The following is a 121,896-nucleotide window of genomic DNA, read 5'->3' as shown; positions in this document are numbered from 1 at the left end:
CTGTTTAATCCCAGACATTTCAGAGCACTTTTGAAAAGACTTGGTACTTAGTTGTGGTGCTGCAGGTGGCTCCAGCCACTCTGCCTCCTGAGGAAAACTCAGACAACCCACTGTGGTGGTCAGCAACCCAAGTTTAGTACATAACTTCAGTCACGGTGAGAACCCATGAGTCCTTTGTTCTGATGTTTGCATGTTTTCCCCTGATTGGTTAATGTTTTCCCCACCCTGTTTATGTATGAAGTTATGTATAGTCATATCCCTTGTTTAATATGTATCAGTCCTAGAAAGTTCTTTGTTCCTTGACGCCCCATTGGATCCTTCCTTGAGTCCCTCCTATGTGTTGTTCCCATTGGTTCCCTTGCTGTCAACCCCACCTGCTTGTCCCTATCCCATTGCCCGAGATCCCTTTCCCCGCCTATCTGTACCCAGTATAAAATCCCTGGACCCTATTAACAGTTTGTCTCATTGTCTTTTGTCTTTGTCTGGAATGGATTTGTGTGGGACACATACGGAGAGTCTTCTTTCTTATTTGCCTTTGTGCCTTCATTCCAGCAACAGGAGGAAAGCTCCTTTGGGTGAGGAGCTCTACTCCTTCCTTTTGTGTGTTGCAGTGGGTATTGCCACCTTCTAGAGGCATTGTAGCTGTGACCTCCAGGCTTCCTTTTGTTGGCACGTGAGGGGTAAACCCCCTTCAGCTTCCTCTCAGCTGCTAAAAAACTCTCAACTAGTAACATCTACTCAATCAATGGAGTGTTGCCAAGATACTGGCGTGAGACCTGTGGTCCAGCCAGTCAACAATCTGCCTCATGCAATGACAGAAAGAGATGCTGCTTTGGGAGCCTACATAACTCAATCACCTGCAGCTCTTTCTTCTTCCACTTTCTGGGCCCTGCACCAGCAAGGGCTGGAGGCTCCCCAGTGGAAAAGGACCACTTTACCTGTGTCAGGAACGTGACTTCTGTTGGAAATGGCCACCTGTGTGTCTGAAAAGGTGGGATTTTGTCACACAGTCGTGAGACAGCTCACTGCTGCTCTGTCCAGACATTGCCAAAAGGGATCACCTTTTTCCCCGAGGGCATGCCGTGCGATAGAATAACCGCATTCCCTCAGATCCGTCTCTCCACGACCAGCCCTGCCTCAGTGGCACAAGAAGCGAACGCCCGGGCCTCGCCCCCGTCCCAAGATGGCGGCCGCCGCCCTCGCCTCAGCGCCGCCGCGCGCCCCCCGCCTCAGCGCGCGAGACCCGCCGGCCCGCCCGCGGGGCACGGCCGAGCGCTCAGCAGCGCTCTGGCGGGGGAGGGGAGCGCGCACGCACGTGAGCGCCCGGAGCGCCCGGCGGCTCGCCGGCAGTCGCTGTATCCCGCCGTCCCATTGGCTGCCTCGCGACCTTTCACCTTTTACCCGGCTCCGGCCGCCAATCGCCTGCTTCCTCTCATAGCGTGGAGGATGCGAAGCGTGCGGACTGCGCAGGGCGGAATTCTCGGAGCCGGGTTGCGCCGTGGGCGCTGGGCGGCCCCTGTTGGTACGGGCGGGAGGGGCGGGGGCGGCGCTCTGTTTGCGTAGCGCCGGCCGTAGCGCAGGGGCAAGGGAGGGAGGGGGAGGCCGTCCCGGGCCCAGGTGAATGGAGGGACCTGACAGCTGCGGGGACTGAGGCGGCGGCGGCGGGGAAATGGCGGCGGCGGCGGCGGGAGCACAATGAGACGCGGCCTGTAGTGGGGGGAAGCGCCGGGCTGGGTCCGGTCCGAGCAGGTAGGAGATGGCGCCCCGGGAGCTGCATAGCGGCCGAGCGCGGGTGTGTCGCGCCCGCCGGCCGCAGCTCCCGCGGCCCGGCGCCGCCGCCAGCGGGGTGGGATGGCGGCAGTCCGTTCCTCCCTCTCGGGGCCCGGGCAGCGCTGCCACGCCTCCACCCCAGCGGCTCCCAGCACCGACGCCCGGGCCCCGGGATCGGCCTGAGCAGCTCTCCCGGCGCCGGCGGGGCCCGCACGGCTGGGCCGCGCTGCGGGCCCGCTCGGCTTTGTCTGTGAGCGGCGCCCCCCGGGCAGCCGCGCCGGAGCCTCCCGGGAGCTCTGGGGCCCTCCCGCTGTGTCCTCAGGGGCCCGGGGAAAGCAGTGGCGGGTAATAAAGGAGTTTATACACAGCAGTGCTGATGTTAAAGGCGATATAAGAATGTGTTGGCTCTCCTCTTTCCTTCCTCTCCATCTTTCCCAGGGTAAATGAAGGCAGTGTGATTAAGACAGACCTTATGCTGTGTGAATGTGCGTTGAAAAATGAAAAACACATATGTTTTTGCACAGGGCTTTGTTGATGTGGTAGGTAATATAGAAAAAGCCCGCATGAGTAGAAAATGGGGAATGATACTGACATCTGACCAAAAAAAAAAAAGGGTGGGTTTTTTTGGGGTGTATTCTGCTTAACCAGAAATTTAGTGTTTAAAAAAAGTGACTCTCAAAGTGAGTTGTGAATCTCAGTTAACTGCTAACAGTCCGGAAGATGTTTGGCACTTCAGATCAGCTTTAAGTATTTTTGATGTTAAGATTTTGGTCTTTAGGCTATGTGGTGGGCTCAGGTGGTGAAACTGTAGGCTAAGAAGATTGTTTTTCATTTTCTTTCCGTGAACGTGGTAATCAAAACAGTTAACTTTGTAGACACTTAGTTTTCCCTGTTTTACCGTGTTTCATGTGTTTTCTTTAAATAAGTCACTCTGGGTGCTCTTTTGAAATGCTGACTGCACATATATGTTCTGTAGGTGGGGTGGTGCTTGTTCCAGCAAGTTCATACAGACACTAACTGAAATTAATTTGATAATTATTGTCCTAAGTGCCTCTGTTAAGAGAGTTTTTCCTATTGTCTATCTCCACATTGTGGTCTGTGAGCTTTGAAGATGCTACTAGAAGTTTTCAGCTGGAAGGTGCTTTTTTTGTGTGTTTAATAATTGGATTGTTACTTTATTAATTGGTAGGATTAAAAAATAGTTATCAGAAGTGTTGACCCTGAATTAGCTACTGCTGTTCTTCAAAGCATCCTGATGATGCAGTTCTGTGAAAGTGGCAGGTCAGTACTTGGCAGACACAAAATTATTAATACAAGAATTAATAATTACTTGAGAAGGAAATGGCATCAATATGTCATTGTATAAATCTGTTCTCAATCTATATGTTTAACACTAAATGCAGTTTGGGTATTTTCCCTTTATCTCTCTTCTACTTTAGGAAGTTGTATTAGGCTAAGGGAGATGTAGATTGAAAACTGGCTGGGGCTTTTCACATGAGGAAGGACATGACAGTGAAGGGATAACAAACATCACAAAGAGAGTCATGAAGAAAGTAGAAGAGGGAAGTGTTGATTATTTGCTTGGTTCTCCTGTTTATGAAAGATTTCTGTATCTTACAGACTGAAAACAAATGCAGTACCCCTTTACACTGTGTGTAACTGAAAGACATGGTGTATCAGCCTATTGGCAATGCCAGAAGTTTGCAGGAAGGTTGAAACAATTAATTTGTAGTGAAAATCATCCGAGGCTATAAAAACAAGAGTGTCTTTTTGGTCTTGGCAAACATCAAGGTGGCTGGTCTGTGGAAGGTGCTCCTGCCTGCCCTGCAATTTTACAGCTCCATACATGTTCTCCTCTGGTTGCTGGTAGGGGGAAGCCAACCAAGCTGTTTTGTCTGTTATATTACACTAATGTTTTTCTAGAAGATACACATTTTTTTCCTTTTTCTTTAGAAATACCTTGATCATCTGTAGCATACAAGAAGAAAAAAGCAAAACCTACAGTTCAAAATAATAGTGTATTTTCATGGGGTTTTTTATGTAGTCCACAGATGTTTCTCCTTTCCCACCTCAAAAATGTGTAAAGTACTTTGCCACTTTTTCAGCAAAGTGTATGGAATTGCTTCAGCACAGGTGCTCAGAGTCTGAGTATCACTGCTTGACCCATGTTGGCTTTCAGTATGAACTGACTAAAAGTGCATTGATCTGTACTGAATGCAAACTACTGGCAAAACTAAATGAAAACACATACATTCTTAAAAGAGGAAGGAGTTACTTATTAAAATGGATAAAGGAGCTGAAATGAAATAAAGGAGTCTGATTTCTCTTTAGATAAGCTCTAGAATGTAAGTGAGAGCAAGAGTTCAGGAAGATTTTGAAAAAGATTCTAGTGCTTTAGGGATGATGAGCGTTACAGTAAGTGCTAAGACTACAGACAGGATTTTTATTTTGGGGTGTAGATTAGTCTGTTGATACTGAATTGGTTTTTGCCTTTTTGCTTTTATATATTCTCTATATTCTTTACATATATATTTGTAGCTCTGTAGCCTATTATTGTATTTGTAGCTAGCATTTTACCTACTCTATTAGACAGAAAGACAAAATAAATTCCCCAGCAGCTCTAAGGTCTTGGGATCCAAGGTTAGGTTCTCCAGGAACTGAGGTCAAAATGACTTAGTGAGACACATTTTCATAAACAAAGTTTAGTTCCTGTCTAAGGGAGGGTTTCCAGAAAAGGGTAGTACCAGGGGGAATTACCTTATCCCCTATGTAGCTAATTGGGGATTCTTGTCAGTTATGCTAATTTGCTAAGTATATAAAAATTGTATCTGCTTTATGTTACGTGTGCATCTTTGTCGCTTTTCAGCATGTTGGGCACCATAAGGATCCTTGTAAAGGTAACCCCTTTTTATCAATTTACTGTGTCTGGCTCGTAGTTTTAGGGCCAGTGAAAAGGCATCACTATCAGGCAGCAGGTAGAACTTCAGAACATTCTGAGATGGGTTGTTCTGTTGTTCCGTAATTCTCTCTGCCCTTTTCTCCCTCTCATGTAGGTAATACAAACTAGGGAGTGTACTGAGCCTGATAGATCATTGATGGAGCAGCAAGGTGGCTCCTATGTCCTAATGCCTGACTGTGTAACCACTGGCCATCTCGATCCCATCACCTTTATGTGTTCAAGTAATTTCTTCAGACTGATAGCAGAATTTTGATTTCATTTATATATTTTTTTAGGAAGTGCTACTTTTAACGAAAGTAAAAGCATAATCATAGTGTTGTGTATAACAGGAGCTTCTATAAAATGTGTGCAATGTGCTTGTAGAATGCTGTATCCTGAAGGCTAAGAATAGCTGGAGTAGATCAGAAAGCATGATTTTGCTTTACATTTTCCAGACATCTTTTTTTCATCCTTTAGCCTTTTGTGACTACCATATGTATTGTAATAAACCAGAAGAGAAGAAACCTGATATATAGTAAAAACTAAAAGTTAATTTTTTAGCTGAAGTTAGTCTTCGTTGGCATTTCAAGTTTTGGTGTTCAAACTGTGTTGATTGGGGTATGGTGGCTTTAGGACTGTTACTAAAATAAACATTATAGAAGACTCAATCTAGAGAACAAAGCAGAGCCCACTTTACTGTGCGCCATGATATTATATTAGGTCAACTCTTGGTTTTGATAGTTCTTGCATGCTGTATTTAGTGACATCATAATTTTACAAGTTTACGTGCTGAGCAATATAACTGGAATTCCCTTGTTATTTCTGCTCTGTTTTGTGGACTGCATTAGTTAAATCAGTTTTCCATTATATTTGTCGCCTTCAAAATCATACAGTCAAGAAGTGGAAAACTGAAACTTATGTCAAGTAATTTACTTGCAGGGTTGCATAGCTGCAGGTGTTGAGAGGTTCTTCTCTGGTGGGAAAGAGAAGAAAGAGCAATATTGTCCACCTTCTGTCATAAATACGCCTGGATCCAAGAGACTTCAGTACTGCTTGTTGTGGCCCTTCCTTTAAGTGCAGTACACTTGCTAGTCTGAGATCTGCGTTGTGGTTGGCACAGCTGTTACTACTGTGCCTCTCCTTACCAAGGCAAAAAATTAAAAGTGTTCTCTCTTGATCTTTACTAATGATAGTAGAAAACCTTGATTTACTGTGCTTTCTTCTCTATGTCACTCAGCGGCTCAGTACTTCTGTGATGTAAGCTGGCATGATCAGTTTCTGCCCGTGTTTTAAATACTCTGTTATTCTTCATAAAGGATCAATTCCTTTGGATTCATTGAATGAGCATGAGAGATCTAAGAAGCAGCAGGGTGGCTACTGACTTGAAGGACAGGTTGACCTGGAAACAGAGGTGGTCAGTTTCAGACTGTTTTATCTGGCCTTGGGATTTTTTTGTTTGTTTTAAATATCAGTATCCTTGTGTTTTTTCATTTGTGCAAATACACATACACACAAAAAAACCCCTGGCCCCAAACCCATGTTTGAACCAGACCCTTATTGCTAGTTATTAAAATCTGGTTTCCAGTGTGTCTCTCCCCTTTTGGACTCTGATTCTTGATAATTTGTCAAGCCGTGTAGCAGTCTTTTCCTCAGCTGAGATGCTAATAAGTAGCTGGGTAGTAGTGAAGAAATTGGTCTTGAAAATAGGAATTTAGGAATTATTTTTTTAATCTTTTATTTTTGAAAACTGAATTGGAGTTGTAGACCTACTGCAGGTCACTAAAAAAACCTGACTGATTGCCTACTGATTGCATAAATCTCCTTTCCTTAGGAAGTGAGGTAAATACATTTTGCTTTCTAAAGTTAATTTGTTTGACTCCATTGAGGTGATTTGGCTATGCAAGCATGTCTGGGCTGGCTACCTTTGCAATTCATGTTTCACTTTTGTTTGCAAAGTCTGCTTTGTTTCTGATCTAGATCAAGTTTCTTACAGCTTTCCTTGAACTGTTACTGGCCTTTTATGATGCTTTTGCTCTATAATTTTTGTTCAAGCAGAAATGAAAAAGGCTTAGCTATCTAAAGGTGAAGTTGCCTTGTAGTTTGTAGTAAAAACTTCTAGTGGTGATCTGAATTGTAGACAACATTCAAACCATAGAAGACCTAACTTTTCCCACTGAGTTTTGGCGAGTTAATTTAGGTGTTTTTGTTTTCACCCCCTCTTTTGAGTTTAACTGTCAAGTGCATAAGTAAAAGAAAATTTTTGGATGTTTATATTCTGCATACCTTAAAGCATTTAAATGTATTTAATCTGACTTACTAACTGGGATTTTATGAATTCATAATATTAACTGATAGTATTTCTTCTTTATTCAGGATATTAGTGTCTGGGATCAATCTCAAGCAAGGTTTTTAATTCCTCACTGAAGCTGTGTATTTCTGAGCAGGCAAACCTGTGCTTTGCTTGTACCTTCATGATCAATGGCTACTAGGCTTTTTGTTTTTGGAAGAAGACATAAAATGAGAGTGCTTACAATACAAGCAAAAGCTCTGCTCAGTCAGTTTTTTTTAGTGACCTGCAACCTTTGGCCATCTTTCAACTTAAGTTAAATGCCTATATTGTCAGCTTGCTATGTAAAGTTGTTAAGAAGGGATATGAGCTCTGTTAAAATTTTTTGGGGGGGAAAAAAGAATCAATGCTCCTCCCTTCTCCCCCGGCTACTGAAGATAATTTTTCCTGGTTTTTGCTGTCTAACATAGTGCTATCTCAATGACCTCCAAGACTGCAGAAACCAAATTACTATTGGAGATGGATAATGAGCATAAAAAGTACACTCCTTCTTAAAACAAACAAAAAAAGCAAACAAACACACATTTATACCTCTGCTGCATGTTCTTTGAGGCCCCAGGAAGATGTGTGTGTTTTTGTCATTTATTCTTCTTGCTGCTTATGCTTTCCTGTTTCTGTGAGACAAAATAAGAGGAAAATTGGAATATGAATATTTTCTACCAGTGTAATGAACAGAGTCAGCATGAATGGCAGAGACTGTAAGGGGAAGTGACAGAAGCACGTTACTGAGAGCCATGGGATTATCCTTGTATCTTTTTCATTATTTTTACAGTTACTGTCAGCAAGGTCTCATGGAGTGCCTTACAATTTTTTACAACTTGTAAAAAAAGTGTGTGGGGAAAGTTTTTCCTTTCTTCATTATTTCTAAAGAATATTGAACTCTATCAGCATTGGCCTCGAGAGTTCACTGATGCTGAAGAAAGATAGCAAGCTGTAAATGATAGGGAAACAAGAAGCTGTCTATACACTTTCAGAGATTATAAATCAAAAAATAAAGAAACATATATCCAGGTATTTCCAGAAATGTATACCCAGTATATCCATAGGTTTATATGCTGAATAGATCAGTTGATTTGTTTACTGTGTAATCACAAGGGCTATGAGTTAATGAAATCTTCAACTACAAAAGTGTGGTTATACCACCTACTGAGTGATTTGAGAGCAATGAGTTTGAGGCATGATGGGTGATGAAGCTCTGGAGGAGGAAGTGTGTAGGTTTTAGGAAGGTAATGCATTTTTATCTACAAGTATTTAATTGAAAAAAGGATTGGAAGAATGCCAAAAACATTTATGACCTCCCTGGGTCTTTGAAAGACATGATCAACTTCCAGGAGATGAGCAATTTTCCCTATTGTAATCCTTGCATAGTTAATGCTTTGCTGTGTTGAAGTTGAGAAGTTAAACCTGCCTTGATTAATAGTAAATTGTCTGGAAAATGGTCTTATAAAGACTATGTGTTGCCTAAACTGAACACAGGATGAGTTTTTAGTGATAAAATTTGTGATTTGTTAAAACTCTTTACTGACCAGTTATTGTTGCAGCTGATGAGGGTCTGCAAGGAATTATTGGATGATTTTAGGGCATGTAGTGACTGGCATAATGATGAAGCAGGTGCTGATTTCTGGCAGGCATTGTGAGCAGTATGCCAGTAATGCTACTAATGTATACATTGCCAGCTATTAAGAGTTGTTAAAACCTTATATCGGTTCATCCGGTTACTGCTGTCTGGTACCTCTAGGTGTTTCCTCTGGCACCATTCAAATAGTTTTGTGCTACACAGTAAGAAGTTTTGGGTTTGGAATTCCTAGATTTATTGTTCTTAGTGTAACACAGTTCAGCAACAGCTGGCAATAAAGAGAAGCTGGTGTCTGATTTTAAATGTCACAGTCAAAAACCTGTTGAATCCAATTTCCTTGACCTAGGCAAGTTTTCTACTGGTTCAGCAAAGTAGTTGATATGGATCAGGGGAGTATTAGAGCTGCCATGAGGAGATGGTTGTCCTCCACTTTGACAGCCACTTGAATGCCATCTAAAATGCCTGTCAAACTAGAGCCCAAGATACAGCCTAAGGTCCTCAGCTGCCAAACAGGAAAAAAGTTTTACTGTTTTGAGTAGCACCTCTATGATCATGTACCCCCTAATTAGAATGCAAAATTTTAAATAATCTAAAGTTTTCTGATTTTGTCTTTTTAATTAACTCTTTTGACAGTATCATAATGTTAATTAAAAATACTCCTTAAGTATTGGCTACTGCTTCATATGAAAATTACACATACCCTCCATATTACACAATATTCCTAAAGTATGCCTATAAACTGAAATTCGTAAACACTGTTTATCCTTTAATTCTAACAGGATACAACAGTTTAGCGCACACTGGGAACTGCTCAACTCGTAACATTGAAAAGAACATTGTTTAAGTTTTGGATATTTTTGCTTAAAAATCCAATATATGCATGTATGATACATCTACCATAGTTTCATGGTATCGCCATTCAATTACATATTTTTACAAAAACCACAGTCAGTTTTAACCATAAAATTGAGTTTAATCTATGGAAAAAGAAACAAAACAAAAACGAAAACCAGAAACAACCAAGTTGGAAAACTTGTATAGCCTAAGCCTACCCCTAGTTCTACTCTCAAGGCAATTTTTTGGGGTGGAGAGAAACATCTTACTCAAGTTGGAGGGGGGAAAAAACCAAAGAAGAAAAGTTCTCCTGATCTGCAAAGGTAATCTACCTTTGTCAGCTACTCCAGCTTGTTACTTTTGAACTTCCCACATAATTATATAGCAAATTCTGCTCTGGATAGTGTGGAGTCCTAAAGCCCTGATTTCAAATGAGTGATTACAAATCTCTACCAGGTTCATGGTAAACAAACTAGCGAGTTGTTTAGTTTTGTTTGAGGGCAATGGTGGTTGGTTTTAGGGGTTTTGTTTGTTTTTTTAAATCAGGATAATGATTCCCCCTTCCTTCACTAAAATGGAAACACTGAGCTTCGAAGAGCTTTTAAAGCTAATCAAATTATACCCAAGAACTTGAACATATCATTACAAAAAAACCTCATCCCACCATTTTCATAAGAATGGAAAGCTGGATAGAGGAAAACACTCTTTTAATAAAATTTAATAGCTTAAAGTTATTAAGTCATTGATTTGTATCTAATTGTATTAGTGTCTTGGAACATATAATCACTACATTTGAGGCAAAATGGAAAATAAGTCCTAGAATTTTAAGCAGTTTCTTGTACAGATTCCTAATTATGGAGTCACAACTACAAATTACCACTAGGTAAAAATTAGAGGTTTTAAACTAGGCGTAACTTCAGATCTGAATTTTCCAAGCTAATAGCTAGTCTGTGTTCCATCATGATTACTGCACTGATTGCAGTTACTTTTATTAAAAAGTTGTTCACATCTCAGAATAGTACTCACTGAAGAAGTGTTGGTAAATCCAACTGTTTTTTAATTTAATTTTTGTATCATGATTTTCCCCTGACTTTGGTTCCTATTCTGGGTTTACCACAGCTGATTTTTGTAGACAAACCCACAAAACTATTGTCACAACACACCTGTTTATAACAGCAGCTATTAACAAAAAGCAAGCAAGTACAAAATCGAGAAAAACATGATACAGTTATTTCAATTAACAGGTGAGAAGTAGTATTTTGGGATCAGTTTTCATGAGACTATAGATCCAATCTGATGACAACCTAGTGTTCAATGAAGCAACCCCACTGTCACTGCTCCTTCCGTTCTCTAACAGCTTTGACACTTGTCTGACTCTCTGGGAGAAAAATAGTTCAGGACAATATAACCATTAATTCTTGGGTGTACAACTGTGCCATATTAAATGTGTGGTAAGCTGTGATCAGGAAGCCTTTATTATACAGTGTTTTGTCTTGCTGCTGAGTGAAAATGAAAGAAAAGTGATAAAATGAAAAGAATCTCTCCTGTGCTTTGTTTACATCAGAAATGTATTTTTTCTCTGATTGTTTTAGAAAAATTTGACTGTACAACCAGCTACAGATTCTTATAAACATGTTTTAGAAAGCTGAAGTGAAATACTGATCTGGTAAAATGATGGGATGTAAAACCTCTGCATATGCCATGTGCTTAATCCTACTAAAAGAGGAGTAATAAGGTCACTCTTCTCAGCGATAGCTTGCTCACAAGGGTTTAAGGCACTTTTCCTTTTCAATGTACTTCATTGCTTTAGTTGATTAGTCTCAGTTTCTCTAACGTCTTGTCTGTGCAACAAGGTCAAACTTATAAATTATTAACTTAAAAATTATATACCTTTAAAATTTCATTTCAAAACTACTTTTCTATTACAAGTCTTAGAGACCTAGCGGGTTTTTTTGTTGTTTAGTACTTTGGGGTTTTTTTACCGGTTTTAGTATGTATTTGAAATAGCTTGAATTGCAAATTAAGAAATTATGAAAATGGTAATTTTCGTAAAATCATTAGCTGAAGAGAAGTAAGAGAAGATTTTCTGTTCAGGGTTGAGAAAGCAGTGCTGAGGAAGAAGAGGGAAATCTCCATTGAAAGTTAGGCATCTAATCTGCTTAAGTCATTCTGGAAGTCATCAATTATGTGCCTCTTTAGGCATCTTAATGCATCTGTATATGCCTACTCAAATAAGCTGCTCATTAGCTGATGAAAGCAAATGATTAGTCAATGAAATTCAAAGTCAGTTGTATTTAAATATTTATTCTGAATAATTTAAAGTTTTATTTATTACTCTAAATGTAATATATGTTTGCATTAATTGAGTTATGCATTCTTTTCAAATACACCATAGTATGCAGGGGGAAGGTTGTTCTACATAATTCAGTACAATAATTAATAAGGTAAAGAGTGTGATTACTTGAATGTTAATGGCTGCGATGCTATTCTCCTAATTAGTCAGATGCCTAGGTAGTGAATCAACCTAAATGATATCAGTATGGATGCACTTGTTTCTAAGGAAAAGTATAAAAACAATGTAACTTCCTAACTAATAGCGTAGTTATGTAGGAACCTTAGATGTAAGCTTTCCCAGTATAAATCTGGGATGTTTACCAGTAGAAATCAAAATTAGGGATGTTAATCCTCTGGTTTAATTTGACTTGCTGTATTGGCATGTTAATGGTGGAATAATTTACTTTAAAATGCTTAATTATTACCCTGTTCATAAACAAAATTATTTGGTATCTAATGACTTTTAGTAAGATTTGGGTTTGGGTTTTTTTTGTTTTTGTTTTTGTTTTTTTTTTAAATCTGAAATATCTCTGCTTTTCCAAATCTTTGATTGCATTCATGTCTTTTCTGGTTTGCTGCTAGAAACTTGCTTCTTCCCTTTAATTGTCTCATAACTAGATTGAGTTCCCAGTGATGCTCCCAGTGCCTCTTCTGATCCAGCCTGTCTGACTGGGTGTTCATTACAGCTGCCCTTCACTTCTGTGCTGCTTCATGGATGTCTTCAGAGTCTGGGTTTGATTGACCTCTGGAGAAACATAGTCTGACCTACTGGCATTGGTCATCTGCAGGGTACTGTGAGAATAAATGAGGGTAAGAAAGTACTCTAAATCCAGTGCTCATCATTAAGTGAAAGAATTGAAGTGTGTGTAGAGCTGCCCAGACTCTGCACACACTTCAGAGCTGCCCAGATTCTGGAGGAATGATACAGTAATAACTGCGAGAGATTGTATGTGAGTTCGAGTTTTGTTTCCCACATTCAGAACGGTGGAGGTGTGTTCTGCTGCTTATCTCATTCTCCTGTTATTGCCAAGTTGTCCCTTGTCAGTCGCCAGGAATGTACCTGCCAGGCTGATACTGTTTTCTTTTAGTAAGTCTTAATGTATCCAAAGTGGAAGCTGAGCACAGCAGAAAGGGGAGGTAGTCCAGACTCTGCCAATGCAGCTGCCAGTCAGCCTCACAGAGTTTGGCTGCAATTTTTTTCTGAAAATTGAGAACTCTTGAATTAAGAAAACACCTCACAGTTTTTGCTCATAGTTGCTTGATGTTGGCTACTTAATGTTGCTGCAATCAAGCTACTATACTTTTTGTAATTAGATGATAACAAGCATAATAATTGGTGGTTTGGCAATGTTGATACAAACTACAACTAATGTGGTAAGAACATGACAGAATTCTCTTTTGCTTTGTATTTTTTATTTTTTAATAACCAAGATTAGTGGAGCTGGTAATCTCTGATAAAGCAAAATCTGCTGTGTTGTTTTTAGACGAGAGTCTCTACTGAAACTTGTATATGTGTGGTCTGCTCTGAAAATGCAGTTCACAACTGACTGAATTACAGGACTATCTATTTTAATGTTACAGAAGAAAGGAACTCTTTTCAACTGATAGCTGTAGACTAGGGTCGTGTACATATGTGTGTCATTTTTAATGCAGTATTGTGTCCATAATGCAAACAGGGTCTGGAATTGAAACAAATATGGGAATATATTAATTCTGAGTTGTGCTTAGCAGAAGAGTTAATTGACAGGTTTAGTACTATATTAACTTAGTTATATTGCTTGCAGAACCCAACGTAGTGTCAGAAACCCTCAGTTGTACCATTTAGAGGGATTTAACTCCTTTAAAACATTATTTCTCAGGCCTGAGTAGTTTTAGATAATAACATAAAACAGTGGAATTGTTTGACAATAACTTCATTTCTCTTCTAACTTGCCTCTATAATAATTAAATGAGTATTGAGTAAATGCTGTATCCAGTAAACCACAACTGCTTTAATGTCTGGAACAATCCTGTCTTTTGCATATCTGGGAATGCTTTTGCATATATGCAGGAATAGCTCTCACTCCGTTGTGAAAAATGAAGGGTAAAAAGTTCTGCCCATTCATGCCTCGCCCCCTGTTTTTTAATGATGGTTGTGGCAAAACAGCTTGTTTCAGTTTTTGAAGCTTCTGCTGTCATTCAAGGAGGAGTAACAACTTGGATACTTTTTTTTAACCCACATGGTTAAGAGTATCCATCACTGTATATATTATGAGCAGATCTAATGTGGAAAATTGGACTAATGCTGCACTGGGCTGAAAGGATTCTTAACTGCAATCTACGCTTGGCATTAGGGAAAGATACCTATTAATATGCATGCAGAGAACTCTCTCAAGGATATGTATTTTATCTCAATTTATTCTTTTTCATCTTGCATTTGTTCTGCTACTGTGGAAAGATTGATGGATGAATCAGGAATGGGTCTGTTTTCTGGTTTGGATCTCTGCACTGCAAGGTTTAGTGGTGCTAACTTGCAACAGTATTGGAGCTAAGGGACCTTTATGAGCCACTTACCTCGCTGCTAACAGAGGAGGTGGTTTATGTTTGACCCTGTTCCAGCTTTCATGGTTGATCATAATGTGAAAAGCTTTCAAAGAAGGGAAGAAAATATAAAGCTTCTTAGTCAATATTTAGACACCTATGACCCCACGTCTTGGGGAAAAGAAGCTGTCCCCATTGCATTTTGTGGATCTTGAATATATTTCTTTTTGAAATTCGGTCATGTTTCTATATTTTCTCCTAAACCTAAGAATTCCATTTAAGGCATCTATTGAAAAAGAAGCTTTAATTGAAGATAAAAACCTTTAGAGTTACTTAGCACAAGAAGTCCTCAAATCTTTGCAAACTTCCCGTTTTTCCTACCGATAGTTCGGGACTGACAGTACACAAAACAAGCATGTCTCATCTTATAGTTTTTTACCACTTTACCTCAGCTAAGGACTTCAGCTCTTCCATCGCTACCTTTTTGCCAAGTAAATTGTTTAATATTTTTGATTCAGTTTCAGTATTATATCAGTTGTTCTGGAAGGTCAACAGTGCTACAGATAACCTGTGATACAGAAATGCTACATGAGGCTTGAAGCATTATACTGGTGAAATGTAATATTTATGGCTTCTCACCACTTTTGAACCCCAGACACCATGCAAATATTTGCTTTTTTGGACAATATTGAAAATAAAGATTGATGCATTAAAAAAAAAAAAGTTCATTGGTATGAGCTGCTGAAGTCTTATATTAGTTTAACTGTAAAGAATGTAAAGGAATGCTGGTGTTCTAGTCTAAGTGCATCTATTTACATAGAGGGAAATAATTACATTTTTTCCACTTTGGAATTAATTCAGATCATTTTACAATCATGCAAATTTATTCTGCTCTTCGTCTTGTGTGAGAGCCCTTGCAACACTGTTGGTTTGCCACAGAGCATTTTCATAGAATTGCAGAATTCCATATGATTTAGGGAAAAGATGCCTAAAATCCAACTATCAATGTAAAACTGCCCAGCCCAAACAAAACCATGTCCACAAGTGCCATGTCTACACATTTTGTTAAATACCTCCAGGGATGTTGACTCAACCTGAGCAACATCTTCACCTTTAGATATTCTTACATGTTCCAAAAGAAAAATAAAGACAAACCCAACAACAAGCAAGCAAAAAACCAAACCAAAAAATAACAACTGTGTGGGCCTATGGAAATGTCTTGGCAGTTATTCACATATTTTCCTTCAAGAAAATAAAATAATCAAGTATGGTTTTTGTTTGTTGCGGGTTTGTTTTTTTTTTCTCCTCTCTGGTGTTCTTTCTCAGGAGATTGAATTCTATGTCAGCTGAGGAGCTTTGAATGTCCTCAGAATTTGGGAGAAAAAAAGTTTCTTTGTACTACATATTTTTATTAATTTAATACTGACTTCATCCCAGTTTCACATAAAAGAAAATTCCAGTAGTGTGTGCCCACAAGTTTGTTGCAGGGAAAGGCCATGTGAAGACAAGTAGTGTAACTGGTGAGAAGTCTTTCTTTTTTGGGATGACATTGAAAACAACAAAGCGTAAAATGTGGACTAAATAATATGCTAACCACCATGTAATACTTATGCATTTTAAGATTGCACTAGGAGGAGTTGGTTTGATGCACCGTTAATGATGAATACTTTTTGTTTGGTTGATTTGTTTTTTGTTTTGTTTTGTTGGGGTTTTTTTTGGATCTAAGGCTGGAATTTGAACTGTGGTTCTTGAGTGGTACATTAATTGATATGGCCAACTGCAGTAGATTTGAACTCTCATTTTAGAATTGGTAGAAGTTTTAGAGCTTGATTTACAATCCAAATGTCTGCTGGCCTTGCATCATACAATTACTGACTTTAGAGAAAGCCTTTTGTAGTGTAGGGCACTTAGTAATTCTGGATGTTGCAGCACAGTGTTAACAGTGAACTGTTGAGTACCCATGTTTTGAGGAGCTTGACTTCTAGCCACATGCAGAGGAAGGGTTTATGTTTATGCAAATAATGGGATTGAAGTCTCCACATGGGGTTATATTCAGGGGGCAGCTGCTGCTTTTACTTATCCAAAGCAAGAATAATTAATCCTTTGGAACTGTACTTGCCTCACAGCTTGCCCCCAAATTGAGGAAGAGAGAAATCCCTGCTCTAATGTCTGCTTAATTGCCTTCTTGTAGAAAGACATAAGTGCCTGAAAAGCTTGAACATAACCTTTAAATTAACTAAATCATCACAAGTAAGCAATTTGGTACCCAAGTAAACAACCAAATGATAAATAAATTCACAGATATGGTCAGTTATCCCTACTTATGATACTGATATGATAGTATAGTTACCCATAATTAGAATCTACACATTGAGCTGCAGTTTTTCTATGCAGCAAAAAAACCCCTCAAATAAGTGGCATAATTTAATTCTAATTGCTGTTAAAACTAATAAATGTGCTTCAGAGTGTTTGTATATTTAGAGAGGTGTGCGTCCTGAGTGTAATTCTTTCCTGACTTCCATGAAGAAGGCTTAGGTCCTTGGTTGTCAAAGTGTATATTGCTTTTAAATTAATCTGAGGCGGTAGGGAGTTTGTATTATGGTGTCTGACATAACTTTATTGTTTGTACCATAATAAACCGAAGAAAAATAGTTGAAATATGAAGTACCTGGAGTAACAAATGGAAGAAAAGGATAAATCCTGTTTTATAGTCATCCCTTCCCCCCAGCCCTCAGCATACATGACCAGCTGTAATTATAGAGATAGGATGCCAGCCCGGATGTACTTTTTCTTCCCAATCATAATGGCAGTTTTTACCTTATCCCCTAAAGATCATGCAGGACTTTTGTTCATGCTGGAATCCCGTTGTATTTGCATAAAGATAATTCACTTCATCACAGCTTTCATGTGAGTTTAAGAGTCCAGTTACATAGAACTTACTGCAAGATAACTTCATTTTCATGTTGTTAACAGTTTGAGTAATGGCTTAATTGCTGGAAGGAATAGTTGTATAATTTCAAATTGAAGATGCTGAAGAGCAAGAACGTTGATAGCCTTTCAGATTCAGCCTGTTGTTAATAGAGTGACAGCAGGTCTTTTACTGTAAATTTCAGTTACCATTTTTCTGACCATCCTTTTTTAATAGCGGGTTAGGTATCGTATGAATGTTATTATTTTCAAGGACTCAATTATAAACCCATGAAATAAAAATAAAACTTGTTTATATAGTCTGTATTCTCTGATACATTTGGATACTTGGGTTTTGCATTAGTAGTGTTTCAGTAGCAAATAGACAAGATACTTGAAGATCTTGGCTGAAATTTGCAGAAGTAACTTGCGGTTGCTTGCAGATTTCTAGAGCGCTGGAGATTTGCAGAAGTGCCTGCTGTGGCACTTCTTGGATGCTTCTCTTGATGTCTTTATAGGAACTGGGGATTTTTTCATGTTAGTGCTTTGAATATTTATTGTGTTTGTGGTATGTTTCAGAGTTAGACATTTTAAGTGATTGATTATCTTAGAACTCTTGCCTTCTGTCTGTTGATAAAATATGTGAATGTTGAGCTTTAAAAGAAAAGGTGACATTTAAGAAAAGGGGAAGCCTTGCTGTTTGATAGAAGACATTGACATTCCTAAAAATTAGGTTTCTAAAATGTCACTAATTTTTCCTTTTTGTTTCTTTCGCTTGTTTTTTACAAGGTTCTCTGACACTATAGAGCAAAATGAAACGTATTTTTTTTTTCCCTTATTTTTGGTGTGGTAGAAAATATTTTGCCGGCTGCGACTGCAGCATGGGGGATGTTCGGGTCTGGGCAGCCCGGGCGGTGCCGCTGTTCCGAGGGCCGTCGCCAGCAGCAGGTGCCCGTGGCCGCCGGAGGAGGATCGCACCCGGCTTTGTCTGAGTGGGTGCACCAGCACCATTTAGATGCTAATGTGTTATACGCTGCTGTTTTGTACTAGACCTTGACTGCATCTCGGGAATGTGGCCTGTCTGGTTTTAGGTTGGCATTCAAAGGGCCTACTGTAACTCCTGCCTTCCAATCGATTGATTAAAGCCGAGGTCTTCTGACTTCGATGTGCCAAAGGAAGCGGTTGTGCTGGTGGAGAATTAGAATTACATACTTTTTTGGTTCTTACCTACTGGTCTCTGCTTTGTGTTTGCCATCTGCGATTAGGCAGTAAAGTAAATTTGTTCTGTTAAGCCACATATGGCATTAGCTTTACTGACAAGGGTAGAACCTTTCTTTCCTGTTCATACTTGCTTTATGCCAGGGTATCCAAATGCTGCGTTGTTCTCTTCAGCTTTTCTTGTAAATGTATAGAGTGGACTATATTTCTATATTTTTGCCGTGGATGCAGCAGTTTCCTGTTGGTAGGTTATTTTCTGGTTCAATGGAATATATATTCTGGTTCATGTTTAGAGGCAGTGAATAAATGAATAACCTAGACATAGTAGGAATATGCTATAATAAATCTAAGTCCTACTTACTACATCTTAGAACCAGTTTGCTGTATTTTGTGCTGAAAATAAAAGATGTATTTATGTATGCTGCAAACACAAATTTAAAATGTAGCCTAGGGAGTAAATTTTTTGTGGGTCTCTTTTGTACATGAATGCAGTATTCATTAGATTTTCTGTGCTGCATTCCTTTTGTATTCTTGTAAAATTGAACAGTAACTGTTTACTTTGTTTTCTGGAAAAACCTACATTCTTTCATATCTCTCTCGTAAATGTGTTGAATAATAATTTTCTTCCAGATTTCCTTACTGTGTTAGGTGAAACATTCGTGGAGGGAGCACAGGGGAGAAAAGCTGTAAATCTAATTGGCCTCAGCTAGCAATTACTTTAGCAGATAAAACAAAATATGCAAATATCTCCTGAGCACTTAAGGTTGATCTTTCAGATACTGACTGTCTGTATCCCTAGCCAAAAAGGGGCATATGATAATTAGATTTTGAAAGACCATGTGCTCTTGCTACAGAGCTAAATATTAAAATGCAAGAAAGCAGACTACCACATGGCACAGTTGATTTTAATGGCAGTTCATGTTAAAATGCTCTCTCTTTATGTTGCCTTTTAGGTTACCTAGGGTGAAACAAAATTACAGGCTTGGAGATTCTGGAAAAGCTCAGCATCAGCATTTGAGGTAAAAATGAACATACTGAACTAATCTTGGGGGTGTCCTCTTTGTTAACTTTATGGAATTGATTGGAGGAGAAATTTTCATCAAGATTCATTTTGTGTTTAAGTTTTCAGTATTGATTTTAAAAAATTGGACTTCACAATCTGTCTTTTTAGGTCTGGCAAAACTCACACTTTTAGGTGTATATATTGTGCAAATATTTTATTTTATAGCTTTAAGAACACTCTAGATCTGCTTAAATATGGTATTTTTGCTTTGAGTTGTAGTTTTTTATACATATATAATACATATATTTGGCTAATATGTCTAGAAATTCACTGTCATGAATTACTGTTTTTCCAAATTTTACTTCTGTGATTGAATTACCATCTTAAGTGCACAGTATTTTCTCTTTTACTAAAAAGACTGATGTGTACTTTGAGAGAAATGGTTGTTGCTTTTTCATGAGTTGACTATATTACTTGCAGTTTCAAATTGAAATAGTATAAAGAAGTTTGAATTCTGATTTTTTTTTAATGTCAAACTCAAATTGAAAATATATATGTGCGTGGAAAAAGCAATACAATAATACGAACCATAGTAAAATTATATCAAACACTCTACTTCTGTATTTCTTACATGAACCAGTAATTAATGATAGTAACCTGGAAATAGGACTAGGGAAGTATGTGCACATTTAAACTAAATTATCTTTTAAATAACTCTTTTAAATTTTAGTTTCTAATAGTAAACTAAAATAATTTGTGTTCAGAGTGAACTTAAGTAGGTCATTTCTGTCAGCAAGTTGTGGTGTAGGCTCAACACATATAAGTGTTTATAAGCAACTGAATTACCACAATTTATCTTGCTATTGTAGTTCATAGGTTTTTGTTCTTGTTTTTTTTAAGAGCCAAGGCTTGCAAATTATGTGATTAATCTACAAGCTGATATCATGATGTCAAAATGCAGTTCGGGAAGCATAAACAAAGAGATTGTGGAAATTAAAACGGTAAGATTGTGCTTTGTAGTATGTTAGCAGGTTTTGATGTATCACTACACTGTGTTCTTCTATTTTATATTTAAAGCTGCTTCAGAACCATAGAGTAAAGTAACTTCCACGTGTGAATTTATAGAAATTGACTGTGAATTTCTTTGGAAAGAAAAATGAAAGTAGCTACTTCATTTTATTCATAGAAGTTTAGATGTTTATCATGAAGCACATGCCCTGCTATTTCTTATGAAGCTGAATATGATTAGAAATCTATTCAGTTTTTTAAAAGGATGTGTGTATTTTTCTTGTGGATTTTATATTCAAATGTAGTTGTGTTGGTGAAATACGATCAGTTTTAAAAAAAATTGAGAGAGTTGACACAAGGGGTTAGAATTAGAATTGAATTCATATGTTGTTCCAGATAGGAGATACAAAATAAATGGTAAGGAAAAGAATTGACAGGTAAATTAAGGTCTTAGTTTCAAGATTATGCTTCAGTTTGAAATATGAGTTCAGCAAAAATAGAGAAAGAGGCTATCTGATTAAAACTACACAGCAGAAAAATGTGGGTTGATACCGTAGGGAAGAGAGAAATGTATTTAGTTCCGCTGTTGCTCACCTTGCCTTGCATCTTAGATCCATATACTTCATGCTTTGTCTTTTGTCCTTTGTGTTTAGGAGGTAAAAGGAGTCTGCATAGCACCAGTTCTACACTGCTACACTGCTGATTAAGCAACTACGTAGTTAGGGTTGTTCCACAGGCCTTATACACATCATTTGAAAAAAATGAATGTTTGTTTCAGAAATTGGCTGCTTGTCGGAATCCCTCAAGGTGAAACAGCCCTTTTCTGCATGTTTATTCTGAATGCCTCATGCAGTGGTATCACTAGAGATGTGCTACAAAACTGATTTTTGTTTTCATGTTGTATTGCTTTACTTGTAAATGTCCTACAGCCTGTGTGTGTTACACTGATAAATAGTGGCATAATCCTTTTGTATTCAACTGTTGCAGTGTGCAGCAGCACAACTCCTGTTGTGAACAGTGTCTTGCTGGCTCTGTTGGTCAAGCTGGACTGATTGCAACATGAGGTGTTTATTAGGCTTTTGCCCCATCTCCAGGTTTGGTCATACTGAACACTACATGAAGGACTTCAGGGTTTTTCTGAGTCTGCTAAGTGTCATGTTGTATTCCATTTCTCTCCTACAAACAGACATTTAGAAGGAATCTGCCAGGAATTTCAGCTGTTAACTGTTGCACTGCTTGTAGAAGTGTTTCAAAATCAGCTCATCCAAATATAGAGCATCAATTTAACTTTGATGATATGCACTTCAATGAAACTTTTCCTGAACAACAGAAAGCAGCCTTTGTTGTTCTGGTATGCCTTAGTAGGCTATTAAAGACCAGTGTTCTGCTTGTGCTGTTACATTGGTTCTGTATCAGAAAAATAGATCTAATAAAATTCTTGTAGTTTACAATGACATTCACAATCAGTATTGATGATTGTGCTAGGGAAACCAGGGAATATGGTCTTTATAGAAATGCTTATATTTGAGAACATTTTAAGACCAAATGTAAAAATTGCTGTTAGGCAATGCATGTGATAAAGATCTTTGAAAGAAGGGAGAGAAAGAATGTCTCATAAGCTGTGTTCTGTGTTAAAGAGAGCACAATATAAAAGAGATTTCTGATTCATCTTACTCAATAATACTGTTTGACAGTTGTTTGATGGTTAAATTTTGGGCTTTTCTTTTTCCAGATAAAACTGGGGGGTTTTGGTTTGGGATTTTTAAGTTCTTTTAAGAGAGCTGGAGTTGCAGGAGTAATATTAACAAAATATGCTTCTTTTTCTGGAAGAAGTAGTATATTCTTTTGGACTATCACAGAAAAAGTAAAATCATTTTTAAAAGTACACTTCTTCTAAAAGGAGGTTTAGAAACCAGACAATGTAGAAATCTTTCAAATTCCCCTTCACTGAGACAAAACCAATTCTTGCCACTGAATACATGCAGTGTATGTTGGTATGGAGCATTCTCAGTGACATTTTACATTTTGTATATTAACATTTGCATTAATTTTCTATTCTGTATTTCATATTTGTAATATTTTACATTTTTTCTTTTTATTTGGACCTCCTTTACCTAAGTAAGAATTTTCTGTGTTATATCACTCAGCAAGTTAATGTTTCATATAGCAATTGAACATAGAAATTGCTATAAAGAAACTGCATTCAGACTCTTTAAGTGTTCATGTAAGAGAATATTCAAGCAGCAAGGTTCTGTTAATGTTTTTTTTATAGACTGTGGTTTATTTCCTTTAGAGTAAGGGGATTATTTTTACCTCTTGAGGCTAACTTGTTTCTGCTGGTGCTGAGAGTGTTTTTAGAGGATAAATTAGACATTTCTGGACAAAGATGAAATCCTAAAGCATTAGAAATGATGTTTGTATCACAAGGATTATATTAGGTACAATTTTAAAAATAAGTACAGAAAGCAAATTAAATACATTGCAAATGTCAGTAAGAAATTTTTGTTGTTAATGGGAGATGGTTATAGTTTTCATAAATTTGTGAATATAACACAAACTGTGCTCACAAATGGTGGTAAAAACTTGAAAGTTGCATCCCCAGCATGCAAGACTCTCCTCCATGTGCCTCAGTGCCAGTCCATAAATGTTTTAAACTGTCCTCTAAGCAGGACTAGATCCAGGATGTCTCATTCCAGGTGAATGCTCTGGTCGGTTTGGCTTGTATTCCTTAGTGCAGTAAACATTGAATTTTTTGTGCACCAAGGGATGGCTTCAAACTTGATGTAGTCATGTGACTGAAAAGCCTACACCACAGTTCCAGAATTATTGCAGACTAGAAAAAATTGCTATTGCATGTTGTTGACTTCATTTCCAACATTGTATGTTCTTCTGAAAAACAGTTCTTTAAATGATGGAATAAGGGGTTAATTTTAGCTCTGCAGTTCACTATCTGTTCACATAAATGTGAAAAAAGGACACTAGGTTGTAAATTCTTCTCTTAAAACTCTCAAGATTGATGGCCATGAAACTGGAACTTTCACTATTATTTTAGTAGAACAAACAAGCTTGAGCACTGTGCTGCCTTATCCAGCTTCCAAAACTAGTCTAAAGTCACAGGAGGCAGGGTTTGTTTCAGGTGTTTCTTGCTCAAAATTCAGCTTCATCAAGTTCTTACAGTTTCTTCTATCAGTTTTCAAAATAATGTAGTGGACAAAGATGGAACATCTTAGCAAGTATCTTTATTACTCAGCACTGGCTGAGCAGGACTAGTTTGGCTTTTTTTTTTTTGCTTTACTGTTAGCTAGTTTCAGTTAGCTCATGTTCTGTTTTCTGTCCACAGATTCTGAACATATGTGCTTACATCTCAAATGTTTTCAATTTAAAATCTGTTCTTCAAGTAGATGTGTTCTTTCCCTTTTTATTCCTAGATGATCCTGTACTGCTTTTCTTTTATTGAATAACTTGATATTTTCCTTGCTATTGAAATAGAGACTCTAGAATGATACAATTACTGCATTATCTGGCTTACTCCCATAATAATGTTGACATTGATCTTGTCAGATCTTACATACTTCCAATACAAATCATAGAAATGAAGACCAGTACTACAAAACCTTAGTATAGCAGAAAATAACATTGATTTGGCAGGATAACTTTTTCCTGACTTAGCTTAAATTCCCTCCCCCTATATGTTCTTTCAAATGTGTTGTGTCCCATGCAAGCTCAACCCAAGCTCAACAGCACACAATGCTGTTTTGGTTGTGTGTGCTTTTCAAGTTACAAATGTGCATATACTTCTTCCTTTGCACTTCAAAGGGGTTTTTTTGAGAATGCTTTTTGATCTCAGTGACATGATTGTACTTAGGAGCAGGTCTTTCACAAAGGTACACAGAAACCAAAGCTGTAGTTTAGAGTATATGTTGTTTCACAGCCTTCCAGATCAAGCTGGAGCCATATGTAAGCATTAAATCCTCTTGCTTCTTACAGCAGAGTAGCTAAACTGGTATCACTGTTATTGGGTGCATAGCAGAAGAGATTAATTACTTGTAATATTTGATCCTGTACTTGTTTTTTATTAGCAGCCTTTTAAAATAAGATTGGTTTTCTCTCCTTAATTCCCTTCTGGTTATGCAATATAGCTATTTTATATGTTCCCAAAGTTGTGTTTATCATTTGAAAAAGAAACACAACACAGATGGAACAGTAAACAAAGAGGAGGTGCTGCTCATCTAAAGTGATTTATAAAACTGAAGGGTCTGGGCTTATGTACAAGAAGGATTGAGGAATCAGCTTCAACTTTTACTATGGAAAATGTTTGGGGTTTTTCTCCCTGGTCCTTTGTAGCAATTATGACAGTGAGGTCTCATTTTAAACAAAGCAAACATTAGTTGTTTTTTTCACCAGTTGCTCTATGTCAGTAGAGAAGCATGATTGAAACCATTTCAATGAAATACTGTAATCAGGCAAAAGACCTTTGTGTTCTTCAGACACTACTGGGGGTTTGAACTATACAATCTTTAAGGTCCATTCCAGCCCAAACCATTCTATGATTCTAAGGATTTTTTGTATGTGTTACCAACTAGTGCTTCCCCTCACTGGAATACAAAAAGAGAAGCTAGATATATTAAAGGAGAGCTTCATCTGTAAGTTTGGAGAAGGAGGTGTTGGGGATGACACTTTTCCCTACTTTTTCTCCCTTCTTCCTTGTTCTCCTGCACCTAAGCTGTCAGTTAAAAGCTGTCAGAAAAGCTTCTCTAAGGTTAGTAGTTCCCTGAGTTTCCTGATGCTTTTCTGCTGGTGGCTGGGGATTGTGTGTCATGCTACTGCCCTTGCCACGAGACTGATTTAATCTATCAGTCACATACTGATAAACATCAAGTACATCTGATGTGCAAATGCTCAGTAGTTTAGAATGTCAAGAATGATCAGATTGCTACATGCAGCTGTGTAACACCTAAACCATTCTATGATGACTGTATCTTTCCTGCCAGCTGTCTCCTATTACCCAAAGCTCTGGACTCCCAGTGGAGGAACAGCCATGAAGCCACTAGTTCTGAGGAGGAAATGAACCAAAACATCTTCAGTTGTGCCAGATTAGAACACACTATAAAATTACTATAGGTGCATTGTTAGAACCTGCATGTGCTTGTATGCATTCTTTGAAATGTATAGAAACAATTTAAGAGTCTACAGGATTCTTTTTTCATATTACTACTGAAATGAATAATAACATAGTATGATTTTATGATTTATGTAGACTGTGTTGTTCTTTATTTACATCTATATAAAGCAATATCGATCCATTTTATCTATTCAGTTAATCTGAAATACTTGGGCTCAGATACTAGCTTACATTAGAGGAGTGAAAAGTAAATGAGAAGGTTTGCAGGAGTTTGGAGATTATCCTAAAGCAACTGAAAAAACATAAAATGTCAAACATGTTCTTTGCTAGGTCCTGTGAAAATGCACATTTGTTCCTTTTGAGTTTTTTTAAGATTTTAATACATCTTTTCTTTCTGGAATCTTCTCACTATGACAGTTTTTGTGATGCTCAAATGAAAATATCAGACAGTATTCCAGCGGTATCAACACTTACATTAAAGAGGAACTTTTTTGATGGAGGGGGAAGTATGTTTATTGCTGAGCCTAAACCCAAGACATTACATTTGGCCTTGTTCACTAAGTAGCATTTACTACTGAATGTTTGTCTACAAAAGATAAATAATTCTTTACAAAGGAACTGCATGTGTAATGCTACTTCAGCTTGACCACCCTGTCCTTCAGGGCTTCCCCTGCCACTTTGAAATGAATTGAGACAAAACTTTATCTGACCACTTACTGTAAAGTGAAATTACTTCTGACTTTATAAGAGGTGTGATCATGTACTTCAATATATTGCCTTCCCTTTATTTTACAATATATGCCTGAGATGGAAAGTGAGATAATCGGTTTCATCTCTTTTTTCACAGCTTCCTATAATTATTTAATACTAGTTCAATATCAGTGTCTAGACATGGTCCAGATTATAATATTTAATTTAAAAATATTAATATATAACAGAGAGCAACAGTGTTATTAGTTGGAGACTATGGAACAAATCTAAATTAATACTTCAATTTAATTACAGAATCACATAATTACTAGGGTTGGAAGGGACCTCTGGAAGTCTAGTTGATGCCCCATTTTTGATGATTTATTTGTACTGCTTTAATCTCTCTCTTCAGTTATTTCTGATAACCATTACTGGTTTTCTCTTAGCATATTATACATTTCACTTTTTGTTTTTTTATTCCTTACTGCACATTTGCAAAACTTAAGCAAGTTTTGTTGCTTTCCTGTTGTATAGAAAAGCAGGAACATTTCAGTGCAATAAAATGTTAATTAGCTTTTCCTCACGTCTTTTTAAAGAATGATTAAATATGAATGCATCGTCAATTTTATGCATTTCTCAACCCATATTGATGCTAAAATTAATATAGAGCTTGTAGAAATTTTGAGGAAAACTAACTTTTGAAAATACTGGGTTTTGGATAGGGTATGTATCCAGTTTAAAGAGGGGAGTATTCAAAATTCCTTAGATTTCATGTAGCATGTTTCTGTATACGTCAGCAATATTCTTCTCTATCATCAGGCCATGATCACTTTCCCAGGCTAAAGGTTTTTTGTTGTGGGGTTTGTTTGGTTTTTTTAGTTGGTAAATTTTTTTGTTTAGTTTTTGTTTGTTTGTTTTCATTTTGATCATTCCTGACAAATAGCAAATGTTTTTAACTCACTCAGACACACACAGGACCCTCCCCCCACCCCGTAATGAGAACTTCATAGCCTCAGTGGGAAAGTATTCTCCAGTGCATAATTGTCATGAAATTCTGAATGCCTTGTTTATGAATTACAGTGTCTTTATGGAAATTGGTGGTTAACTTGATAAGGATCCCATTCTGTATTAGTCCTTACCAGAGTCATCAGCAATTATTTATAATGCTTCTGACAGTTCTTAAAAAGATAATCTTATCAGAATCTGATGATTTGAAAATACTGAAGATCTTGCGTAGTTCCTGTTCTTCTTCTAGCTATTAGAATAAAATTCCTGTTTGCATGTATTTAGAGCTTTAACTGGTCAAAGGCCTTTTTGGTTGGAAGGAAAAATGGAAAACGATACTTTGCCTATGCTGTAGAAAATCAGTGTTTTTCTTTCCTGTAGTAAAGGTTAAACAGCTTTACTTTTTTAAGTTTGTTGTAAAGATATAAAATGAGATTCTGTCAGACCGTAAATGGAACTTCATATTAAAATGTATGTGTGTAAATCCAACTGCATAGAATTAGCATTGACCTGTAAAGTACAGCTCCTTTTGAATTTCGGGGGTGCCGTTGTGTCCTCTGGGAACAGTTCCCACTCAGCCCGGTCAGCTCGGGACACAGCAGGCTGCGGGGGCCAGCCTCTGATATCGGAGGGATCGGAGGTCTGGCTCGTGGGTCCTTCCAAGGGACCGCGGCGATAAGGGCAGACGGCGGAGGAAGGGGGCAGGCTCAGAGTTGGGTTAAATCCAGAAAGTTTATTGGTCCTCTGAACGAGGGGACCTCAACCACCAGGGGTGCCCAACCCAGAGCACCTGCCGATGGCGCGCCGGGGCATTTTATGGCGGGGGGGGCATGGAGGGGGTGTACAGAACAACCAAGCAGGGAAGGGAAGGGTGCGGCAAGCAGAACGAGGGACACATAAGGGAACCAACTATAACAGGGGAAGGGAGGGACTCCTTTCCCAGGACTAATCACCTGGCCCCCTGGCTAGAACTTTCCAGAAGCCTGGGAGGGGTGGCAGAGTGACAGACAGGGTCCTGGGAGGAGATAAAAATGACAGACAGGGTGATTTAAATAAAGCGGGGGGGGGGGGGGGGGTGCCAACTGGGGTACACCAAACTTACAGAACATAGGGCAGAGACCTGGACTGAACTAAACAAACACACTCCCACACGGGGGTACTTTGATTAGCACATATCTTCAAGTGGAGAAGCCCCTGTAAATTGAAAATTAACAATTTCTGCTGAAAATAGTATAAGAAGAACACTTCTGTAAGTAAAATGAAGTAATGTCCTTTTCTTAATATAAATTTTCTCTTCTTGCTTGAGATTGCAACTATATCTAATACTGTTCATTTTCTTCTCGTAGTAGGCTGTGCTGGAACAAAAATGCAATGAAAGAAACACTGGATGAATGAATGAAAAGCCCTGCTTTGCAATCCCTCAGCATGGCGGGACTGCAGCTCATGACCCCTGCTTCCTCCCCAATGGGTCCATTTTTTGGACTACCATGGCAACAAGAAGCAATTCATGATAACATTTACACGCCAAGAAAATATCAGGTACTAGTGATAGTACTAATACAGTAACATCAAAAAAAGTACAATTAAATCCATTAATTAATGGAAAAAGAACAAGAGCGGGTGGAGAACATGCAGTGATGCACACTGTCAAGACATGTCTCTCTCAGCACCACCTATTGGGAGCTAATTCTGTAGTTTGGCTGTTTTTTTACATTTGTTATATCTCCCATTCCCTCTTCTCAGTTTGCTCTAACAATCAGAACAGCTTTTAAGCTGAGTGTTCTCCTGCCACTCTCTGCAGAATGCTGCAAGGGACAAATAAACTGTGCCTCTCAGTTGTATGCAGACATCATTTCTCCTTCCACCTCTCACTTTGTCTTCCATATTGTATACTAGTTTTGATTTTTGGTTCACAGACTGGTCAAAGCAGCCCTCTAAAGTCAGAAACCCCATCAGGGTACTCTGATTTTCACTTTGTTATGGAAAACTGTTTCTGAGTTCTAGAATATCAGTTCTCTTTGCACTGCAGAGGTGCCCAGAAGCGTTTTGTTAGTATTACTGAGAAACTTGGATCACCTTGAGCTAGCCTTCTTGCTTGTTTGGTTGAATTGATGTGTGCAGTTAGATGTCAGAGCTGTGGCTTCTTTCTTTTCACAACGTATTTAGCAACAGAATGATCTATTAAAAAGATATATTTAGAAAGCTACCTGAGAGCAAACTGTGGTACTGAAGGATTTTAAAGCTGGACTATGCATAGTATGTTAATATTTTTGAGAGATTGTGAGAATACATTGTTATGAAGAAGATCTGTTAATTGTGTGGCACTGGAAAGATCTCAGGCAATACTATTGACTTGTCTATAGTTTATTTATCACTTTTGTTATTTTTTTGTCAGCTTTTTCATGCATTGCTGCAAGTAAGGGCATTATTATTTTTTAAACCTAGGTTGAACTGCTTGAAGCAGCTTTGGATCATAATACAATAGTCTGCTTAAACACTGGCTCAGGGAAGACTTTTATTGCAGTACTACTCACTAAAGAGCTGTCCTATCAGATCAGGGGAGATTTCAACAAAAATGGAAAAAGAACTGTGTTCTTGGTCAACTCGGGTAAGAGGAAATGTTCCTAAACACACTGCTAATATTTCCATGGAATATTCTGTAACAGTAGTTCTCTGAAAGCAAAGCTGGGAGAAACTTTTGCATAAAGTCTTCAACAGCAAGGCTGCAATGCCTTTCATCTGTTGTTTCATCATGTGTTTAATGTAACCTGTTTATATATATAACATGTTCTGTTTTTTAGTTTGAAGTTAAGACATTGAATGTGAAGTGCAATTTAGTTACCAATCTGTTTCCTTGATGTGGTTTTGCATAAAGGCAGTTTCCCGGTACACATGGTTTAACGTTAGCCTACAACTAAAGATCATGTTATAAAATATGGTGCTAGGTCATATGACACACATAAATGAAAGTATGAGAAGACCATTATGTAATGAGTTTTGTTTTTTTTTTCTTAAGCAAATCAAGTTGCTCAACAAGTGTCAGCTGTCAGGACACATTCAGACCTTAAAGTGGGAGAATATTCAAGTTTAGAGATAACTGAACCATGGACAAAAGAGAAGTGGAGTCAGGAATTCTCTAAGCATCAGGTAATGTATTAAGTAAAAACTATAAGCAAAGCATACAGACAGAGAGGTTGGATCAGAAGTGGTTTCTTCCGAATATACATTCAGTCTTTTTTAAAAAGAAATGTAGCATATTGGTAATATTTATGTGTTAATTTTGAGGCAAATATATATAGGCATTGTCAGGTTGTTTTTAAAAAACCATCCTCTAAGTCCTTTGTTTTAAATCTCCCTGACTTGTTCATGATGTTTATTGCAGAAGAAATTTTGAGTGTGCATACTATACTTTAAATGCTATTAAAATCTTATTAAATGTTAGGGTTTTGGGGTTTTCTTTCTAGTGATTAGTAATGGTCTATGGAGCACATCTGAGGAACTCTGACGACAGAAAGTGTTACTGTACTTAGTGAAGTTCAAAGTGAGTGTAAAAATAGTACATAATTTTATTAAAGAGCTCCATTTTTATGTGTACAAGAAATAAGTTTTTCTTTAAAAAGAATTCTGATAACATCTTGCTTATGTTATAGCTGCAGATAGTTAAGAGCTTATGAAAAACTATCCTTCTTGCCAGAGACATGATGCTGGGACACATAAGGACACTAACTTAACTTATTAGGATTTAATGATGCTTGTTCTGTGTAGTCTGATTGGTGTTGAGATTGTTGTATTCATTTTTTAACTAGGCATGTGACTGGAGATATACAAACACACACAAATATATATACGTGAATATATGTGCACCCCCCTTCAGATAGATAACTTTCTCCAGTAGAGAATGTTTTATTCTCTTTCGTCCTTACCTGGTGTAGGTAGATGAATAGGAGTTGATATTTGCTAATGCTGTCTCACAAGATGTGCTGAAGGCTTTTCCTCCTTCACCTTGACCTCAGACAGCTTGTACTTCTCTTGTACTGACATTTGCTTCTTTCCTTTCAACCTAGGTTCTGGTTATGACATGTCATGTTGCTTTGACTGTTTTAAGAAATGAGTATTTATCCCTGTCAGATATTAATCTTCTGGTGTTTGATGAGTGCCATCTCGCCATCCAGGATCATCCATACCGTGAAATTATGAAGGTGCATTTATTGCATGAATGTTTAATATGCTTGGCTGAGGAGAAGAACTCAGTGGGAGGGCTGGAGAATTGGGAACCATTTCAGGCAACTTTTACTACCAAGAAAAAAATATTAGTGGAACCAATGTTAGCATGTTCCTGGGACTGTGAAATTACTGGATTGAGTTAAGACTTCAGTGATACTATGAGGTAGAAGAATAATGTATTTACTGTATTTTACACTGGGGATTAAAGAAAAATCTGTCATTAACAGAGAAGCTAAATTTATTGAATTAGGGGAATTTTGTTATTTTTAAAAATGCTTATTTCTAAAGGTGTGTTTAGGGCTCTTTGCAGAATATTATTGGCTCCATGTCATATTTGGCTTATAAGTGAGAGATACCTGCATAATAAATCTCTTTCCAAATCTCTTCTGAAGTGCATGTGCCTTTTTATATGGTGTGGAAGTATTATGACATGTATTGTAAGTGTGACAAGGATATTCTGTTTAATGCTAACTGTTTCTATTTTTCCATGTTGTAAGTATTTACCTTTAAATATGATGACTGTTTAGCTTCCTGTCAGTAGAACAGAAAATATTAATTCAGTGTTTGGTTCCTTTTGCAACACCTGATATTGAAATAAAAGTTTCCAGCCTTAGCATCCTAAGTTTGCAGGTAGATTAACAGCATACCTTTTGTAAATAATTTTTGATTTGATTTCACAGATCTGTGAGGATTATCCATCATGTCCTCGAATTTTGGGATTAACAGCTTCCATTTTAAATGGGAAATGTGATCCTGCTGAGTTAGAGGAGAAGATCCAGAAACTGGAGAAAATTTTAAAGAGCAATGCTGAAACTGCAACTGATTTGGTGGTCTTAGACAGGTGTGTTTTATAATGTTTGTTGGTAAATTGATGCCTGCATTTCCCTTTTTGGATAGAGGAATAAACCAGTAGCAATATTTCATCTTCTAAATTTTAGAATTATGTGTATATGCTGCTATTCCATTAGGGCAGAGATGGAATGTTAAATGGCTTATGAATACAAAGGCTGATTGGCCTTGGTATGGAGAGATTTTCTGTAGTTAAAAAACAAAACAGCAAAGACACAACAAAAGATCCTCAAACAAACAAACCCAACCCAAAACAACCAAAAAAACCCTCAACACACCACCAAGCTAAAAAATTGACATTTCACAAAATATTCCTGAACTTTTTAAATGAACTCTTTTGTTTGAAGCGTAACTATCTCACGTCCAGTGGATGCCATAGTGCCACTATTTAGGAATATGTTGCAACATCCACAGTACAATGTGTTCTTAATGCCAGAGAAGTTGCCTTTTTTTTTTTTCCCCCAAATGCATAGCCTGGGTCTTAAAGGCTAATGAAAGATAGAGGGAGATGAGAGGAGGTAGTAAATATTTAAATAGCAGAGCAAGTGAGTTACAGAATCTAGAATCCTATTAATGTTGTTAAACTAAAGGTGGTGATAATGCGATGACTTGGTGTAGGGGATAATTAAGGTGAAATGGTTGCCACGTAGAATGTTTTCTTCTTCCACCTCTACTGTACTGTTGAGTTTCAGACAAAGTTAAAAGTGGTTTTTTTCATGTTATGGAACAGGTGTTTCATCTGTGTGTAAATGTTTTAAATGCATTTTTTTGAACTCATCTGAACCATTTGCTTTTAAGAATTTCTTACTGCCATTCAAGAATAGTAATTATTTTACTTGTGTAAATGGATATATAGACATAAATTTACATTATGTGGATTGGTTTTCTTTTGTATATCAAGAGAGTGCACTATGGGAAAACAAGTGAAGATGCTGGTGAAGTAAATTGAATTTCCTTAAATTTTCCAATATTTAAAATGAAGATAGTGATATAGTAACCTCCTTTTTAGAAGTGTATTAGAACAGTATCTAGAGTTAAGTAGTTCAGTATTTGGGGTGGTGGAAGTTTTTCTAAAGTGTTTAACTGTATAACTTGTAATAATTCTTAATTCATGGTGGGGAAAGAAATGTTCTTGAATACACATCATGTTGCTGTTGTGTTTGCTGTATAACATTTGGAACTGAAATAGCCCTGGCTTTCAGAACTGTGTTTAATTTGATCTTTGCCCTCATTAAGATATACTTCTCAGCCATGTGAGATTGTTGTAGACTGTGGACCATATACTGACAAAAGTGGGTTGTATGGAAGATTATTAAAGGAATTGGATGAAGCACTGGCTTTTCTAAATGACTGCAACATATCTGTGCATTCAAAAGAAAGAGATTCTACCTTAATTTCTAAGCAGGTAAGGATATCAAGAAATGTGAGAAACCTGGGGAGCAGAAATCTTGTTACTGTTTTTCTTTGCCACATATGTTACATAACTGAAACTTCCTAAGCTAGCCATCCTTGATTATCTGAAGCAAAAAGACTTCTGAATTTTGTGTTCATTAACATGCAGTTGTGTTCGTAAATGAGTGGGGCTTCAGTGGCAGGCATTGATTAGAATTTCATTTAGTTTGAGATTCAGACTTGCTTAAAGCACTAAAACAGTTCTGCACCCTGATGTTGTTGGTCCTTATCTCTGAAGTCAAGAATACTACATTTTCACAATCTCCTATGACCTTTGAATAAATTCAGAACAAGGAGCAAATAATGCTTCAGGAAGAATTTGGAGTGTACCCAGTTGCATTAAAAGTTGATAAAGGAAGAATTTAGGCAAAAATTCCAGCCAGAGATGTACAGTGTCTGCAGTTTATCTTAGAACAGTATTGGACTAATGCCATACCTTACTGGAATGGAATTTGAATCTCAAGCTTGCCCCTGACTTTCTCTGTGTTTGCCCCTGTGTTGTCCTGACTTTTGGCTCAGAAGGTGTGGAGTGTTTAGCAGGGACCTCTCACAGAGGGGGTCCAGACACCTTTTTTTAACCCTGCTTGGGCTTCCTGGTTTGGAATTACCTCCTAATGTAGATGTAAGTCTTTGAACAAGAAGTCAGTAGTGAGTCACTACTGTGACTATTCCTGTGATAGTCTATGAGAAATTTGGAGAATGTATTTCTTTCTTCAGCCCAAAATATTTTGGTTTCCTTTAGCATTCTTAGAAACTGAGGACTCTGACTCTGTCCATAAAATACTGTTTGTGCCAGAGGGAAAGATGGTACATAAGGCAGCCTATCACAGTGCATGGGAATTGGAAGTCCTGGTTACTTTTGTGCTAAACAATAATAGGCTAAAATACATAAGGAATGCTGGTTGGAGGCAATCTTCATGACTTGCAGAGTCCAGAAGAGTGGATTAACTGCTATACATGTAAAGCATCTCAGGGGAGATGGAGGCACCCAAATTAAGAAAGTAAATGAGTTTCAGACTGAGGTGTTTTATGTCTTGGCAATGTAGGAGTATCAAGCCTCTGTATGAAGATACAATTACTCTAGATATTTTGCCCTTAAGTGTTAGAGCTAATAAACTTCTGGGAGGATAGCATCAAGAGGATGATAGCCTGTTCTTTATTTCCTCACAGAAGGGAAGAAGGAAGAGAAATTAAAGTAGCAGCTGAAAACCAGCATCCTGACTGTTACAGTTCAGTTGTAGTTCTTCTGGTGCAATAAAGGGCATCCAAATGATAAGTCCTTTTACCAGTATACCCCATTTCTGAATTGCTAGTTTATTGTCTGACAACTTCACTCTTCAGGGGGAAACAACTTCTCATCAGATAAGATTATGATGGTACTCTAATGCCTATTCTGTTTTCTCTGAATAGGATATAGTTCTCTCTTTTTAGTATTCCACCCACACATACAAAGCACTGTGTTCTGTTTTTCCTTTGAAAGGATAGACTTCCTAAGGCTACCTTAAGGCCACCGTGCAACTTTCTGGTTATATGCTTTTGAAACCCTGCCAGCTGTCAGTAGTAAATAAAGTAAAAATTCCCAGTAAAGTGTTTATTTTATTAGTTCTATGTTATATAATAAAGATAAGAATTTTTGCTATGTTTATCTAGCTGCTTCAAAAAATACTCTTCTTTTTAGTATAAATTTCAAATTACAGTTCTACAAAATAGCAAAATTTCGATTAAGCTTGGGGTATTTTGGAGATTTACAAATATACAGTTTGAAGTTGATTGGTAGTAATTTAAGGGGGAGGGGGGAACTTGCTCCATTAGAAACACCAAATTTCCCAAGGTCATCTAAATAAGAAAAGCAGACTTCTGCTTTTTTTTTTTTAATAGAAAAATTGTCATAATCCTTACATAGACTGTGCTGTAAGAGAAAAAAGCCCCTAGTCTTAAATGAATAGTTCATGAATGTACTCTTTGAACTGATACTTGAATTCATTTGTTGTAGATATTGTCAGACTGTCGAGCTGTGTTGGTTGTTCTGGGACCGTGGTGTGCAGATAAGGTAGCTGGGATGATGGTGAGAGAGCTGCAGAAGTATATCAAACATGAACAAGAGGAGCTGCACAGGAAATTTTTATTGTTTACAGACACTTTCCTAAGGAAAATACATGCACTCTGTGAAGAGCACTTCTCGCCTGCCTCACTTGACCTGAAATTTGTGACCCCAAAAGTAATAAAGCTGCTTGAAATCTTGCGCAAATACAAACCATATGAACGGCAGCAGTTTGAAAGTGTTGAATGGTATAACAATAGGAATCAGGATAATTACGTATCTTGGAGTGATTCTGAAGATGATGATGAGGATGAAGAAATTGAGGAGAAAGAGAAGCCAGAGACTAATTTCCCATCTCCCTTTACTAATATTTTATGTGGAATTATTTTTGTGGAAAGAAGATACACAGCAGTTGTTCTAAATAGGTAAAGCTTTTTATTTAAAAAAAAATATTCTGAAGAAAAAAGGCAGACTCAGCTGCCAGGATGTTAATACCATGAATATATAGGGGATTGCCTTGTATTTTCAGAACTCTATTTATAAAGTTGATGTAGGAGATGATATGGAATATTCTAAAGCATAGGGAAGAGCATATATCTTTGAAAGTTGTACTGGAGGACTTGTTTTGGTCCTGAGTTTTTTAATTTGATTCCTTTAGAAGACAAAATGTGAAATACTGTACTAAACCTATAAAATAAGCATATACTGATTTATTTTAATCAGTCTTTATATTTGCAATGGATGTTGGAAACTTCTCTAGCCTACTGAGTGCAATACTTCTGGAAATCTCACTATTACCCTACTAAATGATAATATTATATGATCCAAGTCTAGAGAAAATCAAATTTACTCTTGCACAAATATCTCTCAATATTTACCAGTACTACTTTCACAGTTGATGTTTATAAAGCACCTATTTAGTCAAACACTAAGTGCTTTCTTAAAGTCTCCACCAAGAAAAATATGAACCTGGGAGGGTTTGCCAGCTTGCAATATTGTAGTTCCTTATCAGTTTGTATTCTTGAATGTGATCCATGTTAGTTATGTATAACACTTAATTGTTAAAAGCTGTTTGCCACAAACTGTGAATGACATGATTGATTCACCTATCCTGGTTTTGGTTTTTTGATAGGTTTCTCTGATAGTGTAGAAAACGTCTCTTGTGCAAGGTGTTTATTGCATCCTGGATACCTCTAAATCTGACCCCTCTGTTGGTACATTTTTGCTTGAGTCAATAAGTGCATAACATATCCTTTGATCTGCAGACTTGCCTATGTGTTTTTTGTCAACTTTTGTCTTTTCTCTTTTCTTTTTTGCATTTTAAATATGTTTACATAAATCTGCAGTATGAGGCAAACCAAGCTGTTCAGCAAAATGAGCATATTCTGTTAATAAGTGCTGAGGAAATAACACTAACAGTCTTTTGCTGAGCTGAAATGAGTATTTCATTACCTGGCAGGGAATGCACAGAATTCTGAAAACTTTTTTCTTCTCTGTTCCATTATGAATGTGATTTAAATAATACTGGTTTTCCACTGTGCATTCTTGTATTCTGTGATTTATGCACTATACAATGTCCTAACTGCTGTTGAACCTGACAGAGTACGGTCTCTAATGAAATAGGTGATCAAATTCTGCCATCTTTGAGCTTTAGGCACCTTGAGCAGAGGTTATTGGTGGCAAAATATAAAACCGTATGTAACTTTTTATCCCCTTCTGAAAGCTAGCTGCCAGACTCTCAAAATGCTCCTTTACCTCATGTAGCACCTGATTTCAGAATACCTGATGTTGTATTGACCATCAGACTTGAGCTGTTGGAATTAAGACCAGAAGCCTTTAGTGGAGAAGCTCATTGTAGGCCCTCTTCAGCAGAGTGGATTTAGTTCAAGGGCCTCTCCTGATGATAGCTATAATTAGGCTATGTATAGGGGGAAGACTTTCTCCTGAGTGGGAGAGTCATGAGTGATTGAATTAGTATATCACAGCTACTTGAGCTTCCAGTAATCCAGTATGGGTCATTAAATGGAACTGAGTTAAAACAGAAGTATAATTTTTCTTAAAATATATTTATTATGGTAATATTTGGAATACCATTTTATGAAATCCAGTATGATAGAAGAATGGCAAAATTCATGGCATGAGTTGTACTTTCTGGGTCTTTAGTTATTATTACACTCAGTTGATGGAGAGGCTCGCTCACTGTTTAATTTGGTGTATACAGTTGAGTTCTGGTGCCTATAAGCTCTTTTTCAGAATAGAAGAGATTTTCTGAAGCCCAGTTTCCTTCCATTTGTGTTGCAGTGCCTCTCAGCTCTCTTAAGAGAAGGGTTTGAGAGCAGAAGTTCCTGTATCTATTTGAAAAACACCACCTGTTACCTACCACAAATACTTTTTTTTAGTCACAAGGTTGAAGTAGTGAATATTTCTCAGGAACTTGTGAAGATTTGCAGTGAAGTGTTTATTCAGATGCTTTTAATTGTCCATTTCTACACAAGTGAACTAAAGTAAGAGTGTTCGAGATATTTAGTAGGTATTCAATCTGTATGACCTCACAGAAATGCCATGTTGAAAAAGAAATATTAAAAAAATATTTCTGTCCAGTTACTAGCTCATACTTTCTTAGAGTGTCTGTCTTGAGAGCCTAGACTGCATACAGAAATGTAACTCCATTTGGCCTTGAACTAACAAACCACATTTGCATTTTGGCACAGGAGGATCCTTCTAGTCTATTCCCCTAAGGGTGGCAAGTTGTGTGCCTCTTCTGTCCTCTTGCCTATCTCCCTGTTCATTCCAGTTTTAACAGATCTTTAAGGAGGAAAGCCTTCAAGGTGTTTTATGTTCCCATAAATTTTGTTTAAAACAGAGACTAGGAAAGGGGGCAAGACTTCAGTAGTTTTCCGAGGTTAGAACGAGCAGGGAGAACTTTGTCATTTTCCATCTGGTTTGGCAGCAGCTTGCTGGGCAGATGGTAGGCTTGTAGTCGAGGACTGGCACCACACCCATGTACTTATATGAGAGGCAGAAATGCTAGAGGTTTTTTTGGGAAAGGTTGGAGTTGCTGCTGGAGGTGTAGAGAGGCAGGCTGTTCTTTGGCTGAGGAGCACCTGGCAATGGACAGGATGGATGTGCTTTGAGCAGAGTAGTACTGGGATGGCTGTAGTGGCAAATGCAAGGGATTATTTGTTGTATATAATCCCTTGGTTTTTATTGGCTCTGCTGCTTAAAAGCCTGTTATAGCTGAGAAGTTCCAAATTCTGTTCATCCTGGAAACTGATCGACTAATAATGCTCCAGCATACTTCCTTTGATTGCACACTGTAATTGTGGTTTTAAATCCATACATGCCTCATTCTTAGATTTAGTGCATTATATAGGTGAGCAATCTTCTACCTTATCTGTGAAATCAGAACACTGCAGAAGCCAGCCTTTTCTGCTTCTGTAATATAAAGAATAAACTGAGTGGAAATGAAGTGAGATCATGAATGCTCCTCACATCCCTGCTGAATATTCCTTTTAAAGAATTTTATTTCGTCCTCTATTTGGGTTAATTTCACAAGTAGTGAACATCTCATTGGGTAGGCTGAGCATCACTCTTGAGAACAGGTCAATATTTTGTCACCAGTGTACTTGAACAGAATGTATATTCTAATATTAAGTAGAATTACAATCTTAAATTTTAACCTGAAAGTTAACATTTTATACTGAGGAAATATACTTTTGTTGAGGAAGCAGTTACAGGTCTTTCTTCTAAGATCAGCTATAGCTTACAGAAAAAGAGATTGACAAAGTAATTTTGAGTAGGGTGCTTTAACAACAGAGAGCCTTAGAGTCATAGATTGGTTTCAAAATACATAGTTTTACCATGATAGGTCTGAAATGTGTCTGGTGCATGAGCACTCCTTGTGTTTCTGTATGCAGTCTGTCTTGTGGTAACCTTACAGAGGTTTTCGAGAAGACTGCAGTCAATTTATATGTTAGCATGACTTAATTGTCATGCTTCCACTTTTCCTTTTAATATAGATCTTTCAAACAAAAGATTTTCTTCCATTTTGTGGGTTGTGTAACTTCTAAAACACGTGTAATATTTTTAGGTTGATAAAAGAAGCTGGCAAGCAAGATCCAGAACTGGCTTATATCAGTAGCAATTTTATAACTGGACATGGCATTGGCAAGAACCAGCCTCGTAACAAGCAGATGGAAGTAGAATTTAGAAAACAGGAAGAGGTAACTTCAAGAAAAAAAAATTTAAACTGGCGGTACCTTCAGAACCTTTTGTGTGTGTGTGTGTCTTTGAAAACAAAACAAACCAACAGGCAGAGTCTGGGGCACAGTCATTAGAAGTCTAGGGAACAGCTTTGTTTTAACAATTATGCATACTTATTGGAGATTCAGATGTTGTTTGTAAAACAATAAAAGCATGTTTGGAGATACTGCTATGTTACATTACACAAATAGAAATTAAAACTTCATGTAAAATCATGTTTATATTTAGTCAGATCATTATCTTTCTGCATTGTGTTAGTGGTAATATAATACTACTGTAAAGAATGTCAGGCTTACTGACATTTTCAGTAGTTAAGCTGATTTTAATATTTATCTTTTCTAAATAAGAGTTTGGTTAATCATTAAATGTTATAAATATTAAAAAAAAACCACCTGATTTTACATTGTTTGAAGTTCATCCTGTCTGGGTTGTGGTCCTGACACCACACCTTTCCTTAGTATTGTTTCTTACATAGTATAAATACCAGAAGTGCCAGCTCTAGAATGTGCTCTACCCTGAGAATGCTTCAGCCTCAGAAATGTTTGGGAAAAGATGGTGTCCTGAAAGCAGCATTTTTTTTTCTTTAATACCACAACTGAAAACTTGTAAGTAGATAGGGGGGATCCTCTCCATTTCTAGGGGTTATAGTAGCTTCTTAGACACATGTGATTCCATATATCAGATGTTATTCCTAGAAATCTGCTGGTTCTGATAAATAGTCTTGTTGTGTTTCTGAAAAGATTCTTTGTAATAGTTTTGTATTTTCATGTCTGGACATGTTTTGGGGGTGTCTGAGCCAGTTATCTTGGTTTTATTGCCTTTTGTTGAATCTCAGGATGGAAACAGATCTTGGACTAATATGTCAAGTTTGTCTTCATTACTTTTGCAGGTTCTTAGAAAATTTCGAGCACATGAGACCAACCTACTTATTGCTACTAGTATTGTAGAAGAGGGTGTTGACATACCAAAATGCAACTTGGTGGTGCGTTTTGATTTGCCCACAGAGTACCGTTCCTATGTGCAGTCAAAAGGAAGAGCTAGAGCACCAATTTCCAACTACATTATGTTAGCAGACACAGACAAAATCAAAAGTTTTGAAGAAGATCTTAAGACATACAAAGCAATTGAGAAGGTATGAGGTCAAAGGAATGGGCCTGGTTTTTTTAAGTATATCGAAGTATGTTTTAAGGGAAAAAAATCTCTCATCATGTTCTGTTCTTGAAATGTTAAGATCCTCCGAAACAAATGCTCAAAATCTGTTGATGCCAATGAAACTGAAACTGAACCCGTTGTTGATGATGACGATGTCTTTCCACCCTATGTATTGAGGCCAGATGAGAACAGTCCAAGGGTTACTATTAACACTGCTATTGGGCACATAAACAGGTAAGAGGCATATTCACTTCTTATTTCCTGTAATTGAATAAAATGTTTCTTAGTCAGTCTCACAACATGGAAGCATGGACTGGGGCATTTTACACATTTCCTCTTAGGCATTGTGACAGAATTTTCTCTCCTAAAGAAAGTGGTCACAAAGGTTTGAAGGGATTATTTGTTTTCTTCATATTTATCCTACCAGAGGTTCTAGCTCTGATAATAACTGTAGTTATGTTGATTCCTGTTTAATTAAAAGCTTCCCTGAAAACATTCAACTTCAAAATATGTAGTAGGTTTGCATTTTTGCTCTTGTCAATCTAGTTTTAAAAATAAATAAAGAACTGTTAAAACTGTAGTTAAATCTTCCAATTCTAGTATTCATGTTTGTAATAGCAATCTGTTGTCATCTTTAAAAACAAAACCGCAGTAATAAAAGTCCACAAGACAGAATGGTATGCTTCCAAGGAAACGAGTCAAATATCAACTCTGTGAAGTGATGGCAGTTAGAGGAGTTTCTCTGTGACAGGAAGACAAAAAGGACAAGGAAGAGGATTCAGGGAGCTGTGGACCAGTCAATTTAACTATAGTCATATGGAATCCTATGGACCAAGTCCTCATGGCAGCAGTTTTTAGGCCCATAAAGAAAAGGGGATTGGCAGAAACCAACCAAGTTTTCCTGAGGGCTGTTTATCTCCAGTATCATGAAGTGGTTAACTCTATGAAAAGCAGTGAATGTCATTTACTTAAGAAAAGATTTAGATGCAATTGCCGAAGTACTACTTCAGTAGCTAAATTCTTGAGATGCAGAGCATTTTGATGGAGTGGTAAATAAAGCCTCTCAAAGCAGTCAGATCTGAAGGATAAATGACAGACGGTAAATGGCTATTTGGCAACTGGTTATATGTGGCATTACTTCTGGACTGTTAGGAGGTCCAGCATGGTTTAACATCAGCATGTTTGCATTTAACACTAAGTTGGGAGAGAGGAAGGTCAGTACAAGGGAGGAAAGGCAGGAGGGGGAATGATAAACAGGAGGAATAAGAGAACAGTAAACTCAAGAGACATAATGTGAACCCTGGGACCTGGCAGGAAATAGTCTTATGCATCATTACTAGCTGGAGTGACCTTGCTGGAGACCAGGTTTATAATAAAGAAAGGACTTGGAGGTCTTCTGCTCAGAAGTTAGTTGAATATGAGTCAGCAGTGTACCTTTACAGTGTTCAGTATGCCTGAAATCATCTTCTGTAGCAGTCATACCAGTAGGGCAAGGTTGCACTGGAAAGTGTTTAGGTTTCAATTTGCAGGTTTTGATGATGTATAAAATGTTTTGTCAACTTAGGTACTGTGCTAGATTACCAAGTGATCCATTTACACACCTGGCTCCCAAGTGTAAAACCCGGGAACTACCTGACCATACATTTTACTCTACTCTCTACCTGCCAATCAACTCACCTCTTCGAGCTTCAATTGTTGTAGGTATTTGGGGAAGGAAAAGCATGGAAATACATGAATATGTTGGGCTAAGAATTGGTCTGTGCCGTTTTTAGAATTAGTTTCATTGTTGTTAATGAAAATCAGGGGTTTTTTTTGTACTCTGTTTTTAGATTACTGTCTGATTTTGTTATAATCCATTTTCCATCAGTTACTGTTTATGCCAAAGGCAAAAATATTTAGATATTCTTCCCTGTATGTTGTTTCATGCACTTGTCCTTTACTGGTTTTGATTAATAGTATAGTTGAGTTCTTGTAATTTTGGTTTTCATAGAAAAACAAGCCTGAATATCTTCACAAAACTGTTATCAGTGTTTTTTTTACAAAAATTTTCCTAGCTTCAAATTCTTTGTTGTGTTGAATTAAACATATACGGAAAGTAACTTGCTAATCACCCAAAGTTTTTACGAGGTATTTAAATGTTTTTAGGGCCCTCCAATGAGTTGTGCAAGACTGGCTGAGAGAGTTGTAGCTCTTATTTGCTGTGAAAAACTGCACAAAATTGGTAAGAACTGGAAAAACAACCTCTTTGTTAAAGTATATTTTATAGTTGAGAAATTGCATATGGTATGGATGTACATGCCCTTCTGTTGTAGCCATCTATTGCAGCTTTCTTTCGCTTGCCTTGTTTTGTGATGTGGTCATGGAATTACTAATTTAGCTTACACCTTGTAAGCTGAAGTTAAATTTTACAGGGAAATCTTGTTATTTAACATATTTTGTATTAAACAGCAAAAGCAACGTTAGTACAAGAGACAAAGATTTTGGCATTGAATATACTTAATAGAGGAAAAGAGTCTTGTTCTCTAGAAGATACTGATTATAGGTTAGGGACTACATCCTACAGCCAAAAGAACATGGTTTTCAAAGTGAATTGTGACAAAAGATAAAATATGCAACCCTAAATTTATTCCTTTCTCTACTGTATCATAAGTCATGTTCCAAAAATAGGATATTGCAAGACTACTTCAGCTCTTGTTTGTAGTAAGTATAATGGAGCATGTTCGTCACTGAGGAACATTTTAAAGATAGTTCCATGTTACAGGTTTTTTGATGAAGTACAGAAGTATTTATGTATTTTTAAGCAAAAAAAATTGTAGGTCTGGGGTTTGTATTTTTTTTTTTTTAGTTAAACCTTTTGAACACTGAATTCATATCAACAAATGTATCCAAGAATGGCACCCTGATGGTGGCTCAAGTCAGTGTTGAAAGTGCACATTCAACAGCAGTAATTTGCTTTTTTAGAATGATAGAGAAAAATAAATGTTCCTTCTTCCTTGGTATAACTCCATGTGAGTGATTTTAAAATAAGTGTTTCAGTCAAAGATTGTTTTTTATGGTCAAAAAGAAGTCTTGGATATTTTCATTATAGAAATCAATTTTTAAATTAAATTTAAGAGATTTTTTACTAGAAGTTAGCATTTTTGCCCAAAGTTCAGTCTTTATCACTCATTCGCCAAAGTTGCACTTTTGGAGCCTCGCAGTAGTCCATGTATTTTAAAACCTTACGTGTGAGGTGTTTTCACAAGGAATCTCATCTACTGTAGAATATGAAGGAACCAAGATTTGATTGTTCGTAATGCTATTTCTTTGTACTTTTTCATTCAGGTGAACTGGATGATCATTTGATGCCAGTTGGTAAAGAAACGGTTAAATATGAAGAGGAACTTGATTTACATGATGAAGAAGAAACCAGTGTTCCAGGAAGGCCAGGCTCTACAAAACGAAGACAGTGCTATCCTAAAGCTGTTAGTATCACTTACTGCTGTCTAGATCTCTGTCTAATGCTTTATGTCCTGATAAGACAGAATTGCCAACTCTTAATATTAGCAGCTAAGAATTTTTTAGAAGTCTTGTATTTACAGTGGAAATACTTTGCTGTTCTAATTCTGTGGAAGCCTGCAGTGCTACCTGAGTTTATGGTACCACATGCATCGGAAGCATGCCTGTAAGCTCAGAGAGCATATTCTTTCTGTAGGGCTTGTTGGCTGTATTTGCCTAGTATGAAGATAACTGAGGAAAATAGTCCTGCATTAATAATCTGTAAAATCTTTACCCAGTTGACTTTTTTGACAAATAATTGAACACTGAAGGATGTACCCCAGGCTAAACACAGAAATATGTTTGGGAGGTTTTTTTGGATGCTTGGTTTAGTTTACTGATTGAATACAGAATTTCATAATTCCTGGTTTAAATCTTCCAATATCAAATAAGTGTACTTCTATGTTTTTTTTTTTTACTTTTAAAGTTGTTCTAAATATTATACTTAATATTATACTTGATCTATTAAAAGGATCACACAAGAAGCTATAGCTCTGTGTTAAGCAATGTATTCACATTCTGCTACAACAGGTTTCAACTGCACCAGCTTGTAAAATTGGACTTCTTGAATGGTATTTGTGGGGGAATTGCAAATACTTTAAGAGCAAATGGAGCAAAGAGGCTTTGTCAGAGTATTTTGCAACTACTCTGGAACCTTCCTTTTTCCTCTGCAGTTGTTACAGGTTCTGTCTAAGGGCCTTTGAATAGGACAGGTAACTCATTCAGAATCTGATAATCTTTGCATTTCACAAAGATGCACAGTTTGCATCTTTGCACAGTGTTTCTTGTTACAAGTGCTTTTCTCTGTCCTCTTACCTCACTAACGGTTGTTGGAAAGGGGTGATTCATAAAATGCAAGATTATGGTATCTCATTCAGAGGAGTTGATTTGTCAAGTGATGATGCATCATTCTTTCTCAGTTATTTTTTTTCTTAATAGGGAATCTAAGTATACTTTCCCTTGCCTTTGTCCCAACTTTTCACATCTGGAAAATAAGCTTTGGCAAATGTTTAAGGTCTGCAAGATCCTCTTGGGTTTAATATAGTTATTAAATTTATGAGTCATTTTCCATTAAGCCAAGGCCATAGTTTTACTACAGTGTAACTTTAAAATCCAGGACTACATGTATTGCCATTTAGCTTTAGATAAACAGGAGGATTATTTTTGAGACCTGCAAAGTAATGAACTTCTACCAAACATAAAGCATGGTTTCTTAACGTCTATGACAAATATGAGCATCAGAATTAAAAGTGCTTGTGGCTGTTGTGAGTATTCACATCTGCAAGCTAGAATTGTAATGAGAAAACTCATATAGTATAGTGCCTGGGCAAAGGGGCAGTGTACTGAATATTGTTTATGTGTTTGTCCCAAGTGTATAAAAACACTTTTTATACTTTTAAACAATTCTGCTGGAAAAAGAATCTGTGTTAATGAAGCTGTAAGTTCAGTCGAGCTTTTTTTTTTCTGAGTACGCACATTTTCCTTTTTACCTTTTTTTTTTTTTTTTCCCCTGTTCTGCTGTTAAGTTACAAAGAGATTGGACATAACACGTGCTCCAGACTTACTGGATAAATGCAGAAATTTGCATCAAAGCTAGTTTCGATTCGCTTGAAGTGAGGAGAGGCATGTTTTGCCTCCATCCACAACTGTGGAAAGGAAGGTTCTAAGCATACCCAAAAGCAAGATTAAAACACAAATGAGGTTAAATGGTGTGATCCAAAGCGATAATACAACTCTGTATTTTATAAAAGAGGAAGGAAAGAGAGAAAATCGGAAAGTAGGCAGAATAATTATGGGAATAATTATGGGAAGCACAGAAAAGGGGCTACCACGACCACGGGTCTGGCGCTGGCTTATAGAGTGCACTGGGGAGATCTGCATCAGGTGCGATGTGTCTTTCTCTGGTGAAGTCCCTCCCAGAGCAGTCAAGCTTGCCAGTGAGGGAGAAGAGCCATGGCAGCAGGGGCTGATGGGGGGCATGAGCAGCCTCACAGGACAGCGTAGGACAGCACAGACAGCAAAGATTCTAGCACTGTGGAGATTTGGCTGCACCTGTGGCAAGTTGGGCACTTGCTTATAGAGGGTTTTGAGAGTGGCAACAACACGTCCACCTCATAAAGTTCATTGGTTGGCTCTCATGATGTATCAAAAATCTGCTGCTTGCTCACTAGATGTATCAACTACAAGCTATTTTAATAATTTTCAAACAGGGTGCCTCATTTTCTAAAACAAAGCAGTTTCTAAAGCTTTTTTTAGAGGCAATTTAAAACTTGAATTTTCAAAGCTTGATCTTCAAAGAGGCATTGGAAAAACATTCCTTAGTTTTTACTTGTTCAGGACATTCCACCCCATGGTTCTAGATTGCCTTGAGGAACGTGGATGTAGTGTTCTTCTCTCATGGTGCTGATAGAAGTATAGTGAACAGAAGGGGAACGCGAGATGCGTAAGTGTGTTATCATGCACTTAACCAGGCTAATGCCGGCAATTAAAAATACAAATCCAGTGACAATTGCAGCTCTTAATTTGTGCTAACCATTTTCCCCATCCTGTAAGCTCTAAAGGTTTTAGGAGGGTAGTAACCCATGACCTAGATTCTGATCCATCAAACCAGTTTCATGTTTGCATAGACTGAAATAGTTCTCCAGCTTGATCACTTCTTTCTTTCATCTTGGCTCATGCCTCCTCAATGGAGAATGAGGCATCACAGATTGTAATGCAACACTGAGTTTCAGATAAATTCAATGTTCTGCATACTCCTTTTTATGTCAACAATAGCATGTCTAGGGCCGACCTGTTTTGTAAAGTCATTTTGCAAGCCTGCTGGACTTGTGTGTTAAGTTCTCCAAGTGCATGTTGTGTCCAATTACTCAATAAATTCAATTGCCAAGTGATGTTTTCAAGTACAAACTGATGCCTTTTTAAAGTACCATAAAGGGTGAAGACGTTTTCGAGCATCAGTGATACTGTGTGTCTGGTGGTATAATAACTTGGAACTTTAATCCCACTGATTTGCCATTCTGGTCTTTGTGTTGCTTCAGAGATGGGGATGCTACGGTATTGGTGCGTTTTGGACATTTTAGTAAAACTGAAGATACGCTTGGGGCAAAGGGAAGGGACTCTGACTCCATACCTTAGTCCAGCATGCTGTTGCAGTGACAAGTGTGAATAAAATTTCCCGTTGGATCAGCCCAGGCCATTCCTCAGGGAGCTAAATACTTGGTGTTTTTACAATTCGTTTTCTCTCTAAAATCAGAACAGGGATTTTTAGCTTAGTATCTAATGGGATACCTTGAACTGGGAAATAGTAATGAGGATCCCACATCAGCTAGCAAGGCATGGTCTGGTAGTATTACAGTGCTCATCTTGATTTTTCCAGCCTTATGGAGGGATGTCCCCAACAAATACATGAGTCCCTTAAAGCTTTGGGAGTAAAATCCAATGGGCCAGGGACAATCATCTGGCCCTTGCTGCCATTAATGTATGGACAGTCCTGGAATGGCAAGTCCCTAGTCTGTAGGGGCTCAGTAGGATTTATAATGCCTAGTGACTGATGGGTGTTGGCTTCAAAAATTAAGAGTTGTAAGGCCTCATTGTGAAAGGAGGTCAAATTTCATTTCACTCTTTTCCATAGAAAAGTGTACCGAGGTCTTGCAATTATTGAGATTTTAGGTGTTCAGTAATGCCCGTCTGTGTCATTTGAATTGGTTCAGTTTCATCTCTTGCCACCAGTATATTGTCAATGTGTTTATATACTTGTATATACTATATATTTATATACTATTTATATACCCCTGCTGTGGGAGGAATAAGTGACCATTCTTGTGCCAAAGCATGGTGTGCCATTGTGGGTGGGTGTTTGAGTCCTTGTGGGAGGCAGGTACAAGTATACTGCTGGCCTTCCCATGTAAATACGAAACATTCCTAGTCTGATTCCTGTAGGGGAACCATGAAAATCATGTCTTTGATACCAGTGGTAGCCACAATTTTGTGTGGGTGTTCTTTTATGGTGGCTGTCAGTTCAGCTGTGTTTAGGACTGCGACACTCGGGGCTCCTATGTTTGCATTAAGGCTTCAGTAGTCCACAGTCAGTCTCCAATTGCCACTTGTTTGGCGAACTGGCCACACCTGGAGTGTTATAGGGAAAATGTGCTGGAATCACTACCCCTTTCTTCTTCAGGTAGTCAGTAACTGGGGTGTCTCCCAAGGGCAAGGGATAAGGCTGATATTGGTTAGAGGGGAGGGAGGAAGATTTGAGGCAGCACCTAGGAGGCATAGATAGTGACTTTCATTCCCAAAAGTCCGTATTTTACCTTCTTCATCAGTCCACACCTTTCTCTTCGGGAGGTCCAGTCCTAATAGATTTGTAGGGAAGTGTCCCAAAACTATTAGAGTTCTAATTGCTTTCTCCTTCCCCAGCAACCAGCACCTTACCTTAGCAATCTTTTGAGGCTGGGCATATCCAAAAGCACCCACCACAAATACACCTTTATTTGAGGGAATGATTCTGCGTGAAGAGGCATCTTCAACTTTGAGGGCAGACATTTGAGCTCCAGAATGTACTGGAAAAGTTACAGGAACTTTATGTGGACCCGTAGGACAGGTTGTTAGTAAGTCTGCTTTAGAATTTTGGTAAATCTTCTTATGAAAAGCCGCCCTCCGTCCTCCAGCTCACCTACGGAAGATGAAGGAAATCTCATGCCAGGCTACTAGCCAAATATTTGTGCTTGATAAAGAAAACACTACTTGAGCCTGAATTAATTGTTTTTTGTTCCTTATTTTTAGCAATGTGTTTCCAAATAAACATAAGAGGACTTGTTCAAAGAATAATAATTAGGTGAATTTTGCTGATGTTTATCATGTTAATGTTTTTTCTTTTTTTGATTTTTTTCAGATTCCAGAGTGTTTGAGGGATAGTTATCCGAAACCTGATCAGCCCTGTTACTTGTATGTAATAGGAATGGTATTAACGACTCCTCTACCTGACGAGCTCAACTTCAGAAGACGAAAGCTATATCCTCCTGAGGATACAACAAGATGTTTTGGCATATTGACAGCCAAACCTATACCTCAAGTAAAGAACCTATTTCCTTTCCTTATTCTGCATGCCTTACAACCTGTTATTTTCCACTTACTCCCCACCCCCAGACTGAACAGTTGGAAATGACTACAAAGGATACTTATATCAAGTAACCTCCAGAAAATAAGCAACACTATCCATCCAGTCACCACTTCATTTTCTGTCTTCAGGGATGGGACAATCTATTCTATTTTTGCTGAACTTTAGGTTTAGAAATTCAGTACTTTGCACTGGCAAATTCAAGATGTCCCTCCTCTTTGTAGGAGGTATGATAGGAGTAGACATACCAGCTACAGAGGTGGCCTGCACTGCACTACCTTATCTATACAAAAGCTATGGTAACAAGTCCTCTCAGCATTCCTAGTCTGCAGCAGCAGCAGGAAAAGTAGGCCATGTTAATTGAAATTGGCACCTCTTGTCTCAGAAAATTTTTAATAGGCATTTTCTGTTGGTGAGACTCAGCCGAGGAAGATTTTTTTCAAATTGTATTTTCTGTTGTCCACATAAGAAAACATTTCAGGAATATTGCTGGTTTTCACATTTCTTCGTTCATAAGAGAAAACACTTCATTTTCTACTTAGCTTTTATAAAGACAAGAGCTGTAAAACAAAAGGAGAACTATTAAAAAAGCCAGATCAGTAATTCTTTAACTTTCAGTCTCATTTGTAATTGAATGTCATCACAGTTCAAAATTCTGGTCCTATTTGATCCAATTTGCTGTAGGGCCAGGCAAGCATTACCTCAATATCTGAACTAAACAGACAGTACTCTGTAGAGGAATCCCACTTTGGATTTTCTTTTGTGATTTCTTTCGGTTTTGTTTTTGTTTAGATTCCTCACTTTCCTGTGTATACTCGCTCTGGAGAGGTTACAATATCTATTGAGCTTAAGAAATCTGGTTTTACTCTGTCTCTGCAAATGCTTGAGCTGATAACACGACTCCACCAGTACATTTTTTCACATATTCTTCGTCTTGAGAAACCTGCACTAGAGTTCAAACCTACAGAAGCTGATTCAGCCTATTGTGTTCTACCTCTTAATGTTGGTAAGAACAAAACTTTTGTAATTTACAACTTCTCAGAAAAGTTCAGCCTAGAAAACTGAGTTATGCATTTTCCTTTTTAAGTTGATGACTCCAGCACTTTGGACATTGACTTTAAGTTTATGGAAGACATTGAGAAATCTGAGGCACGTACAGGCATTCCCAGTACACAGTATACAAAAGAAATGCCTTTTATTTTCAAGTTAGAAGATTACCAGGATGCAGTTATCATTCCACGGTGAGTACTCTACATAGTTTAGGTATGAACCTATTGTATTTATACAAACTTGTAATAAGGGCATGTTAGTATCTGCAGCAGAATTGCTTTTTAAGAACTGTATGCTGTTAGTCTGAAGGTATCTGGTTGTTTCAAATAATTTAAGGATTTTTTTTAAACAGTAGGTAATCTTATATTAATAGGATTTAAGTATTTAGGTATCCCAAGATTCATTACCTTTTTATAAGGAATAGTAGAGCTCACCAGAAAACTTACGTAGTATTCTGATTAAACACTGCAACTTCATCAAGAAGTGGCCTACTAAAACCAGTTTTAGTTTGGAAGATTGCACGGGAGTCCTGTTCTCTGGTTACTGCTTATGCACACCAAAGGCCTCTAAAAGAAGGTATCATGTTGGTAGATGGGAAAATTACAAGTGATAAAGACCATTTAATAGCATCTTTATATTGAGTGGTATGCATTTTAGGTACTGCATATGCAAAAGTTCTCCAGAACTGTTGGACTTTGTGGAGGCTTAATTATTCCCTATGGATTAACTGGCTTGTGTTATACCTAGTATATTGTAAACAATGGTACTTGCTGAATATATAGAGAGAATAAGTGTAGGTTTAAACTTTGTTTTTTGGCCTCAGACTTTATTTTTTTTTAAAGAAGCTGAAAAGTCTCATTAATTATGTGTAAATTTTGTTTAGAGATACTACTTGTTTAGAGTTTCTATTTAGATATTTCAGTAGAAACTAAAATGATGCAGCAGATCGAAGTATGAAATAATATGCAAATCTAATTGTTGAATATTTATTTCATGATTTTTTTATCATTATTATTATCTTCTGGGCATGTTTATCACCATAGTTTCCAATGAGCCCTGGTAGCCACAATAAAGATGTTGTAGCAGTCTGGTTTCAAATTTAATATTCTGCCTGTAATACAAGAACGTCACTGTCCTTGAAAGGCTTATGAATTCATCTTGCTGTATATTTGAGGTTTTGTATTTTAACTTGATCTGGAGGATGACTTGGTTAAAATGCCAGTCTAGACATGAGGTAGTACAATCTTTGTATACAGAGGAACTCAGTTTCTACTGATGTAGAATACCTCATAGGAGACTAGATGCTAAAAAGCCAAATATCAAACTTGTTAGGTGTTTTGAATTAAGAAATTGTCATTTGTACCATTACTGTTGTACAAAGCTTTATTTTGTATTACATACGGAAGACCTAAGTCTTCTATTTAATTTAAATGTTTCTCTTGTAGAGGGAATTTCACAGATTGTAGATTGACTTTATTCATCTTTGTCTTAAAGCACGTTTCTCATTCAGCGTTTGAGTTAGCTAGATAAATGATTTCTACAACAAAAAAAACCCTCATAAACCAAAAATCTCAAGTGCACTATTCAACTGTTTTTCCCCTGACCATGTTAGAACATGAAGAACTTAACAAAAGCTTTACTGTAATGCCAAAATATTATTTTTTTTTTAGATATCGAAATTTTGATCAGCCTCATCGATTCTACGTAGCTGATGTATACACTGATCTTACTCCACTCAGTAAATTCCCTTCCCCTGAATATGAAACTTTTGCAGAATATTATAAAACAAAGTACAATCTTGACCTTACCAATCTTAACCAGCCACTGCTGGATGTGGACCACACATCTTCAAGGTAACAACAGTCATAGTTTTGTCTGATGTTTGTAGTTTGACAGTAAAGTGCCTTTTTTTTCTTTAAAATACGGGGTAAAGCTGAGGGCTTATGTCTTCCAAAAATAATTACTGTTTTTTTTCTTGAGAGGTGCTTGTGTAACAAGAACTATAAATTGTGTCCATTTTTTCCTAGAGGTAATGGTGCTGTCACTTCACAGTGCATTGAATACTAAGAAACTCTAGAAAGCTTAGGGTAGCAAGTTCTCTTCATTAATTATGTACTTACATCACAGTATTTTCACATGGTTTTTAGACTTAATCTTTTGACTCCTCGCCATTTGAATCAGAAGGGAAAAGCACTTCCACTAAGCAGTGCTGAGAAGAGGAAAGCAAAGTGGGAAAGTTTGCAGAATAAACAGGTAAAACAGAAGCATCTAGTTCAAGTGGACTCTCTTAAGTGATCTGGTGGCTACCTCTACAAGGAAAATTCTTTTCTTTCCCCCTCCTCTCCCAGATACTGGTTCCTGAGCTCTGTGCTATACATCCTATTCCAGCATCATTGTGGAGAAAAGCAGTTTGCCTTCCCAGCATACTTTACCGCCTGCACTGCCTTTTGACAGCAGAGGAACTAAGAGCTCAAACAGCCACTGATGCTGGTGTAGGAGTTAAATCACTTCCTGCAGATTTCAGGCATGTATTTTTTCAATAGGTAATTTTCAATATGATATCTGACTTATAAGGTGGAAACTTAACTATTACTGCATGAATTACAAAACTGGTAACTCTTGTTTAACTCATGTCACTTCTCAGGGAAACACAGTTTAAAAATACTTGATTGTGAGTGGTGAAGTTACATGTTGCAGTCACTGTGCTTTTCAGAAAGCTGTGGCTCTTTTTAAACGTGTATGTGCACGTAGAGTCTTCTTGTTCTGTGCTAATATTTTTTGGTAACAAACCTCATGTGTATCTTTACAGATATCCTAACTTGGACTTTGGATGGAAGAAGTCTATTGACAGCAAGTCCTTCATCTCTCTTCCTAACTCCTCTGTAGTAGAGAATGAAAATTACTGTAAGCACAGCACAATTGTAGTCCCTGAAAATGCTGCACATCAAGGTGCTAATAGAACCTCTTCTGCAGAAAACCATGACCAAATGTCTGTGAGTTACAGAACATTGCTCAATGAGTCACCCAGTAAACTCCAAATTGATGTCTCGGTAGAACTTGCAGCAATTAATGGTGTTTCCTATAATAAAAATCTTGCCAATGGCAATTGTGATTTAGTTAACAGAGACTTTTGCCAAGGAAATCAGCTGAATTACTGCAGGCAGGAAATACCTGTACAACCAACTACCTCATATCCCATTCAGAATTTATATAACAGTGAGAACCAGCCCAAGCCCAGCAATGAATGTACTCTACCGAGTAATAAATACCTTGATGGAAATGCTAACAGATCTACCTCAGATGGATGCCCCAAGATGGCAGTGACCACCAGTACTTCAAAAGCTATTAATCTTTCAAAAGACAGAGCAGATTCTGAAAAGAGCCCTTGCAGTGGGTACTCCTCAAAAACTCTCGGTCCTAATCCTGGTCTCATTCTTCAAGCTTTGACTCTTTCAAATGCTAGTGATGGGTTTAACCTGGAGCGGCTAGAAATGCTTGGCGATTCATTTTTAAAGCATGCCATCACTACATACTTGTTTTGCACTTACCCTGATGCTCACGAGGGACGCCTATCATACATGAGAAGCAAAAAAGTAAGTACTAACAATCTAGTCATACTGTGTAAAAAGCATGCTGTAACAAGCCATATATATGAATTTTTTGCTGGAAGGTTGAATGGAAACAGGTTGATTTAATTCCACAGCTTTCTTCATTATACATTGAGTATCATGCATATTATAAAATAATAAAAATATGGGACTGTGGGCTTAATGTTGCCATAACTGTGATTGATTAAAACTGTTTTCTGCAGTTCAATTTGACATCTAAACCAGCTGATTACGAACCTAAGAAAGGATGAGATTGAATAGAACTAAAAGTTCTGGGTTGGTGAGAACATTTGGCATGCTGAATTCTAGAGCTGTATTGAGTAGAAGCTCTTTAACAGGAATGCTTGAATGAAGGACAGATTGAGTTATCAGCACAGAGCTTTGGGTTGCACCTTTACTTGCTCTTTCCTTTGTTTCCTCAAGAAGATACTTCCCTTGCAATTTTTAGCATGTTACTTAAAAATGAAACAACAAAAAAATATTACAGAACTGTTGCAACAAAACTTGTGATAGTATTTTACACTAAATGTTAACAGTAGGGAGCAGAGTCTTCAGTTCTGCTGCTGCTAGAATAATTAGTCATGTGAAAACTTTTGTTTGTTTTGTTTTTTTCTTCCACATGATGTGATAACTTCAATTAAGTGCCGAGGCATTCATTGTCTACCTCTAATAAAATGCATCACTCTGAAAATGAAATGATTGTATAGTTTAATCTTGGAAAATAAGGAGGGCTAAATAAGTTGCACTGTTCAAATAAAAGAAGTGATTGAATGTTCAAGTTCAAATTTCAAGACTTTAAAACATGCAAAATGCATTTAAAAGGAGAAAAATAGATCAGTAGTTGATAGTTAAAAAGGAAAAGGAAATACATTTGTATCTGAGAATGCTTTTTTCCCTTCCCTTTAAAATACTTAAAGTGATTTTAGAGGCTATCAAAATAACATCTGGATTATGACTTAGTAGGTGTTATACGGAACTGTTTTAACACTGTCTACTGCCAAGGTTTAGGTCAGTCTACCTATAAATAAGAACTTTTCATTCCAAATGTAGTCTGAATGATGATTATTTATACTGGTAATAAATGGCACTTGTACAGGTTCTATTTACTATTATTTTAAAAGTAGCAATCTGTTTGTTTTGCAAGGAGAATGTAATATATTATATTTCTTTAACTGAAACAGTCACACCTAATATGCTTGGCCTCAGAATAAAAAAAAGGGAAGATGTGTATCTTGCTTTGAGTTGGTTCTACTGTATTACAAAAGCTGAACTCCCTTTTTAGAACTGGAGAAAATGCATAATAGAACAAGATCCAGCTTGACACATAACATTTTTTGCTCCTTTTGCATTTTAGCCTATTTGTGTAAGTGTATGTCCAGAGGTTTATCAGAATGTTCTTCTTCAAGGTCAGCAACTGTAACTTGTATCGCCTTGGAAAAAAGAAAGGACTGCCGAGTCGCATGGTGGTGTCGATTTTTGATCCCCCAGTCAATTGGCTTCCTCCTGGTTACATAGTAAATCAGGACAAGAGCAACACTGACAAGTGGGAGAAAGATGAAATGGTATGAATTTATTTAACTGTGTTGACAAGTAGTTACTTGTGTGTCTGTATTCTTTCACCCCTACCTCATCCCACCACCCCCAGTTATTTTGCTGTTTTCAGAAAAAAAAAAGGTAAATCTGTATATTTCTTTTCTTTCTAAAACTTCTCTGTAAGAAAATGAGAAGAAAACCAATTCTAACCAGAATCTGAAGTAAGGAAATTAATTGCACATCATCCAGTAATGAGTGTAGATATTAATGGAGAAGCAGAGAAGAAAAGCTTTTCTGCTGACAGTTAGCCTGCTCCCAGGAGTTTTTCAGAAGTTTCTGTTGGAAGTTTTAAATGGTATTATCATCTCTGCTTTAGCTGTAATATGTTCAGACAGAACAGTCTGTTTTGTAATAAAGAACGAGTTCGCCTTTATAGAATATATGAAAAAGAGATGATGTTTTTCATAGTGCTGAGGCAGATTGAAGAGTAGAACTGGCTTGAGAAAATGTCTGATATTGATGGCTGGTAGCTACACCCAAGGGTATGACTGAGAGCTGCTCCTCATGTAAAATACAGTGCTGGCTTAGGCGCTCTCGCTGTCTGACACCCTCAGTCTTACCACCAAATGCTTCACAATGACATATCTTAGTGAGGAAAGGTTCACACTATTTTCTGACATGCTGGGAGTAGAAGGGCATGTTCAGAAATACCAGCGATCACAGCAGTCAGTAACATGACCTTGAAATGTTTCAGACTGGTTTGGAGTTCAGGGGAAGGAGGTGGAGGGACATCTTTCTTTTTTCCCGTTCTGAAGACCACACTCAGACTGTAGAACCACCAGAGGGCACATGAGAGGACTGTTAGGTGGATGTACTGTGCAAATAAATGTTTATTGCAGAATAAAACAACCTGATTATTGTGGTTCTGTATTGTGCCAAGATTTCATTTAAAAAAGACTTCATGCTATACCTTTCTGGAAAATGAGATAGTATGTTTGGGACTGGAGCTAATTGTTGGTTTTTAAAATGTTTCAGTTTTCCACAACTTTTCAGTGGCCTCTTCCTCTTTGATAGTCGCTGTTTATTTGTAAATAAAACACACAGTTTCAGACCAAAATGCTGAGAGTAATGCAAGTAAATAGTGGTCGGGGGGAGGTTATGCCAAGTAGATATTTTGTTTTCTTGGATGTAAATTTCATTCTCCGTCCATGGGCTGATGGTCTATAACTGAAAATAGAGATCTCATTATGACAAATTATTGCTAAAAGATTGTAGTCAAATGTTAGTATTTATCAAGCTTTGTTAAGGGAAGAATCTTTCTTCGTTCATTTTATCAAATGGCTAATCTTCAAGAAAGCATGAAAAAAAGCACTTAACGTGTATTTTTCTTCACCTTTTTTATTTCTTCGCAATAACTTCCTGAAAATTAGTCGGGTATTATTTAGGAAAAATTCTTTCTTCTGGGGTTCATCGTTGATTATTTTTTAAATTTTAATGACAAAAAAATCAATTGTCAGAATGGCTGTCTTCTTTAGCCACTGCTCATCCTTATCCCTTAGAGGTTTTTTTCTAATGTACAAGAAGTAATGTACAGACAATGTTAGAATAGTTCATGTAGATGTCCTGCTACTTAAATTTTTTTTTAAGAAACTTGTGAATGAAATTACAGTAAAAATTTATATTTTGTTACATCTTTGTAAAAACAGATGCCAAAATCTGTTTTGGAGCATTCATGTAGGCATGCCTCATTCAGACAGTTTTTTTCAGTTGTAAATGTGACAGGTGGTATGTATCAAGAAAAAAAAGCAGTACTTGCCTTTGTTGGGAGTGATTAAATTAATCTTAAGTATTATATTACTACAAGTATACAAAATAATTGCCTTAAATCCAGTTTTGATATCTCTTTCTGATCAATTTAAGTTACAGAAGTCCCTTCTGTGTGTGAGTGAGATGGGTAATTACAGCAGTAGAAATTCTTTCAGCAGATTGTCTAAACTAAGAACTTCTATAGCCACTTTTTTTTCCTCTCCTCTCATTACTAAACTTGACTAAGCCTGGTCCATCCCGATGAGAACAGAGATCTGTTTGATCCTTAGAGAGTTTTAAGTGCTGCCTAGTGCCCCTAATGGCTGCCACCCATCCACACCTCTGGATGGGTGTGCATTTTGCCCAAAGGGAAGCATCCCCCATGGTAGCATCTGGTTCACAGATTTGCAAGATTTAGTGACTGAGCCCTACAATATGACATACATAGGTTCAGGGCAGATAAAGGCTATTTCACTTGATTCAAAATGTTGTTGGCTTTCAGGACCCAGTCCAGGAAAGTGCTTTGAATCTGATCTTGCTCCTATCAAATTCAGTGGCAGAATTCCCACTGACATCAGTGTTGCTGTGTTGAGCCTGTTAATAGTCCTTTTGATGTTAGGAAGACTACTAGTGCATTTAGCTAATATGTTTAAGTGCTTTCCTGGATAGGAGCCATGGCAAATTGTAAAGCATTATATAATTTGGGAATATTTGTGTTCACTTTGTAATTTACATCAGTCCATACCAATTTGTTCAATATGAGCAGGGAAAAGACATGAGACATGGTTAATTTTGCTGTTGTGGATGTGTATGTAAGTATTAGAAAATTGGTGACAATTTTGCCTTTTATTAGTTAGGGCTAGAAGCATAGCCTGTAAAAAAAAAAAAAAAGACTGAAAAAACCCCCCACCTAGTGAGTTTTCCACGTAGAAAGGTGTAGAAAGAATCTTCAAAATTGCATTGATTCAACATTTGTAATAGTCTTATTTAGCAGCTAGAGAGAAGGATGGACCCGGAACTTTCTTGTACTTCTCTAAAATTTGTTAATTTAGAATTTTCTATTGTTTACTTTGATGTGCAAGTATATAATGTTCCGTGGATATAAAGTTCATTGTGTGTGCATCACGTTCAAGCACAGGTTCCTGTGAAATGCAGCATGTGTTATGTGTAGAACACATGCTATTGGAGGTTAGTAACAGAGAGTTTGTATTCCAGGACAACTATTTTAGTCTTGGAACGCTAGTGTAAGTTGAGGTTGTACTGTGCATCTGATCGGACAATGTAATTATTTAGGAACATAAAAAAATCAGTCTTATTATTAGCAGACACTTCTCAAATCCTGCTTTTCTAATATTTTTGAAGTAAAAGTATCTCATTTCCCTCCTCAGCACCATTTTTTTGTGTTCTTTCATAGACAAAGGAAAACATGTTGGCTAATGGTAAACTTGATGATTATAATGATGATGAAGAGAATGAAGACCTAATGTGGAGGTTGCCCAAGGAAGAAACAGACTTTGAAGATGATTTTCTGGAGTATGATCAGGAGCATATCAAATTCATTGATAATATGTTAATGGGATCAGGGGCTTTTGTGAAGAAAATTTCACTCTCACACTTTTCAACCACTGATTCAAACTATGAATGGAAAGCACCCAAAAAGTCATCCATGGGTAATGTTCAGTGTTCATCAGATTTTGATGATTTTGACTATAGCTCTTGGGATGCTATGTGCTATCTAGATCCTAGCAAGGCTGTTGAAGAAGATGATTTTGTAGTGGGCTTCTGGAATCCATCAGAAGAAAACTGTGGTGTTGATGCAGGAAAACAGTCAATCTCCTATGACTTGCATACGGAGCAGTGTATTGCTGACAAGAGCATTGCAGACTGTGTGGAAGCCCTGTTGGGCTGCTATCTGACCAGCTGTGGTGAAAGAGCTGCTCAGCTTTTCCTGTGTTCATTGGGGCTGAAGGTGCTCCCTGTAATTAAAAAGACTGATTGGGAAGGCACTTTGTGTGCTACCGGAGAGAACTGTAACAGTGAGCAGAAAAACCTTTCACCAGATTCTGTTTCTGCTTCTGTAGCTAATTCAGAGCCTTCTCTGTGTAAAGACCTGGAGTATGGCTGTTTGAAGATTCCACCAAGGTGTATGTTTGATCACCCAGATGCTGAAAAAACCCTAAATCACCTTATTTCTGGTTTTGAAAACTTTGAGAAGAAAATAAATTACAGTTTTAAGAACAAGGCTTATCTTCTTCAGGCATTTACTCATGCCTCTTACCATTATAATACCATTACTGGTAAGTTGTTTTCAAAAAGCTCTATAGTTTTTTCCCCATATTGCAAAAGCAAGAGAAGTAGTATCTTGTGTTCCCATATATATATATACTTTTTTTAGACATTGCATGTTAGAATAGTCTTGGCATACAATATCTTAAAAAACAGTATTTTGCTTGCTATTTAGAGGGGGATACTTGCTCAATTTGTATCTTGGTGGTTATTCATATTTTGAGTTCATGCAGATAGAATATATTTACTGAGGCCTCACCAAGTTTCAGGAAACAGCATCTATGATAAATGTCCTATCACCAGCTGTATATGACTGACATTAGATCCTCATTTAATGGAAATTAGTTCTTGTAGAACTTTGGAAAATTGCCATGTACTTCAGGAAATAGCAGTCATATTTTGCAAATATATTTAGCAAATTTGTTCTGTAATTGAATCCCAAGAATGTTACACTTTGTACTTCTCAAGATGAACTGTAGACTACAGCTTTTATTAGTTGAATAATCTATAGGATTGCAGAATGGGGAGACTTCCCTTTGAAGCTGTGAATTCAAAGTCTTAAATTAAGTCTAGGCATTTTATTGAGTAAATATTTGAAGTCAGAATTTGAAGTAATTGACTAAATCAGACTAAATATTAGTTTCAGATAAATGTTTAATGTTTCTGTACATGATCTCATAAAAGATTTTATGGCAGTAGAAATTTGTGTTTCTGTGATCTTTAAATTGCTCTTGCTTATACTAATTAATGTAATATTTGTTCATTCTAAAACTTTTCATATTTTCCTACAATAATATGCAATCAGAAGCAAGCCATGGTAAAATTCCAACCCTATTTCTAGTGATTGGCAAATTTCTTTGCAGTCAGCAGTCTGAATTTTTCCCCATAGTGAATTGGTCCCTTATTCGAAGGAGTGAGAAAGCTCTGCTTTCATTAAAGAAATCAGTAATTCTGAAATGCTGCTACATTGGGAAACAGTTCTGACAAAACACAGAAGCACTCCTTTGGTTTTTCATTGTAGGTGATATTACCCATGTGTATTTACTTTTTACAAATATTTCACAAAACGTATTGAAGGTAGATGATTCCTTTATTTTTATACATACATAAATAATCTGTATACACTACCAGAAACCTTGAGGCATAGTGTCTGGTTGAAATTATATTGTTGAAACTGTAGGAAAACTTTTGATTTCATTTCTTTTTACCAAGTGAGACAGCTGTGAACAGCTGTTACCTGTAACTTTTTCTCTTTAAGGAGTAGCTAGCAGTTGAGATCTGGCAGTGTCTTAGGTTCGGCTGCTATAAAAGCAACTTAGTGCTAGTCATTTCACTCTCATGGTAACTTCTGTAGTAATTTGTCTTCTTCCTTCTCAACATACCTACCCCTATTTGCATTTCAGGAGAGTTTTTGCTTTTGTTTGTATTCTAAAAATAGATGTTCTTAGCTCTCTCTTCCCATGGCCCCTGTCAATTGTCAAAAAAGCAAAGGCTTGACAATTTTAATTTCCAGTTTAAAAGACATATTCTAAATAGGGATCTTTGTTAAAGGTGTCTTAACATGTGGCAAATCAGACAAAAAACTCAGATTTTGTGTTCCCCTGATCTTAATATATTGATTTTTCTATTGTTTTTACTTTTTTTTCTATTTTTTTTTAGTTTTAATTGTTACAGTTTTCAGATCAGCCTGCTGGCAGAATCTCTTAATTTTACTTTTTGATGTTTCTCAGCACGTGAAGGTCTTGAGTAAAAGTATTAATTGATTATAAACACAGCTGTTTTTCTAGCCTGGCAATTAACGTTTTGTTCAATATTGGCTTTATTACTAGATATAGGTCCTGTTTTTCCTGATTTCTTTTTTTTTTTTAGTAATTCATCAGCAGTCTCTTTAAACACAAGGATACTTCTTTTAAAAAACAAATTGTCTTCTCTGAGCATTGGTTAGTTTGTGGAATTTACATGGCAGTGTACCAAACTTCTTATCCAGAAAGCCTGGAAAGAATGTGTGTGTTAAACTTAATTGTGTTGTTGTACATTCTTTTATTTCCAATGCTTTAAGATTGTTACCAGCGCTTAGAATTCCTGGGAGATGCAATTTTGGACTACCTCATAACCAAGCACCTTTATGAAGACCCACGGCAACACTCTCCAGGAGTTCTTACTGACCTACGATCTGCTCTAGTCAATAATACCATTTTTGCATCATTAGCTGTAAAGTATGACTACCACAAGTACTTCAAAGCTGTCTCTCCTGAACTGTTTCATGTTATTGATGACTTTGTGCAGTTTCAAATGGAAAAGAATGAAATGCAAGGAATGGATTCTGAGGTTAGTGGAAGTAGAAGAAATATGTTCAGTATCTGATTTGAAGCATGTCACTGGATTTCTTAGCATTTTTGTAATGTTTTATGCACACAGCAGCCAAAGAAGCAGGCTCCCAGTAATGAAGGATGCAATATTCAAAGTAAAATACAGCCTTCAGAAAGCATAAAATCAATTAGAACTTACAGAAATTAATTAATTTGAAAGCAATTTGCCTCTAGGTTTCTCTGTGGCACTTGATTTTAGTAGTTGTCTTGCTCTTCTGATGTTAGAACAATGTGGGACACAGACATACACATTTAGCTTGCTGCTTTTACCAGCTGATAGGAAGCACTACTGCAGCATAAAATTGTGATGAAAAGTTGCCAAATCACATAGTGCTGACTCAGGGTAAGGTATCCATACAACACCGTGAACAAAACTACCTTGGCACAATGCTGGGACTATTAAATGTAGTACACTGACAAGAGATTTCTGCTTTTTTTTCTTACGATTTTTACTGGAGGAGATATTACTGCTCTTTAATCAAGTATGTCTGACATGCTCCTAAATGCTTTATATCTGCTAGCCACGGAAACATTGTATGCATCTTTCAACTAAGCCACTTGAAAAATAGTTTCACTGAAGACCTGCAAACACAGGTCATCTCTTGTGCTGTGCAGGAAAGCTGATGCTAATGAACCTCTATTTTCTGGAGAATGTGATAAAAGTAATTCATTTACATAAGCTGGTTAGGACATCTCTGGGACCAAGGGCCTTGTGAGTTAAATTCTAGTCAGGATCTGGAAGAGATAGACTTCTCATTTTCCTTCTTTTAAAAGTTTTACCCAACAGATGTCCATAATAATTTGTCTTCTGAAAAACTGACCAGCCTCTTAAAAAATATTCTGTCGGACAATATGCCAGCACTAAATAAGCATGGGTTTTTTTGTATTTAGTAATTTTTCTTTCCAGTAGACACTTTAAAACTTTAGGAATCAAAATACTTCAGTCACATATATGTGCTCTGTTGCAGAGTGAAAACCATGTTTTATGGGAAAAATTCCTTCAAGATTGAAAAAGAAATTTGTCACTGAAATTGAGATAATAGAAATTACTTTACATTAGAGGAGCGAGCTCTTTTCTCTCTTTGTTTTCTCTACAATATGAGTGAAAAGACTAGGAACTTACTTTAAGAGCTTTTAGTGGTGTTTTTTACTTTGTTCAGTTTTTCCTAGTATGCAAAAAGAAACTTTTACCAAAGTTGAAACCAAATTGTGTGATAGCTGTTTCAAATAAAATCCTTGTTTCACTCTCCCTACGCCTGCTCCCTATCTTGGTCTGGCACTGAATTACTGAAACTCTTATTTCATCACTTAGTGTAAGAGTCTTTGTTTCTGCAGTTGATGCCAGCTGGACTGGTTTCCATGTGTGTCTCCATGTCATCTGCTCTTCTGTTTTTTCAAATCTCACTCATGAAACATCTGTCCCTTACCTTATAGCTCGTAGTTTCTCTCTTCTTCTGTTATTGCAGTATAATGCAAAAGTGCTTCAGTTTACACTTGGTATGAAGTACACTATTTAAAACAGTTGAACTTGGTTTTTAACGTCAAAATTCCCATTTGGATTGCTGTATACATCAGGTCTGACTACTTGTTTGATTTATTTCAGGTAGAAATATTGGGTGGAACACGTTTATGAAGTATTATGGTCACTCTTAAGAGGACTGAACTGGATTTTAAACCCCAAATGGAGTGAGAGAGTAGCTGCTGGGGGAGAAGACTGACAGAAGCTTATTTCTCTTTAGGCAGAGTAGTATAACGGTCAAAAACTTTCTTTCCAAGTTACTTTGTTTGTAGTTAGGGCAATGTATATTACATGTGTTTAAAGTATTTTAGTAAAAGGATTAGATTAGCTCAAGACCTTTAAGACATACACTGAAAGTTCGTTTTTGATAATGAGAATAGACTATTGTCTTAAATTGGTAGCATAGAAGAAAACACTGCCTGCTGCACCTAAATACCTAAATGTGCCTGTCAGCTCAGTCTGGTGGTATCGTTTTTCAGTTATTAATGTCTTATGTTACTAGTGCTTGTTTTGTGTTTGTCTTCAGGGGTAAATAAGGTAAGAAGAGGTACATGCAACTTTCATCCAGAGACTGGACTTAAAGATTTTAGGTGTCTCTTTTTGGGAGATACATCATGTGTGAACTCTTCCTTTGTTATGGGTAGCTTTCTAGTATTAACTGATAGAAGCCTGGTTCTAATTGGAAAAAACAAACCCACGGTGAAATCCTACAGAATTATCACAGAAAGAATTCACAAAGCATAAAAGTTCCTTGTACACAGTGGTGTTTGGGATTTTTTTTTCCATATTTGAAAAATGATGTAACCAGCAGCTTGGTTTCGCTGGGGAATAAAACAACAATTTTGCTGTGGAAAGCTGTCAATTAAAAACTTAAAGGAAGCAGCACAGGATATAGGATATAAAAGAGCTTACATTTCTGAAGATCTTTGTTTTACTGTAAGTGAAGCAATCGTTTCTCTCTTTCCCCATCCCCTTGTCTCTCCCTCCCACCCTTCTCTTTTTTTTTTTAATTGCAAACAGCTCAGAAGATCTGAAGAAGATGAAGAAAAAGAGGAAGACATTGAAGTACCAAAGGCCATGGGGGATATATTTGAGTCCCTTGCTGGTGCCATTTATATGGATAGTGGAATGTCTTTGGAAATGGTTTGGCAAGTGTACTATCCAATGATGAGGCCACTAATAGGTATTGCCAGCTTTCAGAAAATTATTAATAATTAAGTGCCATCTGCTATAAAAAGAACAAAGCTAATTTTTGTTTTTCGCTTTTTTTTCCAAATAGAAAAATTTTCTGCTAATGTGCCCCGTTCCCCAGTGCGAGAGCTGCTGGAGATGGAGCCAGAGACAGCCAAATTTAGGTAAGGATGTGCTTTCTTCCATACACACTGACAGAAAATGTTTCTAAGCTTTGCTTCATGAACTACTGAGAATTTTTAAATGTCACAAAGTACTTGTAATTTCTTTTGCACTAAGCAGCTAACATCATCATTGGGTCCACTGTTCTTTATTTTTTTTTGCTTGCATAGCTTTCTGAGAAATGTAATGATTTCTGTTTAATTTTACTGCTTTAACTTCTGTAGAAAAAAGAATGTTGGTCTCTTATTTCACATTAACTTGCCTAGGCAGTAAGTAATTCTTGTGTATATTTTTGCAGTCCTGCGGAAAGAACTTACGATGGAAAGGTCAGAGTTACAGTGGAAGTTGTAGGAAAGGGAAAGTTTAAAGGTGTTGGCAGAAGCTACAGGATTGCCAAATCTGCAGCTGCAAGAAGAGCACTACGAAGCCTCAAAGCAAATCAACCTCAGGTCCCAAACAGCTGAGACTCCTCTTAAAAATAGATGAAATGGGGAAAAAAAACCATACAAATAAAGCAAATTTAAAAAAAAAAAAGTTGATGTTGAGAGGAACAAATTGGAAGACAGAATTTAAAGTTTGTTTGATAACAGAATAGGTAACAAAACATTTAACATGTATAAAATTTTGGAACTAATTGTAGTTATAGTTTTTTGCGCAAACACAATCTTGTCTTCTTTCCTCACTTCTGCTTTGTTTAATCACGAGAGTGCTTTAATGATGACATTTAGCAAGTGTTCAGAATAATTGTTGTCAGGTCTTTTTGGTTTACTTTTCTTGTCAGTACAGCTTTGCTTAGTATTAGAAGGCCAGGGAGCTTATGCCTAATGCAGTTGCTAGATTTATATATAGTAACCTTGAAATTCTTCAATCTGTGCACTAGTGCCAGTCATAAAGCAGTTGATAAACTGTACTGGATGATTGGGTATAAGAAAGATTAAGTGTGCCAGTATTCTCCTTTTTATTTTCCTTTTTTTTTCTCTCCATGTCATCTTCTTACATTAAGATGGCATTCCCAATCATTATTGCACTTATTTGTTAGGGACAGATATTAATTGAAATGGCTGGCATACTGGTAGAGTGAAACTTCGGTTTCCTTATGCCACACAGTCTTGCATAAAAAAAGGTTCTTGCCTTAAAAATAAATAAACCCTCATTAATAATCTTTAATTTCTGATCTTTTTTGGAACAAACTGTTTTACATTCCCTTCATTTTGTTATGCATTTTACAATGATACAGCTCTATATTTACAGTACAACTCATTACTATAGCTGTGACTTATTACAGGATTATAATAGAAATTATATTCATATATATGTAATTAGGTTATTTTTAACAATTCTGAGGAGGTGGTTAGTCTACAGTTTTTTTTATACCATAAACGAAATATGGTCTTTGGCTAAAATTCCAATTTTACACAAACCTGCAAGCTAGATAGTTCCAATACTGGAAACAGCAACAAATAATTGCACAGTGCAAACTGTCACTAACAAAATAACCTTAGACATATCACACCTAAGATATGCTGCAGATTTTATAGTCAATTGGTTACGTATTTAACAAACAGAGCACCTTTACACTTAGAGATATTTCCACGTAAATTTCTTACTGTTTTTCAGAGTTGCATGCATATTTCATCTACCAAAGCTGTGCTGTTAAATAACATGAAAGTTGATGTTTGAGATATAACTGCCGTACTTTTGATACATCTGTGATTTAGGTCCTTAATTTAGAGAAACTAGCTCATTGGTGTTTTGGTCTACTGGGAGCGTGGGGGGAAATCATACTTTTATTTTTTAGGCTTTGCCTATACTTCTTTAATTAGATTTTTGTAGGCACTCTTCACTTAAATACCTCAGTTCTTTTTTTCTCTTCTTTTCCTTTTTTATTTTTGCATGCATTGGGTTTTTTTCTGTTTTGGTGCTATGTTTATGTATTATGCTTGAAATTTTAATTTTTTGCACTGTAACTATAATACCTCTTAATTTACCTTTTAAAAAAAAGCTGTGGGTCTTGTATTCCCACCAGTATCAGTAGAGGTTTGCTGCAATTTTGCCCTGTTAATTATGCTTGAAGTTTGAGAAAGCAGAGCAAGGTGTTTTAATGTTTTCCAGCACAATAGTTTGAACTTGATGCTGTGTCTTATGAATTAAATTACAAACAAATACTGTATTTCCTGCTTTTAAACCCTATTCCTTTCCTCACAAATGCACACTAAAACAAAACAAAAACTGTCAGCTCTTGCTTTCTTAACAAAAAAATAAAGTAAATGCCTTAGTGACAAGGGACAGACATTAAGCTTTTCTGAAATACAGTTTTCAAAAGTTCATATATTTGCTATCTCAGTCACTTTTCAGTCTGTGAAAAGGACCATTCTTGAATTTGAAAGCTGCTTGTTATAGGAGTCAGACCAAGAATTAAAATACTAGCTTATAAAAAAGTCTAATATTTGTTTGGTACTTCAGTCATGAAAATATAAGAAGGAGGTATAAGAACTGCAAGTGTAAATGATACGGTGATACAGAACAATAAAAACATGCAGTCCAAATTCTTAAATGTAAATTGCTTTGCATTAGCTGCTTACAAAACTAAAAAAAAAAAGTCACTGACTCAAGCTATAGCTCACTCTTTGTGGTAGGACTGAAGTTTCTTAGTGAAAATGCATGATTACTGATGTCAACAATTCTGGCCAGACATCAATCAGCAGGTCAAATCAGATCATCAAGAAAGTCTTAAGTAGTTTAATTGCATTATGAAAAACTAAAATTTCAGTTATTCTTTGAATGCCTAAAATTCTTACTGATTGTTACAAGGTTATAGATTCTCAGGGGTTTCAGGTAATTGTTAGCAGTGAAGTGGTTATGGAGTGTTTGGGTGCAGAGAAAATCAGCTGAACTTACTTTGTGTTTCAGAACAGTTTAATGATCACTTTGTTACTAGATAAAGCGTATGAATTGGACATCCAAAATGTGTAGTGGCTGACTATAAAGTAGTTTCTGCTGCTGATGCATTTTTAAATGCATTTTAAATGCCACGATTTTTTCCAGTGTGACCTCATTGAAATACTTTTTATCCTTTGAGACAGAAAATCCTTATTAGTTTCCATGTTATACATCTGTGTGTTTTACCCTACAGTTGATATGATTTTGATACTGGACAGTGTATGCTATTAAAGACCTAAATCTGATCATTTGAAGGTTGGGATAGAAATCACTTGACATGCTGTAAGCACAAGTGTAAGCGGACTGTTGCAGCCCATCTTCAAAAACAACCACACAGGCTCATCATAAATAGTGTGGGGGTTAATTGGCATGAACCTTGGGGTTTTTTATCTAAGTCCTGTTATACTGTACTTTTAAACAGTCCTCCTAACTATGCTGTGTTTTAATTTTTATGGCTTTTTTTTTGCGCTGTTCTGTTCATGTAGCACAAATAAGCATTGCACTTGGTACCATGCTTTACCTCATTTCAAGGAAAAAATGCTTAACAGAGAGGAAAAATGTGGTTTGGCCTTGCTGCTGTTCTGATTTAATGACTTTGAAAAAGATAGTTTTTAATGCCTGCAATGTGTCATTTACTTGCACAACTTAAATAGGTCATTTGTAACGTCTGTGGCATTTTTACTGTATGTGGAAAAATACAACAAAGATGTGTAACACCTCTTGATTGTATTTTAAAGCTATTATTTTTCTACTACATCATTTTACTGTTATGTGAAGTAAGTAACATTAGAATGACCTCTGACTGACACTCCAGTAATTATCTCTGAACAAACCAACATTTAACACATATAATATAGTTTTTGGGAGAAGACAGCCCCTAGTAATTTGTCAACCTTAACTAAATCTCTGTTCAGTCTGAATATTGAGTGCCCAGTAGTGACTTCTGAAGTGTTTGTTCAGCTTGATGCTGCTAAAGTCCATACAAAAAAAAAGCCTACTATTTTTAAGTCTCATTATACAGTAGTTATGACCTTGAACAAGAACCAGTTTCGGTGCTGGGGAGGAACATAGTGGTGGCCCAGGGATGAGGTGCTGGATCCTCAGCTAGTGCAAATTGATGTGGTATCATTTTAGTAATGGAACTGCATTCATTTACATACCTGAAGATCTTGTGCTTGCATGTATGTTGCAGAGTTTCGTTTTTCCTCCTTGTGAGCAAATACAGAACCATCAACTGGAAAATGTGGGGGGTTTATGTTACTGCATATGACATAACATATGCTACATATTCTATGCATTTATCTGTACAGAAAATGAATTCTTAGTATCTCAGTCACAGTAGCATATGCAATCTGAAAATGACAAATAGCATCGTGGTCTGCTGTGATACTGCACTTGACTCTGACAGTATTCTGGGTTTGTTTTGGATGGGGTTCCCCGTGAACACATTCTTATGGAAATCTCTGTATTTTTTACATGAGTGAAGCAAGAAGCATTTTGATTTTTGGTACTTAATTACTGACATTGATCCTTTTTCAGTTGCTCTAATATTCAAGAAGTCAATTTCTTTACTTTCATATTAGATTTTAAACTTTAAACACTACAGTTCATGACCATCAAATGTAATCTAAATATCAGCTGTAACTCAATATGAATTATGTTAGCAAATATCTAGAGGTCATTGTAGTATACTCCACTAGCAGTTAAAATTAACTTCTATCAAAGCTAACTACATTTCTTAAAAGTAAATTTCATCCAATAAAGTCCTTGGGGTTTTCCCTCTTTTATTTGAATGGCAACCACAGACTACTTTAATTGCTTTGTAGATGCACTCAGAATTTTCTGCAGCAGCAAGTTAGGGAGAAAAATGTTTGTGAACAATAATTGGAAATTGCAGGCTTTTTTATTGTAAATAGTGTGACTGAAAAGATGGTTAAAATCAAGTAGAAAGAATAACAAATATAATTTGATGGACAATAAAATATTTACCATCACATGCTGCAGCTGTCTTTAAGGGACATAAAATGTAATTCATTCATACTGTAATCATGCTGCAGAAGTTTGCAATCTGCACCTTATGGATCACAATTACCTTTAATAGTTTTTTTGTAATAATTGTAGCTGAGTATATCTCCAATAAAGTTATGGTCTGTTCACCTTGTATTGTTGTTTCGATTTTTTTAAAATTCCTATTTATCTCTCCATAAATCTTCTAGAGTTTACCAAAAAGTTGCTGTTCAGTCTAAATTTAAAAAAAATTGTGAAAACATTTGTGAAAACAATATTTCTTGACCTTGTTTAAAGATAAGTCTGCTTGTCTCCTTCCTCTGATGGATGAACTGTCTTCATAGCTATGTGAAGACTCTTAAGGGACACTCAGGTTAAAAATGATGGTGTATGTGGTACAATTTGATCTCTGTGTTGACCATTATACCTGCAAAATGTCTGTTGGTGTGGGAGGCCCCAGAGCACAAGGGTTCTGTAACACAAGTTTGTATGACTGGCAGATGTTTTAAGAATAGTATGTTAATATAAGCTAATAGTCTCAGCATTAATAACAGCAATTTCATTCTTTTTCTCTTTGTTTTCTGTTAGTATTTTGCACATCCTGAATATTGAAAGTGTGCTTGTGCAGTGCTCTGACTGGCACAGTAGTGTCATGCATCTTTCATGGAGACAAGTCAGACCTGTCAGACAAAGATCAGGAGTATTCCTTTCTGACGATTTCACAATGCAGCAGTCGCTTGTTTGGCATCTGCAGTGGGCAACTTTTACTGCACGTTTTGCCTTAAGTTATAGAGAAAAGCCTGCTGGGCTGCTGTTAAGCACAGTGATCGCTTTTTCTGGGATTTGGAGGAGTGGCGTTTAAGGGTAAGGCCCTTTAAGCTCCAGTGTGTAGGCTAATAAGGGTAACACAGCCCCCACCTCCCCAGTTCTAGCAAGGGAGTCAAATAAGAAAGCTTTCTTTCCCCAAGTTGTCTGCAGGAAAATTGGTCTGAAAATAATAAAAATTAGTTGAAGATGCCATTATATCCTGTTAATTGTGGCAAAATGAGGTGAGGTATGGCTGCCTCAGCTTGATTAAAAAGTGGTCCATTCCTTGCTGGGTAGCACTGTGAAACAGACTCAGTTCTCCAGAAAGTCAAGGTGTAAAATCAGTCGAGGTTCTGCTTCAAAGGCAGGTGGCCATGTATTTTGTCTGTAAACTTGCTTTGTATCCGTTCCAATCCTGCATCCAAGTCATTAATGAAGACTTTGAAGAGCAGAGGGCTGATGATGGAGCCCTGTGGAACCCCACTAGTGACAGGTCCCCAGTCTGATGTCACCTCATTCACTGTAACCCCTTGTGTCTGACCCGTGAGCCAGTTGCTCACCCATCCCATGTGTTTATCCAGCTGTGTGCTGGACATTTTGACCAGGAGGATACTGTGACAGACGGTATTGAAAGCTCATGAAATCCAAAACAATTACATCTACTGCCTTTCCTGTATCAGCTAGGTGGGTTACCTTGCCATAAGAGGAGGTCAGGTTTGATAAGCAGAACTTTCCTCTCATGAAGCTGTGATCAATGACTGCATTGTCTTTCAGGTGTTTTTCAATACCTCCCTGAGTATCCATAACTTTACCAGGCGCTGAAGTGAGATTGACAGGCCTGTAGTTTCCACGGTCCTATTTGCCTCTCAAAAATCAGGACAAGGTTCACCAGCTTTCAGTCAGCTGGGAGTTCTCCTGATTTCCAAGACTGCTCAAAAATTATCAAAGAGAGGTTTTGTGATGACATCAGCCAGTTCTTTGAGGACTCTTAGGTGAATCCCATCAGGCCCCATAGATTTATAGGGAGACAGCTGGAGCAGCAGATCCCACACAAGTTCAGGGTTGACTGGGGTTTGATCATTCTCACAGTCATGGTCTGCCAGCTCAGGGGACTTACTAATTCCATGAGCATCCTGAAGTCTGCTCTCCTTGTGTCCATAGCTGAGATTTTGCTAGCACTTTTCCTCCTGTCACCAGAGATTTTAAACTGGATCACTTTGTGGTTGCCAGTCTGCACTTGGCTTACGGGATCCGCTCTGCTGACAAGGAGCAAATCAAGGAGGGCGTCTTTCTGAGTCAGCTCCCTTAGGACCTGTTTCATAAAGTTGTCATCCAGGTTTTTTAGGAATCTTCTGGCCTGGGTTGTACCAGCTGTGTTGATGCTCCCAATTGATTTCTGGCAAGTTGAGGCCCTGTAAGGACAAGGGCAATTAACTTGGAAGTGATCCTTCATTCCTCAAAGCATAATTAGTCATTGCCATCGTCCTGGCTGGGAGGTCCATAGCAGACTCCCACAATGATATCCACATTATTTGTTTGCTTCTTGATTCTTACCCAGAGGCTCTCAACTGTGCTGTTGCCAAGTGTGATCTCCACACATTTTACCCCTTCTATTGCCTGCATTGCCACCCCCTGCCTCTTCTGACCTGCGTGTCCCTCCTGAAGAGCCTGGAACCCTCCAACAGGGCACTCCAGTCACAGGACTCGTTGCACCAGTTTTCACTTATGCCAGTGATCTCAAATCTCTGGGACTGGGCCAAAGCCTGGAGCTCCTCTTGTTTGCTCCTCCTGGTGCGTGCATTAGTGTAGACGCATTTCAGGTGTGGTACATTTTAGCCAACGCCTGGTGAAGCAGATTGAGGGATCCCATCAGTGCACATTTCGTCAAGTTCTGGCACACCATCCCATCACTCATCACTGGTGAGCCTGGTTTTTCCCCTTCCCCCCTTAGTTGCTGGTTAAACTCTGGTGTTTGTCCTTCTGACAATACTCAGTGCTCACCCTAAAGGAACTAAAGAGAGAATACCCCTGTCTATCTGAGGAAGACTCTACAGGTACTGGTTTCTCATTTCCTTATTACAATAAAAAATGTGTTTCATAATTGCATCAGTTGAACTACGAAGATGTGTGTGCTTAGCTATTATTACTCTCAAGTAAAATCGTACAATAAAAGGAGCTTGAAAACTGAGGGGAATAAGTTTTGGGTAATGCTTGTTCTGAAAAGTAGTAAAAAAGCTAATCATAACTTCAAATCCAGAAACACAGAGGAGAAGGTTTGGTGCTCATACGGGCTTCTCTTAACACTGCTTCTAGAGTCCAGGTGCAGGATCTGTTCCTTAGAGGAAATCTCCATGTCAGTGGACACAGGCACTGTGTACTGTGTAAGTACTGACACGTAAGCAGGTTTTCTTTTCCTCATAGCTGTGATTAGGTCTTTCTTTATTGTAGAATGTGAGCAATAATTTCATTTTGGTGAGCAAAATAAGCAAGAACCTTCCCAGTTTTACGGAAACGGTATCATGTACTTTGCTGCTTAACCATCTCCACTTACCTGGCTTAATACTATATTTTTAACATTACCTTTTATGTGTATTTTATTCGAAGTCTCATGCTAGCTTTTAAATTGAAGTAATTTTCTTCTATTAGCTTGAAAATTTCATATAGTTCTGAGTTCCTGTCTGGCTCTCACTGATGTCACTGGGAAGACATCGACTTGGGCTCTGTAACTTGGGTGCATTTGAGCTCAAGTTCTTCAGATATGAGAAGTGTAAATTCCAGATGTCAAGCAGAAGGTGAGAAACACAGTGATGTGCAAAGGCAGCCTCTGCGGTTCTGCTTCTATTTTTTCAGGCCGTTTAATAAAATGTGGCACGTTCACTAGCTGCCTATTTCTGAGATAACCTGGTCTCTTCTCCCAAGTAACATGTGACAGGACTAAAGGATACGGCCTTGAGTTGGGTAAGCTTTTGGATATTAGGAAAAATTTCTTTACTGAAGGAGTGGTCAGGCACTGGAACAGGCTGCTCAGGGAAGTGGTAGAATTACCATCCCTGGAAGTGTTCAAAAGGCATGTGGATGTAGCACTTGGGAACATGGTTTTGTGATGAACACAGTGGTGCTGGGTTAATGGTTGGACTCAGTGATCTTTGAGATCTTAGAGATCTTTTCTACCCTAAACAACTCAACGATTCTATGACGATTCTACTTCAGGCAGACAGGTACCCTGTGCAGAATTCATTGGGATTAACTCCCACCCATTTCTCTGCTGTCAGTGGAGCTGCAGGGCATCATTTGGTTTTCCTGCCCTGAGATCACCCTTTGAAAATGAGGTGAGTTGAATGAGAAAGAGGCCCCTTCCTCCCTAACCTTGGGATGGCACTAAGCTGATGACATGGGTCTCGCACAGTAGCCTGAAGCTGGAAGTGTTCTTCCAGGGAAAGTGATGGAATAAGGGGAAAAGAAGATTTCATCAGACTGCAGTGTGGCCAGGGAATCACTCGTTATTCCAGGGTCACTCTCATCTCTTGCCAGGGTGAGGATGATCCTCTCTTCTTTACTGCCACTTGGCCTGAAGCAGGGAAAATGAATTGCTGCAGCTGTTCCAGCATTTGTAATAAACTGGTGCTAAGCTGCAAACGTCACTTATGTAACTGAAGCACTGAGTTCCATGAGGAGAAGGCAGTATACCCGTCCAGTCCTCAGCTATATATTCCTTTGAAAAGCAGTTGTCACAGAAGTACTTGAGTGGTACTTTCACATTACTTTTAGGGTAAGGCTTTTAACTTTACTTAGTTTCTCATCTGTCCAGCAACAGAGAGAAGAGCAGCACTATGTTTGTAAGTGTTGCCTGTCTCACTATCATTAGTAAAAAAGCAGAAAACACATCTTGTTAAGCACAGACATCTGCTTCCATGTTCTTATATTACAGCCACTTAAATCAGTTATTTTTACTTTCCTGTATTCATTCTCCAGTCACTGCCTGACTGTAGACAAGACCCAGGTGTCTGAATGAAACTCTCCCTGAATTCAGCAGAGCGTCAGGAGCTTGATAGTTAAGATTAGAGAGTCATGGAATGGTTTGGAATGAAAGGGATCCTAAAGTGTAGTTTCACCCTGCCCCACGATTCAGGGGCACCTCCACTAGACCAGATTGCTCAAAGCCCCATCCAGGCTGGCCTTCAACACTTCCAGGGACTGGACATCGACAACTTCTCTGCCTATTCTAACATCTGCCCTATTCTCACACAACTATAGCAATTAATGCTATTTTGCAGCACCAATTTCAAGTTAAGAAAATATTGCTTTCAGGGTGATTCTAGCTGGAATAGCAGGGCATTATATTCCTGCCAGCAACACTCATCACCTTTTTCCCAGCTTTACATAGTACATGTGCTCTAGGCAAAAGAGATCTCATTATACAAACAAGCATGGCATAGGCAGCTGTACTCCCTGTCTGGCCAACTGGCTGCTGTGCAGGGCTGTGCCAGCAAAAGCCTCACATAGAACAAGGGCAAAAGTTCCTGCGACTCTGCCTCAACAACGGTGTTGAAATTGCTGGTGGTGGAGATGGGAAGGGATCTATGAAAGATTTACTAACCATTTTTTGTTGGAACAAATGCCTTTGTTTGGCTTTAAAAAAGTTGCTCTTTCTGTGGAATCTGTCAGCTAGAGGGGTTCCTTCGTGGAGCACTGAGTACTGCCTGCCACGGAGAGCTGAATTCCCAAAGAATGCCACTCTTCTCAGCAGGTACAGCAAGGCAGAGAAAGGCAAGTGAGACCTTCCCCATCTACTTTGCAGGGCTGAATCAAAAACACATCCTTGTGCGTGCACATTGGGAGGGAAATCCTTATTTTACTTAACATTTAATTGCAAGCCATTGAATTTAAATTATTGTTTACAGCATTTATTATTATGTAAAACAACCATACAGCAACCTCTGTGGAAGGTTTCTTGTAAATTGATGGTGGTTTATTGGCAGGTTAGCTAATGTGAAGGGTTACTTAATGCAGCAGCTAAATAAATCACAGCAGAGCCTTATGGCACATAGGCTGTAGGAACTAAACTAGACAAGAGTATGTAGTCTATGGTAGATATATAGCAGCTGCTTTTTCTATAGGATATGGTGTGTTGATGTGTGTCAGGAAATCCCAGAAACTACAGTGACTGAGGCAAGGAGTGATGGGAGACCTGCATAAACACCTGAAACATATCAACAAATAGAGAAAGCCGTAGACTGAAAATATGTTGGAAGAAATGCCAAGATTCAGAGACACTTCAAATATACAGAGGAAAGGAAACAGACCCGGGCAACCCAGCACATGAATAACACCCCCAGAAAGGGGTGAGCATCGTGGGGAAGAGCTGGGCAGTGGTGGAAACAGGCAGAACCAGAGTAGTCTAGTAGGCAGGAGTAAATCCATTGGTAGTGATTTTCAGGAGCCAGTTTTAAGCTTCTCATTTGATTTCCTTGTAAAGCTAAATCTAATAATTCAGAAGTTGATTCCTTGCCTTGATCAAAGAGAGTCAGAGAAAGTCCTGAATGAGACCAGGCTGAAGAGATTTGGGGCTGACATGAAGGCAAAGGAGACTGCTTTGGCAGTTATGGCAAGTATGAAGGAGATGAAGCTGCAGTTGGAGCCAGCTAAGGAGCACAAACATTTTTCAGTGGTGTAGGTAACAGCAGTCTTCAACAGCCAAGTTCTAACTAGGTAAACGGCCTAGCAAAAATCCATGTATTTCCTGATCTGTTCTAATATTGCATTCTTTTTGTCCAATTTCACCCAGTTGCCCACCATAGAGATATCTATCAGTGGGCTCCCATTTTCCTGTGGTTTCCTGGAAACACAACTGGGGTTATCTCTGTGGAATCCAGGCAGTGCAAAGAGCCTTCAGCTCCAACCCTCAGGCAGTGGGTCATGCAAAGGGATGAGCCTCCCCGTGGTGCAGCTCTGGCTGGTGAGGGAGTTGAGCTGAAGGGCTGGCCCTACGGTGATGGTAGGACTGCTTACCAGTGGTGGTTAGGGCAAGAATGCCCCGGATTGTGCTAAGTTCTGCCACAGCTGCCTGTGCACCTCCCTCACCTGCAACTGTGATTATGCTTTTTATACAATGCTCCCGAGGCTTGGGTATAATTTTCTCTGCTCCCCGTCCCCAGACATCCCTCTCGAGTGTCAGTGTTTATAAGGGCTGTGCACAATTCCTCTGCTCCCCGAACCCCCACCCCACCCCAGAGGCAGCTGTATTTCCACAGTGAATGAAGCAATTCCTGTATGTATGATTTTAAAGTGCTTTGGGACCCTTTGGGAAAGAAGGTGCAATTGTACAAGAACAAGATATTATTAAAACAGGAATCTGTGTAATAGGTGATAAATTTTGATACTGTATGTTTAATATAATATGACGGTTGTAAATCCAGTGAATTACCATAGGTATTTGCTGTGCTGTGTGTTTATGAATTGTTTGGGCAGGTGTTTTTCAAGTCCCAGTTTTTCACACAAAACGTGAATTATAGGACAGTTTAATAATATTCCTTACTAGATTCCAATATGCTACAATTAGCTGCAGAAATGTTATCACTTGATGGTTGAGCTTGGTTGCTGATTAAATTCATGTATAAGAAAGCAAATGAAAAAAGCAGCAGCGAGAAAAAGAGACCTGCACAAGTAAACTTTTAGATCTGCCTTTGATCTCTTACAAGCAAATATCTTTTAAAGCTACAAAAATCAATATTTTCAGTATTGTTCAACCTGTATTTTACATGTGCTTCCACATAAGTTAGAAGCAGACTATTTTGATTGCAATAATGAAATAGTTCTCTAAAAGTTTATATTCAATAGTTAAACTATTTATATTTATTGATGTGAAGGGATATCTGTACTGCACATGTTGTTTGAATCAAACCTTGTTGTATTACTTTTAAATCAGATCCAAAATAATATAATTCAGGATTACATACAGTCAGAATTTCGTATTTTTATTTTTTACTGACTTCCACATAAAAAAGACTTATAAGACCTTGAAAAAATTTTTCCCATCTCTGAAGAAGAGAGAAGTGCTCTATTTCACTCTTCCATCTGCTTTTGTACCATCTCAGCCTGAGCCGATGTTATGCCAAGCAGCATGGTAGTAAACTATTGAGAAGTACGGTTGAGGAGAGGTTTAGAGGCTGAAGAGCATCATGTCCATCACTATAGGATTCTGTGAGTGTAAACCAGGCTGTCATTAGTTTTATGAAATCCTTTTTCTGGTTTTCTTTGGAGTATGGAGTCCTTTACTTGCTAAGTAGGTGTTTTCAGCTCCAGAGGGATTGGCGTGACTTACACACCTCCATAGGCATTGCTGGCACCTTCCAGATGAGCGAAGCTCATGGCTGGGTTTCGGAGGTTCTGTGGTCCCACTGCTCCAGCTGATGTCCAGGGTGGTTGAAAGTCCTGGTCATCTCTCTCTACCTCTCCAAGTCCCATCCCACCATGGCTCATGCCTTCCTGAGCACCCAGGATCTGAGCACCACTGGTATCAGGCCCATCGCTGAGTGTCACTGGATCTCCCTAGTGTGACACTACAAGCTGGTAGCTCGGATGGAGGCTTACTTAAACATTTTCTTTCCCCTTGACTGGCATAAGGAAGGCGCCTGCAGCCCACCCGCTCCCTGCACCATGCCTTGTGTATGTGTAAAAGCTGCCCTTGGCCCCAGATGATATGTTTGCATTTCAAAATTGATGCTGAACTCGAGGCAGATACGAAAGGACGATTTTTTAAACAGATGTTGCAGGTCACTTGTAAGTTATTTGTCAAATAAGTTTCAGAGCACAAGCCGCTGCTTTTGCCATTGTAACCAAAGGCGTCTGCTGTTCAGCAGCAGTAATTACAAAGCCAGGGCAACGCAGGGAAAATTCATCTTATTTAAAAGTGTTTTAGTGTCACCAAACAGCTTGCTATGCCATTAGGCGAGTTTTGCTAGACACATTCAAGTTGAGGATTTTAATTTGTTTGAAGTATTCTCTAAAACAGAATTATGTTGGAGTTTACATAAAATGAGAGAATGACATGAAAAGTTTTAACTTAAGCAGCAAAATATAAAGGCTAATCTTATTTAAAAGTAATATGTGTGTCTTGATTGAGTGCCCAGATACACTCAACTGGGACATTTTAGTGGAATCGGTTCTAAGCTGTTACACTGAGTTATACAGAGTAGGTTTTCCTGAGCTCACATTGCCAGACCTGAAATACTCTTGTGGCTGCATTTAATAAAGAAACGAAAGTCTTGGGTAAGGGGATATGATTTTTTATGACAGAAGGAATGCAAATAACTTTTAGTCTCATTGCCTAGACCAGGTTTGTTCTGATTTGATGGAGTTTAATAATGACTTATAACCTGTGCTGACAATGTGCAGACCCGCACAACGTCATTTAACTCATTTATTCTGCTTGCTGTAAAAACAAAGAGATGGCAAATAAATATATGGAAAGTTCATTGTTTGTCAGAGGGCCCAAGCCAAAAGTTTTCAGTGACCTTTTAAAATATGGTCCCAGGCTAGTACTAAAATGTCTGTCACTCAGCGCACACACTTGCACAATTTGGCCTTTTAACCCGTGCATCTTGTTTTTCTCTCTTTCAACTGGTTGTATGAATTTCAAATCAGCTGCAGCTATTTAAGTTTTTGCATTGGAGGATTACTGTAAATTGCAGTCTGACAATTACAATGTACAGCGCACAGGAGAGTTATTAATGGATAGGCCTACTGATGGCCTTTCAGCGCTGACGAGGGCCTGGTGTTCCTCACCCATAATTAGATCCAGTGGTCGGGGTCTGCACAGATGAGGCAGAGAAGGGGGTCGGCCGGGGAGCGCCGCTTTATCAGAGGAAGATATCAATTGATCAGAGATAGTTACTATCGGCAACGTCTAAATCTCTAATTCACCTTCTTCTTAATGACTTGTATTGGCTTAAGAAGCTAAGCCATTTGACAGCACGGAGCTCGGCTGACAAAGCTGTGCAGGTGGTTTTAATAGAGGATTTCTGTTGCTTGAGATTTCACTAAAGACGGAGCAACAGTTCAACAGACACAACAGAGGCCAGTAAAAACTCCGGTCTGCTGCTCTGCTCTCTGAGGGTACCAGTGGGGCTCAGGCTGTGCTGAACCGCCACTCCCATTTACACGGCACTTTTTCTCTTTGCAGACCTGAACAAGGGCTTTCTCTGAGGTTTCAGTATTTATTTTAAGGAATGAATCTTACATGGGCGTAAATTATATGTGACAAATGAAAACCCATTGGAGGGGGATTTCTTTATTTATTTATTATTTCTGTATGAAAAATGTTTTCCAGGACATAATGTTCCTGAGAAATGAAATATATTTTTAGGACAAAGAGAGAGTCCAATGCCCAGGAAAAACCAGTAAGCTTTGTAAAAGCTGAAGACAGCAGTTGTTTACCTTTGATAAACCAAATGCAAGCCAAGTGCTTAGATTAGACATGGCTTCATGAACCAAAATTTCAGCTTTTTAATGAAGCAACCCAAGAAGCAATGGTTTTGTGCTTAGATTATCACAGTGTAAATCCAATAAGAGACGGGCACCAAACACCCCAAGGCGCTGCTGATCCAGCCCTGCTCCTTTCTAGAAGGATTACAACCACCTGCTGGGAAGTTTTCCATGCAGTAAAGCTGGTAGCCAAACTGATATTCACAGTATGTCCCAGAGACTTTTTATTATTATTATTCAGATGATGTATACACATGGGAAATATAGGTTTGAGTCTGTTAAGGCTCTTTTTGGGAGTAAACATTTGTTTAAAATCTTGTACCAGTCTCTTAACACATATTGAAGTAAAATCTAATTGAGTAGATCACTGGCACAGGCAGAACTTTCTGTTGTTGTTCTTGAGGGAGAGCTCAACAGAAAAGCACGTCTGTGGGACTTTGCATTGTAGCCTTGAGTGGAAACATATTTATCAGCACAAAGCCTGCTATTTTAAGCTCTTCTGGAACTAGCAAAACTGACAGAGGTTTCTTCTGGTTTCACCACCAGGGTCGTGACCTCACTCCCAGTACCACTTCTAGGTTCATGTCACAGTTTCTACTTGTGAGCTGGTTTTACTTCCAATGAACTTGCAACCCAACTCTGTAAGCTATGGCTTTGCAACTTCTAGGTTGAGGACCAGTGGCCTGAACTGTCCTTATTTAAGAATAAATACACTGTGCACCTGTAGCATGCTGTTATCTCAAGACCTCTAAGTGCTTTCCAAATCTGCTAATGATGGTTTATAAAGCTCTGAGTGTTCTATCAGAGGAGAAAACAAAGGCATGAGAAAATAAGTAAGTCTCCCAAAAGCAATAACTTGTTAAATGGTTTGTTAAGTAATTTGCCCAGCCAAGACTCAGACTCAGTTTATAGACTGATATAGAGTATGGATTGATATCCTGATCCTTTGATATGGTGAAAGTCGCAGAATCGCAGAATCTCAAAATTATTTAGGTTGGAAAAGACCTCCAAGATCATCAAGTTCAATCTTGGACTGATCACCTCCTTTTCAACTAGACCACAGCACTAAGTGCCATGTCCAGTCATTTCTTGAAACACCTCCAGGGATGGTGATTCCACCACTTCTCTGGGCAGCCTAATACACAGCTCCTTCAGAGAACAAGTTCTTCCTGATATCTAAACCTCCCATGGCACAGCTTGAGACTATGTACTCTTGTCCTATCACTTGTTGCCTGGGAGAAGACACCAATCCCCACCTGGCAAGAAGCTCTTTTCATGTAGTAGAAAGTGATAAGGTCCTTCCTGAGCCTCCTTTTCTTCAGACTAAACACCCCCAGCTCCCTCAGCTGCTCCTCACAGGACTTGTGCTCCAGAGCCTTCCCCAGCTCCATTGCCCTTCTCTGGACACCCTCCAGTCCCTCAATGTCTTTCTTGTCATGAAGGCCCTGATGCCTTAGGTTTTAACTTTCATATTTTTCAAATCCTCTACTGCCTAGTGTGTAACTCTGAAGCTTCTTGTAGCCTGTTAATTTCCATTCTCTCGTGCTAGGTAGACATAACAAAGCCTCTCCGGGCCCGCTCTCCAAGAACACTCAGACCATCCTAGGCCCAAAAAGCATAAACCAAAAGCCTTTGAAAAGAGGGCAAGCTGAGGGGAATTACATCATTAAACTGAAGCTTTAATTGGAGAATTAACCCTGATATGCAAATGAACCAAACCTATAAAAGTGTGAAGAACTCGTGACCTGTCGTCCATCTTGGGGTCTATCTTGGCAATAGCCTCTGGCTCCCCAGGGGGTACCTTTGAAGGCCCTTCAAATAAATACCTACCTTATTCCCTTACTCCTGTCTAGTCTCTGTTTTTAGGTGGCCTTTTCAGGCATCAGCCCCAGAACTGAACACAGAACTCAAGGTGTGGCCTCACCAGTGCTGAGTACAGGAGTACAATCCCTGCCCTGGTCCTGCTGGCCACACTATTGCTGATCCAGGCCAGGATGCCCTTGGCCTTTCTGGCCACACACTGGCTCGGGTTCAACCACTGTTGGCCAGCACCCCCAGGTCCTTTTCGCTGGGCACCTTTCCAGCCACTCAGCCCCCAGCCTGTAGTGTTATTTCGGGTTGTTGTGACCAAATGCAGCAATTGGCCTTGAACTTCATACTGTTAGCTTCTGTCCACTGATCCATCAGACCCATTGGCTTCAGTGTACTCAGGAGCTCACCAGCATTTTCTTTTGCTTTCCATGAGGATAGTACCCAGAAGCCCAAGTCACAGATAATGATCACATAATTATAAATTTCATCATTAAAATGAGAGCTGTCATTTTGGAGCTGACTGACCAAGATGGCTGGGGTGTCAGTGTCATCCTGAATTTAACGTGCACCTACCAGAAGAAAACTAGCTGGAGAATGGTGCTGAGGCGGAGGTCTGCTTTTCTGCACAATGAAGCAAAAAAAAAGCATGGTGGTAGCACTTGTCTTCAACCCGAAATGTTCCTATTCTGTCATGGACAATGAGGGATGCCCAACAAGTACTTTTTGGGACAGGTGTGTAGGTCAGCTGTTTGTTATAAACAATTGTTTCATTTTAGAGCTGCCTGTGCTTTTGCTCTTAGACTTCTGCTTTTTATGTTTGAAGTTACGTGGTGAAGGGAGGGTTTCTTCACTCATGTTTAGAGTAACCTCCACAGTGAAAAGCTATTACTGACATCTTTGGGTGCTATTATTTAGTCACAAACTACTGGCAATGGTGAGGGCAATAAGTGGTGTGGTTCTTCAAGATCCCAGCACATCACAGAACGGTGTTTTCCTCCTGTCACGTGTCTTGTGTCATCTGCCAGGTACTGGTGCTGGGGCAGGCCTGTGTCTCCACCATGTTGTCTGCAACTACCTGCCAAATATACAAAAGTCAAACTTCTCACTGAGGAAGAGTTTGGTGCCAAGAGTCAAGCACAACCTGTTCTCTTGCTGTAAGTTTGTCTTTTTTGTTATTTAATTTCTGTTCAAGTATGGGTTGGAATATTTCAATTTGCTTTACCTATGTTGAGGGACTTGGTCAAAGAATTGTTTGGGAGACAAAGAGAAAACCTTGATCACTCAGACCTTAAAGGTGACAGTTTTGGCATGGTTTGAGGGCTTGAAGCAGGGGCACCACATTCTTTGTTCCTGTTAAAAAGGGAACCTCTGCTGTCTCAGTCAAGCTCTGTTCATTTATGCAGAGAAGATAGGGCCCAATGGTTTTCTCTGTAATGGTTTCCATAAGAGACATCTCAGCTCATTCCCTGTAATAGTCTGTGTGGTGTGAGTAATCATCAATCTGTTAGCAATTATGAGCAAGCCTGTTAGCACCATGAGCTGATCAGCTGAGTTTTGCAGAGACGTCACTGAGCTGTTCTGTCTCTCACAGTCACCTTCCCCTGGCAGTTCATCTCTTCCCCCAGGGCAGTGTAATGGGGGAGCTGCTGGTATTAGGTAACTCTTCCCCCTTTTGCTTGCCAGTCATGATTGTGCCCCACCACGTAATATTTCAGTTCTAACACTCCAGTTCAATGGCTTCACAGGTAAGTGCTCGCTTGCTTCATGCCCATTAGCTATTGACATTGGGATAAGCTGCTCAATGAGAGGGTACATGATTAGTGACCTTATTCTACCAGGGTGCCCATGAACCACAATCAAAATACGATTTTTTCTGTGCATTGGAACTTGTGTCTATACCTCATACTTCTTTCCCAAGTAAAAAACTTTACTAATTCAATCTTGAGTACATATATATGTATATGTATATACACATACATATACATACACACCGTAAGTGGGTGTGTACGTGACTTATTCATCTATGACCTGCATGTCAAACATCTCATGACAAAGCAAAGAAAACCACTAGCTCTCCAGCTTCTGAAGCGAAGTGCTGCTGCAAAAAGTATTATAATGAATAACTGACTTCTGTCTTAGCGGTGCCTTCATCTTTTTATTCCTTTTTAAAATAAAGTCTGTTTTGACTGTTTTGCTATACTGTTAACAGATGGATACACTCAAAATGTTGGCAGTTATGTTCAAGACTGGATTAATATAGGTTTGTTATTTTACTAGCATATCCAAAGGCAAATATTCCTACTGGACTCCACCCTTCAGCTGTGAAGCAGGTTGTAAATCAGTCCCTTTTTTGTTGTTTTTAAAGTAGTTTAGGGGCTTTAAAATGGTATTTAACATTATTACAGTCTGCTTGACTATTGTACAATTTCTAACTATTTCTTCTTTTTTATATCCACTTTCCTGTCACTCAGAAGCTTCTAAAGAAAACTGCAGTTACTGCTAATGCCAAGGTGTAGCAGAAGTGCTTATACTGGTTTTGATGACTGTTCTCTCCCAAGTATTTAGGTGCCATAATTTTTGGCTTGCTAGGAAAGACCAACATTTACAGAGGAAAGGAAGGAAGGCCAGGTTTTCAGATTTTGTCTTTAAGGCTGGAAGGTGTAAATTTGTCATTGTGTCTTTCCCTAGGAAAGCTCCAGTAGGTGCAGAGCCAACGGTCCTTGTCCCTTTGCTGCCATCGTTAACGGATCACTAAGACTATGGAAAAAAATATTCTGCGTCTGGAAATACAGAAGGAAATGGCTACTGGATCAGGAGCCAGCAGTTCTGATGCTAGCGCACATTCAGGCACATCCATCAAGCACTCCATGACCTGTGAAAATTATATCCTACAATATCCCTGTTCATGTGTTTCTATTTTGAAATTTTGGTCTCTGGGTTTATTCCCTTTCCTCAGAGTCAGAGCAATGTAACCTGGGTGCTGGAGGAAACTGTTATTTGAGCTGATCTTAGACTCTTGACTGATTCTAAAAATAGGCCCTTCCTATCCATTAAGATAAGACTGAAACTCTGGTGACATTAAGCACAGCTATAACAGCTTTGGTGTTCTGGTCTGCAAAAAAATGCCTATCCTGTCTAGCAGGGCCATTGTGTTGGTATGGTCTCTCAGACCTGGGTAAGAGGTTCCAGTCTATCAGATGTCACCTCCCACCATGTCCAAGCAGCTACTGTCCCCAGAGGGAGAGAACAAGTGAACGTGTGATGTTTCAGAGCTCTAGTGATAAAGTTTGAGTACCCTAGAAAGCAAATATGCTTCTCACTCACCTCATTCTCTTCTGATTTCATGTCCCTGAACTCTCTTGTGCTGCTTGTTTTCATTTTCTTTGCAAGGCTGCCCTTATCTGGACTCCTGCTGGATCTCATGTTCCTGCTCACATCCTGCCCCTGTGCTGAAGAGGGCACATGGGATCAGAGCAGTCTGTGCTGGGAGTACTCAGCCTCACTGACAGGCCAGCATCTGTGCACAGCATGCTGTGCAAACCCAAGGCTGCTGGCTGTGTTGGTAGCATGTTTAGAGTTTCCCAAATGTAAGGACTAAAAGGGGAAAAACATTATCATTTTTCAATCCCTGTAATTTAATCACTGCGTAGATTGACATCCAACCTTACTTTCATGCCCTCCCAGCACTGTGTTCATGTCCCTGCCGCCCCAGCAGCAGTGTCTGCAGCCTGCACACTGAGCTGGGCAAGGGAACAATTCTCATCATGGCCTGTCTTTAGGTATTTTTCTGTTTTAAGGTCATGTTAGCTTTAAGCTGGATCAGGTTCCTCATCTGACCTACTGCATAGTTTCAGAAGCACCAGCATCAACAAGAGGGAGAAGGCAGGGCTGCTGGAGGCAAAGGAAGCATGAGCCGACACCAATCTCCCCTGCTCCTGGTTGTGGGCTTCTGTGAGACCTCTGTCCATGTGCTCCCAGCCTGTGTCTCCCATCACACCAGCCATGGTAGTGTCACCAGGACCAGCTGCTGACCTGGTGCTCAGGTTACTCAGCTGAGCTGATGTGTCTGTACAGAGCCCTGTGGTCCAGCACAAGGAACTCACTGGAAATGGTTGACAGTGGACAGGCGAGGGAGAGCTGGGCCATTTCTCTTAGGTTGACAGTGGGTCAGAACAGGTGTGGTGCGAAACTGGACCTGCACGAAGGTATGAATCAAAGTACCAGCTCAGGGTCCTCATGTCAGACATAAGCAAGCATTTAATGATTTACCTTGAGGATGGGACAGAAACAATTCACTTAATACTTCTGCAGATATCAATCCGTGTGCTGTGGCTGGCTCCCTGCTCCCCATCCGCTACACACACACGCACACACAAACACACACACACAATGACTTCTTTGTTGGTGTGGAAAAATGCTCCACGGGGAGCTGCACACCCCAGAATGCAGCTCTGTTTGCGTCTAGAGCCGTGATGGATCACTGTGGGGAAGCTTAAATCTCTGCAGCGCTCAGATCTCTATCAAAAATGAGGGCGGCTGGCGTATGCTCCATTTAATGTAAACTGCACGTATAGCTGGATTCCTTACCACCTTGTCAGTGCCACCCCCAACTGCCAAGGCCTGAGAGCCCCTGAGTCTACTGAAACCAAAGGGAGGAGAGCATTTTCTTTGACTTGGATGCAGGTATTTTAAAGGGAACATGGGAAATAATTAACACATAATTAACCTGTGGAACTTTCTGCCAGGAAGTATTACTGAGGCCAACCGCTCTGCAGGGTTAGGAATTTATATGAATAATCAGAGGTCCAAAGTGGAAAAGGTTTCAGCCTTCAAAGTAGGGCGGACATCAATAACCAAAGTGAGTTAAGGAGATGGTTTTCTTATGAATAAATTATTTTCTAGTGGTCTATTGTGGGATGTCTCTCACATTCCTGTGAACCCTCTGGGAATAACTAATGATGAAGACAGTAGAACACTGGTCTGATCCCCTCTGTCAAGCACCTTTCCTATTAAAATACAGTATTGCAGATGTACTCTAGAGCTATTAGAGCAGCACTCACCCTGGTTCTTATTGTGCTCTGGAAAATAACTGCTTGTTCAAACAATGTGAAAAACCATATCTTATTGTATCCCAGACCTTTCACTCTTGTAGATTGCCATTATTTGACTGGTTCATTGTCACTTCATCTCACTGGAAAGTTGTTCATTAAAAATGAAAACGTATATATGGAGGAGAACAGTCTGTTTACTGTGAACTACATAGAGCTGTCAGAACAGATCAGGCTGGAAGGCTGACCTGCCCAGGATGGACCTTTGCAGTGGTCTGTAGGTGTCTGAAGAAAGAACGTAATGAATGGAGAAAGTGAAGAATCATCCTTCATGGTAAACCATTTAATTGTGCCACTTCATAGCTTGTGGATTCCTTGTGGAGCTTCACTTGTGGATTCCCTGTGGAGCTTCACCACAGGGCTTAATAGACACTTAAATTTGTATTGCTTCTTGAATCCTTTTAATATTTTGGCCTTCACTACATGCTGTAGGCAGTATCATCCCATGTTGTCTCACCTTCTGGGTGAGAAGGTATCTCCTCTTGGTTGTTCTGAGCTTGCTTGGCCCAGTCCCATAGGATGGGCAAGAATGAGCAGTCATTCCCACAAGTTACCATCTCTTGTACTTTCTGCTTCCTGCCTCCTTGCAGCTTTCGTGTGCATCAGTTTCTGCCCATTGCCCCTTGTCCCATTTCTCAGCACCACTGAGCAGAGCCTGGATCCATCCTCTTGACAGGCCCCCTTCAGATATTTATATACACTGATAAGGTCCCCTCTCAGCTGTCTCTTCTCAAGGCTGAGCAGGCCCAAGTCTCTCAGCCTTTCCTCCGAGAGATGCTCCTGTCCCCTCATCATCTTTGTGGTCTCTGCTGGACCTGTTCCAGGAGCTCCATGTCCCTCTTGTACTGAGGAGCCCAGAATTGGACACAGCCCTCCAGATGCACCTCACCAGGGCTGAGTAAAGGTGGAAAGCTTGCAAATTGTTGTTTTGCATCCTGCAAATAGGCAATAGGTTTGACTTCCTTTTCTCCTTGACTTTGCAAGAAATCTGAGTTTTTGCTATCTACTTTCTACACACTTCTATTGTATCTGCTCATCTTTGCCACCCCAATAAACTTAAGTAATTTCTTTTCAAAGTCCCATTTCCGCTGACTGCTTCCATGTATGAAAGTTCCAAATATCCTTGTCTTTCCCTGCCCTCCATGCACTTTTCTCCAATATTTTTTTACCTTTCCCTTTTGAATTCTGATGCATCCTGCTAGAGACTGGGTAGCCAAAACAGCATCAGGGATTCACGAAACTGTGACTAGGGACACTGTGCATTTGCACAGTGGGACAGTGAGCACTGTGGTTGGGTTCTCATGACCCCAAGTTCACGTTTGCTCTTTAGACCACTGTGAAAGCCAGAGCTGATACTTTCAGAGGACAAACCACAATGAGTCCCAGTTCTATTTCCTAAGCAGTTTTTGAGCCTGCTTAAGGAGCACAACTCCAGGAAGAACTCCTTGAGACAACTCCTTGTGGGTATTTTCTCTCCACTGCACAAATGAAAAGCAGTTATTCTGAATTTTTCATAAGAATAAAACTATGGCCATTTTGAGTCAGACCAGAAATGCATCTTGGCCACAGCCCTGTCTCTCTGATAGTGGCTTGCAGGGGCTTAGGGAGAGAACCAGGTGTTATATTGTGATATTTTCTGTACATATTTTCCATGTCTGTGGCTGGGGAACTTCTTGGCCAGGAGGTTGCATTTGTTTTTGTTCTCACAGCCCTCAGGAGACCTTTCCTTTGTTCACATGCACATGGATTTTTTAATACCTTTTATTCCAGCCATTTTTTAATCTGCAAGAGGAACTCATCCTTATCCTGGAAGACCCTTGGTGTAAGGAAAAGCAGATAAGAATTCTTGGGTTTTGACCTTTTTTCCTAACTCCAAACTTGTTCATCTGATAGCCATAATAGCCATTGGCTATTATAAAAATTATCTTTTCATGTACTTTGAAACGTATCTTTTTCTAATATAGTCTCCTTTTCCTTTAGTCTGTCCATGTGTAGAAACCCAAAGGGGATTGCAGCTCATGAAAACTCTCCAACCCAGCCTGAAACTAACAGCCTCAGAGCACTGGGAAATGATGGGAAGGTGCACAGATCACCCTGGGTTACTCAGCCTTCTGCTGCCATGGCTGCACTGTTATCAGTACCCAGCAAGCCAGACAAAAGCTACTTCTGCTGTCTGCTCAAATCACAGTCACAACTCTAGGCTGCAGTATAGACACCCCCTCTGTCTGAGAGTGTTGCACTACATGAGTTCTTCCAGTTTTAATAAATTTGCAGTGAAATATTAAACACTGGCATATACATTTTTTTTGGCAAAAAGAAGCAAAAGTTGAAATCTGAATTTAAAACTCTAATGCAACAAGTGGGCTTGAAGATTTATGGACTTAACAAACACATATAACTTTTGAGACATGCCTAGCAGACATCATGCTTTTAAAATGTCACAGTTCATGTAGTTGTCACTTCAAACACTGAGGAAGCTGGCACTCCCAAAGTGCTAGCAAGCTCTGACTGGACAGTAATAAGACTCAGAGATCTAAAATTAAAAACTACCCAAGAAAATGTATAACTTCTTAAAGACCTCATTTTGCATGTTTTATGCCACACTCCACTTTGCAAAGAAATGGTTGTCTGATCAGCTAAATAAAAATGAGATGTTTCCACTACACCTTCAGCAGAGGAAACAGAGCTGTTTGTAATGGAACAGCTTCCATGGTGAGTGTTACGAGCCCTACTGATTGAAAAATGTCTTCTCCTATGAGGTTTGCTTGCCTTTCTCTGGCAGGTGTCTAATCAGTGATGCTGAAATGTATTTTACACTGTGACCCATCTGAACATCACTGATGAATAGGATGTATTTTAGTTCTGCAGTTATCAAAAGCCTCATTTCAGTTCACAAGTCAGATAGTTTCTCTTTCTGTTACAGCATTTTAGTAATGTCAACCAGGAAATCTCACTGCAGCCTGTTTTGGCAGACAAGGTACACTGACATGATTGAGACCTCTGGTACAGAGGCAAAGTTTTGGAAACCTGCTGCCTTTCTCCTACTAACAGCAGCAGACAGACACCCCTACAGAAACAGCTTTCTCCTGCTGAAATGCACGAAATCATTTGAAAAATGAACCTTTTCTTCTGATTCTTCAGAAAGTTCAAATAAATATTAAAATCCATAATACAAGAACTTTTTTTTATGAATTCCAAGCAGACTTCACTCTTCAAAGAAACATGTTTGTGTTTCAGTTTGAGAACTTAAGCATACAAAAATTCTGGTGAGCTGAGGCAGGGGAACTCTGGAGTGAATTTATTCTATGCTAACAAGATATTCTGCTGATGCACAGAATTAAAAAATCATAGATCATATGTTTTAAATGTTATTTGCCACATACCTGGGTGTAGTGTTACAGCCAGCTGTCACCTCCTCATCATCCTAGAGACATACTGGCTGTACTGGATTTTCCTGTCCTTTTCCTTAGGGTTTCCTTAGGTTAGTCAGATCAGTTCCCTCATCCAATGGCCTCACCCCCTTGAATCCTGCTGTGAACTCAGAGACGGACAGGTACATGTGGTTGAGCACAAAGGAAAGAACAGTTCATGCCCTTTCAGATGCAGGCTCAAAATCACATTTTTCAGACTTCTGATGCAGATGTTGGACACTAATTAGTGCACTGACTACCTTGTTCCACTGAATTCCTTGTTTCCCTCGATGGCTCCAGTCACACTTCCAAGCCAAAGGTTTCTATTGGCTATGGTGGGATTTTGCACTTTGACTTAATTAAAGCACATAACAGAAGCACAGCTAAGCCTCATCTATAAACGTGGAACCATGCTAGAAACACATTAAGATGAACAGTTCTGTTGTAGTTTCCTCTTTTTTCTATGAAGAGTTCCTTCGGTGAGGCAAATGGAAATAAAATGGAAAGGAAAAGAAATATTCTTCCCTGTGGAGATGAAGAAGAAAAATAAGCCCATTAGAATCCTAGTATTAAATAAAAAAGACAAGAAACAATCCCTGCACTGCCACCACGGGACACAGCAAAAATGAGTGTTGTCAGCCAATGCTGGTCAAGTTCCTTTTCTTGTCTCCCCTTCAGGAACTGAAGACACAGCAAGAATGCCAATTTGCTTCTCAAGTTTACTCATCTCCATTATTTTCTCTGCCAAACAGCTTGGCTCTTTGAAAAAGACTTTTAATTCACAAATTTTCAAGGATTAGTAGCTTGTACATAGAAGGACTGAAATAAGAGATTTTAATTAATAAGAGATTTTAAGAAATAAGAGATTTTAATTCCAGACTTGTTATTGAGTTAGAGTATTGTCACAACAAACTATTTTGTTTTGGAGAATTTGGGTTTTTTAACATACAGCACAAATCTAAGTAGGGCAAAAAGAAACTTCAAGAAAATGAGAAAAGGAGGAATCTTCAGTCTTTGCGTTATCAGATCCTTTTTGCTCAGAGTTTGTAGCAGGCATGTGGTGGGATACAATGCAGTGCAGTACATTTTGAAAAAATGCAATACAAATATTGGCCCAAAAGAAGTTTCGTGGATAACTTTCGTTTCGTTTGGGTGGGCAAGACTCCTTGTTTGTGACTCCAGCTGGAGTGTTACTGCCCAGAGTATGATAGCAATTTTATCAACTGGGGACACAATGTACTCAATCACAGCTGAGCTCACAGATTTGCCTTCCCTGGAGGAGTTACCAGGAGAGTCCATCACAGGCCTTTTAACAGCTCTCCAGTGTTTAGAGCCACTTTTCTCAGACTGAGTCCCACTCTTGGATCCTTGGGAACACAGGCGTCAGAAACATGAATTCTCCATGCATGTTCTTCCCCTTCCAGTGCATGTGTATCACAAGTCTCCTGCTTGCAGCCTGGCTGATTAGGTGTGTGGCTAGAGCCGACCAGCTAGTTGGGATGATTTCTTTAATTACTCCACTAGGAAGACTAAACTATTTCCCTAGCTGTGTCCAGTGAGCTGGCCATGTATTTGACACCCTCTATTTACAAGGAGATGACAAGGCAAAATATTTGGTATAGGGTGTATTGGATGGATGGATTGTGCAGAAATTTGGAGGTGGAATAAGCGACGTATTTAAGAGAGGTAAATATGTGTAGGTTGAAACACTTAGATTAAAGGCCTATGAAAGATTTGAGTAATTTTATTTCTGTCCTGTCCTCGATACCAACACAAGAGTGAAATGAAAGAGTGTTTCATTGAGAGCACTTTGGTTTCCCACAGCCCAAAGGGATTTTGAAGCTGACCTGAGGTGAGAAGGGAGACTTTGGAGGGGCAGGAGGTCCCTCACATCCCCGTGAGCCTTGTGGTGTCATGAGAAGTTTCTGGAGGATCTGCAGTCTCTTCTGACAGCCCGTGGGGATCTGTGTTGTCTGGGATGCTGGATAGGTCATGGAGAATGTTTGCACTGGCATGTCCCAGCACTGAGCTCTGTGCTCACATCAACCCCCACAAAGAGACGACAAAACAAGATGCTTTCACCAAAGCTTTGCTCTTTGGCTAAGGGAATTAATAAGAAAGACACAGAGAAGGAAGGCCAAATGTCCAGTGTGGTGTGGGCAGGCTGCATGGTGACAGCTCACCCCTGGGGTGCCACACATGTGCCTGGAGAGATCTGGCAGGGGACATGGCCCCTGTTACCTTCTGTTCAGCAGTGTACATTTGTCACTGCAAGGCATTGCATATTTAGTATCTCACAAGACTTGTATGACTTCCAAGGCCCATATGTCATGACTTAGATGAAATACTTTTCAAAGTTTTAAAAAACCCCTTTAATCCCAGGACAGCAGGCCTGGATTTTCACATTGCTGCTATCATATGTTTCTCTTGAGCCCAAAAAAGTCTATGATTTCTCTGGTTTATCCATTAAGCTGTTCCATGACCCCTTTAGTGGCCCACAACCTATCTAGCAGTTCTTGGTCCTGCTTCACCAGGTGGAGAGGCTGTAGGTCTTGCTGGACATGCCTACTGACATTAATGCAGAAAGTCACCCACACTGTTTTGAGCTGTGAAGCTCTACCATAATAAAAAAACCTGCCAGATTTATGGACAGGACATGCTTGTATGGTGCATTGGTAATAGCTTTCTCCTTGTAAAAATATATATTCAAAAAATATAAAAATGTTGAGCTGTCAAAAAAAGTGATTGAAGCAGCAGCTAGCTATTATTTTTCAGGGGAAAAAAGTGCTCATTTGTCACTGGCCATCTTCTCTTGATGTGGTTATCCCCAATTAGGCTAAAAGTGCCAGAATTACAATATAGTGTCTGCCAATTCAGCTTTACAATGGCTAGATAATTATAGAGCAAGAAAATAGTACATCTGGAAGGGTGTTAACTGAAGAGCAAGAGGCCATGTAAATAAACTTTACAATAATATTGAAAGGCAAGAAAAAGACACTAGTGCATAATAGCATTATTGTGTGCAGGAGTTATTTACATCCAACTAGAGCTTGTCACAGGTAATGAGAATTAGAAGAAAGTCCCTGCCCTTGGATGCCATGCATGCCATGGAACCTCTTTGCCTCAAGAATGCCAACATAGAAGCTTAATTTTCTTTCTGTGCTGCACAACGCAGAAAACTGGAAACTGCATCTTCTGACCGGGCCTAAAACATGGTCACAGTGTCAGCTTCCAAATATCAGCTCTCCAGGCAAGTTCCTCTTCAGAGGTCAGTCAGCTCCAGAGTAAAGTGGGAAGGGGAATATGGAGCATGAGGAAGTGTTGGGTTTTTTTGTAGAAGCCGTGTGTTTTAGGTGGTGAGAGAACTCCAAAGAGCTGACCACAAGAGTTAGCAACAGCAGGTACTGCTCCAGCCTTGCCTTCATCACCAAATAGTGCTTACGTGAAGGTTAGACAAAATTTCCATTGATTTCCAAGGTTTTCACCAGACACATTTATGGCTTCAGAAGGTCTCCATCCTCTTTTATGTGTAAAAAATATTAAATTGCAGCACAAAATCCTGCATCTTTCACCAACTTAAACTAACAGCTTCTACAAGCCACTTGTAGAGCTTGTCTATATCTGAGCCTGCTATGTCCATTTCCTGAAGTGGTTTAACCTCTCTCTGAACAAGCACAATCTTTCTCTGCTATGACCTGTCTTGACCAGAAGCTATGGTTAGTGCAGCTCTATTAATTATTTGAAATGTAGATTAGTACAGATATCACACTGTGCTAACACAACCCTATTGCTTTTAGCCTTCTCTGAGCATGACCAAAGCAAGGCAATGTTTGCCTGGAAAATGCTGTGTAAATGTTCTTTTCCCTAAACTAAAAGGAAGGCTTGTCCAGCAGCCAGCAGAAGGTACTGCTCTGAGACAAGGTCTTTTATCTACGCTGAAAAAATAAACAAGAATCTTGCCCATAGCTAATAAATATCTTCAGGATTTGGCCATAGAAATGATAAATAGGATAGGTCTGTCAGATTATGAAGTATACATAAGATTTCTCAATTTTTTTCTAACTGTGGCTGTACATTAATGGAGACACGATGTCAGAAACTACCCCATATCATGATATCTAGTACATTGCATAATGCCCCACTTTGTTGGTAGGCAAAAAAAAAAAGAAAGCCTAAACAACCAACATTCCTTAACTTCTGAATGAAGAAATGTAAATTTTTAGATGTCACGGTGACACAGAATACTTTAGAACTGGAAGCAAGCTCATTACTCAGGGTTGAAGAGCAGGAGAGCAGGCAGCAGTTGCCCTGCATTTTTAAGCAAATCAAACACATGGATTATTTTTAAGTCACTGTCCCAATTTTGTGAGGATTCATTGCTGTTCCTGCACAGGAAGGATGCATCCCACTGCCTATTCCCCTCTCTCTGGAATCACATTGTCTCCCTGTAATTTTCCAGCAAACACTGTGAGATGAGGGAAGTAATTTTGCTCCCCATTTCACTCCTTTTTTTTTTTTTTTTTAAATACAGTGTAGCATCTGGGAATAAGAGGGGAGAACGGGTTGTGTCAGGAGCCAGCAGATGCCCACCAGTTTGCCAGTGGCCAGCACAGTGTATACTGGTTGGAATCTCACCTACAGAGGCCTCAGTAGCATCCCATGTAGCATCTTGCTGTGTTCAACATCCTGTGTGAGAAAAGCTCTGCCACTCTCCTTAAGAGCCATTTCCCTGCCGAGTAAGTCTCATACTGATAGTTTGGAGGAAAATTGCAGTTACCCAATTCATCCCATTAAGAGCTGTTTTCCATCAAAGCAGTCATTGCTCAGCTGTAACCAAGGCTGCTGTTTGCACTGCTGGTGGAATGCTGCCTGTGAGTATATGCAGTGGGGTGGCACTGAAATGACTGACTGGATCACCTAGTTCAGCCTGGGGAGTACTTTCACCACCCTTCCTGATGTCCTAGTCATCTCCCCACTTCTCCCCACAGTTCTCCCCAGTTTCCTCTCAGTTCCTGCCCTCAACTGTGGTGCCAAGGCTGCTTGTATGTCTACTTTGATCTTGAACAGAGTTAATTGTTGCAGAAAACTGAAAGAGAGTAGACTTAAATGAGATATTAGGAAAAAATTCTTCACTATGAGAGTGGTGAGACACTGGAACAGGTCACCCAGAGAAGCTGTGGATGCCCCATCCCTGGGAGTGCTCAAGGCCAGGTTGTACAGGGCTTGGAGCAACCTGGGATAGTGGAAACTGTCCCTGCCCATGACAGGGAGGTTGGAACTAGAGGATCTCAAAGGTCCCTTCCAACCCAAACTAATACATGATTCCATGATAAGAGCAAAGTTTGAACACGAGTTTCCACCTGGGGAGTGTACAAATACAGCCTACCACAGCTGTGCTGCACTGAATGCCTTTCAGCCTTTCCCTCTAATCAGGTTTCAGATCTCTACCTAGGGATAAGTAAATACTTCTGAATCTGGCTTTAAGTGATGAAAGTGCCTCAAACCCATGTATTTTCTCTGAAACAGGCTATATTCTTCCCAACTCCCTCAGGCTGAATCTCCCATGCTGTCCCATGAAGGTGCTTTTCCAGTATTTCATGAGCCCTTGCCAGCTGCACTGTCTCCCTCTGCCTCCGTGTTGCTCTGTGCATCACCCAGCCATGAGGACAAGCAGCAGTGCAGGGGACTGTACCCTGCAGCCCCACACACAGCGTCTCTCCAGGTGGCCACCTAAATCTCAAGTAAAGCAGGACCATTCTGGTTTGGGGGTCATCTTCTCTTCTCCTACTTTTCTGTGGCCTCTTTGTCTCTTGTCTGCCCATGGCTGGGGCTGGAGCCTCCTGCCAGCCTCCTGAGCAGCCTTGCATTGGTGGGGCACCTCTCTTGGTGTGCTTTATGGTGGGAGACCATGTACAGTAGTGCATGGTGTTCCTAGTAGTTTCATGCAGCTGTGAGCTATGTAAGGCTAGAGGAGTGCCCAGAGCTCAAAAACATCATTTGAGGTAACTGCAGGGCTGGAATGAGCCAAGGTCTCAGAGATTTCATTGATACTTCCTGGTGATACACCCAGCAACTAAGTAGTCCTTTTCAGGGACTGTCCTTTAAGAGACTCGTACTGCTTTATACCCTTCAAAAGCTGACTACATTTTGCATTAAAATGGAAAAAACACTTACCTGGATCTCAGCTGCTAAATCTTCTTGGCCTGGCATCTTACTCAGATGTTTGAACTCTTCCTTCCCTTCTCAACCACCCTCGCATGACCTGGAGGAGTCAGGCATATGGGCACTATAAAACAATTCCCCTGGGAGTCTATCTGCTTTTCCAGGCACTTAAACACTTATGAGACTCTGGCCTGTTAGCACCTTAACAAGGTGTATCTCTTCATATTTCATCTCTTTCCAGGGGCACACAGAGTTTGGGAGAACCGAAGTTGGTGTCTCTGCAAATTCTCTAACCAAACAGGCTGGTTACCAAACACACTGAATAACTACGAGAAAATTAGCAATCTAACAGTACAGCTCCTCTATGGCCTTTTAATGTGTCCTTTCATTTCCATTCATTTGGAAAGAACCTGACTAAATGGCAAAAATAAGTACCTGTGGAGTCACTGGGCCAAACACATTCCTGATGTAAGGCCAATGAAGTTACACTCGGGACAAGTTTAGCTCAATGGATTTAGGTATGCCTCTGTTTTCCATGTCAAAGCTGATAGAAAACACATCTCAATACATTCACACCATCCATGAAATGAACCCACGTTTCATGCTGTTTAAACCTGAAGACATGTTTTGTATTTCTTGTCAAATAGCCCCCAGAATGCTCTATCAACCCTCATGGTTAACTCACCCATGAAAGTTGAGGTAGCTGGCCTTTTAGGATTTCTGCCTCTTCAGGCATGTCCCAGTGAATGGAACGGAGCCGGGGCAGGGGGATAAATGCACCTTCCTTCCCAGAGGGGAAGGAATTGAATTCTTTGTGGAAAAGGATTCAAAACCTTCAAAGCATCTGAGCCTCCACCCCGTGCCTCCCTGTGGAAGGGAGCACAGGGGCCACAGAGAATGGGGAATGCACTGGAGCAGGGCTAACAACTTATATTATAGAGTGATACTGTCTGCCTTTGGGCCAAGCACTTGACACAAAAGCAGATTGCAGTTACCTTTTCTGTCCCCTCCTTATCATACCACCCCTCTGTTGTGAGCCCAGTATGTTTAATCCCAAGGATGTATCCCAAAATATTTAGCTCATTTTGTACATATTACCTTCTAGTAATCATACACCACTGAGGCATACATCACGGGATTAACAATCCTACATATGGTATAAACAGAACCTAAATAAAATCCCAGAAAAAGGATATTGCCTTTTAAATAAGTCCTGACAGATGTGGAAAATATTATGCCCCAATACAACCCTCCCATACAACACACATTAATATGAAGAGAACCCCAAACTGTTCCTCTGGATATTTTGTAAGGTTTTATTTTATTGTGTATTGGACATATTGAAGTAAGACTATAATCTTATTGTGCTCTGACCTGTGCTTTTACTGCACTGTATAAACAGCTGTTACTATGTTAGATGGAGAAATGTTTACAGAAAGAAGAAATAAAAACAAACGAATTTATTGTGTTGCAGAAATTTGAAACAGGGCTGAAAGGCTGCCCATGTGTTTTGTGCTTGTAAGACCTTTCCCTGATGGAAACAGACAGCTTAAACATGACAGAAGCACAGCGAGGTCCTGTGCTATCAAGAATAAAATGCAATATCCGCACAGCACTGCCTCTTTCCAGCCAGCCTCGCCTGCAAGCAAAGCCCTTGATATGGCTCTTGCTGTTGTCTGTTCACATACAGCAGGTTTGGGATCTCATTTTTCTAGTCAATTTTGAAATTGTTTTTAAGTGCTAGTGAAAAGTGCCAGATTGACAGCTCCGGAGTCTGGAGCCTCTTTTTAACCACAGGAGTACAGCATGGGAAATGGCAAAACAAACTTCCTTCCCCAGCCCGATCCACACCCCATCAGTGCCAAAGAGGAGGGAAGCACAGTGGGCTGTCCTTCTCCATAGGCTAACAATGTCTTAAAGCACTCAGGGCAAGCAGCCATCTGCCTTCATGGGCTGCAGGTTGAGAAATCACCCAAGGCACCCATAAAACCAGTCCACATACATAAACCACTGGGGACAGCGAGTCTGTGTTTTGGGAAAGTAATTCTCTCCTCCTCTCTTTCAAAAGCTGACTTTTTCTCAAGACACAGATCATTGGAGAAAAGTGGACTTTTTCACATCATGATTTGGCTTCTTTATTTTCTTGACATTTTTACTGACAAGCATATCAAGATCAATGCCAGCATGATCATTTAGATTTTTCATTTTTCCAAATTATGTGTTTCTGGAAGAAAAGAATGCTAATAAACATGTCAGTGATATCCTTGATAAGAAGATTGATTAAAAACCCCATATGCAAATTCTTCAGCTATAAAACACAGAAGCAAAACACTGGCCTGTTTTCAGCCCTACTAAATGGAAACAATTTTGAAATTTTTTAGGATTTTTCTGTTTCACATTTCAACCAGTCTTGTGATCTTCCAAGTCAAGTCTCCACAGACTGCTCAAAAAGGAAAAAAAAGTTTCCTAAAATGAAATCCTGGCCTCATTGAAGTAATCTGCAAAGCTCTAGTTGAATTCAACCCAGATAGAATTTCACCCCTTATTTGTACACTGAGCAAATCTGATCTGGACTTGGTAACACATAATAAACATGGGACCCTAGGATGCCATTTTTAGTCACTTTTCAGGGGAGAGCTGTGCTTTAATTTATTTTGTCAAGTGTTTCCACTTAGGTTTTTCGTATTAATGCTTCTGTTACCCGCTGCACAATAAGGTTATACCTCACATAAGTTCTTCTCCCTGAATAGCTGTGGTACTTTTGCAAATGTTACTCTCTTTAATATGTGATTTCAGAATAATGAGTGCTTGTCAAACTGATTTCTTGCTGTCTTAAATGAGCTGGATGTGTTAAGCAATTTTCACTAGCAAACAGACATGGTGTAACTTAAAATGGCAGTCACCCCCCAGAACAGGCTGAATTATCCAGGGTTCCTTCCCAATAATCAGATGTCAGCTATTTGGCCATTAAAAGGATGCTTCAGAATTTGTGATACAGTTGAATTCAGGCCCCCATTGCAAAATGGCTGCATATAAATGAAAAAATGAATTTCTGAGATTAACTGTACATCAGAAAAAACCCTGAAAAATTCCATCAGCCACCAAGAACGACAAGAAAGGTGATACACATCCATTCACCTTCACAGGAGAGGAAATCATAGTCCAGGTGCTGTTCTTGGTAACTTCAAGAATAGTTCATAAGATTAAATAAGCCAGGAATGTAAAAGGATTATAAAGAAAAAAAATTATAAAGTTTCCTGATTTTTTTCTTTCCTCACTGAACAGCACAAATCTTCCCCTTACAAAGACCTTCTTGAGAAGCTAGAGAAAAAAAGCTCTGAAAAAAGCTCACTGATAAACACCACTTTTTGGGTGGAAAATTTTCCTAAGTAATAAATAAACAGTGGTATAAAAAATAGTTTTTCTAAAGCTAAAACCATTCAGATTTCTATGTCTAATCCCTTGGTTAGTCCAGGACTGGGGCAAGTATTGGCTGACCCTACAATGCTCCTGCTCCATTCACTGTCCCAGCAGTGCAAGGTTCCAATATCTCACTTTTCAGGCTGTGAGTTGTCAGCCCCTCAGCTTATGGTAGTTTTACTTATGGAAACGGCGTCACTATATCACACTAAATGTTGAAAGGAGAAGACATCAAGAAATTATCATTTTGGTATAGAATCCCAGGTTTTGGAGGAAAGAAAAGATTTTTCTAGTATATTTATATATGTAATTAAAATGGCCATTTGAAATTGCCTGGGGAAGCCATAGGGAGATGTTTAACTCACTGAATGCAGGTGATGGCAGGAAAATAAACATTAATTACACAGCCTTGTGAATTAAATGTATTTTAGACTCATGGGAAACAGGGCTGGGAACAAATTCAAAAAGTTAGTTATTCCAAATTTTTCTGCTGAGGTGGGAACAACTTCATGTGTTGTGTGGAGTCTAATCTGCATCTTCCTATCTAGGTGAAGGGTTTGAAGTGATCAGAAGTGTGTGACCTAGGCACATGGTCATCTGTCCTCGCTTTCAGACAGCAGATCTCACTCGTTGCTGTGATACAGGCAGGAATCAAGTGATTCACCTTGATGCTGAAAAAGCTTCCTCAGCCCAGCACTGAGAGTACTTTGCAACACCATTTCTTGCAGGTCTTTTACTGGACTATGACTGAGAAATATTCAAAATTGTATGAGCTGATAAGGTCTTCAAAACCTGCTTTATAGCAAAAATGGAAAGCAGTGTAACCTATTTATTTTGCCAGACAGAAACTGGGCATGGTTGCAGATGAGAGGAACAACAGCTCACTGCTGCTCAGAAGGATAGCCTGGGTGCCTGCCCTCTCCTCTGGGGGCCAGCTGCATACTCAGAATCCATTAGGGGGAGATTTTGGCTATCAGATAGGTCTTGATTTTATCGGTGCAAAGGGAATACAAATCAGTGTCTGCAAAGGGAAACTTTAGAAGGCAGCCACGTTTTCTTCACAAAAAGAGGCCAGCTACCTCTGACTGCTGGAACAACTTCTCCAAAGCTGTAGGGGATTACCCAAACTGGAGGTCTCTGTTAACATTTTCCAGCTCAGCCAAAGGGTTTTTGTTCAGTTCAGGAATTGCTTCTTGGTCTTTGTTGTTTTATGGCCTTTGTTATATCGAAAGTCAGACTAGATAATCATAACAGCCCCTTTCAGCCACCAGAACTTTGGATCTATTATACAATTTAAGGAAATCCCAGCCCTGGCTCCAGGAGTTACATGTGGTCCTGGTGGAAGTCAGTGGAGGATATTGCCTGTTGAGGAATGTGCACTCCCTGTACAAATAGGTACTGTGAACAAACAGGAAGATAAGTGAGCAATTGTGTGAGTATGTGAATGAAACAAGATGATGCACTACAGAGAGAACGATAAAATGAATCTCTGTGTAAAACCAGCCATCTAATGGAAAAAGCAAGAACAGATGGTGAAACAACTCCTAAACAAGCTGTTGCTTTAGTCTCTGCCCGTCCACAAACAAGTTGCAAGAATTTCTGGTCCATGGTCCAGTGATTAAAGAGATGAAATTCAAAGGAAAAAGTGGGGGAACAAAAGAGGGGGAAAAAGAATGCGTAAAACCCCAACCCAGTTTAAGTTTCATAGTGAAATATCAAAGCAATATTGAAACATAGGAATACCGAACACCAATACTTTGTTTTTATGTTTTGCATTTACTGAATCACTTTCAATTGTATGAAGCTCTCTGCCCTTAAGCCCTATGATATAAATTTTATTGGATTTAAAGGAAACAGATTGGGAATCTGAGGCAGAAATATATATGTATTTACCAGTGCAGATTTTATGGTTTTGCCAGAGGAAGCTTCAAAACCATTTGATGTGCAGCTTATTTAGCACCAGTAACATATTTGGGAACTGGGAATGGGAAGAAAGAGAGAGGTAGGGGAAGGAAGAGAGATCTGTGCAAAGAACAAGCAATATTCTTCCCCTGGAACCAATAAAGCAATCAGAGGCTGCAAGTGTGCCTGGGGATGTGAGTGAGAGGGTGAGGGAGGTGGAAGTGGTGGAGAGGAGTTCTAGCTGCCTGCAAGACCAAGTAATGTTTCCATCTGATTTTTTCTGTGTCAGTCTGAGTGTTAATGCCCTAACCTCATCATTGGACAGTCAGCTGAGGTGACGATGGCCATTAACACCCAGTTGCCAACAGCCTGCTGGCAGAATGGCAGTCAGATGCCCTTTAGTGGGTGCTGCCCAGGAGGTTTTATCCTTCATGCCCAGGAGTGACTGTCTAGCACCTTCCCTGCTGCCGGCAGCTTCCAAACGCCTGGGGACACAGTGGCACTTAAGGGTGCCTTAGCTAATGTTTGAGTTGTTTATTCCTGCCTCACAGCTGCTTATCAAGAGGGAGGAGAAGCAGTACAACACGACATCTCTGGCTCAAGCTTTGCTCTCCACTGGATGTTGCAGGAGACCCTTGCACTTTGCTCGGGCAGAGGTCTTGTATGGGAATTGGCCTTAAGCCACCCTGGAGCAAGTCCAGAAGAAGTCCTGGGCACTAAAAGGGGGCTGGTCCCTCTCTTTGCCTCCTAAATATATCCCGAGTCTCTGAAGAAGAGGAGCCTGAGGCATCTCTCCAGATTTCAGGAAAAATGTGAGTGTTAAATTGAAGTCTGCTACCATTTGTAACAGTGGCAGTGATCTTTGTCACCATGGTGGAGAGAGTGTGTGTTTGTGAAACATTCACATTTTCCAAAGGTTGTCTGTCTGTCACCTCCACTTCTACCTCCCACCAAGGCCTTCCAGCTGGGATGATGGCGGTACCACTGGAGGACTTAGACTGCAGCTTCCTCAACTTAAAAAAAGTAAAATCCTATTCCCTGCAGAAATATGCTTTACTGAGAGGATGAGCAGGTCGTTGGTCATAATTCCTCATTCTGCCTACTTCAGCTACGTGTTCCTTGAGTTGGCTACCAGCAGAGCTAGCTGATGGCGATGACCTAGATACCTAAGCCACCCTAGAGCAGGGGTCATCATTTGGGAAGTTAAGAAAGACAGGGATCTAGTCCCTACTTTCCTCTTTCAACTATTGCATGTGAGAAGGTAGAGGAGAGACAACTTCTTCCTGGAGAATGTAAGAAAATGTGGACGGGTGTGTAGAAGGTAGGGGAAGAGCTAATATTTCCCAGTGGTTTGGATTATATTGCTGTTTTCTGGCCATCGGAAAGCTGAGGAAGCCACAAGCTCCTGGACTTCCATAGGTGGGGTAGGTATGGGCAAAAAGATTAAGTCTGCAGTGATGTTTGTGTCAGCTGTTATCTTGGACACAGAGGAATTCAGATGTCTCCATCATCACCAGTTAAGTAAGGGGCCACAAATGAACCACCCTACCATAGGGTAGGAGAAGTGGAGCTGTTCCTGAGGGAGAGGAAGCTACAAGAAGTAGATGAAACCAAATGCAAAGTAGTGTCAAACTGCCTTTCTTGAAACATGTAGGGCTGGATATTTATTTAGTTATATATTTATTTAGTTCTGGTGGTCAGTGACAGGTCTTCTTCAACCACAAGTAGCTCTGTGTTTCCTGAGTATCCCTAGAGCTGCTCCAGTCACAGGGGGAAAATGGGAAGGTAGAATAGCTGTTGGAAAATGAAGACTATGGAGTTGTGTTTGTGGAGTTACTCAAAAATATTCCAAAAGTTGTGCCAGAAGAGGTAGGACCAGGCACTTAAGTTCTCTGACATCAACGGGCAGTCACACAGCTCTGAAACGTAAGGTTAGCATCTGAAGTGCCTTAAATTCACCAAAATGACTATTTCTATAAACATCTATACTGCAGAGTAATCTGATTTATTTGGGCATTGGTCATGGCAAGTGTTTACTAATGTCTGTTTTATGCTGCCATCACTAGGTACTGTTTTAAGTCACTCTGCCCTCAGAGTTTACACTCACACCAATGCGTCATTGTTTCCTTCTCACTAAATTTTATGTGTGTAATGTCTTTAATAAGAGATAGTCCCAGAAAAGAATTTCTAGAAAAATATTTTTCTTAAAACAAGTTTTGAGTTCAGCTGTGTTTGTCTTCTGTGACTATTGTAGAGAGGAACTTTGCTAACAGTGATGTTTTTAGGAAAAAAGAGGGGTGAGCAGACGCTAGAAAATATCAACAGAAAGCAAGCTATAACTGTGTAGAAGGGTTTATTAACACCTATCCTGTGGTAATCCAAACAGAGGCAGTAAAAATAATGTGTTCAAGAAATTTAATGTTGGATATTTTTAATAGCTTAGTAGAAATACTTTTTGACCTGGTTTTTTTTTTGAGAAAAAAATTTAGATTTTTAAAAATTCTTTCTCCTTCTTTGAAGAAGCCTGTATTAACCAAGAAATGGTTCTTTGGGCTTTCATTCTGGGCTTTCTTTCCTCATTCAACAACTAAACTGCATAAAGTGTTTAAAAATCTGAAGGAATCCTAATGAGATTCTGTTTAGAACCTGAAAATCCAGTGACCAACAGTTACAATAATTCATCTGAATAAACATATTAAGTAAAAAAATTACATTTGTTTGTTATCTAACTTAAGAACTGGATGTATTTTGTGGAATGATCTGGAACAAAAATGAGAGGGTAACTTCAACTGTTATTAGTAGGATTTCTCAAAATCCTACTGAAGATACTCCACAGGTATCATGATAATGTGGAGCCAGAATAAAATATTAATGTTTTCCAGTGATAAAATGCTTTACTTTCTTTAATTTAATTCACTGGGCTATAGTATCTAGGCTCAGAAAAGACGGTTATTCCTATCTGGCATGGAAAATGTCATCCTGTGGTAGAGAAAGGCTAACCATAATGCTAGTAATACTGGACAGAAAAAACAACCATCCATGTGGCTGCTGAAAGAAAACAACTGTAGCATTAAAAAAAAAAAAAAATCTTTACTATTGAATTACAGTGTGTACTAAAACTTACACTCTGAAACAGACTTTCTTGTGCATAATCCCGATTAATAAAGTGGTTGAAGGGTTTGAATATTTTCTAACTGATGGCTCTGACAAGTTAAGGCTAAATATACATTGCAGCAACCACTGTTGCATATACGTTTCATGCACAAATGGAGAAAATAACATGTTGACTGTAATTTCGTAAGACCAGAGGGATCAGTCTCAGATTCGTATCTTAAGATAAAATCGTGCAATTACCATTGCAGTCCATCTTTCTGGAATATCTTCAATCAAAGAAAAGTCAACCATAATTGTGGATTTCAGTGGAATATGGATGTAGCAAAAATGTTTCAGACCACTGTGATTACATCATCTGCATCCTGACGATCCCGTGCCATTCACTCCCAGCACAGCCACAGCTTGCTCGGTGCACTGTAAAGACCAGTGATACTGTACAGACGAAGAGGAAACAAACAAAACCCAGTCAGGGCTTATAGGGATTAGTGTGCCAACATATGCAAATTTTCCAACATTCTTGGGGAATGCCTGTGAGGCTCAGGGGTCTTGACCGTGGTCCCACCCAGGAAGCTTTGCCCACGCTGGGTGGTGGAGGAGCCTGGACTGATGCAATTGCCCATCAGTGGGTCCCTCTAGTAAGACCATCAGGCCAGGGGACACTGCCTCTTCCCATGGTCAGTGACCTCTCTTTGTGATTTCTTATCCTTGGGGAGCAAAGCAAGTGGAAACAGACCTAATAAATGAATTCCTGTGTTAGTAGGGCAGCCACTCCTTGCTCCCACTCCTGCATTGTGGATGGACCTCACTGGGATGCTCTTGTTCTGATATCTCCTGCCAGAAACTTCTGCCTGCTTCGAGGCACGGACAGTAGGACCTGCTGTCTGCAGGACTATCAGCTTCGTGATGGATGGGAGGGAAATGAAAGGCAAGGAGATGGTGGGGAGCAAAGGAGAGGACAAGAAGGATCCCCTAACACATTACCACCCCGAGTTTTTGGCTTCTTTTCCATCCCTCAAGGTGCTGTGTATACATTGTGTATCCTGCTTCTCAGCCATAACAGACCAATGTGACATGTCACATATGGTGCCACGGACACCTTTTATTTAATCCACCTTGAAAAAAAATGCAGTGCCACAGTCGTCTCACAGACTTATGCAAGTTATAATAATCACCATTCTAATTTTTCCCACAACTTTGAGGCTTAATAGCTTTAAAATCTTACAAGTTGTAAAAACAATTAAAGCAATAATTTTAAAAATAAGCAGAATGGGACCTTCAAAAGAATGTGAACCTTTAACACTTCATGGTTAAATAAGGGCCTTGTAACACAGTCACTTGAAGGCCAGCCCTGAGAAAACGCAGAAGCATCCTGTGAATTTGTTGATGCTAGTTCAGACAGACTGTTTATTTTCATGATTTCATGGAAGAATTTTAATTTAATGAGTGTTTTATACACTAATGTAAAGCATAGTTTTAACCCTGTAATTATAGTGTCAAAATATTTCTGCTTAAACAGCAGCAGCTGACTACAGAAATGTGATTTACATCTGAATTGTATCAGGGGGACACTGCTAAAAATAATCAGCATGTGCCTTTTAATTGAATAAAAAAATTAACAAAGAATATCAATGTATCTCTCAGCTTAAGTCCTTCTGCCTCTCATATAAACGCTTTGCTTATTGCCTTTTCAGGGCTAGGGTTTCCAGAAAAAGCAGAGGCACAGAACGGCCATGTGTCATTTTGCCCACCCGTTTCTCCCTGCTGCACACACAGCGATGGGAAATTGCATGAGCAAATTGTCAGTTCCTGTCATTGAGAGCCTACATTTTTTGAAAATCTCACCATTAATCTTTCAGTTCAGTTTTAAAATAACCAACTGCCATCATGAAACAGGTTTCTCATGCTGCTTAAGGCTGTCAGCAGGTTTTGACCAGTTCAAGCCACATTTTGCTGTTGGAATGGGGTTAGAAATCTTTTTGCAGTTGATGCTGCTGGAGAATTCAACTTTTGAGGTAATGCCTAGGGCAGATTCAGATGGGAGAAATCTTGGTTGTGTGTTCCCAATCTGTTTGCACCACGGCTCCACCAGAGATGGGAACACAGCCCTGCAACAGTGCCCTGGTCTTTGTCTAGCCCTTATCCGTTGTAAAGCAGGATTATTCTCTGTTTGTCTTACAGTACCTTCTAGAGGCCCCGGGTGAAATGGCACGCCGTTGTGCTGGATGCTTCCTGCACTTCCCAGGGATGGAGAGTCTCTTTCCCAGAGAAGCTACAATCTACAAGTCAAGGCACACAGAGGAAGGACCTTTATCCTTATTTTGGAAACAAAGAAACGATGCTGAGTCTACATCTATATCTACTGTGGCTGGACAGGCATGGGGTCCTTCAGAACATATGCCTCTGCCATGTACTGGCTCCCTACTGCAGAATGCCAGCAAACCCTGTCTGAAATGTTCTGTGCTCACAGACCCCATTGAAGAAAGGGAGAAGCTGTAAGTGAGGGCACTACGGGCTGTGTCTTCAGCCAGGTCAGCAAATGCAAACCTGGGAGCACATCATAGTGGAGACCTGCCCTCCAGTCTAGAAAACTTCCACAATTATGTGACTTTCAAATTCAACCAGGAAATCTGTGACGAAGCAACATATATTTTCCCAAGATATTTTGTTTCATTCATGCAGGAGAATTTGGAAGAGAAGCTGATGATGTTAACTCACATGCACGAGCAGGCCTGCGGTGGTCTTGTCTTCGACAGATGCAATAGCCAGCTCCTCTTCTTCTGTGCTGCCAGAGCTTTTGTGGGTTTAGGTTAAGCAAATCTGTCCTGCTTCTTATGCTCAGAAAGGGTTTGAGACAGTTAGCTAGGCTGCAGGAGGTCCTCACTCTTTTCTCTCAGCCTTAAGGTTTAGACCATCTCCTTTGCCCACTGCGGTGCTTACAACCAGCGCCCTTTTTTTCCAGCCAGGTCAGCCTAAGCAGACCACTCCAGCAATCACACAGCTGGTGTCAGCAGCCCAGGGGTTAACAAGGAGCAGCACAATACAGGCCCTGTGAGCTACTGACATCTCCATGGCACAGACTGAGTTTCAAACACTGTCAAAATCAGCTTTGTGCTCTTTGGTTGCTATTTCCTAGCCTAAGAAGGTATGATTATGGCCTGGTACAACCAGTATGTGATCATGAATGCATCTGCAAGTTAGAAAGAAGTTTCTATTATGTTTCTATTAAATTGTATAAACACTGCATACGTGCATTTCATACTGCATATGGGCATTGTGTGCTTCCACATGTCTATATGTGTGCTTCCCTTACTTGAAGAAGCGTGAATTTGGAGTCCTCTAGAATTCAAGGCTTGATCCTGATTCTCATCGATGTGCTAGCTATAGTTAATTTTCTTCCTGAAGCACCAGATACTCTCTGATGCCAACAACGTGATGTGAAATGTTTTTCACAGGACGAGATCCTAAAGTTCTGTTATGGCCTTTCCTGACACTAGGATCAATGTATGGATGAATCTGTTGTTTGTATAAATTTCAATGTCTCCACGGGAACTGCATATACTCTTTTTATTTTGTACTGAGATTCCACTAAATTGTCCTTTGGATTTATTTCAAAGAAGGAAAAGGGGGGCATGGGGGGAGAAGGCAGTAAAGATTGCTCTTCTTATGCTTTAGTTGTTTTTTTAACTCAATTATATTTTGACAATTCTGTATGAAACTTTGGAGTATGTCTTTGTTTAAGCAGTATATCTTCCATAGGAATAGTCAGTTAAATGTATATGGCTAGTTTCAGGCATAACAAGCTTTGACAAGGGCATTTAGCGGTTGTAATTCAAATCTAATTCAGAACATCTTAGCGCTGGACCTGTCAAGTACTTGAAATGCACTGTAGCTGCAAAACCAAAGGATATGGTCCCAGTCATGCTCTGTGTGGCATCAAGCTGATGTGTCAACAAGAGCAGTTACAATTACAGGTTCTTTCAAGCATACTAAACTAATTTACAGTACTCTGAAAATGTGGGAAAAGGCCTTGCTAGCATAAAGGACTATGGGACTTTCAGACTGCAAAGGCAAGGCAAGTGGCATGGCAATTTCATTCAGGAGTTTAAATATCACGTAGTCTCAGTACCACCTTTGGGGGGTTACATTTGTAACTAGATATTCTGTAGATAATAATAGATTTGCCTTGCAGCCATCAAATACCCTTGTCAAATCCCATTAGAATCACACTGCACATTTATTTGAAACCTTAGTCTAAAATTCATGCATCTGCTAAGTGAGGATGGGGCCCTATTTGCACTGGCAGTGGCTGGTCCTTTCAGTTTGTCTCCCTTGTTTACCTGATAAACACCATTTCCACTGGCTGCAAAATGCTTAGGCTTCTGCTTACAGGGATTAGAAAACTTAGTGCAAAGGGAGAGGTTTTCCCAGAAGCAGATCTGATCCAAGGATGTCCCACAAAAAACAAGACAGAATTACAGTAACCAACATGTAATTTTAACATCACAGTATAAAAGGACTTGATTTTAAAGTGCACCAGTGATTTAAAGCAGCTGCACACATTTAGAGGGCAATGCTTTAATGTGCACACAAAGGCTAATGGAAGCTTTTACAAATGAAAAAAAAATCAGGTTTTATGATTTATCTACTTTTTATGCACAACATTATAGGCCTTCCCCCCAGGGACTCATAAATGTGATTTTTACTTCCCAAATTACAAAGCTAGTCAATTATTTGGGAATGAGTCATTCATTCAAAAGTGTCTGTAACGGGATGTGTTAACCATCAGGAAATTTTACACCAATTGGAATTATAAACACCAGGGTAAAAAAATCTCTTGGCCAACCAGCTATGTCTATTTGTGAAACCTTGAGCGAGGAGCGCAGTGTAACTTGTGCCGAAGGAGTTCTGAGAAGCTGACTTGGAGGGGAGAAAGGAATGGTGAATTTTTTTACTTTTTCCTTTTGATTGTATAAAATGTGTTTATTTTATTTTGAAATAATGTAGTTAGCAAGTCTGCAGCAACTTGCAGTCAAGGCTCCTAAAGCACCTTATAAACCTCAGCCGATTAAGCCTTGCAGCCATGTACAGGGTAAGGAGCTATTGGCCCCATTTTATGGAACGAGAAGCTGAGGGCTGGAGGTGCTGCTGCTGGGAGACACACACGCGTTTCCTTTGGTGACCAAAACCGCTCCTTCCCTACTGCAACTCCATCAAGGCCAACAGGAACCCAAGGAGCTGGTTTTAATTTGCATCTGCTTCCCTGTATATGTGACTGTTCTCCCCCAAAGACTTGCACTGACCCATCCAGAAGTCCTCCATGGGGTTAACAGCAAGCCCCAAGCATGGCTGTGACTGATGACTCCTGCCTAAACTGATTATCATAGAATCATAGAATATGCCGACTTGGAGAGGACACATCAGGATCATCAAGTCCAACCCCTGGCCCTGCACAGGACTCCCCAAGAGTCCCAGCATGTGCCTGAGGGCATTCTTCAAATGCTTCTTGAACTCTGTGTTGCCAAAGGTTGTATTGTTGAAACATCAAATTGTTCTTTTGGCCACTGTAAACTCTTGGTGCACCCTAAGCCAAAATTAGGAAACCTCTGGGGATCTTCATTAGTCACTAGTTCTCCAAAGAGAGCAGCAGTCAGGGATGAAAGAGGAGAAGCACCTATGAATAGATAGGTATGTCTCTGCTGATATTTCCTCTGCTCCCACTGGGTGCAGAGGCAATCTATTAATTCCCTCCTCGTCAGTGCTGCATCTCTTTTCTGCGGAAGACATTCAACCTTCGTTCTTGAAAAATGAAATTCATACATGTGCTTGCAAGTAGGTGAATGAAAAGTGAAGGGTGGAAAATTAGGAATAGTATATTTATAGTGCTACTATTTCTAAAGTATCTTTAGGACATAAATCATTATTTCTCTTTTTTTCCTAAAGGAATTTGAATATTATAAATACCTTCAGTGATGGAAATATTTGCCTTGGTTCAGCACAGTTGCCCTGCTTTTGTGGCATCCTGGATTTTTCAAAACAACTTCCAGAAATGCATTTTAGTACAAAGCAGATTCATAATTCTTACATGTAGTCAGGTGATACAACATCTGAAATTTAAATCTCAGCTCCTCATACCCAGTGGGGCCACTGTTTCCACATGCAGAATATCCAAATGCCAATGTAAGAACAGAAATAGGGTCATGGAAATCTTGATAAGGAGTCATCCCATAACAGCATCCTGTTTTGGGCATAAACCATTAAAAGGGTAATTCAGAGTTGAGGAAATGCCCCCCAGGGCCTTGGCAAAATAGTGTCAAGGATGGGGAGAGCTTCAAATACAGGAGCCACTGCCACAGATCTCATGTGCAGGCAGATGCAGAACAGAGAGAGGCATCCAAGGACCTAATGCAGGAAGGTGTGCAGCAAGGGTTGAGCTGCCTACCACCTTACGAGCTAGGAAGAAGATAGATCTCAACCCTCACTCCCACCACCTTTGTAAGGTTCATTTTCTGAGGCTTTGCACAATGCTTTGTTTCCTTTCTTTGTACTTAAATCTAGGCCATCGGAGTGCGGAACCAAGTATTTTGCACCAGGTATTTCCTCACAGCATCATTTCTGCTGGCTGGTTTGCAATACTGTGAACATATGGCTGGCACAGTGAGCTCTGTTTTCTTTTCTCCGGAAGTGTAAGGAAAACAAAACAGCACCTCAGAAAACTGGGTGTTCAGAGCCTGTGTCCAGATTGGAATTATGTGATGTAAGTCCATCAGAATGACAGAGGAATGTATGCTATTCTAAGATAGCAATAAAGCCAAAGCATACTTCTAAATAATCAAGTTCTTTCCATATCCTGTTTACAAGCAATGCCATTATTCAAGCAAAGGCTGGATCCTACAAAGACTTACGCATGGCCTTACCATTAAGTGAGTGAGTAGATACATTGCCTTCAGGAAAGCTATACACAACATAATATTAAATATAAATTTAGGTGTTCACAGAACTATTATATAATAAAGCCAGTTATATGTTGCTGAATCAGGTCCTGAATAGTTTGGCAGTGCCTGATGAAAGCTCCCCATCTGTAAATTACTTACTGTGAAACACTTTAACCGAATTCCACACAAGTCAGGAGATTAAAAAAAGAGGTGGAAAATCTCAGAGAAAAATAGATTTCCCTAGGTCTTAGTTAATACTTCAAGAACTTATCTGCTATATAAAGCCAGTAGGCCAGTTGCTGAATTTTTAAGTATTTTCCTGACATGTATTTTTCCAGAGAAATCTAAAAAATGTTAAGTAGCTTGGGTTCAGGTATTATTTACAGTGCAAATCAAGAATTCTTTTTTTTTCACCAAATTCACATGCCAGGAATCTGACATAGGATCTGAACCAAAACGATTGAAAATTAAGGAAAGTAGAGGCTATTCTCTTTGTCATCACACTTCCACTTATAGTGATATGCTCTTTTGTTATTAAGCAGGCCCAATCAAAACAAAAGGGATACTGTTTCTTTTATGAGTAATGCACTAACCCACCAGAAGAAAAAAGTTCAAGTAAAACGTATGGGTTCGGACAGCATAAGATTTATTACGATGGCTACAAAAATTATTTCTTCTTAACAGCACTTAAATTGTCTAATTATTCACAGCTGTTTTCAATTCGTTTCAGGTTCTTAATTAGGGGGTAGGGTCCTCTGCCCAACGCCTGAACCAGCACTGTCAAAAAAGGCTAAGAATTGTTTCACGCTAAAACAGCCCAGCCCTGAGGCTGATTAGCGGAATCCACTGCAAGGTAATTTGTTATTCATACTTATCCATCTGCGTCCTGCTGGGCTGAGATAAAGAGATACACAGTTTCCTTCTTGTTTGTATCATTATTTTAGTCCATCAGGGCAATCAAGGCAAGTCTGGATGGAAAGAAAAAAAATAGTAGTGTTTGCTGTTCTTTTAGAGGAGCATTGCAGGGCAAACAGGTATGTTTGGAAACCAGCACCTGACAATCTTAATTGACCTCTGGATTTGAGGTTGGGAGATCCTTGTTAAAATTTAGCATAAAAGCAGGAGGCTGTGTGCCCGAGGGGTTCTCAAGGAGCAAACAGATGTGCAACCTGCTATGTCACTCCTGGGAGCTTAGACTTCCATCAAAGACAACTTTCCTGAAGGATGGTACAGCAGGGTACAGATGGTCCCTGTCGATTTTGGATAGGGAGCTACAGTTTATTGCTGAGGAGAACAGGCCAGCTCTGTTTATATGTGTTGGATACTAAAAGTAGACAATTATGTCATGCTTAGAAAGATGAGAAAAAATATTCTTTTCAGGTTGCCTTGGAGTTGTCCTAGACATTTTGTTTCCTTTGAATGCTTCAAGCATTACAGTTTTAAGAAGTCAAAAGCCTGTGAGACTCCATGTTCTCCCTCTACCTGTGAGGTTGAGTGTTTTGCGTCGTGAGCGAAAGCGTAGGTGCAAGTTCCTGCCTTTGCATGCATGAGTCTGTGCTTGGGTTGGATGGATGGCTGAGCACATACAGTAAAGGGAGCTCGAGCCAGTTCCAAAGGAAGTCTTACTGGTTTAAATGGGAGTAATAAATCTTTCAGGTCACCAGCTGCACTTAGCTGGCCTCATTAAAATTCAGGTCCTTAGTATCTATGGGCAAGTGTATGAAAAGGGGTTATGGGGTGAATTGGTCAACAGATTTTAGGTTTGTTTGTGCTCCCTGTGGACTCCCCTACTGAAAAAGTCCTGAAGAGTTTAATAGGAAAAAAAGAACCTATGTTATTTTTTTAAAGTATCCTATAGGATTTAATAGGGAATTATATCCTGACTATGGACATTTTTTTATGGTTCAGATAACTGTAGGCAAGACTGATTTGTGCATTAATGCATTTTTCTAGTGTGTCTCAATTATAGAAACATCTGCACTAAGTGAACTTGAAACCTCTTTGATTCCCTGTGCAAATTCTCACTATTCAAAAGTCCTCGTGTTTTCCAATTTCTTGCCTTTGGCTTAATAGTTTCAGAGTGGGTTGCAATAGTATGTAACTGTGTAGCATACAAAGGAAAGTGGAATTTTTAAGATGTAATTGCTTAAATCCTTCAAATTCTGCATTCAAAAAACATAGCTAACTCAGCACCAATTTATCTCCTGGATGTTATCAGCACCATCTGTTATCTCTAGTAGAGACAGACTTTCAGCCTAAGCAACAGTACTTGTTCCATGCAACACTTTATTGGGCTGGGGAGGTTATTTGAATCCACTCTAATAGTCATGCCTGTTTAATGGAAGGATGGAGTTTTATCTGTTTTCAGCCTGGTACAGAGTGATTTTTTTTATTATTATTATTCCCGGCTGTTATTTACACCAGTGCAAAATTAGCATCGGCCTTTAAGGAAGGCTATTTCACAAGGTGTGGGACAGAAGAGAATTGTTTTTCAGCTAATTGGAAAATGAAATACTACTATCTTAAAACACATTGTTAAGTTTGTTAAGCCCTTTTCCAGGTTTATATAACAAGTTTATAGCAACCTGTTCTTATTTTGGGTGTGTTGGGCAGCACAGGAAAACTTCTACAGGTCCGTGCAGTGGTGAATGGTTTCAATTCACCGTTCACTGCATGGCACACCCAAAGCACAGCTGATACCAGCTCCAGGCTGCCAGCAGCATGCTCACTTGAGTGTGAGGACATGAGGCCTGTTCTGACTGTCTGTGAATGGAACTCACAGGCAGTGTCTGCGTTCCAGCCACCTTTCCACACCAAAAATGCTTTCACTGCCATTTTCTCCCTACTTTTTCGAACCTTAGGAGTTGTGGTTCCCCTTCTTTCCAGCTGGAAGTGAGCTACAAGCAAGGGGGATTTGCTGCCATCTCACTTGGTAAAAAAGCAGTCCACTTCCTGGAAAGTTTTGTGTCCAAAAAAGAAAAAAAATGCTGACAAGCTATTCCAGAAACAAAGACATTGAAATCAATTACTGTTTTTACAACAATCAAGAAAGTCATAGTGAGAAAAGGCTGGGTCCTATGGCTCTCCTCTTAGGAAAATGTGAGGAAGACTTTCATTTGGATGGAGAATCCAGGGACAGACTAAGCAGGTTGCCCAGTATCATCAAGGAGTCTGTGGTATTCAGAATTGAAGTTGAGGTTCATACCTCATGTAAAACGTTTCTGTATTTCTTTAACTCTCTGAAACAGCTCTTCTTAAGACTTTCCATCACCTACATTATGCATGTTGGCACAGCTTTCTTACAGAGGCACTCACATCTGCTGAGTCAATGCATGTTAGCTATCACAGTTAAGGAGATATCTGCTGATAGAAACACTTCCTGTAGACCTACAAAAGGGCTAATTCCCACTGAAATCAGTAGAAAGTCTATTATTAATATCACTGACCTGGAGTAAAAGTTTGCTCAGATTTGAAAATGGAGGTTGTAACCGTGACCATTGCTGTTGTTCATCCTCTGTCCAAGCTTGGTATTTCTCTTGTTTGGAGAAATGGCACTGGCAGCTTTGATATCTGAGAATTTTCAGTCTAGTTTTGCACTTTTGTGATGGCAACCTGAAATCTGTCCAGTAAACTCAAAGCATTCTGGAGCAAGTTCAGAAAAATTTGGGCCAATATAATTTTATGCTTATATGAATCCTCCTGGTGTTAAGTCTTAACTTAGTTTACATTTTAGTCATTCACTGGGGCACCAATAAAAAAGAAATAACCTTAAAGAAAAAACAGCTGGTGACTCAAAATCAAATCCTGCTAATATTTCTCTCCCAATAAAATTCGTATCACTGATATGAAGGCAAATTCTTGACATTATATATTATATGATACACTATAATAAATGATAGACTATACACACACATAAACCCCTAATGCTTTAAGAGCTAGGATTTAGAAAATATATAGGGAAGCAAAATTACATTCAGTGCTGGGCACCCTATTATCAAAAATATCTAGAAAAACTGGAAGGACCTCAAAGGAGACATGCTAAAGTGACTGGGAATCTGGCGGAATTGGATTTTGAGGAAAATTTTAAAGCACCTAAAACCTGTATCTAGAAATTAATGAGGCAGAGACTCAGAACTCTGACTTGCATCAGAACTGGCACCGTTTTTGGCTGGCATATGAAGGTAAATTGAAGACAGGGCTGGTTTACATTGGGCTCTAAAATGATGAGGTTTTGGTAACAGCTTTACGGGCAGCTGAGTCATCACTTCAGCGGGACTGGAAACCTCAAAATCTGGGGCTGGAAGTGCCAGCAGGGAGCCAGAATGCCAGGGTACTGCCCGAGAAGGCTCCTGCACCACGACAAGGCCCTCAGCAACTCCCAAGCAAAGCGCTGGCATCTGTGTTGGGAAACTGCACCCACCCCCTCATCAGCAAGAGCTTTGCTTTCTGAGGGTACCAGCATCTGCAAGGTTGGAACCTGAAGGGCTGCTGTGCCTTGAACTGCTGACAAGGTCCAAGTCCCACTTTATAGACACTTTTTGCTCAGATGTGGCAGTGGTGTTACACCAGGAGCTGTAGCAGGAAAATCCAAGTATCCTGCAAATGACTGACTAAGACATGGGAGGAGTGGACTCATCTGCTCATGGACATACAGATGATTTCCAACAGAGGGCGGGCATCAGCCCAGATCCTGAAGTCCAGGCATATAACCAAAGCCAAAAAGCTCCCTTTACTTGTAGCACAGCCAGGCTAGAGGAAATTCCAGAGACATATATACACATGAAATCAGAAAAAAAGGAATTTCATCAATAAAATTTCTTAATGGTAAGATACTACATTGTGCGGGTACTGTTTGTTCTTTTCCCCGTTATTGAATTTTATTTTTTAAAACCAGACATTTTTTGCAAGAACACATTTATAAACTTTCTCTCTGGCCCCTTGGGAAGGTTCTTGTGGGACACAAAAGGCATGATTCCTATTACGCGAGATTTTTATATTTAACTGTAGCAAAATCATGTTACAGAAAATCACACTGCTCACTATGTTTATCTTTGTGCTCTCAGACAGCTTGGTTGATTTAACACACCTTTTTCACTCTATACAAAACTTACTTCCTTTCAGGTATTACCTAAAAAATCAGGGTATTGTTTCATAATGAAATATTACCCTTTATTTTAATCAGACTCAAAATGAAGTCTGCTCCTGCAAGAACACGAAAAAATGACTTAAGATATTGGTATTGCCATTTTAGGTGTGAGAAGATCCATTTCATGACTGGAACTTTACTAATAAGGAACTCCAACTTGCATTTTCAAGCACGAGACACAGCACATCAGAAGTTGTACCACCTCAGTGTGAAGGACTGACTTGATAAGCTTTTCAAAAACTAAGGACTCTGTGTGTAAATTCTTACTGAATCAGATCACCAATTTCTTGTTTCCTCCATATTTGGAACTTCCTCTTCTCATTTTGTCTAGAAAAAAGTGTACTTACCCCACTTAAAACCATTTCCTTTTTTCTCTTGGCAAAGTGAGAAAGCAGAGATGTGAATTATTAAACATAAAAGAGCTATACTTCTGCTGCAACAGCTTATTGTTGGAAATCTTGAATCCTAATTAAGGGAAAAAAGAGAATTTGACCTTTGGAAAGTGATAGGCTAGTAATATTTTATGTATATGATCATTTGGAGAATGGCAACCACTTTCGTGTTTGAATTTATAAGTGAAAGGTAAAATATTATTAATGTAAGTGAAACATGCTTCAAGCAAAGAATAAAGCAATGAATCACGTTAAGTGCATTTTTGAAGAATGTGGGAAGGATGTGCTCCTGGATGGTTAGTTTCTTGCAAGCAGGCTGTTAGTGTTAGGTTGAAATTGTATCTGTGGTTTGTTGTTTAATGAAAGAGAAAGATAAACTGGGGAGACTACAACAATAATGAAAAAGCAGAAATCCTTGAGACAGGTTCTGTGAGCACTTCCTCAGGGAGAGGAGAGGCAAGAGGGATGGATTGCTAATGACTAGAAGTAGAATGTTTGATGGCATTACCAGGCAATGTAAATACAGGCTAATGGCCTCATCCTGCAGCACCCCTTGTGAGGTGCTGAGTGAGCAGCTTCAAAACAGATCACAGCCAGCAGCAGCAGCCCAGACTGTTTCAGGATAAGACCTGAAGTTACAGAGAATAGTCAGAGCAGGATTTCGGTCCCTGCCAGCACTTGAGGTGGGAACACAAAATCTGGTCTCCAGAACACCCAAAATCCAGGAAGTCCTTGTCCCATTCGTGTTTCTGTCTATAGCTGCCTGAATTTCATAGGCTCTGTGTTAATTTCTGCTTTGAAAATGCCTGTTCTTAGAATTATGTAGGGAGGCATTCAGGTCCCTAAATATAGGTGGCTTCCAGACACCACTCCATAAGGGCAGGGGTCTCTTGCAGGAGTCCTCTGTCATTGCTACTGGTCTTATGCTAATGTCCTAGGCACCCTCAGTGATCCCAGGTGACATTCAGTGCTTACAGTTAGGCACCAGTACTGCTCCCTTAGTTCCAACAGGAATTTCTGGCTGTAAGAGGTTGGTTTCAATTTATTTCAATATTTTCTCTCCAATGTCCCCACTGCATTTGTGCAGGTGAAATATTCCTGGCTTAGTCTTCTGGAGACTGGAATTCTCCCTTGGTAAGAATTGGTTTGGACGTAGCAGTTTTTCATACAAATATAATAACATTAGACATTGCAAGCCTGTGAATAGAAGAGTACCCTTGGTTACTGATGTCTAAAAAAGTAAAACTGCCAATGTGCATCAGAACAGGAAAGCAGTAGTTCTGGCACCAGAACAATATTATACAAAAGTCTTCTTTATGGGTCTTGGGGCAAATTCAGCTATTGTTTGTATGCAAGCGCTCCTTTTGAGTGCCTGGTGCTCTTCCCATGGACATTAGAGCACATTCCATCTTGCCATTTTCCCTTCAGCTGCACAGCTCCTTCTTCATGTATGGCAGCTTTAAAACAACAAAAAAAGTACTCTTTAACCCTACTGACCTTTAAGCACATGACCTGTGAAAACATCGTCTTCTTTCTATCTACCGTACTCTGTATATTCAAGCACACATTTGACATTTATGTTTTCCTGAGGCAGTAAATTTTCCTTCTGCTGACATAGAAGTAAATGCTTTAATCAGAATAAATCAGGCTCTTTAAATCAGCTAGCTACATCTATAGTGAATTAATTACTAAAAATGGCTGTGCTTAAGGCATCTGGATGTTGCTAGTATTTATTAAGAGCATGACTCTGTTTTTTCTACAGCTTCTCAAGAGATTTAATCCCTGCACAAGTGAATAATTTCAGTTCACTTCAATGGAGCTAGTATGTGGGTTAGACACTATTAGTCTGAGTCCCAAAATTAATGTGAAAGCTACTGCTTTCCTTCCCAAGGGAAAACCAGGACTGGACAAGGATGGAGTCATCTTTAACTCACGTTGTCTACAAAATGGATATTTCTGGGAGCAGGTGCTGTTTGAGCCCTTGCAGAAAGGGCCCTGGGCATTGTGGTCAGCCTGGGGCCAGAGATGGGATATCACTAAGCCAAGCATGGAGCTTGAGGCATGGGTTGTGTCAGGACATCTCTTTGCTACCAGGCCCACATCAGCCTTGGCTCCAGGCAGTCACTGGGCTTAGCCAGCAGCTCTGACCTACTTTTAAGATACTCTGCAGATACACTCACTGAGTCCAAACTGAAACCTATAAAATACTTTCCTGCAATTTTTAACATGAAACACATCCAGCCTCCATAACAACACTAACTGTCATAATTAAAGACACTCTTTAAAATTTCATTTGGTTGAGAAAGGAAGCTATTTGAAGGAAATGTCAATCCAAACCCTTTTTGTGAAAGGAGCCTTTCTTTAATGGCTTTCAAAACCTGCTGTAACTGTCTAGGATAACTTAGAAATACAAATGTGAGAAGATTTCTTGATCAAAGCAAACTCCCATTCTTACTGTTTTTCATGTCTATTACAAATTTCTGTCAATTTTATTGAGACCCAAGCAAGTCCTTAGTTCAGACTTTATTATGAAAGAATATATTTTTCAATTTTTGCAGTTTTCACAGTATCTTTTCCCTAACTATGACTGCTGCTGCTCAGAAAATAATGAGTTTGGCCAAACCTCTTTCACAGATGAAAGCTATAATGGGAAATAAAAATAAAAGCTTTCTCCACCCTGACAGACTCCCATTTAGTCCTTCGTTTCTGTCCTCAAACTCTTCCAGAGGAAAACAGGCTGTGTTCAACTCCCCCTTGCCCTGGCCCTGCCTGTAATTTGATGTCAGGCTCTTTCCCAAGACACTCTTGAACATCCAGTTTACAGTGGAAGCATCTTCCCCTCAAATCTCCTGCTCACTTGGTTAAAATGGTGGCCCTTAGTGGCTGGGGGTGTAAGGACCTCTATCCATGATGCTCTGCCACCCTGCAGAGGTGTGAGTGACCAATGTGGTATAGTAGAGCTGGCTGTTGGGCGCACAGGAGGGACAGTGGTATCCCACTGCCATAACATCACACAAAAGCTACAAGAGGCTTTCCTTTTTTTCCCAACTGGCATGCCTGTGAGAGGAAATACCAACCAAAATTTTAGGGTATTGTCTGGAAAGCTGCCATTTGTCATATGGAAAAATACCAGTTTTTCTAAGCTGCTGCTTATGTGGTGCAAACATGGAAAGATAGCATCACGAGGCTTTTCTCTTTGCCAGATTTTATATGGGAAAAGTGAGGTGTGTCTGAAGCTGTGCCAGGGTGTCCCACACTTGCTTCTTGTTAAGTCTGAAAGCTTTGGACCAGCAGAAAAGCCCAGCATCACTGGGGGAACAATGTGTGCAGTAACTGTGGAGGACCACGTCCCTGCTGTAACCAGTGCATATCTGTCACTTCTAAAGCCAGGGACAGGAGTGATGCTTCAAGTGGACATCATTCAACTAACAGTGTTGGCCCTGGGGATTTCAGCTGCAGTGAAATCTGGCAAGAGTGTGTCTCTGGAGTAAAAGTGCCATTCTCTTTGAGTTCACGGGGATCCTGAGCAATTCCTCACTCAACTCACAGCAAAAAAAGACAAAAAAACCACAAAACCCAAAGAGAGAAAGAATCAGAAACAAACTAGGCAAAGAACAGACCTTAACTGGATAAAAACAACAACAGTTTTAGTCTCTTTGTAAGTCTGATGAATGAGTGACTAGACAGTTTCTTGCAAAATCCTGCAAAATTACTCCCTCACTCTTACACAGAGAAGAAAGTCGAAGTTTAGGCCACTGATCCACCAAAGAGTTCAAAGTCTGCTGAAGGCTGGAAGCTGCCAAATTCATGAAGTCATGTTCAGAGTGAGAT

The 121,896-nt window shown here is 39.2% G+C and overlaps 1 protein-coding gene and 1 long non-coding RNA gene across 12 annotated transcripts; both read left to right on the top strand.

Annotated features, from left to right (window-relative positions):
- Positions 1-491: 491 nt before the first annotated feature.
- Positions 492-70,531, top strand: DICER1 (dicer 1, ribonuclease III). 11 transcript variants are annotated; one of them, XM_069018173.1, is made up of 29 exons: positions 492-575; positions 19,398-19,463; positions 20,348-20,448; positions 28,619-28,811; positions 29,718-29,880; positions 30,289-30,419; positions 31,337-31,471; positions 32,177-32,337; positions 33,582-33,750; positions 35,791-36,263; positions 39,929-40,061; positions 40,991-41,233; positions 41,333-41,487; positions 42,818-42,950; positions 43,399-43,474; positions 44,578-44,717; positions 49,682-49,861; positions 50,699-50,912; positions 50,994-51,147; positions 52,627-52,809; positions 53,104-53,209; positions 53,305-53,480; positions 53,766-54,549; positions 55,971-56,126; positions 59,318-60,200; positions 62,249-62,517; positions 65,098-65,260; positions 65,357-65,432; positions 65,729-70,531. In XM_069018173.1, the coding sequence occupies exons 4-29, from the start codon at positions 28,668-28,670 to the stop codon at positions 65,892-65,894; spliced, it is 5,766 nt and encodes a 1,921-aa protein (XP_068874274.1). In that variant the 5' UTR covers positions 492-575; positions 19,398-19,463; positions 20,348-20,448; positions 28,619-28,667; the 3' UTR covers positions 65,895-70,531. The 11 variants fall into 11 exon arrangements, with proteins under 11 accessions (XP_068874274.1, XP_068874273.1, XP_068874282.1 ...); XM_069018172.1 differs by lacking the exon at positions 492-575 and adding an exon at positions 1,440-1,522; XM_069018180.1 differs by lacking the exon at positions 492-575 and adding an exon at positions 1,619-1,749 and having other exon boundaries at positions 28,622-28,811.
- Positions 70,532-113,298: 42,767 nt separating this feature from the next.
- On the top strand, positions 113,299-121,096 carry LOC138111811 (uncharacterized). Its single transcript, XR_011151461.1, has 3 exons — positions 113,299-113,380; positions 115,389-117,351; positions 117,779-121,096. It is a non-coding gene; the product is annotated as an uncharacterized lncRNA (long non-coding RNA).
- The last annotated feature ends 800 nt before the right edge of the window (positions 121,097-121,896 follow it).

This window comes from Aphelocoma coerulescens, chromosome 5 (genome assembly GCF_041296385.1).
Source record: "Aphelocoma coerulescens isolate FSJ_1873_10779 chromosome 5, UR_Acoe_1.0, whole genome shotgun sequence".
Classification (NCBI taxonomy): Eukaryota; Metazoa; Chordata; class Aves; order Passeriformes; family Corvidae; genus Aphelocoma; species Aphelocoma coerulescens.
The sequence above is the reverse complement of the archived record's forward strand: the minus strand, read 5'-3'. Positions and strand labels throughout refer to the sequence as shown.

What these genes read in the sequence shown, in the direction of transcription:
- DICER1 (XM_069018173.1), top strand. Translation starts at nt 28,668, where the DNA reads ATGAAAAGCCCTGCTTTGCAATCCCTCAGCATGGCGGGACTGCAGCTC. An exon ending in GACAGTGCTATCCTAAAGCT is followed by an intron (nt 44,718 to 49,681) that starts GTTAGTATCACT and finishes GATTTTTTTCAG; the next exon opens with ATTCCAGAGTGTTTGAGGGA. An exon ending in CATACATGAGAAGCAAAAAA is followed by an intron (nt 54,550 to 55,970) that starts GTAAGTACTAAC and finishes TTCTTCTTCAAG; the next exon opens with GTCAGCAACTGTAACTTGTA.